Genomic DNA, 120,000 nt, shown 5'->3' on the forward strand with positions numbered 1-120,000 from the left:
CACCCCCATCTCACCCCCATCTCACCCCCCATCTCACCCCCATCTCACCCCATCTCACCCCCATCTCACCCCCATCTCACCCCCATCTCACCCCCATCTCACCCCCATCTCACCCCCATCTCACCCCCATCTCACCCCATCTCACCCCCATCTCACCCCCATCTCACCCCCATCTCACCTCCATCTCACCCCCATCTCACCCCCATCTCACCCCCATCTCACCCCCATCTCACCCCCACTCACCCCCATCTCACCCCCATCTCACCCCCCCACCTCACCCCCACCTCACCCCCATCTCACCCCCATCTCACCCCCATCTCACCCCCATCTCACCCCCATCTCACCCACACTCACCTCCATCTCACCCCCATCTCACCCCCATCTCACCCCCATCTCACCCCCATCTCACCCCCATCTCACCTCCATCTCACCCCCATCTCACCCCCATCTCACCCCCATCTCACCCCCATCTCACCTCCACTCACCTCCATCTCACCCCCATCTCACCCTCATCTCACCCCCATCTCACCCCCATCTCACCTCCATCTCACCCCCATCTCACCCCCATCTCACCTCCACGCTCCTCCGATTCGAAAAGTCCTTCAAACGTTGGCAGAGCCGGGCCCTCGGAGCGGGCCGAGTCGGGGGCCGAGGATCCTCCAGAGTCGGTGGGGGGGGCCGCGGGGGGCCCCTCCCCCCCACCCCCTTGCCCCTCCCCCACGGGCACCATCTGGGAGTCTGTGGCGGGGAGCCTCGTCCAGAAGGGTCGACGGCTCTCCCTGGGAGGGGCGCGGGTGGGGGGTGGGGGGGGGGGGTGGGGGTGGGGGGGGTGGGTGGGGGGGGGTGGATGATGAGGAGGAGTTAATGGAGGATGATGATGAGGTAATGGAGGAGGAGGATGAGGAGTTAATGGAGGATGATGATGAGGTAATGGAGGAGGATGATGATGAGGAGGTAATGGATGATGAGGAGTTAATGGAGGATGATGAGGAGTTAATGGAGGATGATGATGAGGTAATGGAGGAGTAGGATGATGATGAGAAGGAGTTAATGGAGGATGATGATGAGGAGGAGTTAATGGAGGATGATGATGAGTTAATGGAGGAAGAGGTGGAGGAGGAGGAGTTAATGGAAGATGATGATGAGGAGTTAATGGAGGATGATGATGAGCAGGAGGAGTCAATGGAAGATGATGATGAGTTAATGGAGGAAGAGGTGGAGGAGGAGGAGGAGGAGGAGGATGAAACTCCAGGTTCAGCAGCCGCGCCTCCAACTCCTCCTGCTCCTGCTCATTCTCCGAACGAGCGAGCAATGCCCAGATCATCGGCGCACACAAACGCACGCACACAAACGCACGCACACAAACGCACACCCACACGCACACACAAACGCACACACACACGCACACACGCACACACGCACACACACCCATCCACCCACCCATCCACCCACCCACCCACCCACCCACCACCATCGCCCCCCCTCCCCCCCACCAAATGATCCGATCGATATCCCCCATTTTCGATCGGATCATTGGGGTGTATTCGGAGCTAGCTGTGCTACTGCACGGCTTCGCCCGGGACTTGGATCCACCACGCCCGGCCGCCTTTGTCTCCCCGGTGGCGATGTGCACACACACCACAACAGCAGTCACTCGCTTTGAGGCCGAGTCGACCTAGGGGAGGCCCAGGAGCGGTCGAAGTCTTCGTCGCCGGCGGTGGCCGTGAGCGGGAATCGAACCCGGGATGCCGGGTTCGTAGCGCGGCGTAGCGCTAACCACTACACCCACCACTCCCCCACACACACACAGACACAGTCACACACACACACACAGTCACACACACACAGATACACACACACAGACACACACACGCACAGACACACACACAGATACACAGACACACACACACATACACAACAACAACCAACAACAACCGCCATCGCCACTAAGTGGCGGTGACGTCACCACGACACTTGTGCCAGGCCATGTGCACCTTGAGGCCATCACGTGAAGTGTCGAACGCCCGCTGGCAGGAGGTCACGGGCAGACCCAGCAGGTGCCACGGGTCGTCTGACTGAGATGACTGAGATGACTGGCTGATGCACCACCTGTGCCCCCTACTGTGCCAACCTGCTGTGCTTTAGCCACCCGGCGCTCCGCTCGTTGTTGTGAGCGTCGCTCCTCCGTCCTCCGTTGTTGTTGGAGGGCGACTGCCTCCAACTGCCCAGCAGCGTCCTTCACGAGCCTCCTCCACAGAGGCCGATCTTGACACCGCTGGTACCGGTCATCGGCAAGTCCACTCAGCTCAACGTCCTCCTGTACCACATCACTCCATCTCCTCTCTAGCCCGTGCCGCGCCTGTTTAGCCCCCTCGATCCGGCCGAACAAAAGCAGTTTGGGCATGCGGTGGCTGGGCATGCGGTGGCTGGGCATGCGGGCCACATGACCCAGCCATCGCAGCCTTGCCTGCCGGAGGAGCTCACCGATGGGACCTTGTCCAGATCTTTCAAGGATTTGTGGGCTCCTCACACAATCCAGTCTGGTTAAAACCCAGGATGGATTGTAGGCAGGCCAGCCTAAATGTTTCTAACCGGCGAAGATGTTCCATTAGGGGGGTCCACGTTTCGCAAGCGTAGAGAAGGGAGGGAATGACCGTGGCCGAGAAGACCTGAAGCTTAGTGCGGAGCGACAGACCAGGTAGCTTCCACACAGCGTTACACAACTGATGAAAAGATATTGCCGCTCGACTGATTCAGAGTGAGACCTCTGCTGTTAAACTGGAGCCGGTCATAAGCATACTGCCCAGGTATGGGGAAACTCTCCACACTCTCTACAACTGCCCCATCACCGATTGGGAGTTGTGGGGGTGGAGTGTCCGATGGTACAAAATACCCAGGCAGGTGCTTAGTTTTGGTGGGGCTGATGGTAAGGCCCCACCTCTTAGTGGCACGCTCAAGTCTCAACAGCAGCGTCTCTAACTCCTCCTCTGACTGAGCAGCTATTACCAAGTCATCAGCATACATAACGTGGTTGAGCAATAGGGAGCCATCCCTTGACCGCACCCGGGCATCGATCAGCCTCCCATTATATCTGTACCATATGGAGATTCCCCGGAACAGCTATTGAAGGCTTCACAAACTATGTGGTCAAAATAGATGTTAAATAATGTGGGAGCCAGAGGACATCCCTGTCACACCCCAAGGTGTACACGGAATGGCTCCGACTCCCGGCCACGTAGTTTTACCGGGGCCCGCTCACCATCATGAAGGTCCTTAATGATCGTGAGCAGAGGGTCAGGGACTCCAAAAGCACGAAGAACAACCCAGAGCCCAGGCCTACTGATGGTATCATAGACACACACACACAGCCACACACACAGATACACACAGACACAGCCACAGCCATACACAGCCACACACACCCACACACAGCCATACACACACACACAGCCACACACACAGACACACACAGACACAGACACAAACACAGACACAAACACAGCCACACACAGACGCACACAGATACACATGCACACAGCCACACACAGACACACACAGACACACACACAGCCACACACACACAGACACACACACACACAGTCACACACACACAGAGACACACACACAGACACACACACAGAGACACACACACAGACACACACAGTCTCACACACACAGACACACACACACAGTCACACACACACAGACACACAGACACACACACACACAGACACAATGACAACACACACAGACACACACACACGCAGACACACACACACACAGACACACACAGACACACACACAGACACACACACAGACACACACACAGACAGCGCGCTAACCACTACACTACAACGCGTTACGCTGTCACGTGCGTGGGTCACGTGACAGACGTGACGTCACAGCTCACTTGGGCGTGCAAAAAATGAATCCATTATTGAGCTCCCCCCACCGTCCCCCCAAAAACAAAAGTCTATTTTTATAACGTTTGCATGGTGTACAGTCTGGAAAGTACCCACATGGCAAATGTAAAGTATGTTGCATGTCGGGAAGTACGCTAAACATTTTGAACAGACACACAATCACAACTTTGACTTTTTAAAATATATATTTCGATTTAAAGATTTCGTGACTGCAGGGACTAATATTCTTGGTTCTTTCGGTAAAGTCACCACCACGTTAGATAGGGAAACAATAAAATAATAAAAATATAAAACAATAAAGTTTTTATTCTTGGTTCTTTCAGTAAAGTCACCACCACGTTAGAAGGGAAACAATAAAATAATAAAATTATAAAACAATAAAATTATTATTCTTGGTTCTTTCGGTAAAGTCACCACGTAGAAGGGAAACAATAAAATAATAAAAATATAAAACAATAAAATTATTATTCTTGGTTCTTTCGGTAAAGTCACCACGTTAGATAGGGAAATAATAAAATAATGAAAATATAAAACAATAAAATTATTATTCTTGGTTCTTTCAGTAAAGTCACCACGTTAGATAGGGAAACAATAAAATAATAAAAATATAAAACAATTAAATTATTCTTGGTTCTTTGGGTAAAGTCACCACCACGTTAGATAGGGAAACAATAAAATAATAAAATATAAAACAATAAAATTATTATTCTTGGTTCTTTCGGTAAAGCCACCACCACGTTAGAAGGGAAACAATAAAATTATAAAATTATAAAACAATAAAATTATTATTCTTGGTTCTTTGGGTAAAGTCACCACGTTAGAAGGGAAACAATAAAATAATAAAAATATAAAACAATAAAATTATTATTCTTGGTTCTTTGGGTAAAGTCACCACCACGTAGAAGGGAAACAATAAAATAATAAAAATATAAAACAATAAAATTATTATTCTTGGTTCTTTCGGTAAAGTCACCACGTTAGATAGGGAAATAATAAAATAATGAAAATATAAAACAATAAAATTATTATTCTTGGTTCTTTCAGTAAAGTCACCACGTTAGATAGGGAAACAATAAAATAATAAAAATATAAAACAATTAAATTATTCTTGGTTCTTTGGTAAAGTCACCACCACGTTAGATAGGGAAACAATAAAATAATAAAAATATAAAACAATAAAATTATTATTCTTGGTTCTTTCGGTAAAGCCACCACCACGTCAGAAAGGGAAACAATAAAATAATAAAAATATAAAACAATAAAATTAATATTCTTGGTTCTTTCGGTAAAGTCACCACCACGTTAGATATGAAAACAATAAAATAATAAAAATATAAAACAATAAAATTATTATTCTTGGTTCTTTCGGTAAAGCCACCACCACATTATATAGGGAAACAATAAAATAATAAAAATATAAAACAATAAAATTATTATTCTTGGTTCTTTCGGTAAAGTCACCACCACGTAGAAGGGAAACAATAAAATAATAAAATTATAAAACAATAAAATTTTTATTCTTGGTTCTTTCGGTAAAATCACCACCACGTTATAAGGGAAACAATAAAATAATAAAATATAAAACAATAAAATTATTATTCTTGGTTCTTTGGGTAAAGTCACCACCACGTTAGATAGGAAAACAATAAAAATATAAAACAATAATATTATTATTCTTGGTTCTTTGGGTAAAGTCACCACCACGTTAGATAGGGAAACAATAAAATAATAAAAAATATAAAACAATAAAATTATTATTCTTGGTTCTTTCGGTAAAGTCACCACCACGTTAGATAGGGAAACAATAAAATAATAAAAATATAAAACAATAAAATTATTATTCTTGGTTCTTTCGGTAAAGTCACCACGTTAGATAGGGAAACAATAAAATAATAAAAATATAAAACAATAAAATTATTATTCTTGGTTCTTTCGGTAAAGTCACCACCACGTTAGATAGGGAAACAATAAAATAATAAAAATCTAAAACAATAAAATTATTATTCTTGGTTCTTTCGGTAAAGTCACCACCACGTTAGATAGGGAAACAATAAAATAATAAAAATATAAAACAGTAAAATTATTATTCTTGGTTCTTTCGGTAAAGTCACCACCACGTTAGATAGGGAAACAATAAAATAATAAAATTATAAAACAATAAAATTATTATTCTTGGTTCTTTCGGTAAAGTCACCACGTAGAAGGGAAACAATAAAATAATAAAAAATATAAAACAATAAAATTATTGTAAAACAATAAAATTATTATTCTTGGTTCTTTCGGTAAAGTCACCACGTTTAGAAGGGAAACAATACAATAATAAAAATATAAAACAATAAAATTATTATTCTTGGTTCTTTTGGTAAAGTCACCACGTTAGATGGGGAAACAATAAAATAATAAAAATATAAAACAATAAAAATATTATTCTTGGTTCTTTGGGTAAAGTCACCACCACGATAGATGGGGAAACAATAAATAATAAAAATATAAAACAATAAAATTATTATTCTTGGTTCTTTGGGTAAAGTCACCACCACGTTAGATAGGGAAACAATAAAATTATAAAAATATAAAACAATAAAATTATTATTCTTGGTTCTTTCGGTAAAGTCACCACGTTAGAAGGGCAACAATAAAATAATACAAATATAAAACAATAAAATTATTATTCTTGGTTCTTTGGGTAAAGTCACCAAGTTAGAAGGGAAACAATAAAATAATAAAAATATAAAACAATAAAATTATTATTCTTGGTTCTTTGGGTAAAGTCACCACCACGTAGAAGGGAAACAATAAAATAATAAAAATATAAAGCAATAAAATTATTGTAAAACAATAAAATTATTATTCTTGGTTCTTTGAGGTTAAGCGCATAACGTTAATCACTTCATAGAGATGTCTACAACGTCAGACGTTCCAGGCAACGAGCCTACCCCAGCAACGTTGAGGTTAAGCGCGTAACGTTAATCACTTCACAAGAGATGTCTACAACGTCAGACGTTTCAGGCGACGAGCCTAGAAGACAACTCACCTCGCGTTGCTAGGAGACGACCCGACCCGCGTTGCTAGGAGACGACCCGCCCCGCGTTGCTAGGCGACAGGAGGGCGTCGCCGTGGCAACGATTTTAAAAATAAAGTCATTTAAGCTGCCAGCCTCTGTGATTGTTTCGTTATTGTTGTTGACGGTGATGACGCAACCATCTAAGTGACGTCACCCCCCTTCGCACTGTACACCCCCCCCCGCCGCCGCCCCGCGGTACAGTAGATGTACAGTGCTGTACAGTAGACGTTGTGGGTGGGTTTTAAACGTCGGTCTTCATCTCTCTCTCTCTCTCCCCCCGACCGAGACGATGCATTGAGCCCAGAGGTCGACCGGTCGGTGCAATCAATTTTTGATGAGCTTTACTTCTGGCTGAGTGGATCTAGGGGGTGGGTGGAGTGGTGGTGGGAGGCGGCGTTGGCGTTGAGTGGTGTGGGTGGGGAGTGGTGTGGGTGGGGTGGTGGGTGGGGTGGGTGGGGTGGGAGGGGAGGGTGGGAAGTGGGTGAGGTGGAGTGGTGGGTGGGGAGGGTGGGTGGGGAGTGGTGGGTGGGGAGTGGTGGGAGGGGAGGGGGCAGTGGGTGGGGTGGAGTGGTGGGTGGGGAGTGGTGGGTGGAGTGGTGTGGGTGGGGTGGAGTGGTGGGTGGGGAGTGGTGGGTGGGGTGGAGTGGTGGGTGGGGAGTGGGTGGGGTGGGTGGGGTGAGGTGGGAGGGAGTGGTGGGTGGAGTGGTGGGTGGGGTGGGTGGGGAGTGGTGGGTGGAGTGGTGGGTGGGGTGGGTGGGGAGTGGTGGGTGGAGTGGTGTGGGTGGGGTGGAGTGGTGGGTGGGGAGTGGTGGGAGGGGAGGGTGGGCAGTGGGTGGGGTGGAGTGGTGGGTGGAGTGGTGGGTGGAGTGGTGGGTGGAGTGGTGGGTGGGGAGGGTGGGTGGGGAGGGTGGGTGGGGAGTGGTGGGTGGAGTGGTGTGGGGTGGAGTGGTGGGTGGGGAGTGGTGGGTGGGGAGTGGTGGGTGGGGTGGTGTGGGTGGGGTGGAGTGGTGGGTGGGGTGGGTGGTGGGTGGGGAGGGTGGAGTGGATGAGGAGTGGTGTTTCGGGTTGTGGGTGGAGTGGTGGGTGGGGAGTGGTGGGTGGGGAGTGGTGGGAGGGGAGGGGGCAGTGGGTGGGGTGGAGTGGTGGGTGGGTGGAGTGGTGGGTGGGGAGAGTGGAGTGGGTGAGGTGGTGACTGTGTGTGTACATCATAGGTGGTGCTACTCGCCACTAGCAGCACTTGCCCCTACAGCCCTGCTAGAGGCTACCTGGGGGAGCTTTGTCTGTGTGTGCATCATAGGTGGTGCTACTCGCTCGCTAACAGCACTTGCCCCTACAGCCCTGCTAGAGGCTACCTGGGGGAGCTTTACCTCTACCTGTATGTGTTCGAGGTGGTGGTGTTATCTGCTCTCTCCAAGTGTGATTCCACAAGGAAAAGTCACGTGGTGCACAATCGCAGTCACAATCCTCCATCGATTTATTATCTCACACACACACCACACACCACACACACACCACACACCACACACACCACACACACACACACACCACACACACACACACCACACACACACACCACACACACCACACACACACACTACACACACCACACACACACCACACACACACACAGACACACACCACACACACACCACACACACCCAGACACACACCACACACACCACACACACACACCACACACATACACCACACACGCACACCACACACACACACATCACACACACACACACACCACACACACACCACACACACACCACACACACACCACACACATCACACACAGACACACACACACCACACACACATCACACATCATACACACCACACACACACCACACACACAACATACACACACCACACACACACCACGCACACACATCACACACACACACCACACACACACCACACACACATCACACACACACCACACACACACACACCACACACACCACACACATCACACACCACACACACACCACACACACCACACACACACCACACACACTCCACACACACATCACACCCACACCACACACACTCCACACACACATCACACCCACACCACACACACACCACACACACCACACACACACACCACACGCACACCACACGCACACCACACACACACCACACACAGACACACACCACACACACACCACACACACCACACACACCACACACACACCACGCACACCACACGCACACCACACACACACCACACACAGACACACACCACACACACACACCACACACACACCACGCACACATCACACACCACACACACACTACGCACACATCACACACACACCACGCACACATCACACACACCACACACACACACACCACGCACCACACACACACCACACACCACACACACACCACACACCACACACACCACACACACACCACACACACCACACACACACCACACCACCACACACATACCACACACACACCACACATCACACACACACCACACACACACCACACACAACACACACACCACACACGCACCACACACACACCACACACACACCACACACACACACACGCACACCACACACGCACACCACACACACACACACATCACACACATCACACACCACACACACACCACACACACCACACATCACACACACACACACACCACACATCACATCACACACACACCACACACACACACACACCACACACACACCACACACACCACACACACACCACACACATCACACACACACACCACACACAGACACACACACACCACACACACACACATCACACATCATACACACCACACACACACCACACACACAACATACACACACCACACACACACCACGCACACACATCACACACACACCACACACACACCACACACACATCACACACACACCACACACACACACCACACATCACACACACACCACACCCCACACACACACCCCACACACACCACACACACCACGCACACACCACACACACCACACACACCACACACACACACACCACACCACACAACACACACCACACATACACCACACACACACCACACACACACCACACACCACACACACACACACCACACACACACACCACACATACACCACACATACACCACACACACACCACACACACACACATCACACACACACCACGCACACACCACACACACCACACACACACCACACACACACCACACACACACATCACACACCACGCACACACCACACGCACCACACACACACCACACACACACCACACACACCACACACACCACGCACACACCACACACACACACCACACGCACCACACACACACCACACACACACCACACACACCACACACACCACACACACCACGCACACACCACACGCACCACACACACACCACACGCACCACGCACACATCACACACACACCACACACACCACACACACACCACACACACACACCACGCACACACCACACACACACCACGCACACCACACACACCACGCACACACCACACACACACCACACACACACCACACACACACACCACGCACACACCACACACACACCACACACACCACACACACTCCACACACACCACACACACCACACACACACACCACACATACACCACGCACACACCACACACACACACCACGCACACACCACACACACCACACACACACCACACACACACCACACACACACCACACACACCACACACCATACACACCACACACACCACACACACACCACACACACCACACACACCACACACACCACACTTCACACACACCACACATACACCACACACACCACACATACCATACACACACACACCACACACGCACCACACACACACACCACACACCACACACACCACACACCACACACACACCACACACACACCACACACACACACACCACACACACACCACACTCACACCACACTCACACCACACGCACCACACACACACCACACGCACCACACCACACACACCACACACACACTACACACACCATACACACCACACACGCACCACACACACACACCACACATCACACCACGCACACACCACACACACACCACACACACACACACCACATACACACCACATACACACCACACCACACCACACACACCACACCACACACACACCACACACACAACACACACCACCATAATCCATAATAATATAATACATAGTTATATATAGTTTAACCTGCTTTCCTTATCGCGGGCACACACAACTCACACACGCACTTAGTTTTATTATATATAAAATCCATCTTTAGTGTTAAATGTTTACCTTTTTTAAAACCTAGCACGTGCCACACGCGGTTAACCACTATCGAAATGAGTTCATTGTCGACATTTACATCTGTCTGTGTGAGTGTGTGAGTGTGTGCCTGTGTGTGTGTGCCTGTGTGTGTGTCTGTGTGTGTGAGTGTGTGCCTGTGTGTGTGCCTGTGTGTGTGAGTGTGTGTCTGTGTGCCTGTGTGTGTGACTGTGTGTGTGTGTGCCTGTGTGTGTGAGTGTGTGCCTGTGTGTGTGCCTGTGTGTGAGTGTGTGAGTGTGTGTGTGTCTGTGTGCCTGTGTGTGTGCCTGTGTGTGTGTCTGTGTGTGTGAGTGTGTGCCTGTGTGTGTGTGTACCATAAACCCATACTTAGAGACCCACACAGAGACCCACACTCATAGAGACCCATACTCAGAGACCCACACAGAGACCCACACTCATAGAGACCCACAGAGACCCACACTCATAGAGACCCACACTCATAGAGACCCACACTCATAGAGACCCACACTCATAGAGACCCACACTTATAGAGACCCACACTCATAGAGACCCATAGAGACCCACACTCATAGAGACCCACAGAGACCCACACTCATAGAGACCCACACTCATAGAGACCCACACTCATAGAGACCCACACTCATAGAGACCCACACTCAGAGACCCACACTCATAGAGACCCATAGAGACCCACACTCATAGAGACCCACACTCATAGAGAACCATACTCATAGAGACCCACACTCATAGAGACCCACACTCATAGAGACCCACACTCAGAGACCCACACTCATAGAGACCCATAGAGACCCACACTCATAGAGACCCACACTCATAGAGACCCACACTCATAGAGAACCATACTCATAGAGACCCACGCTCATAGAGACCCATACTCATAGAGTCCCACACTCATAGAGGCCATTACTCATAGAGACTCACTCACAGAGACCCATACTCATAGAGAACCACACAGAGACCCACACTCACAGAGACCCACACCCACAGAGACCCACACCCACAGAGACCCACACTCACAGAGACCCACTCATAGAGACCCACACAGAGACCCATACTCACAGAGACCCATACTCACAGAGACTCACACTCAGAGGCCCACACTCACAGAGACCCACACTCACAGAGACCCACAGAGACCCACACTCACAGAGACACATACTCACAGAGACCCACACTCACAGAGACTCACACTCACAGAGATCCACACTCATAGAGACACACACTCACAGAGACCCACACTCACAGAGACCCACACTCATAGAGACACACACTCACAGAGACCCACACTCACAGAGACCCACACTCACAGAGACCCACACTCATAGAGACCCACACTCACGGAGACCCATACTCATAGAGACCCACACTCACAGAGACCCACACTCATAGAGACCCACACTCACAGAGACCCACACTCATAGAGACCACACTCACAGAGACCCACACACACAGACACCCACACTCAGAGACCCACACTCACAGAGACCCACACTCATAGAGACCCATACTCACAGAGACCCACACTCATAGAGACCCACACTCACTCACACACTCACCCGCCACTCACTCACACACTCACTCACTCACCCACACACACTCACTACTCATCCACTCACTCACCACTCACTCACTTACACATTCACTCACTCACCCACTTACACACCACTCACTCACTCACCTCACTCACCCATCCACTCACCCACCCACCCACTCACACGCCACTCACACACTCACCACTCACTCACCCACTCACTCACTCACCCACCCACTCACTACTAACTCACCCACTCACTCACCCACTCACTCACCCACTCACTCACTCACCCACTCACTCACCACACACTCACTCAGCACCCACTCACCACACCACTCACTCACGCACTCACTAACCACTAACTCACTCACTCACACACTCACCACTAACTCACCCACTCACCCACTCATCACTCACTCACTCACCACTCACTCACCCACTCACTCACACACCACTCACTCAACTCACCACACACTCAACTCACCACACACTCAACTCACCACACACTCACTCGTTCACTCACCACCCACTCACCCACTCACTAACCACTAACTCACTCACCTACTCACTCACCACTCACACACTCACCACTCACTCACCACTTCACTCGTTCACTCACCACCCACCACCCACCCATTCACCACACTTACTCACTCACCCACTCACCACACTACTCACCACTCACTCACCCACTCACTCACCACTCACCACACCACTCACTCACTCACCACTCACTCACACACTCACCCACTCACTCACTCACTCACCCACTCACCACACTACTCACCACCCACCCACCCACTCACCCACCCACCCACTCACCCACTCACCCACCCACCCACCCACTCACCCACCCACCCACTCACCCACCCACCCACCCACTCACCCACCCACCCACTCACCCAGCCACCCACCCACCCACTCACTCACCCACCCACCCACTCACCCACCCACCCACTCACCCACCCACCACACTACTCACCACACTACTCACCACCCACCCACCCACTCACCCACCCACCCACTCACCCACCCACCCACCCACTCACCCACCCACCCACTCACTCACCCACCCACTCACTCACCCACCCACTCACCACTCACTCACTCACCCACCCACTCACCCACCCACCCACTCACCCACCCACCCACTCACCCACTCACCCACCCACCCACTCACCCACCCACCCACTCACCCACCCACCCACACACTCACCCACCCACCCACTCACCCACCCACCCACTCACCCACTCACTCACCCACCCACTCACTCACCAGTTCATCACCACGCCGTGTGAGTCTGTGACGGGCTGGCTGTCACCGCTCTTGTGTCGATCTCACTCAGCTGTCAACAACAACAACAGGGGCTTGTTTACAACGCAGCCCAGACCCAGCAGTTAACTGAGCCTCTGTGGGTAACAACGCAGCCCCAGACCCAGCAGTTAACCGAGCCTCTGTGGGTAACAACGCTGCCCAGACCCAGCAGTTAACTGAGCCTCTGTGGGTAACAACGCTGCCCAGACCCAGCAGTTAACGGAGCCTCTGTGGGTAACAACGCTGCCGCAGACCCAGCAGTTAACTGAGCCTCAGTGGGTAACAACGCTGCCCAGACCCAGCAGTTAACTGAGCCTCAGTCAGTAACAACGCAGCCCCAGACCCAGCAGTTAACTGATCCTCTGTCAGTAACAACGCAGCCCCAGACCCAGCAGTTAACTGAGCCTCTGTCAGCAACAACGCTGCCCAGACCCAGCAGTTAACTGAGCCTCAGTGGGTAACAACGCAGCCCAGACCCAGCAGTTAACTGAGCCTCTGTGGGTAACAACGCAGCCCAGACCCAGCAGTTAACTGAGCCTCAGTCAGTAGCAACGCTGCACAGCCCCAGCAGTTAACTGAGCCTCAGTGGGTAACAACGCAGCCCCAGACCCAGCAGTTAACTGAGACTCAGTCAGTAACAACGCAGCCCAGACCCAGCAGTTAACTGAGCCTCAGTCGGTAACAACGCAGCCCAGACCCAGCAGTTAACTGAGCCTCAGTCGGTAACAACGCAGCCCCAGACCCAGCAGTTAACTGAGCCTCAGTGGGTAACAACGCTGCCCCAGACCCAGCAGTTAACTGAGCCTCAGTGGGTAACAACGCAGCCCCAGACCCAGCAGTTAACTGAGCCTCTGTGGGTAACAACGCAGCCCCAGACCCAGCAGTTCACTGAGCCTCTGTCAGTAACAACGCTGCCCAGACCCAGCAGTTAACTGGGCCTCATTCAGTAACAACGCTGCCCAGACCCAGCAGTTAACTGAGCCTCAGTGGGTAACAACGCTGCCCCAGACCCAGCAGTTAACTGAGCCTCTGTGGGTAACAACGCAGCCCAGACCCAGCAGTGAATAGTAACGTGTGGAATTGTGAATAGTCACCGGTCTGGAACCATCAAAGAAGGCGGAATGGCGTCACGCGTATCAGGAGAAGCTGCCTCGTGCTGCTGATGATGATGGTGGTGGTGCTGATGGTGGTGGTGGTGATGGTAGTGCTGATGATGATGGCGGTGCTGACGATGTTACCGCTGCTGCTGATGATGGTGGTGGTGGTGCTTCTGCTGCTGATGATGACGGTGGCTATGGTACTACTGATGATGATGATGATGTTCGTGGTGGTGCTGGGTCTGTGACTCTGTGAGCCACACTCATTGTGTGACGATTTCGGCTGGCACTATGGGAAAACCTGTTAGACTGGTGGGGGTGGAGAGTGTGAGCGTGTGTGTGTGTCTGTGTGTGTGTCTGTGTGTAAGTGACTATGTGTGTGTCTGTGTGTGTGTGTCTGTGTGTGTGTATGTGTGTGTGTATGTGTGTGTGTCTGTGTGTGTGTGACTGTGTGTGTCTGTGTGTGTGTCTGTGTGTATGTGACTGTGTGTGTGTGTCTGTGTGTGTCTGTGTGTAACTGTGTGTGTCTGTATGTGTGTCTGTGACTGTGTGTGTTTGCGTGTGTGACTGTGTGTGTCTGTGTGTGTGACTGTGTGTGTATGTGTGTGTATGTGTGTGTATGTGTGTGTGTCTCTGTGTGTGTGACTGTGTGTGTGACTGTGTGTGTGTATGTGTGTGTCTGTGTGTGTGTGTCTGTGTGTATGTGACTGTGTGTGTGACTGTGTGTATGTGTGTATGTGAATGTGTATGTGAATGTGTGTGTGACTGTGTGTGTGTCTGCGTGTGTGACTGTGTGTGTGTGTATGTGAATGTGTGTGTGACTGTGTGTGTGTCTGCCTGTGTGACTGTGTGTGTGACTGTGTGTGTGTCTGTGTGTGTAACTATGTGTGTGTGACTATGTGTGTGTATATGTGTGTGTCTGTGTATGTGTGTGTGTCTGTGTGTATGTGTGTGTGTCTGTGTGTGTCTGTGTGTGTGAGACTGTTTGTGTGTCTGTGTGTATGTGACTGTGTGTGTGTGACTGTGTGTGTGTGTGGGGAGCGGTGGTGCAGTGGTTAGCGCTACGCTGCGCTACGAACCCGGCGACCCGAGTTCGATTCCCGCTCACGGCCACCACCATCACCACCACTACTACCACCACCACAATCACCACAACCACTACTACCACCACCACCACTACTACCACCACTACTACCACCATCACCACCACTACCACCACCACAATCACCACCACCACTACCACCACCACTACCACCACTACCACCACAATCACCATAACCATCACCACCACTATAACCACCACCACCACCACAATCACCACTACCACCACAATCACCACAACCATCACCACCACTACTACCACCACCACAATCACCACTACCACTACCACCATCACCACCACTACTACCACCACTACCACCACTACCACCACCACTACCACCACAATCACTACAACCATCACCACCACTACCACCACCACGACCACCACAATCACCACTACCACCACAATCACCACAACCATCACCACCACTACTACCACCACCACAATCACCACAACCACTACTACCACCACCACCACTACTACCACCACTACTACCACCATCACCACCACTACCACCACCACAATCACCACCACCACTACCACCACCACTACCACCACTACCACCACAATCACCATAACCATCACCACCACTACAACCACCACCACCACAATCACCACTACCACCACAATCACCACAACCATCACCACCACTACTACCACCACCACAATCACCACTACCACTACCACCATCACCACCACTACTACCACCACTACCACCACTACCACCACCACTACCACCACAATCACTACAACCATCACCACCACTACCACCACCACGACCACCACAATCACCACTACCACCACAATCACCACAACCATCACCACCACTACTACCACCACCACAATCACCACTACCACTACCACCATCACCACCACTACCACCACCACCACCACAATCACCACTACCACTACCACCACCACTGCCACCACCAGAATCACCACAACGATCACCACCACCACCACAATCACCACAATCACCACAACCATCATCACCACCAACACCAGTGACGATTGTCTGAACCGGTTCTGGGCCTCCCCTAGGTCAACTCAGCCTCAAATGAGTACCTGGTGCGGTGTGTAAACATCGCCACTGGGGAGACAAAGGCGGTCGGGCGTGGTGCTGGCCACCCACCCCCTCGTGTACCGTGCCGGCCTTCATAGGTGCTCGCTAACAGCACTTGCCCCTACAGTCTGTTAAGGCTATTTGGGGGAGCTTTGTCTGTGTGTACATCATAGGTGGTGCTACTCGCTACTAGCAGCACTTGCCCCTACAGCCCTGCTAGAGGCTACCTGGGGGAGCTTTGTCTGCGTGTGTACATCATAGGTGGTGCTACTCGCTCGCCAACAGCACTTGCCCCTACAGCCCTGCTAGAGGCTACCTAGGGGAGCTTTGTCTGTGTGTGTGCATCATAGGTGGTGCTACTCGCTCGCTAACAGCACTTGCCCCTGCAGCCCTGCTAGAGGCTACCTAGGGGAGCTTTGTCTGTGTGTGTGCATCATAGGTGGTGCTACTCGCTCGCCAACAGCACTTGCCCCTACAGCCCTGCTAGAGGCTACCTGGGGGATCTTTGTCTGTGTGTGTACATCATAGGTGGTGCTACTCGCTCGCCAACAGCACTTGCCCCTACAGCCCTGCTAGAGGCTACCTAGGGGAGCTTTGTCTGTGTGTGTGCATCATAGGTGGTGCTACTCGCTCGCTAACAGCACTTGCCCCTGCAGCGCTGCTAGAGGCTACCTGGGGGAGCTTTGTCTGTACCTGTGTGTCGCTCGTCACGATTCAGTGAGTCACAGCGTCCACTGGGCTCGCTGAACACGCACCTGGAATGGTCACCGCGCTCACAGCAACGTATTGTGCTCACTTTCAGTTGCTAGGAAGACTCAAACACTCACTAATACACTCACTCACACACTCACTAATACACTCACTAATACACTCACTAATACACTCACTCATACACTCACTCATACACTCACTCACTCACCACTCACACTCAAAAACTCACTAATACACTCACTCACTAATACACTCACGCACACACTCACTCACACTCACTAATACACTCACTCACACACTCACTAATACACTAATACACTCACTAATACACTCACTCATACACTCACTCATACACTCACTCACACACTCACTCACTAATACACTCACTCACTCACACACTCATACACACACTCACACACTCACACATACACTCACTCATACACTCATACACTCACACACTCACTCATACACTCATTAATACACTCAAATACTCACTCACTCATACACTCACACACTCATACACACACTCACACATACACTCACACATACACTCACTCATACACTCACTCATACACTCATACACTCACTCACACACTTACTCATACACTCACTAATACACTCACACACTCACTAATACACTCACTCACACACTCACTCATACACTCACTCACTAATACACTCATACACACACTCACTCACACACTCACTCACACACTCACTCATACACTCACTAACTCACACACTCACTCACTAATACACTAACTCATACACTCACTCATACACTCACTCACTCATACACTCACTCACTCATACACTCATACATTCACTCACACACTCATACACTCACACATACACTCACTCACACACTCACTAATACACTCACTCATACACTCACTCATACACTCATACACTCACTCACACTCAAACACTCACTAATACACTCACTCACTCATACACTCACTCATACACTCATACACTCACACACTCACTCACTCATACACTCACTCACACACTCACTCATGCACTCACTCACTCATACACTCACTCACACTCAAATACTCACTCACTCACACACTCACTAATACACTCACTCACACTCAAATACCCACTCACTAATACACTCACTCACACTCACTCATACACTCACACATACATTCATACACTCACTCATACACTCACTAATAAACTCACTCACTCATACACTCACTCACACACTCACTAATACACTCACTCACTCACACACTCACTCACACACTCACTAATACACTCACTCACTCACACACTCATACACTCACTAATACACTCACACACACTCACTCACACACTCATACACTCACTAATACACTCATACACTCACACACTCATACACTCACTCATACACTCACTCACTCACGCACTCACTCACAAACTCACTCACTCATACACTCATACACTCACTCATACACTCACTCATACAAACACTTATACACTCATACACTCACTCACTCATACACTCACTCACTAATACACTCATACACACACTCACACACTCACTCACACGCTCACTCATACACTCACTCACTCACACACTCACACTCAAACACTCACTCATACACTCACTCACTCATACACTCACTCACTCACTCAAATACTCACTGATACACACCCTCACTCATACACTCACTCATACACTCACTCACATACTCACTCACACACTGACTCATACACTCACTCACTCATACACTCACTCACGCACTCATACACTCACACACACACTCACACACTCACTCACACGCTCACTCATACACTCATACACTCACTCACTCACACACTCACACTCAAACACTCACTCATACACTCACTCACTCATACACTCACTCACTCAAACACTCACTCACTCACACACTCACACTCAAACACTCACTCATACACTCACTCACTCAAACACTCACTCACTCACACACTCACACTCAAACACTCACTCATACACTCACTCACTCATACACTCACTCACTCAAACACTCACTGATACACACCCTCACTCATACTCACTCATACACTCACTCACACACTCACTCACACACTGACTCATACACTCACTCACTCACTCATACACTCACTCACACACTCATACACTCACACACACACTCACACACTCACTCACACGCTCACTCATAGACTCACTCACTCATACACTCACTCACCCACACACTCACACTCAAACACTCACTCATACACTCACTCACTCATACACTCACTCACTCACTCAAACACTCACTCATACACACCCTCACTCATACACTCACTCATACACTCACTCACACACTCACTCACTCACACACTGACTCATACACTCACTCACTCACTCATACACTCACTCACACACTCATACACTCACACACACACTCACACACTCACTCACACACTCACTCATACACTCACTTACACACTCAAACACTCACTCACTCATACACTCACTCACACACTCATACACTCACTCACTCTCACACACACTCACTCATACACTTACTCACTCACTCATATACTCACTCACACACTCATACACTCGCTCATTCACACATACACTCACACACTTACTCACACACTCACTCACCCACTCATACACTCACTCACTCATACACTCACTCTCCCACTCACTCACTCACACACTTACACACTCACTCATACACTCATGCACTCACTCGCCCACTCACTCATACACTCACTCACACACTCACTCCAACACTCACTCACTCATACACTCACACACACACTCACTCACACACTCACTCACACACTCACTCATACACTCACACACTCACAAACTCACTCACACACTCACTCATACACTCACTCACTCATACACTCACTCACTCACACACTCACTCACACACTCACTCATACACTCACTCACTCACACACTCACACACTCATTCACACACTCACTCACTCACACTCACACACTCACTCACACAGTCACTCACACTCACTCACTCACACACTCACTAACACACTCACACACTCACTCACACACACTCACTCACACTCACTCACACACTCACTCACCCACTCACACACTCATACACTCACCCATCCATCCATCCACCCACTCACTCATCCACCTACCCACTCATTCACTCACCCACTCACTCACTCATCCACCCACTCACCCACTTACCCACTCACTCACTTACCTACCCGCTCACTCACTTACCCACCCAGTCACCCATCCACCCACCCACCCACTCACCCATCCATCCATCCACCCACTCATTCACTCACCCACTCACTCACTCACCCCCCACTCACTCACTCACTCACCCACTCACTCACTCACCCACTCACTCACCCACCCACTCACTCACCCACTCACTCACTCACCCACTCACTCACCCACTCACCCACTCACTCACCCACTCACTCACCCACTCACTCACCCACCCACTCAATCACCCACTCACTCAGCCACCCACTCACCCAGCCACTCACCCACTCACCCACCCACCGACTCACCAATCCACTCACCCACCGACTCACCAATCCACTCACACACTCACCAATCCACCCACTCACTCACTCACCCACTCACCCACCCACTCACCCACTCACCCACTCACTCACTCACCGACTCACTCACTCACCCACCCACTCACCCACTCACTCACTCACCCACCCACTCACCCACTCACTCACTCACTCACCCACCCACTCACCCACTCACTCACCCACCCACTCACCCATCCACCCACCCACCCACTCACCCATCAATCCATCCACCCACTCATCACTCACCCACTCACTCACTCACCCCCCACTCACTCACTCACTCACCCACTCACTCACTCACCCACTCACTCACCCACTCACTCACTCACTCACCCACTCACTCACTCACCCACTCACTCACCCACTCACTCACTCACCCACTCACTCACCCACTCACTCACTCACCCACTCACTCACCCACTCACTCACCCACCCATTCAATCACCCACTCACTCAGCCACCCACTCACCCAGCCACTCACCCACCCACCGACTCACCAATCCACTCACCCACCGACTCACCAATCCACTCACACACTCACCAATCCACCCACTCACTCACTCACCCACTCACCCACCCACTCACCCACTCACTCACTCACCGACTCACTCACTCACCCACCCACTCACCCACTCACTCACACACTCACCAATCCACCCACTCACTCACTCACCCACTCACCCACCCACTCACCCACTCACTCACCCACCCACTCACCCACTCACTCACTCACCCACCCACTCACCCACTCACCCACCCACTCAATCACCCACTCACTCACCCACCCACCCACTCACCCACCCACTCACCCACTCACCCACCCACCCACTCACTCACCCACCCACCTATCCAGCCACTCACCCACCCACCGACTCACCAATCTACTCACCCACTCACCAATCCACCCACTCACCCACTCACTCACTCACCCACTCACCCACCCACTCACCCACCCACTCACTCACTCACCGACTCACTCACCCACTCACTCACTCACCCACCCACTCACTCACCGACTCACTCACTCACCCACCCACTCAATCACCCACCCACCCATTTACTCACCCACCCACTCACCCACTCATTTGAGGCTGAGTCGACCTAGGGGAGGCCCAGGACCGGTTCAGAGAATCGTCACTGGCGGTGTTGGCCGTGAGCAGGAATCGAACCCGGGTCGCCGGGTTCATAGCGCAGCGTAGCGCTAACCACTGCACCACCGCTCCCCAACACACACACGTGTACACACACACACACGTGTACGCACACACACACGTGTACGTACACACACGTGTACGCACACACACGTGTACACACACACACACGTGTACGCACACACACGTGTACGCACACACACGTGTACGCACACACACGTGTACACACACACACGTACACACACGTGTATACACACGTGTATACACACTCACGTGTGTACATACACACACGTGTGTATACACACACGTGTACACACACGCGCGTGTACACACACGCGCGTGTACACACACGCGCGTGTACACACACATACACGTATACACACATACACACGTGTATACACACTCACGTGTGTACACACACACGTGTACACACACACACGTGTACACACACACACGTGTACACACACGTACACACACGTGTACACACACACACAGTGTACACACACACAGTGTACACACACACACGTGTACACACACACACACGTGTACACACACACACACGTGTACACACACACACACACGTGTACACACACACGTGTACACACACGTGTACACACACACACACACGTGTACACACACGTGTACACACACACACGTGTACACACACACACGTGTACACACACGCACGATTGAGCGACATCATCAATTTGATTTGAAAATATCATTATTACAACAATCATCATTATTATTATTAAAATAGACCTCGTGCTGGCCATGAGTAACGGTAGTCACGAACCGCAGACGCCCCGGGACAAGAATGGAGCGAGTCGCTTAGTCGGCACGTACAGGTCACAAGACTACTCAACCGATTGCCTGTGTCGGGGTGGTGGTGGTAGTAGTGGTGATAGTAGTGGTGGTGGTGGTGGTAGTGGTGGTGGTAGTGGTGGTAGTAGTAGTGGGGGTGGTAGTGGTGGTAGTAGTAGTGGTGGTAGTGGTAGTAGTAGTGGGGGTAGTAGTGGTGGTGGTAGTAGTAGTGGGGGTAGTAGTGGTAGTAGTAGTGGTGGTAGTAGTAGTGGTGGTGTAGTAGTGGTGGTGGTAGTGGTGGTAGTAGTAGTAGTGGTGGTAGTAGTGGTAGTAGTAGTGGTAGTAGTAGTGGTAGTAGTAGCGGTAGTAGTAGTGTAGTAGTAGTGGCAGTAGTAGTGTAGTAGTGGTAGTAGTACTGTAGTAGTGGTAGTAGTGGCAGTGTAGTAGTGGAAGTAGTAGTAGTGGTAGCGGTGGTAGTAGTAGTGTAGTAGCAGTATTGTAGTAGTGTAGTGGTAGTAGTAGTAGCGGTGGTAGTAGTGTAGTAGTAGTGTAGTAGTGGTAGTAGTGGTAGCGGTGGTAGTAGTAATAGTGTAGTAGTAGTGTAGTAGTAGTAGTGTAGTAGTGGTGCAGTAGTAGTAGTGTAGTAGTAGTAGTGTGGTAGTAGTAGTGTAATAGGAGTGTAATAGTAGTGTAATAGTAGTGATAGTGGTAGTAGTGTAATAGTAGTGATAGTAGTAGTGTAGTAGTAGTGATAGTGGTAGTGTAGTATTAGTGTAGTAGTAGTGTGATAGTGGTAGTTGTGTAATAGTAGTGTAGTAGTAATGTAATAGTAGTGATAGTAGTAGTAGTGTAGTAGTGATAGTGGTAGTAGTAGTGTAGTAGTAGTGATAGTGGTAGTAGTGTAATAGTGTAGTAGTAGTGTAATAGTAGTAGTGTAATAGTAGTGTAGTAGTAGTGTAGTAATAGTGTAGTAGCAGTGTAATAGTGTAATAGTAGTGTAATAGTAGTGATAGTAGTAATAGTGGCAGCGTCATCAACCAACATCCACAACACGCAGGCCTTCCGTGTTGACTTCAGATGGCGTCAGATTCATCTTCTGCGTCGTCAAAACCACCACCACCACCACCACCACAACCACCACCACCACAACCACCACCACCACAACCAGCACCACCACCACAACCACCACCACAACCACCACAACCACAACCACCACCACCACAACCACCACCACACCCACCACCACCACCATAACCACCACCACAACCACCACCACAACCACCACCACAACCACCACCACCACAACCACCACCACAACCACCACCACCACCACCACCACAACCACCACCACCACCACCTCCACCACCACCACCACAACCACCACCACCACCACCACCACAACCACCACAACAACCACCACCACCACAACCACCACCACAACCACCACAACCACAACCACCACCACCACAACTACCACCACCACAACCACCACCACAACCACCACCACCACCACAACCACCACCACCACCACCACCACAACCACCACCACTACAACCACCACAACCACCACCACAACCACCACCACCTCCACCACAACCACCACCACAACCAGCACCACCACCACAACCACCACCACCACAACCACCACCACCACCACCTCCACCACCACAACCCCGGACACAGCCAGCCTGGGGTCAGGGTGGCCTCGTGAGCCGGTCGGCTTGGTCGACCGCAAACCACGCCGGGCAATTAACGTCAAATTTTTTTGGTATAATTTTTTTCTTGCTTACTTTTACTCAGCCGGGGCAAAAGCAAATGATAGCTGGTCAGCCATCGTCATTGTCGTCGCGTGGAATTGTGTAGTAGCAGCAGCCTAATATTGACTCGAAACGCACGTTTATAGAGGCCCACAGAGACCCATAGAGGCCCATAGAGACCCACAGAGACCCATAGAGACCCACAGAGACCCACAGAGACCCACACAGACCCATAGAGACCCACAGAAACCCACAGAGACCCACAGAGACCCACACAGACCCATAGAGACCCACAGAAACCCACAGAGACCCACAGAGACCCACACAGACCCATAGAGACCCACAGAGACCCACAGAGACCCACAGAGACCCACAGAGACCCACAGAGACCCATACAGACCCATACAGACCCACAGAGACCCACAGAGACCCATAGAGACCCACAGAGACTCAGAGACCCACAGAGACCCACAGAAACCCACAGAGACCCATACAGACCCACAGAGACCCACAGAGACCCACAGAGACCCATACAGACCCACAGAGACCCACAGAGACCCACAGAGACCCACAGAGACCCACAGAGACCCACAGAGACCCATACAGACCCATACAGACCCACAGAGACCCACAGAGACCCACAGAGACTCAGAGACCCACAGAACCCCACAGAGACCCACAGAAACCCAAAGAGACCCACACAGACCCACAGAGACCCATACAGACCCACAGAAACCCAAAGAGACCCACAGAGACCCACAGAGACCCATAGAGACCCACAGAAACCCACAGAATCCCATACTAAAACTAACTATTGTTTATTTTACTGGATGTAAGGTCCCACCATTGAGCTGCTATGTAGCTATTTGTGTAGCTGTAGCTAGGCTGTGTGTATGCTGTGTGTGTATGCTGTGTGTCTATGCTGTGTGTATGCTGTGTGTGTATGCTGTGTGTCTATGCTGTGTGTCTATGCTGTGTCTGTATGCTGTGTGTGTATGCTGTGTGTATGCAGTGTGTATGCTGTGTGTGTATGTGTGTGTATGCTGTGTGTGTATGCCGTGTGTGTATGCCATGTGTGTATGCTGTGTGTGTACGCTGTGTGTATGCTGTGTATGTATGCTGTGTGTCTACACTGTGTGTGTATGCTGTGTGTATGCTGTGTCTATGCTGTGTGTATGCTGTGTGTGTATGCTGTGTGTGTATACTGTGTGTATGCTGTGTGTATGCTGTGTGTGTATGCTGTGTGTATGTGTGTGTATGCCGTGTGTGTATGCTGTGTGTATGCTGTGTGTATGCTGTGTGTGTATGCTGTGTGTCTACACTGTGTGTACGCTGTGTGTGTACGCTGTGTGTGTACGCTGTGTGTATGCTGTGTGTGTACGCTGTGTGTGTACGCTGTGTGTGTGCTGTGTGTGTATGCTATGTGTGTATGCTGTGTGTGTATGCTGTGTGTCTATGCTGTGTGTCTATGCTGTGTCTGTATGCTGTGTGTCTACACTGTGTGTACGCTGTGTGTGTACGCTGTGTGTGTACGCTGTGTGTATGCTGTGTGTGTACACTGTGTGTATGCTGTGTGTGTATGCTGTGTGTGTATGCTGTGTGTGTATGCTGTGTGTGTATGCTGTGTGTGTATGCTGTGTGTCTACACTGTGTGTACGCTGTGTGTGTATGCTGTGTGTCTACACTGTGTGTATGCTGTGTGTGTACGCTGTGTGTGTACGCTGTGTCTACGCTGTGTGTGTACGCTGTGTGTGTATGCTGTGTGTCTACACTGTGTGTACGCTGTGTGTATGCTGTGTGTGCACGCTGTGTGTATGCTGTGTGTGCACGCTGTGTGTACGCTGTGTGTCTACGCTGTGTGTGTGTACGCTGTGTGTGTACGCTGTGTGTGTGTACGCTGTGTGTGTACGCTGTGTGTGTGTACGCTGTGTGTACGCTGTGTGTGTGTACGCTGTGTGTGTACTCTGTGTGTGTGTATGCTGTGTGTGTACTCTGTGTGTGTGTACGCTGTGTGTGTACGCTGTGTGTGTGTACGCTGTGTGTACGCTGTGTGTGTACGCTGTGTGTGTGTATGCTGTGTTTGTACTCTGTGTGTGTGTACGCTGTGTGTGTACGCTGTGTGTGTGTACGCTGTGTGTACGCTGTGTGTGTACGCTGTGTGTGTGTATGCTGTGTGTGTACGCTGTGTGTGTGTACGCTGTGTGTGTGTACGCTGTGTGTGTACGCTGTGTGTATGCTGTGTGTATGCTGTGTCTATGCTGTGTAGTCTAGCTCCGCCCCCAGCTCATCGTAGAGGCGGTAGATGGCGTCCACGTGCGGGGTGAAGTTTCTCAGGAACAGGGCGATCTGTTGTGTGTGTGTACGCTGTGTGTGTGTACGCTGTGTGTGTGTATGCTGTGTGTATGCTGTGTGTATGCTGTGTGTGTGCACGCTGTGTGTGTGTATGCTGTGTGTCTACGCTGTGTAGTCTAGCTCCGCCCCCAGCTCATCGTAGAGGCGGTAGATGGCGTCCACGTGCGGGGTGAAGTTTCGCAGGAACAGGGCGATCTGTTGTGTGTGTGTACGCTGTGTGTGTGTACGCTGTGTGTGTGTATGCTGTGTGTATGCTGTGTGTATGCTGTGTGTGTGTACGCTGTGTGTGTGTACGCTGTGTCTACGCTGTGTAGTCTAGCTCCGCCCCCAGCTCATCGTAGAGGCGGTAGATGGCGTCCACGTGCGGGGTGAAGTTTCGCAGGAACAGGGCGATCTGCTCCAGGCAGAGTTCTTCGGGCACGGCTGCACCCTTGGACAGAGCCCGCAGGAAATCTGAGCGGTACGGAGCGCCGTGCACGGCCGCCTGCAGCACACACGGACACGCGCGGATAGACACGTGCACACAGACACACACACAGACACACAGACATAGACACATACATAGACACGTGCACACAGACACACACACAGACATAGACACACACACAGACACACACAGACACACACGCACACAGACATAGACACATACATAGACACACAGACACACACAGACACACACAGACATAGACACACACACAGACACACATAGACATAGACACACACACAGGCATAGACACATACATAGACACACACACAGACACACACAGACACACACAGACATAGACACACACACAGACACACACAGACATAGACACACACACAGGCATAGACACACACACAGACATAGACACACACACAGACATAGACACACACACAGACATAGACACACACACAGACATAGACACACACACACATAGACACACACACAGACACACACATAGACACACACGCAGACATAGACACACACACAGACACACACAGACATAGACACACACACACATAGACACACACAGACACACACATACATAGACACACACAGACATAGACACACAGACATAGACACACACAGACACGTACACACAGATACAGACACACACAGAAACATACACACAGACACACACAGATATAGACACACACACAGACACATGGACACATACACACAGACACACACAGACATAGACACACATACACAGACGCACACACACAGACACACACACAGACACATACACACAGACACGTACACACAGACACACACAGACATATACACATACACACAGACACACACAGACACACACAGACATAGACACATACACATAGACACATACACACAGACACACACAGACATACACACAGACATAGACACATACACACAGACACACACAGACACATATACACACAGACACATACACACATACACACGGACACATACATACAGACACACAACCACACATGCAGGTACAGACACCTGTACAGACACAAACACACAGACACACACAGACACACACAGACACATACACACAGACACACATAGACACACACGCAGGCACAGACACACACAGACACACACAGACACACACAGACATAGACACTTAGACACATACACACAGACATAGACACATACACACAGACACACACAGACACACATAGACACACACAGACACAAACAGACACACACAGACACACACTGACACACATAGACACACACACACAGACACACACAGACACACACGCAGGCACAGACACACATAGACACACATAAACACACACAGACACACACAGACACACACAGACACATACACACAGACACACATAGACACACACAGACACACATAGACACACACAGACACACGCAGGCACAGATACTTGTACCTGCTTGTGTGAGTAAGCGAGTGAATGAGCGACTGACTGAGCGACTGAGTGACTGACTGAGCGACTGAGTGACTGACTGAGCGACTGAGCGACTTAGTGAGCGACTGACTGAGCGACTGACTGAGCGAGTGACTGAGCGACTGACTGAGTGACTGAGTGACTGAGTGAGCGACTGACTGAGTGACTGACTGAGCGAGCGACTGAGCGAGAGACTGAGCCACTGACTGAGCGACTGACTGAGCGACTGACTGAGCGACTGAGCGAGCAACTGACTGAGCGAGTGACTGACTGAGCGACTGACTGAGCGACTGACTGAGTGACTGAGTGACTGACTGAGCGACTGACTGAGCGACTGAGTGACTGACTGAGCGACTGAGCGACTTAGTGAGCGACTGACTGAGCGACTGACTGAGCGAGTGACTGAGCGACTGACTGAGTGACTGAGTGACTGAGTGAGCGACTGACTGAGTGACTGACTGAGCGAGCGACTGAGCGAGAGACTGAGCCACTGACTGAGCGACTGACTGAGCGACTGACTGAGCGACTGAGCGAGCAACTGACTGAGCGAGCGACTGACTGAGCGACTGACTGACTGACTGACTGAGCGACTGACTGAGCGACTGACTGAGCGACTGACTAAGCGACTGACTGAGCGAGCGACTGAGCGACTGACTGGGCGACTGACTGAGCGACTGACTGGGCGACTGACTGAGCGACTGAGTGACTGGCTGAGCGACTGAACGACTGACTGAGCGACTGACTGGCTGAGCGACTGACTGAGCGAGCGACTGAGCGACTGAGTGACTGGCTGAGCGACTGACTGAGCGACTGACTGAGCGACTGAGCGACTGACTGACTGACTGAGCGACTGACTGAGCGAGCGACTGACTGAGCGACTGAGTGACTGACTGAGTTACTGACTGAGCGACTGACTGAGAGACTGACTGACTGAGTGAGCGACTGACTGAGCGACTGACTGAGCGACTGAGCGACTGACTGACTGACTGACTGAGAGACTGACTGACTGACTTAGCGACTGACTGAGCGACTGACTGAGCGACTGACTGACTGAGCGAATGACTGAGCGAGCGACTGACTGAGCGACTGACTGAGCGACTGACTGAGCGACTGACTGACTGAGCGACTGACTGACTGACTGACTGAGTGACTCACGGAGAAGACCCCCCTCACGAGCCACCCGTGATATCTCCGCAGTGACGCTGTGTAGGCCAGCGACTGACTGAGAGACTGACTGAACGACTGACTGACTGAGTGACTGAGTGAGTGACTGACTGAGCGACTGACTGACTGAGAGACTGACTGAGCGACTGACTGAGCGAATGACTGAGTGAGTGACTCACGGAGAAGACCCCCCTCACGAGCCACCTGTGATATCTCCGCAGTGACGCTGCGTAGGCCAGCAACTGACTGACTGACTGAGTGAGCGACTGACTGAGAGACTGACTGAGCAAGCGACTGACTGACTGAGAGACTGACTGAGTGACTGACTGAGCGACTGACTGAGCGAATGACTGAGCGAGCGACTGACTGACTGAGCGACTGACTGAGAGACTGACTGACTGAGAGACTGACTGTGTGACTGACTGACTGAGAGACAGACTGACTGACGGACCGAGCGACTGACTGACTGACTGACTGAGAGACTGACTCAAGGAGAAGACCCCCCTCACGAGCCACCCGTGATATCCCCGCAGTGACGCTGTGTAGGCCAGCGACTGACTGAGAGACTGACTGACTGAGTGACTGACTGACTGACTGAGAGACTGACTCACAGAGAAGACCCCCCTCACGAGCCACCCGTGATATCTCCGCAGTGACGCTGTGTAGGCCAGCGACTGACTGAGTGACTGAGCGACTGACTGAGTGACTGACTGACTGACTGAGCGACTCACAGAGAAGACCCCCCTCACAAGCCACCCGTGATATCTCCGCAGTGACGCTGTGTAGGCCAGCGACTGACTGAGCGACTGACTGAGCGACTGACTGACTGACTGACTGTAAGTGACTCACAGAGAAGACCCCCCTCACGAGCCACCCGTGATATCTCCGCAGTGACGCTGTGTAGGCCAGCGACTGACTGAGTGACTGAGAGACTGACTGACTGAGAGACTGACTGAGAGACTGACTCACAGAGAAGACCCCCCTCACGAGCCACCCGTGATATCTCCGCAGTGACGCTGTGTAGGCCAGCGACTGACTGAGCGACTGACTGACTGACTGACTGAGAGACTGACTGAGAGACTGACTGAGTAAGTGACTCACAGAGAAGACCCCCCTCACGAGCCACCCGTGATATCTCCGCAGTGACGCTGTGTAGGCCAGGGTGGCGTTGACCGTCATGTGGTTTGGGTGCCGCTCGTCGCGAACTCCGTCCACCAAACTCTGCAGCAGCGTCTGGATGAAGCGGAGACCCCTGGAGGGAGGGGGGGGGAGGGAGGTAGTAGTGGTGGTGTAGTAGTAGTGGTGTAGTAGTGGTGTAGTAGTGGTGGTGGTGTAGTAGTAGTGTAGTAGTGGTGTAGTAGTGGTGGTGTAGTAGTGGTGGTGTAGTAGTGGTGGTGGTGTAGTGGTGTAGTAGTGGTGGTGGTGGTGTAGTAGTGGTGTAGTGGTGTAGTAGTAGTGGTGTAGTAGTGGTGTAGTAGTGGTGTAGTAGTGGTGTAGTGGTGGTGGTGTAGTAGTGGTAGTGTAGTAGTGGTGGTGTAGTAGTGGTGTAGTAGTGGTGGTGTAGTAGTAGTGGTGTAGTAGTGGTGTAGTAGTGGTGTAGTAGTAGTGGTGGTGGTGTAGTAGTGGTGGTGGTGGTGTAATAGTGGTGGTGGTGTAGTAGTGGTGGTGGTGTAGTAGTGGTAGTAGTGGTGTAGTAGTGGTGTAGTAGTAGTGGTGTAGTAGTGGTGTAGTAGTAGTGTAGTAGTAGTGGTGTAGTAGTGGTGTAGTAGTAGTGTAGTAGTAGTGGTGTAGTAGTGGTGTAGTAGTGGTAGTGGTGTAGTAGTGGTGTAGTAGTGGTGTAGTAGTGGTGGTGGTGTAGTAGTGGTGGTGTAGTAGTGGTGTAGTGGTGGTGTAGTAGTGGTGGTGTAGTAGTGGTGGTGGTGTAGTAGTGGTGGTGTAGTGGTGGTGGTGTAGTAGTAGTGGTGTAGTAGTAGTGGTGTAGTGGTGTAGTAGTGGTGGTGTAGTAGTGGTGTAGTAGTGGTGTAGTAGTGGTGGTGTAGTGGTGTAGTAGTGGTGGTGTAGTAGTGGTGTAGTAGTGGTGTAGTAGTGGTGTAGTAGTGGTAGTGGTGTAGTAGTGGTGTAGTAGTGGTGTAGTAGTGGTGGTGTAGTAGTGGTGGTGTAGTAGTGGTGATGGTGTAGTGGTGGTGTAGTAGTGGTGGTGTAGTAGTGGTGGTGTAGTAGTAGTGTAGTAGTGGTGGTGTAGTAGTAGTGGTGTAGTAGTAGTGGTGGTGTAGTAGTAGTGGTGGTGTAGTAGTGATGGTGGTGTAGTAGTGGTGGTGGTGTAGTAGTGGTGGTGTAGTAGTAGTGGTGGTGTAGTAGTGGTGGTAGTAGTGGTGGTGGTGTAGTAGTGGTGGTGGTGTAGTAGTGGTGGTGGTTTAGTAGTGGTGGTGTAGTAGTAGTGGTGGTGTAGTAGTGGTGGTGTAGTAGTAGTGGTGGTGTAGTAGTGATGGTGTAGTAGTAGTGGTGGTGTAGTAGTGGTGGTGGTGGTGTAGTAGTGGTGGTGGTGTAGTAGTGGTAGTGGTGTAGTAGTGGTGGTGTAGTAGTGGTAGTGGTGTAGTAGTGTAGTAGTAGTGGTAGTGGTGTAGTAGTGGTGGTGTAGTGGTGGTGGTGGTGTAGTAGTGGTGGTGTAGTGGTGTAGTTAGTAGTGGTGTAGTAGAAGTGGTGTAGTAGTGTAGTAGTAGTGGTAGTGGTGTAGTAGTGGTGGTGTAGTGGTGGTGGTGGTGTAGTAGTGGTGGTGTAGTGGTGTAGTAGTAGTGGTGTAGTAGATGTGGTGTAGTAGTGGTAGTGTAGTAGTGGTGGTGTAGTAGTGGTGGTGTAGTGGTGTAGTAGTGGTGGTGTAGTAGTGGTGTAGTAGTGGTGGTGTAGTAGTGGTGGTGTAGTAGTAGTGGTGTAGTAGTGGTAGTGGTGTAGTAGTAGTGGTGTAGTAGTAGTGGTGTAGTAGTGGTGTAGTAGTGGTGGTGTAGTAGTAGTGGTGTAGTAGTGGTGTAGTAGTAGTGGTGTAGTAGTAGTGGTGTAGTAGTGGTGTAGTAGTAGTAGTGGTGGTGTAGTAGTGGTAGTAGTGGTGTAGTCGTGGTGTAGTAGTGGTGGTGTAGTAGTCGTGTAGTAGTGGTGTAGTAGTAGTGGTGTAGTAGTAGTAGTGGTGTAGTAGTAGTAGTGGTGGTGTAGTAGTAGTGGTGTAGTAGTAGTAGTGGTGGTGTAGTAGTGGTAGTGTAGTAGTAGTGGTGGTGTAGTAGTGGTGGTGTAGTAGTGGTGGTGTAGTAGTAGTGGTGGTGTAGTAGTGATGGTGTAGTAGTAGTGGTGGTGTAGTAGTGGTGGTGGTGGTGTAGTAGTGGTGGTGGTGTAGTAGTGGTAGTGGTGTAGTAGTGGTGGTGTAGTAGTGGTAGTGGTGTAGTAGTGTAGTAGTAGTGGTAGTGGTGTAGTAGTGGTGGTGTAGTGGTGGTGGTGGTGTAGTAGTGGTGGTGTAGTGGTGTAGTAGTAGTGGTGTAGTAGAAGTGGTGTAGTAGTGTAGTAGTAGTGGTAGTGGTGTAGTAGTGGTGGTGTAGTGGTGGTGGTGGTGTAGTAGTGGTGGTGTAGTGGTGTAGTAGTAGTGGTGTAGTAGAAGTGGTGTAGTAGTGGTAGTGTAGTAGTGGTGGTGTAGTAGTGGTGGTGTAGTGGTGTAGTAGTGGTGGTGTAGTAGTGGTGTAGTAGTGGTGGTGTAGTAGTGGTGGTGTAGTAGTAGTGGTGTAGTAGTGGTAGTGGTGTAGTAGTAGTGGTGTAGTAGTAGTGGTGTAGTAGTGGTGTAGTAGTGGTGGTGTAGTAGTAGTGGTGTAGTAGTGGTGTAGTAGTAGTGGTGTAGTAGTAGTGGTGTAGTAGTGGTGTAGTAGTAGTAGTGGTGGTGTAGTAGTGGTAGTAGTGGTTTAGTCGTGGTGTAGTAGTGGTGGTGTAGTAGTCGTGTAGTAGTGGTGTAGTAGTAGTGGTGTAGTAGTAGTAGTGGTGTAGTAGTAGTAGTGGTGGTGTAGTAGTGGTAGTGTAGTAGTAGTGGTGGTGTAGTAGTGGTGGTGTAGTAGTGGTGGTGTAGTAGTGGTGGTGGTGTGGTAGTGTGGTAGTAGTGGTGGTGTAGTAGTGGTGGTGTAGTAGTGGTGGTGTAGTAGTAGTGGTGTAGTAGTGGTGGTGTAGTAGTGGTAGTGTAGTAGTAGTGGTGTAGTAGTAGTGGTGGTGTAGTAGTAGTGGTGTAGTAGTAGTAGTAGTGTAGTAGTAGTAGTGGTGGTGTAGTAGTGGTAGTGTAGTAGTAGTGGTGTAGTAGTAGTGGTGGTGTAGTAGTGGTGGTGTAGTAGTGGTGGTGGTGTAGTAGTAGTGGTGGTGTAGTAGTGGTGGTGGTGTAGTAGTAGTGGTGTAGTAGTGGTGGTGTTGTAGTAGTGGTGGTGGTGTAGTGGTGGTGGTGGTGTAGAAGTGGTGGTGTAGTAGTGGTGGTGTAGTAGGGGTGGTGTAGTAGTGGTGTAGTAGTAGTGGTGTAGTAGTGGTGTAGTGGTGGTGTAGTGGTGGTGGTGTAGTAGTGGTGGTGTAGTAGTGGTGGTGTAGTAGTAGTGGTGTAGTAGTGGTGTAGTAGTGGTGTAGTAGTGGTAGTGGTGGTGGTGTAGTAGTGGTGTAGTAGTGGTGTAGTAGTAGTGGTGTAGTAGTGGTGGTGTAGTAGTGGTGTAGTAGTAGTGGTGGTGTAGTAGTGGTAGTGTAGTAGTAGTGGTGGTGTAGTAGTGGTGGTGTAGTAGTAGTGGTGTAGTAGTGGTGGTGGTGTAGTAGTAGTGGTGTAGTGGTGTAGTAGTGGTAGTGTAGTGGTGTAGTAGTGGTGGTGTAGTAGTGGTAGTGGTGTAGTAGTAGTAGTAGTGGTGGTGTAGTAGTGGTAGTGTAGTAGTAGTGGTGGTGTAGTAGTGGTGGTGTAGTAGTGGTGGTGTAGTAGTGGTGGTGTAGTAGTGGTGGTGTAGTAGTGGTGGTGGTGTAGTAGTGGTAGTGTAGTAGTAGTGGTGTAGTAGTAGTGGTGGTGTAGTAGTGGTGGTGTAGTAGTGGTGGTGTAGTAGTAGTGGTGTAGTAGTAGTGGTGTAGTAGTAGTGGTGTAGTAGTAGTGTAGTAGTAGTAGTGGTGGTGTATTAGTGGTAGTGTAGTAGTAGTGGTGTAGTAGTAGTGTAGTAGTGGTGGTGTAGTAGTGGTGGTGTAGTAGTGGTGGTGGTGTAGTAGTAGTGGTGGTGTAGTAGTGGTGGTGGTGTAGTAGTAGTGGTGTAGTAGTGGTGGTGGTGTAGTGGTGGTGGCGGTGTAGAAGTGGTGGTGTAGTAGTGGTGGTGTAGTAGTGGTGGTGTAGTAGTGGTGTAGTAGTGGTGTAGTGGTGGTGTAGTGGTGGTGGTGTAGTAGTGGTGGTGTAGTAGTGGTGGTGTAGTAGTAGTGGTGTAGTAGTGGTGTAATAGTGGTAGTGGTGGTGGTGTAGTAGTGGTGGTGGTGTAGTAGTGGTGTAGTAGTAGTGGTGTAGTAGTGGTGGTGTAGTAGTGGTGTAGTAGTAGTAGTAGTGGTGGTGTAGTAGTGGTAGTGTAGTAGTAGTGGTGTAGTAGTAGTAGTGGTGGTGTAGTAGTGGTGGTGTAGTAGTGGTGGTGTAGTAGTGGTGGTGGTGTAGTAGTAGTGGTGGTGTAGTAGTGGTGGTGGTGTAGTAGTAGTGGTGTAGTGGTGTAGTAGTGGTGGTGTAGTGGTGGTGGTGTAGTAGTGGTGGTGTAGTAGTGGTGGTGGTGTAGTGGTGGTGGTGGTGTAGTAGTGGTGTAGTAGTAGTGGTGTAGTAGTGGTGGTGTAGTAGCGGTGTAGTAGTAGTGGTGTAGTAGTAGTAGTGGTGGTGTAGTAGTGGTAGTGTAGTAGTAGTGGTGGTGTAGTAGTGGTGGTGTAGTAGTGGTGGTGTAGTAATGGTGGTGGTGGTGTAGTAGTAGTGGTGTAGTGGTGTAGTAGTGGTGGTGTAGTGGTGGTGGTGTAGTAGTGGTGGTGTAGTAGTGGTGGTGTAGTGGTGGTGGTGGTGGTGTAGTAGTGGTGGTGTAGTAGTGGTGTAGTGGTGGTGTAGTGGTGGTGGTGTAGTAGTGGTGGTGTAGTAGTGGTGGTGTAGTAGTAGTGGTGGTGTAGTAGTGGTGGTGGTGTAGTAGTAGTGGTGTAGTGGTGTAATAGTGGTGGTGTAGTAGTGGTGTAGTAGTAGTGGTGTAGTAGTAGTAGTAGTAGTGGTAGTGTAGTAGTAGTGGTGTAGTAGTAGTGGTGGTGTAGTAGTGGTGGTGTAGTAGTGGTGGTGTAGTAGTGGTGGTGGTGTAGTAGTATTGGTGGAGTAGTAGTGGTGGTGTAGTAGTGGTGGTGTAGTGGTATAGTAGTGGTGGTGTAGTAGTGGTGGTGTAGTAGTGGTGTAGTAGTGGTGGTGTAGTAGTAGTGTAGTAGTGGTGTAGTAGTAGTGGTGTAGTAGTGGTAGTGTAGTAGTAGTGGTGTAGTAGTAGTGGTGGTGTAGTAGTAGTGGTGTAGTAGTAGTGTAGTAGTAGTAGTGGTGGTGTATTAGTGGTAGTGTAGTAGTAGTGGTGTAGTAGTAGTAGTGTAGTAGTGGTGGTGTAGTAGTGGTGGTGTAGTAGTGGTGGTGGTGTAGTAGTAGTGGTGGTGTAGTAGTGGTGGTGGTGTAGTAGTAGTGTAGTAGTGGTGGTGGTGTAGTAGTGGTGGTGGTGTAGTGGTGGTGTAGTAGTGGTGGTGTAGTAGTGGTGGTGTAGTAGTGGTGTAGTAGTGGTGTAGTGGTGGTGTAGTGGTGGTGGTGTAGTAGTGGTGGTGTAGTAGTGGTGGTGTAGTAGTAGTGGTGTAGTAGTGGTGTAATAGTGGTAGTGGTGGTGGTGTAGTAGTGGTGGTGGTGTAGTAGTGGTGTAGTAGTAGTGGTGTAGTAGTGGTGGTGTAGTAGTGGTGTAGTAGTAGTAGTGGTGGTGTAGTAGTGGTAGTGTAGTAGTAGTGGTGTAGTAGTAGTAGTGGTGGTGTAGTAGTGGTGGTGTAGTAGTGGTGGTGTAGTAGTGGTGGTGGTGTAGTAGTAGTGGTGGTGTAGTAGTGGTGGTGGTGTAGTAGTAGTGGTGGTGGTGTAGTAGTGGTGGTGTAGTAGTGGTGGTGGTGGTGTAGTAGTGGTGTAGTAGTAGTGGTGTAGTAGTGGTGGTGTAGTAGTAGTGGTGTAGTAGTAGTAGTGGTGGTGTAGTAGTGGTAGTGTAGTAGTAGTGGTGGTGTAGTAGTGGTGGTGTAGTAGTGGTGGTGTAGTAATGGTGGTGGTGGTGTAGTAGTAGTGGTGTAGTGGTGTAGTAGTGGTGGTGTAGTGGTGGTGGTGTAGTAGTGGTGGTGTAGTAGTGGTGGTGTAGTGGTGGTGGTGTAGTAGTGGTGGTGTAGTAGTGGTGTAGTGGTGGTGTAGTGGTGGTGGTGTAGTAGTGGTGGTGTAGTAGTGGTGGTGTAGTAGTAGTGGTGGTGTAGTAGTGGTGGTGGTGTAGTAGTAGTGGTGTAATAGTAGTGGTGTAGTAGTGGTGTAGTAGTAGTGGTGTAGTAGTAGTAGTAGTGGTGTAGTAGTGGTAGTGTAGTAGTAGTGGTGTAGTAGTAGTGGTGGTGTAGTAGTGGTGGTGTAGTAGTGGTGGTGTAGTAGTGGTGGTGGTGTAGTAGTATTGGTGGAGTAGTAGTGGTGGTGTAGTAGTGGTGGTGTAGTGGTATAGTAGTGGTGGTGTAGTAGTGGTGTAGTAGTGGTGGTGTAGTAGTGGTGTAATAGTGGTAGTGGTGGTGGTGTAGTAGTGGTGGTGGTGTAGTAGTGGTGTAGTAGTAGTGGTGTAGTAGTGGTGGTGTAGTAGTGGTGTAGTAGTAGTAGTAGTGGTGGTGTAGTAGTGGTAGTGTAGTAGTAGTGGTGTAGTAGTAGTAGTGGTGGTGTAGTAGTGGTGGTGTAGTAGTGGTGGTGTAGTAGTGGTGGTGGTGTAGTAGTAGTGGTGGTGTAGTAGTGGTGGTGGTGTAGTAGTAGTGGTGTAGTGGTGTAGTAGTGGTGGTGTAGTGGTGGTGGTGTAGTAGTGGTGGTGTAGTAGTGGTGGTGGTGTAGTGGTGGTGGTGGTGTAGTAGTGGTGTAGTAGTAGTGGTGTAGTAGTGGTGGTGTAGTAGCGGTGTAGTAGTAGTGGTGTAGTAGTAGTAGTGGTGGTGTAGTAGTGGTAGTGTAGTAGTAGTGGTGGTGTAGTAGTGGTGGTGTAGTAGTGGTGGTGTAGTAATGGTGGTGGTGGTGTAGTAGTAGTGGTGTAGTGGTGTAGTAGTGGTGGTGTAGTGGTGGTGGTGTAGTAGTGGTGGTGTAGTAGTGGTGGTGTAGTGGTGGTGGTGGTGGTGTAGTAGTGGTGGTGTAGTAGTGGTGTAGTGGTGGTGTAGTGGTGGTGGTGTAGTAGTGGTGGTGTAGTAGTGGTGGTGTAGTAGTAGTGGTGGTGTAGTAGTGGTGGTGGTGTAGTAGTAGTGGTGTAGTGGTGTAATAGTGGTGGTGTAGTAGTGGTGTAGTAGTAGTGGTGTAGTAGTAGTAGTAGTAGTGGTAGTGTAGTAGTAGTGGTGTAGTAGTAGTGGTGGTGTAGTAGTGGTGGTGTAGTAGTGGTGGTGTAGTAGTGGTGGTGGTGTAGTAGTATTGGTGGAGTAGTAGTGGTGGTGTAGTAGTGGTGGTGTAGTGGTATAGTAGTGGTGGTGTAGTAGTGGTGGTGTAGTAGTGGTGTAGTAGTGGTGGTGTAGTAGTAGTGTAGTAGTGGTGTAGTAGTAGTGGTGTAGTAGTGGTAGTGTAGTAGTAGTGGTGTAGTAGTAGTGGTGGTGTAGTAGTAGTGGTGTAGTAGTAGTGTAGTAGTAGTAGTGGTGGTGTATTAGTGGTAGTGTAGTAGTAGTGGTGTAGTAGTAGTAGTGTAGTAGTGGTGGTGTAGTAGTGGTGGTGTAGTAGTGGTGGTGGTGTAGTAGTAGTGGTGGTGTAGTAGTGGTGGTGGTGTAGTAGTAGTGTAGTAGTGGTGGTGGTGTAGTAGTGGTGGTGGTGTAGTGGTGGTGTAGTAGTGGTGGTGTAGTAGTGGTGGTGTAGTAGTGGTGTAGTAGTGGTGTAGTGGTGGTGTAGTGGTGGTGGTGTAGTAGTGGTGGTGTAGTAGTGGTGGTGTAGTAGTAGTGGTGTAGTAGTGGTGTAATAGTGGTAGTGGTGGTGGTGTAGTAGTGGTGGTGGTGTAGTAGTGGTGTAGTAGTAGTGGTGTAGTAGTGGTGGTGTAGTAGTGGTGTAGTAGTAGTAGTGGTGGTGTAGTAGTGGTAGTGTAGTAGTAGTGGTGTAGTAGTAGTAGTGGTGGTGTAGTAGTGGTGGTGTAGTAGTGGTGGTGTAGTAGTGGTGGTGGTGTAGTAGTAGTGGTGGTGTAGTAGTGGTGGTGGTGTAGTAGTAGTGGTGGTGGTGTAGTAGTGGTGGTGTAGTAGTGGTGGTGGTGGTGTAGTAGTGGTGTAGTAGTAGTGGTGTAGTAGTGGTGGTGTAGTAGTAGTGGTGTAGTAGTAGTAGTGGTGGTGTAGTAGTGGTAGTGTAGTAGTAGTGGTGGTGTAGTAGTGGTGGTGTAGTAGTGGTGGTGTAGTAATGGTGGTGGTGGTGTAGTAGTAGTGGTGTAGTGGTGTAGTAGTGGTGGTGTAGTGGTGGTGGTGTAGTAGTGGTGGTGTAGTAGTGGTGGTGTAGTGGTGGTGGTGTAGTAGTGGTGGTGTAGTAGTGGTGTAGTGGTGGTGTAGTGGTGGTGGTGTAGTAGTGGTGGTGTAGTAGTGGTGGTGTAGTAGTAGTGGTGGTGTAGTAGTGGTGGTGGTGTAGTAGTAGTGGTGTAATAGTAGTGGTGTAGTAGTGGTGTAGTAGTAGTGGTGTAGTAGTAGTAGTAGTGGTGTAGTAGTGGTAGTGTAGTAGTAGTGGTGTAGTAGTAGTGGTGGTGTAGTAGTGGTGGTGTAGTAGTGGTGGTGTAGTAGTGGTGGTGGTGTAGTAGTATTGGTGGAGTAGTAGTGGTGGTGTAGTAGTGGTGGTGTAGTGGTATAGTAGTGGTGGTGTAGTAGTGGTGTAGTAGTGGTGGTGTAGTAGTGGTGTAGTAGTGGTGGTGTAGTAGTAGTGTAGTAGTGGTGTAGTAGTGGTGGTGGTGTAGTAGTAGTGGTAGTGTAGTAGTAGTGGTGTAGTAGTTGTGTAGTAGTAGTGGTGGTGTAGTAGTGGTGTGGTAGTGGTGGTGGTGTAGTAGTGGTGGTGGTGTAGTAGTGGTGGTGTAGTGGTGTAGTAGTAGTGGTGGTGTAGTAGTAGATAGTAGTAGTAGTGGTGGTGTAGTAGTAGTGGTGTAGTAGTAGTGGTGTGGTAGTGGTGGTGGTGTAGTAGTAGTGGTGTAGTGGTGTAGTAGTGGTAGTGTAGTGGTGGTGGTGTAGTAGTGGTGGTGTAGTAGTGGTAGTGGTGTAGTAGTAGTAGTAGTGGTGGTGTAGTAGTGGTAGTGTAGTAGTAGTGGTGGTGTAGTAGTGGTGGTGTAGTAGTGGTGGTGTAGTAGTGGTGGTGTAGTAGTGGTGGTGGTGTAGTAGTGGTAGTGTAGTAGTAGTGGTGTAGTAGTAGTGGTGGTGTAGTAGTGGTGGTGTAGTAGTGGTGGTGTAGTAGTAGTGGTGTAGTAGTAGTGGTGTAGTAGTAGTGGTGGTGTAGTAGTAGTGGTGTAGTAGTAGTGTAGTAGTAGTAGTGGTGGTGTATTAGTGGTAGTGTAGTAGTAGTGGTGTAGTAGTAGTGTAGTAGTGGTGGTGTAGTAGTGGTGGTGTAGTAGTGGTGGTGGTGTAGTAGTAGTGGTGGTGTAGTAGTGGTGGTGGTGTAGTAGTAGTGGTGTAGTAGTGGTGGTGGTGTAGTAGTGGTGGTGGTGTAGTGGTGGTGGCGGTGTAGAAGTGGTGGTGTAGTAGTGGTGGTGTAGTAGTGGTGGTGTAGTAGTGGTGTAGTAGTGGTGTAGTGGTGGTGTAGTGGTGGTGGTGTAGTAGTGGTGGTGTAGTAGTGGTGGTGTAGTAGTAGTGGTGTAGTAGTGGTGTAATAGTGGTAGTGGTGGTGGTGTAGTAGTGGTGGTGGTGTAGTAGTAGTGGTGTAGTAGTGGTGGTGGTGTAGTAGTGGTGGTGGTGTAGTGGTGGTGGTGGTGTAGAAGTGGTGGTGTAGTAGTGGTGGTGTAGTAGTGGTGGTGTAGTAGTGGTGTAGTAGTGGTGTAGTGGTGGTGTAGTGGTGGTGGTGTAGTAGTGGTGGTGTAGTAGTGGTGGTGTAGTAGTAGTGGTGTAGTAGTGGTGTAATAGTGGTAGTGGTGGTGGTGTAGTAGTGGTGGTGGTGTAGTAGTGGTGTAGTAGTAGTGGTGTAGTAGTGGTGGTGTAGTAGTGGTGTAGTAGTAGTAGTGGTGGTGTAGTAGTGGTAGTGTAGTAGTAGTGGTGTAGTAGTAGTAGTGGTGGTGTAGTAGTGGTGGTGTAGTAGTGGTGGTGTAGTAGTGGTGGTGGTGTAGTAGTAGTGGTGGTGTAGTAGTGGTGGTGGTGTAGTAGTAGTGGTGGTGGTGTAGTAGTGGTGGTGTAGTAGTGGTGGTGGTGGTGGTGTAGTAGTGGTGTAGTAGTAGTGGTGTAGTAGTGGTGGTGTAGTAGTAGTGGTGTAGTAGTAGTGGTGGTGTAGTAGTGGTAGTGTAGTAGTAGTGGTGGTGTAGTAGTGGTGGTGTAGTAGTGGTGGTGTAGTAATGGTGGTGGTGGTGTAGTAGTAGTGGTGTAGTGGTGTAGTAGTGGTGGTGTAGTGGTGGTGGTGTAGTAGTGGTGGTGTAGTAGTGGTGGTGTAGTGGTGGTGGTGGTGGTGTAGTAGTGGTGGTGTAGTAGTGGTGTAGTGGTGGTGTAGTGGTGGTGGTGTAGTAGTGGTGGTGTAGTAGTGGTGGTGTAGTAGTAGTGGTGGTGTAGTAGTGGTGGTGGTGTAGTAGTAGTGGTGTAATAGTAGTGGTGTAGTAGTGGTGTAGTAGTAGTGGTGTAGTAGTAGTAGTAGTGGTGTAGTAGTGGTAGTGTAGTAGTAGTGGTGTAGTAGTAGTGGTGGTGTAGTAGTGGTGGTGTAGTAGTGGTGGTGTAGTAGTGGTGGTGTAGTGGTATAGTAGTGGTGGTGTAGTAGTGGTGTAGTAGTGGTGGTGTAGTAGTGGTGTAGTAGTGGTGGTGTAGTAGTAGTGTAGTAGTGGTGTAGTAGTGGTGGTGGTGTAGTAGTAGTGGTAGTGTAGTAGTAGTGGTGTAGTAGTTGTGTAGTAGTAGTGGTGGTGTAGTAGTGGTGTGGTAGTGGTGGTGGTGTAGTAGTGGTGGTGGTGTAGTAGTGGTGGTGTAGTGGTGTAGTAGTAGTGGTAGTGTAGTGGTGGTAGTGTAGTGGTGGTGGTGTAGTAGTGGTAGTGTAGTAGTGGTAGTGTAGTAGTGGTGGTGTAGTGATGGTGGTGTAGTAGTGGTGGTGGTGTAGTAGTGGTGGTGTAGTAGTAGTGGTGTAGTAGTAGTGGTGGTGTAGTGGTGGTGGTGTAGTAGTGATGGTAGTGTAGTGGTGGTGTAGTGGTGGTGTTATGGTGGTGTAGTAGTGGTGGTGTAGTGGTAGTGGTGGTGTAGTAGTAGTGGTGTAGTGATGGAGGTGTAGTAGTGGTGGTGGTGTAGTAGTGGTGTAGTAGTGGTGGTGGTGGAGTAGTGGTGGTGTAGTGGTGGTGGTGTAGTAGTGGTGGTGGTGTAGTATTATTGGTGGTGTAGTAGTGGTGGTGTAGTAGTGGTGGTGTAGTGGTATAGTAGTGGTGGTGTAGTAGTGGTGTAGTAGTGGTGGTGTAGTAGTGGTGTAGTAGTAGTAGTAGTGGTGGTGTAGTAGTGGTAGTGTAGTAGTAGTGGTGTAGTAGTAGTAGTGGTGGTGTAGTAGTGGTGGTGTAGTAGTGGTGGTGTAGTAGTGGTGGTGGTGTAGTAGTAGTGGTGGTGTAGTAGTAGTGGCGTAGTGGTGTAGTAGTGGTGGTGTAGTGGTGGTGGTGTAGTAGTGGTGGTGTAGTAGTGGTGGTGGTGTAGTGGTGGTGGTGGTGTAGTAGTGGTGTAGTAGTAGTGGTGTAGTAGTGGTGGTGTAGTAGTGGTGTAGTAGTAGTGGTGTAGTAGTAGTAGTAGTGGTGTAGTAGTAGTAGTGGTGGTGTAGTAGTGGTAGTGTAGTAGTAGTGGTGGTGTAGTAGTGGTGGTGTAGTAGTGGTGGTGTAGTAATGGTGGTGGTGTAGTAGTAGTGGTGTAGTGGTGTAGTAGTGGTGGTGTAGTGGTGGTGGTGTAGTAGTGGTGGTGTAGTAGTGGTGGTGTAGTGGTGGTGGTGGTGGTGTAGTAGTGGTGGTGTAGTAGTGGTGTAGTGGTGGTGTAGTGGTGGTGGTGTAGTAGTGGTGGTGTAGTAGTGGTGGTGTAGTAGTAGTGGTGGTGTAGTAGTGGTGGTGGTGTAGTAGTAGTGGTGTAGTGGTGTAATAGTGGTGGTGTAGTAGTGGTGTAGTAGTAGTGGTGTAGTAGTAGTAGTGGTGTAGTAGTGGTAGTGTAGTAGTAGTGGTGTAGTAGTAGTGGTGGTGTAGTAGTGGTGGTGTAGTAGTGGTGGTGTAGTAGTGGTGGTGGTGTAGTAGTATTGGTGGTGTAGTAGTGGTGGTGTACTAGTGGTGGTGTAGTGGTATAGTAGTGGTGGTGTAGTAGTGGTGTAGTAGTGGTGGTGTAGTAGTGGTGTAGTAGTGGTGGTGTAGTAGTAGTGTAGTAGTGGTGTAGTAGTGGTGGTGGTGTAGTAGTGGTGGTGTAGTAGTAGTGGTGTAGTAGTAGTGGTGGTGTAGTGGTGGTGGTGTAGTAGTGATGGTAGTGTAGTGGTGGTGTAGTGGTGGTGTTATGGTGGTGTAGTAGTGGTGGTGTAGTGGTAGTGGTGGTGTAGTAGTAGTGGTGTAGTAGTAGTGGTGTAGTAGTAGTGGTGGTGTAGTAGTAGTGGTGGTGGTGTAGTAGTGGTGTAGTAGTGGTGGTGGTGGAGTAGTGGTGGTGTAGTGGTGGTGGTGTAGTAGTAGTGGTGTAGTAGTGGTGGTGTAGTAGTGGTGGTAGTGTAGTGGTGGTGTAGTGGTAGTGTAGTAGTGGTGGTGGTGTAGTGGTGGTGTAGTAGTGGTGGTGTAGTAGTGGTGGTGTAGTGGTGGTGGTGGTGTAGTAGTGGTGGTGGTGTAGTAGTGGTGGTGTAGTAGTGGTGTAGTAGTAGTAGTGGTGTAGTGGTGGTAGTGTAGTAGTGGTGGTCGTGTAGTAGTGATGGTGTAGTAGTAGTGGTGGTGTAGTAGTAGTGGTGGTGTAGTGGTGGTGGTGTACTAGTGGTGGTGTAGTAGTAGTGGTGGTGTAGTAGTAGTGGTGTAGGAGTGGTGGTGGTGTAGTAGTGGTGGTGTAGTAGTGGTGTAGTAGTGGTGGTGTAGTAGTGGTGGTGGTGGTGTCGTGGTGGTGTAGTAGTAGTGGTGGTGTAGTAGTGGTGTAGTAGTGGTGGTGGTGTAGTAGTGGTGGTGGTGTAGTAGTAGTGGTGGTGTAGTAGTGGTGGTGGTGTGGTAGTAGTGGTGGTGTAGTGGTAGTGGTGGTGTAGTAGTGGTGGTGTAGTAGTAGTGATGTAGTGGTGTTGTAGTAGTAGTGGTGGTGTAGTAGTGGTGGTGGTGTGGTAGTAGTGGTGGTGTAGTGGTAGTAGTGGTGTAGTGGTAGTGGTGGTGTAGTAGTGGTGGTGTAGTGGTGGTGGTGTAGTAGTAGTGGTGGTGTAGTGGTAGTGGTGGTGTAGTGGTGGTGGTGTAGTAGTAGTAATGTAGTGGTGGTGTAGTAGTAGTGATGGTGGTGTAGTAGTGGTGGTGGTGTAGTAGTAGTAGTGGTGTAGTAGTGGTGGTGTTGTAGTGGTGGTGTAGTAGTAGGAGTGGTGTAGTAGTAGTGGTGGTGTAGTAGTAGTGGTGGTGTAGTAGTGGTGGTGGTGTAGTGTTGGTGGTGGTGGTGTAGTGGTGGTGGTGTAGTGGTGATGTAGTGGTAGTGGTGGTGGTGTAGTGGTGGTGGTGTAGTGGTGGTGTAGTGGTGGTGTAGTGTTGGTGGTGGTGTAGTGGTGGTGTAGTGGTGATGGTAGTGGTGTAGTGTTGGTGTAGTGGTGGTGTAGTGTTGGTGGTGGTGTAGTGGTGGTGTAGTGTTGGTGGTGGTGTAGTGTTGGTGGTGGTGTAGTGTTGGTGTAGTGGTGGTGTAGTGTTGGTGGTGGTGTAGTGTTGGTGTAGTGGTGATGTAGTAGTGTAGTGGTGGTGTAGTGTTGGTGTAGTGGTGATGTAGTGGTGTAGTGTTGGTGTAGTGGTGGTGTAGTGTTGGTGGTGGTGTAGTGGTGTAGTGTTGGTGTAGTGGTGGTGTAGTGTTGGTGGTGGTGTAGTGTTGGTGGTGGTGTAGTGTTGGTGTAGTGGTGGTGTAGTGTTGGTGGTGGTGTAGTGTTGGTGTAGTGGTGGTGTAGTGTTGGTGTAGTGGTGGTGTAGTGGTGGTGTAGTGGTGGTGTAGTGTTGGTGTAGTGTTGGTGGTGGTGTAGTGGTGGTGTAGTGGTGGTGGTGTAGTGTTGGTGGTGTAGTGTTGGTGTAGTGGTGGTGTAGTGTTGGTGGTGTAGTGGTGGTGTAGTGGTGGTGTAGTGGTGGTGGTGTAGTGTTGGTGGTGTAGTGTTGGTGTAGTGGTGGTGTAGTGTTGGTGGTGGTGTAGTGTTGGTGTAGTGGTGATGTAGTGGTGTAGCGGTGATGTAGTGGTGTAGTGTTGGTGTAGTGGTGGTGTAGTGTTGGTGTAGTGGTGGTGTAGTGGTAGTGTTGGTGTAGTGGTGGTGGTAGTGTAGTGTTGGTGGTGGTGTAGTGTTGGTGGTGGTGTAGTGGTGGTGGTGTAGTGGTGGTGTAGTGTTAGTGGTGTAGTGTTGGTGTAGTGTTGGTGTTGGTGTAGTGTTGGTGGTGGTGTAGTGTTGGTGGTGGTGTAGTGTTGGTGGTGGTGTAGTGGTGGTGGTGTAGTGGTGGTGTAGTGTTAGTGGTGTAGTGGTGGTGTAGTGGTGGTGGTGGTGTAGTGGTGGTGTAGTGTTAGTGGTGTAGTGGTAGTGGTGGTGGTGGTGTAGTGGTGGTGGTGTAGTGTTGGTGTAGTGTTGGTGTAGTGTTGGTGGTGTAGTGGTGGTGGTGGTGCTCACCGCTTGAGCCACATGAGTGCCAGGGTGGCCCCCGAGCGTGGCCACTCGGCGTCGCCGGCGTCTCTCTCGTGGATCACGAGGCCACGCAGCGTGGAGAGACGCACCGGGTCCGTAAGGTAGACCGCACGGAGCTTCTACGCACACACAGGTACAAAGACAAAGATCCCCCATATAGCCTGTAACAGACTGTAGGGGCAAGTGCTGTTAGCGAGCACCTATGAAGGCCGGAACGGTACACGAGGGGGTGGGTGGCCAGCACCACGCCCGACCGCATTTGTCTCCCCAGTGGCGATGTTTACACACCGCACCAGGTACTCATTTTGAGGCTGAGTCGACCTAGGGGAGGCCCCGGACCGGTTAAGATAATCGTCGCCGGTGGTGGCCGTGAGCGGGAATCGAACCCGGGTCGCCAGGTTCATAGCGCAGCGTAGCGCTAACCGCTACACTACCGTTCCCCATAAGGTACGTGTGTGTGAGTGTGTGCGGCAAAACAACCCCCTAAATCCTCGCGGTGCCGGACGGGCAACTCTGTCGTGGACAGTGCTGTGGGGGGCAGGGCCAATTCTGATTGGCTCCTCCCCTCATGGCGTCTGTGACCACCACAGGGGCTAAACAGGGGTCTCTGGACGGGTGCGAGTGGCTGGTAACCCCTCCACCTTCAATTAATTACCACTAAACCACGACTTAAATATGTAACTAATAAGCTTGTGCCGGAGGCCCCGGGGGGACAGGCGTCTATGACGTCTCCTGGCCAAACCCCAATTGGCTTAGCCAGGAGATTGAATCTCTACCCTCGGGGCTCCTCCTTGAAACAACGAAAAGCCACTACGTGTGGCCACGTGGAATGTTCGAACGCTCACTGCGGAGGAGAGGCTGCCGTTTCTCTGTCAGGAGCTGGACTGGTACCGCCTGGATCTCTGTGGCATTCAGGAGGTCCGGTGGACCGGCTCTGGCTCCTGTCACCATGAGGGGTGGACAGTCCTCTACCCGGGGCAGCAGACTGCCAAACAACAGGGTGTGGCTCTTCTTCTGAACAAAAGAATGAAGGGGGCGTGGGAGCGTGGCGGTGAGGTGTGGGAAGCTGTAAGCCCCAGGCTACTTTGGGATCGCCTTCCCATCAACCGGAGGCGAGGAGTGGTGGTCGTGGTTACTTATGCCCCCACCGAAGATGAACATCCGTGGAGGGATGCAGGCAAAGCCGATGAGTCAGATGCCTTCTATGACCTCCTGTCACAGGTGCTGGCTAAAGTGGCCCCTCAGGATAGAGTCATCATGTTGGGTGACTTCAATGCCCGAGTTGGTCATGATGCTGGCACCTGGTCTGGAGTGATTGGAAGGCATGGGCCAGATCAGCTCAATAACAACGGTAGGAGGCTGCTAGATTTTTGTGCAGCCCATGGGCTTGTAATTACCAACATGCTGTTCCGGCATCGGCGCATCCACACAACATCATGGATACATGCCGGGTCCAAGCAAGAACATCTGCTGGACTACATAGTGACGGATCAGCGGATGCGATCCCATGTCCTTGACACCAGGCCCTACCGTGGAGCTGATCTGCCCTCTGACCATCGACTTGTCATTTGTAAGATGCGCCTGCCATTCTTCCACTCCGGTGGTGGGTGTACACCCAGGACCCCATTCCAACCTAAGGTGGCCTGGTCTCAGTTAGCTGATGAAAGTTGCAAGCGAGAATTTCTTCATCGCTTGCGGCTGGGGTTGGCATCGTCCCCCACTCCTCCTGATGTTGAGGGTAAATGGGCGAGGTTTAGGACTGTGACTCATGCAGCTGCAATGGCTGCATTGGGTACACGGTCCAGACCTCCCCAGAGATCCTGGCTGACAGAGGAGGCGTTCAGGATGGTTGAGAAAAAGCGACAGGCCCACTGTCATCGGCTACAGAATCCCACGTCAGAGAATGAGGAGGCTTACCGCAGCCTTCGCTCGGAGGTTCGGAGAGCCGTGAGGCGCTGCAAGGATGGGTGGTGGTCGCGGGTTGCTGAGGAGATGGAGTCTGCCTCAGTGGCCCGCGATCACAAATCTCTATTTAACTCCATCAAAAAAGTAACCTGCAGCGCCACACCTATTACCATCATTAGGGGGAAAAACGGTGATCCAATCTCCGACCCCTAGGAACAGGTTTGCAGATTTGCTGAGCATTTCTGTGAGGTCCTGGGGGAGGGGAAATCCCTCAGCCAGGAAAACATCGTGGCACAAAGTGAGGATGACCCTGCTGAGGCTGCGGTGCCTCAAATATTGGAAGAAGTCACCTCCTATGAGTGGCTGGCTGAGGTGCCATCTGTTGAGGAAGTACTGAAGGCGATCCAGAGTCTGAGACCAGGAAAGGCAGCGGGCAGAGATTATCTCCCAAGCGAAATCCGAGGGAGGGTGGCGTTTGTGCACAGACTGCCCTACATGACATCATTACAACAGTCTGGACCACTGGATGGGTTCCGCAGGATTGGAAGGATGCCCTGGTGGTCTCCCCCTCTTTAAGAAGGGCGACCGCACAGACTGTAACAACTACAGGGGCATCTCACTCCTCAGTGTGCCGGGAAAGGTCCTGGCAAGGATTATTCAACATCGCCTTGCCAGGCATGCTGAGGAGAGGCTTGCGGAGCCCCAATGCGGTTTCAGGAAAGGGCGGTCCTGCACAGATGCCATATTTTCTGTCCGTCTGCTACGGCAGAGGTGTAGGGAATTCCAACAAGACCTACATCTCTGCTTTATTGACCTGGTCAAGGCCTATGATACCATCAGTAGGCCTGGGCGTTGGGTTGTTCTTCCTGCTTTCTGAGTCCCTGACCCTCTGCTCACGATCATTAAGGACCTTCATGATGGTGAGCGGGCCCGGGTAAAACTACGTGGCCGGGAGTCAGAGCCATTCCCTGTACACCTTGGGGTGTGACAGGGATGTCCTCTGGCTCCCACATTATTTAACATCTATTTTGACCACGTAGTTCGTGAAGCCTTCAATAGCTGTACCGGGGGAATCTCCATATGGTACAGATATAATGGGAGGCTGATCGATGCCCGGGTGCGGTCAAGGGATGGCTCCCTATTGCTCAACCACGTTGTGTATGCCGATGATTTGGTAATACCTGCTCATTCAGAGGAGGAGTTGGAGACGCTGCTGTTGAGACTGGAGCGTGCCACTAAGAGGTGGGGCCTTACCATCAGCCCCACCAAAACTAAGCACCTGCCTGGGTATTTTGTACCATCGGACACTCCACCCCCACAACTCCCAATCGGTGATGGGGCAGTTGTGGAGAGAGTGGAGAGTTTCCCATACCTGGGCAGTGTGCTTATGACTGGCTCCAGTTTAACAGCAGAGGTCTCACTCCGAATCAGTCGAGCGGCAATATCTTTTCATCGGTTGCGTAACGCTGTGTGGAAGCTACCTGGTCTGTCGCTCCGCACTAAGCTTCAGGTCTTCTCGGCCACGGTCATTCCCTCCCTTCTCTACGCTTGCGAAACGTGGACCCCCCTAATGGAACATCTTCGCCGGTTGGAAACATTTAGGCTGGCCTGCCTACGATCCATCCTGGGTTTAACCAGACTGGATTGTGTGAGGAGCTCACAAATCCTTGAAAGATCTGGGCAGGGTCCCATCGGTGAGCTCCTCCGGCAGGCAAGGCTGCGATGGCTGGGTCATGTAGCCCGCATGCCCAGCCACCGCATGCCGAAACAGCTTTTGTTTGGCTGGATTGAGGGGGCTAAGCGGGCGCGAAACGGGCTAGAGAAGAGATGGAGTGATGTGGTACAGGAGGACGTGGAGCTGAGTGGACTTGCCGATGACTGGTACCAGCGGTGTCAAGATCGGCCTCTGTGGAGGAGGCTCGTGAAGGATGCTACTGGGCAGTTGGAGGCAGTCGCCCTCCAACAACAACGGAGGGCGGAGGAGCGACGCTCACAACAGCGAGCGGAGCGCCGGGTGGCTAAAGCACAGCAGGTTGGCACAGTAGGGGGCACAGGTGGTGCATCAGCCAGTCATCTCAGTCAGTCGACCCGTGGCACCTGGGTCTGCCCCGTGACCTCCTGCCAGCGGGCGTTCGACACTTCACGTGGCCTCAGGGTGCACATAGCCTGGCACAAGCGTCGTGGTGACGTCACCGCCACTTAGTGGCGAATGGCGGTTGTTGTTGTTGTGTAAGTGTGTGTGTGTAAGTGTGTGTGTGTAAGTGTGTCAGTGTGTGTGTGTGTCAGTGTGTGTGTGTCAGTGTGTGTGTGTGTTAGTGTGTCAGTGTGTGTGTGTAAGTGTGTGTGTGTAAGTGTGTGTGTAAGTGTGTGTGTGTAAGTGTGTGTGTGTCAGTGTGTGTGTGTGTGTGTCAGTGTGTGTGTGTCAGTGTGTGTGTGTGTCAGTGTGTGTCAGTGTGTGTGTGTGTTAGTGTGTCAGTGTGTGTGTGTAAGTGTGTGTGTGTCCGGCAAAACAACCCCCTACCTCCTCGCGGTGCCGGACGGGCAACTCTGTCGTGGACAGCGCTGTGGGGGGAGATCCAATTTCGATTGGCTCCTCCCCTCATGGCATATGTGTCCACCACAGGGGCTAAACGGGGGCTCTGGACGGGTGCGAGGGGCTGGTAACCCCTCCACCTTCAATTAATTACCACAAAACCACGAATTAAACTGAAATATGTAACAACTAAGCTTGTGCCGGAGGCCCCGGGGGGCCAGGCGTCTATGACGTCTCCTGGCCAAACCCCAATTGGCGGAGCCAGGAGATTGAATACCTACCCTCGGGGCTACTCCAGAAACAACGAAAAGCCACTACGGGTGGCCACGTGGAATGTTCGAATGCTCACTGCAGAGGAGAGGCTGCCACTCCTCTGTCGGGAGCTGGACCGGTACCGCCTGGATCTATGCGGCATTCAGGAGGTCCGGTGGACCGGCTCTGGCTCCTGCCACCATGAGGGGTGGACAGTCCTCTACTCGGGGCAGCAGACTGCCAAACAACAGGGTGTGGGTCTTCTTTTGAACAAAAGAATGAAGGGGGCGTGGGAGCGTGGCGGTGAGGTGTGGGAAGCTGTAAGCCCCAGGCTACTTTGGGCTCGCCTTCCCATCAACCGGAGGCGAGGAATGGTGGTCGTGGTTACTTATGCCCCCACCGAAGATGAACATCCGTGGAGGGATGCAGGCAAAGCCGATGAGTCAGATGCCTTCTATGACCTCCTGTCACAGGTGCTGGCTAAAGTGGCCCCTCGGGATAGAGTCATCATGTTGGGTGACTTCAATGCCCGAGTTGGTCATGATACTGGCACCTGGTCTGGAGTGATTGGAGAGCATGGGCCAGATCAGCTCAATAACAATGGTAGGAGGCTGCTAGATTTTTGTGCAGCCCATGGGCTTGTAATTACCAACACGCTGTTCCGGCATCGGCGCATCCACACAACATCATGGATGCATGCCGGGTCCAAGCAAGAACATCTGCTGGACTACATAGTGACGGACCAGCGAATGCGAGCCCATGTCCTTGACACCAGGACCTACCGTGGAGCTGATCTGCCCTCTGACCATCGACTAGTCATCTGTAAGATGCGCCTGCCATTCTTCCACTCCGGTGGTGGGTGTACACCCAGGACCCCATTCCAACCTAAAGTGGCCTGGTCTCAGTTATCTGATGAAAGTTGCAAGCGAGAATTTCATCATCGCTTGCGGCTGGGATTGGCATCGTCCCCGACTCCTCCTGACGTCGAGGGTAAATGGGCGAGGTTTAGGACTGTGACTCATGCAGCTGCAATGGCTGCTTTGGGTACGCGGTCCAGACCTCCCCAGACACCCTGGATGACAGAGGAGTTGTTCAGGATGGTTGAGAAAAAGCGACAGGCCCACTGTCATCGGCTACAGAATCCCACGTCAGAGAATGAGGAGGCTTACCGCAGCCTTCGCTCGGAGGTTCGGAGAGCCGTGAGGCGCTGCAAGGATGGGTGGTGGTCGCGGGTTGCTGAGGAGATGGAGTCTGCCTCAGTGGCCCGTGATCACAAATCTCTATTTAACTCCATCAAAAAAGTAACCTGCAGCGCCACACCTATTACTATCATTAGGGGAAAAAACGGTGATCCAATTTCCGACCCCCAGGAACAGGTTCGCAGATTTGCTGAGCATTTCTGTGAGGTCCTGGGGGAGGGAAAATCCCTCAGCCAGGAAAACATCGTGGCACAAAGTGAGGATGACCCTGCTGAGGCTGCGGTGCCTCAAATATTGGATGAAGTCACCCCCTGTGAGTGGCTGGCTGAGGTGCCATCTGCTGAGGAAGTATTGAAGGCGATCCGGAGTCTGAGACCAGGAAAGGCAGCGGGCAGAGATGATCTCCCAAGCGAAATGCTGAGGGAGGGTGGCGTTTGTGCACATACTGCCCTATATGACATCATAACAACAGTCTGGACCACTGGACGGGTTCCGCAGGATTGGAAGGATGCCCTGGTGGTCCCCCTTTTTAAGAAGGGGGACCGCACAGACTGTAACAACTACAGGGGCATCTCACTCCTCAGTGTGCCGGGAAAGGTCCTGGCAAGGATTATTCAGCATCGCCTTGCCAGGCACGCTGAGGAGAGGCTTGCGGAGCCCCAATGCGGTTTCAGGAAAGGGCGGTCCTGCACAGATGCCATATTTTCTGTCCGTCTGCTACAGCAGAGGTGTAGGGAATTCCAACAAGACCTACATCTCTGCTTTATTGACCTGGTCAAGGCCTATGATACCATCAGTAGGCCTGGGCTCTGGGTCGTTCTTCGTGCTTTTGGAGTACCTGACCCTCTGCTCACGATCATTAAGGACCTTCATGATGGTGAGCGGGCCCGGGTAAAACTACGTGGCCGGGAGTCAGAGCCATTCCCTGTACACCTTGGGGTGCGACAGGGATGTCCTCTGGCTCCCACATTATTTAACATCTATTTTGACCACGTAGTTCGTGAAGCCTTCAATAGCTGTACCGGGGGAATCTCCATATGGTACAGATATAATGGGAGGCTAATCGATGCCCGGGTGCGGTCAAGGGATGGCTCCCTATTGCTCAACCACGTTATGTATGCTGATGATTTGGTAATAGCTGCTCAGTCAGAGGAGGAGTTGGAGACGCTGCTGCTGAGACTGGAGCGTGCCACTAAGAGGTGGGGCCTTACCATCAGCCCCACCAAAACTAAGCACCTGCCTGGGTATTTTGTACCATCGGACACTCCACCCCCACAACTCCCAATCGGTGATGGGGCAGTTGTGGAGAGAGTGGAGAGTTTCCCATACCTGGGCAGTGTGCTTATGACTGGCTCCAGTTTAACAGCAGAGGTCTCACTCCGAATCAGTCGAGCGGCAATATCTTTTCATCGGTTGCGTAACGCTGTGTGGAAGCTACCTGGTCTGTCGCTCCGCACTAAGCTTCAGGTCTTCTCGGCCACGGTCATTCCCTCCCTTCTCTACGCTTGCGAAACGTGGACCCCCCTAATGGAACATCTTCGCCGGTTAGAAACATTTAGGCTGGCCTGCCTACGATCCATCCTGGGTTTAACCAGACTGGATTGTGTGAGGAGCTCACAAATCCTTGAAAGATCTGGGCAGGGTCCCATCGGTGAGCTCCTCCGGCAGGCAAGGCTGCGATGGCTGGGTCATGTAGCCCGCATGCCCAGCCACCGCATGCCGAAACAGCTTTTGTTTGGCCGGATTGAGGGGGCTAAGCGGGCGCGGCACGGGCTAGAGAAGAGATGGAGTGATGTGGTACAGGAGGACGTGGAGCTGAGTGGACTTGCCGATGACTGGTACCAGCGGTGTCAAGATCGGCCTCTGTGGAGGAGGCTCGTGAAGGATGCTACTGGGCAGTTGGAGGCAGTCGCCCTCCAACAACAACGGAGGGCGGAGGAGCGACGCTCACAACAGCGAGCGGAGCGCCGGGTGGCTAAAGCACAGCAGGTTGGCACAGTAGGGGGCACAGGTGGTGCATCAGCCAGTCATCTCAGTCAGTCGACCCGTGGCACCTGGGTCTGCCCCGTGACCTCCTGCCAGCGGGCGTTCGACACTTCACGTGGCCTCAGGGTGCACATAGCCTGGCACAAGCGTCGTGGTGACGTCACCGCCACTTAGTGGCGAATGGCGGTTGTTGTTGTTGTTGTTGTGTGTAAGTGTGTGTGTGTAAGTGTGCGTGTGTAAGTGTGTGTGTGTCAGTGTGTGTGTGTAAGTGTGTGTGTGTAAGTGTGTGTGTAAGTGTGTGTGTGTAAGTGTGTGTGTGTGTAAGTGTGTGTGTGTCAGTGTGTGTGTAAGTGTGTGTGTGTAAGTGTGCGTGTGTAAGTGTGTGTGTGAGTGCGTGTGTAAGTGTGTGTGTGTAAGTGTGTGTGTGTAAGTGTGTGTGTGTAAGTGTGTGTGTGTGTCAGTGTGTGTGTGTGTAAGTGTGTGTGTGTAAGTGTGTGTGTGTAAGTGTGTGTGTGTGTGTCAGTGTGTGTGTGTAAGTGTGTGTGTGTAAGTGTGTGTGTGTGTGTAAGTGTGTGTGTGTAAGTGTGTGTGTGTAAGTGCGTGTGTGTAAGTGTGTGTGTGTAAGTGTGTAAGTGTGTGTGTGTAAGTGTGTGTGTGTGTAAGTGCGTGTGTGTAAGTGTGTGTGTGTAAGTGTGTGTGTGTAAGTGTGTGTGTGTAAGTGTGTGTAAGTGTGTGTGTGTCAGTGTGTGTGTGTGTAAGTGTGTGTGTGTGTGTAAGTGTGTGTGTGTGTCAGTGTGTGTGTGTAAGTGTGTGTGTAAGTGTGTGTGTGTAAGTGTGTGTGTGTAAGTGTGTGTAAGTGTGTGTGTGTCAGTGTGTGTGTGTGTGTGTGTCAGTGTGTGTGTGTCAGTGTGTGTGTGTAAGTGTGTAAGTGTGTGTGTGTAAGTGTGTGTGTGTAAGTGTGTGTGTGTCAGTGTGTGTGTAAGTGTGTGTGTGTCAGTGTGTGTGTGTGTCAGTGTGTGTGTGTGTGTGTCAGTGTGTGTGTGTCAGTGTGTTTGTGTAAGTGTGTGTGTGTAAGTGTGTGTGTGTGTGTCAGTGTGTGTGTCAGTGTGTGTGTAAGTGTGTGTGTGTCAGTGCGTGTGTGTAAGTGTGTGTAAGTGTGTGTGTGTCAGTGTGTGTGTGTGTCAGTGTGTGTGTGTAAGTGTGTGTGTGTCAGTGCGTGTGTAAGTGTGTAAGTGTGTGTGTGTAAGTGTGTCAGTGTGTGTGTGTGTGTGTCAGTGTGTGTGTGTACGTGTGTGTGTGTGTGTGTCAGTGTGTGTGTGTAAGTGTGTGTGTGTCAGTGTGTGTGTGTGTGTCAGTGTGTGTGTGTCAGTGTGTGTGTGTGTGTGTCAGTGTGTGCGTGTGTGTGTCAGTGTGTGTGTGTCAGTGTGTCTGTGTCAGTGCGTGGGCATCTCTCAACGGACCTGGTGTGCAAAGTCCAGCACAGCAACCGACACGGCCATTGTTAATCCCTCACAACACCACCTGGCCACTGTGAGCCTCACCTCACCTGGCCACTGTGAGCCTCACCTCACCTGGTCACTGTGAACCTCACCTGGTGAACCTCACCTGGTGAACCTCACCTGGTGAGCCTCACCTGGTGAACCTCACCTGGTGAACCTCACCTGGTGAACCTCACCTCACCTGGTGAACCTCACCTGGTGAACCTCACCTCACCTGGTGAACCTCACCTGGTGAACCTCACCTGGTGAACCTCACCTGGTGAACCTCACCTGGTGAACCTCACCTGGTGAACCTCACCTCACCTCACCTGGTGAACCTCACCTGGTGAACCTCACCTCACCTGGTGAACCTCACCTGGTGAACCTCACCTGGTGAACCTCACCTCACCTCACCTGGTGAACCTCACCTGGTGAACCTCACCTCACCTGGTGAACCTCACCTGGTGAACCTCACCTGGTGAACCTCACCTCACCTGGCCCATCGTGAACCTCACCTCACCTGGTGAACCTCACCTGGTGAACCTCACCTGGTGAACCTCACCTCACCTCACCTCACCTGGTGAACCTCACCTCACCTCACCTGGTGAACCTCACCTGGTGAGCCTCACCTGGTGAGCCTCACCTCACCTGGTGAACCTCACCTGGTGAACCTCACCTCACCTGGTGAGCCTCACCTCACCTGGTGAACCTCACCTCACCTGGCCACTGTGAACCTCACCTCACCTGGTGAACCTCACCTCACCTGGTCACTGTGAACCTCGCCTCACCTGGTGAGCCTCACCTCACCTGGTGAGCCTCACCTCACCTGGTGAGCCTCACCTCACCTCACCTGGCCATCATGAATCTCACCTCACCTGGTGAGCCTCACCTGGTGAACCTCACCTGGTGAGCCTCACCTCACCTCACCTGGTGAACCTCACCTCACCTGGCCCATCGTGAACCTCACCTCACCTGGTGAACCTCACCTGGTGAACCTCACCTCACCTGGTGAACCTCACCTCACCTCACCTGGTGAACCTCACCTCACCTGGCCATCATGAATCTCACCTCACCTGGTGAGCCTCACCTCACCTCACCTGGTCATCGTGAATCTCACCTCACCTGGTGAACCTCACCTGGTGAACCTCACCTCACCTCACCTGGTGAACCTCACCTCACCTCACCTGGTGAACCTCACCTGGTCATCGTGAATCTCACCTCGATGTTTCCACTGACGTCCGACTTGATCGGCATGAACACTGTAGACCCCAGGCAGTCTGAGGTGGTGAACACAAACACACACACACAGTGTACACACACAGTGTACACACATTGTACACAGTGTACACACACACACACAGTGTACACACATTGTACACACACACAGTGTACACACACAGTGTACACACACAGTGTACACACACACACAGTGTACACACACAGTGTACACACACAATGTACACACACACACACAGTGTACACACACAGTGTACACACACAGTGTACACACATTGTACACACAGTGTACACACAGTGTACACACATTGTACACAGTGTACACACACACACACAGTGTACACACATTGTACACACACACAGTGTACACACACAGTGTACACACACACACAGTGTACACACACACACAGTGTACATACATTGTACACACAGTGTACACACATTGTACACAGTGTACACACACACACACACACAGTGTACACACATTGTACACACACACAGTGTACACACACACAGTGTACACACACAGTGTACACACACACACATTGTACACACATTGTACACACAGTGTACACACATTGTACACAGTGTACACACACACACACATTGTACACACAGTGTACACACACACAGTGTACACAGTGTACACACACACAGTGTACACACATTGTACACACACAGTGTACACAGTGTACACACACACAGTGTACACACATTGTACACACACAGTGTACACAGTGTACACACACACAGTGTACACAGTGAACACACGCAGTGTACACACACAGTGTACACACACACACAGTGTACACACATTGTACACACACACACACAGTGTACACACACACATTGTACACACACACACACTGTACACACACACACACACACAGTGTACACACACACACCCAGTGTACACACACCCAGTGTACACACACAGTGTACACACAGTGTACACAGTGTACACACACACACACAGTGTACACACACACACATTGTACACACAAACAGTGTACACACACAGTGTACACACACACAGTGTACACACACACACAGTGTACACACACAGTGTACACACACACACAGTGTACACACACAGTGTACACACACATTGTACACACACACAGTGTACACACATTGTACACACACACACAGTGTACACACACACATAGTGTACACACACACACACACGTACACACACAGTGTACACACACATTGTACACACAGTGTACACACACACAGTGTACACACACACAGTGTACACACACACACACAGTGTACATACACACACAGTGTACACACACACACACAGTGTACACACATTGTACACACACACAGTGTACACACACACAAAGTGTACACACATTGCACACACACACAGTGTACACACACACACAGTGTACACACACACATTGTACACACACAGTGTACACACACACACATTGTACACACACACACAGTGTACACACACACACACAGTGTACACACACATTGTACACAAACATTGTACACACACACAGTGTACACACATTGTACACACACACACAGTGTACACACACACACGTACACACACAGTGTACACACACACACACAGTGTACACACACAGTGTATACACACACGTACACACACACAGTGTACACACACATTGTACACACAGTGTACACACACACAGTGTACACACACACATTGTACACACACAGTGTACACACACACACAGTGGACACACATACACAGTGTACACACATTGTACACACACACACAGTGTACACACACAGTGTACACACATTGTACACACACACAGTGTACACACACACACATTGTACACACACACACAGTGTACACACACACACACATTGTACACACACAGGTACACACACACAGTGTACACACACACACACTGTACACACACACAGTGTACACACACACATACAGTGTACACACACTCACAGTGTACACACACTCACAGTGTACACACACACACAGTGTACACACACAGACAGTGTACATACACACACACACATTGTACACACACACAGGTACACACACACACAGTGTACACACACACACAGTCTACACACACAGGTACACAGACAGTGTACACACACACACAGGTACACACACACAGTGCACACACACAGGTACACACATACACACAGTGTACACACACACAGTGTACACACACACAGTGTACACACACACACACAGGTACACACACACAGGTACACACACACAGATACACACACACAGGAACACAGACAAAAGTATGTGAGTATGTGAGTGAGTAGGTGAGTATGTGAGTGAGTAGGTGAGTGAGTATGTGAGTGAGTAGGTGAGTATGTGAGTGAGTAGGTGAGTGAGTATGTGAGTGACTAGGTGAGTAGGTGAGTGACTAGGTGAGTATGTGAGTGAGTATGTGAGTATGTGAGTGTGTGAGTTGCTCGCTCACCAAAGAATGGAGGAATGTGAGTAGGTGAGTGAGTATGTGAGTATGTGAGTGTGTGAGTGAGTATGTGAGTGAGTAGGTGAGTGAGTATGTGAGTATGTGTGTGAGTATGTGAGTATGTGAGTGAGTGAGTTGCTCGCTCACCGAAGAATGCAGGTATGTGCTGAACGCTGTCCAGGTGAGTAGGTGAGTGTGTAGGTAGGTGAGTATGTGAGTGAGTATGTGAGTGAGTATGTGAGTGAGTGAGGTGCTCGCTCACCGAAGAATGGAGGTATGTGAGTATGTGAGTGAGTATGTGAGTATGTGAGTGTGTGAGTGAGTATGTGAGTGAGTAGGTGAGTGAGTATGTGAGTATGTGAGTGGTATGTGAGTGAGTGAGTTGCTCGCTCACCGAAGAATGGAGGTATGTGCTGAACGCTGTCCAGGTGAGTAGGTGAGTGTGTAGGTGAGTGAGTATGTGAGTGAGTAGGTGAGTATGTGAGTGAATAGGTGAGTATGTGAGTATGTGAGTGAGTATGTGAGTGTGTGAGTGAGTATGTGAGTGAGTGAGTTGCTCGCTCACCGAAAAATGGAGGTATGTGAGTAGGTGAGTGTGTAGGTGAGTGAGTAGGTGAGTATGTGAGTGTGCAGGTGACTAGGTGAGTGAGTATGTGAGTGGTATGTGAGTATGTGAGTCAGTATGTGAGTATGTGAGTATGTGAGTGAGTGAGTTGCTCGCTCACCGAAGAATGGAGGTATGTGAGTAGGTGAGTGAGTATGTGAGTGAGTATGTGAGTGTGTGAGTATGTGAGTGAGTATGTGAGTGGTATGTGAGTGAGTGAGGTGCTCGCTCACCGAAGAATGGAGGTATGTGCTGAACGCTGTAGGTGAGTGAGTATGTGAGTGAGTAGGTGAGTAAGTACGTGAGCATGTGAGTGGTATGTGAGTGACTAGGTGAGTATGTGAGAGGTATGTGAGTGAGTGAGGTGCTCGCTCACCGAAGAATGGAGGTATGTGCTGAACGCTGTCCAGGTGAGTAGGTGAGTGTGTAGGTGAGTAAGTAGGTGAGTGAGTATGTGAGTATGTGAGTGAGTATGTGAGTATGTGAGTGACTAGGTGAGTATGTGAGTGAGTATGTGAGTGTGTGAGTGAGTAGGTGAGTGACTAGGTGAGTAGGTGAGTGTGTGAGTATGTGAGTGAGTGAGTGTGTAGGTGAGTAAGTAGGTGAGTGAGTAGGTGAGTGAGTATGTGAGTGAGTATGTGAGTGGTATGTGAGTGAGTATGTGAGTGGTATGTGAGTTGCTCGCTCACCGAAGAATGGAGGTATGTGAGTGAGTGAGTTGCTCGCTCACCGAAGAATGGAGGTATGTGAGTATGTGAGTGAGTATGTGAGTGAGTATGTGAGTATGTGAGTGGTATGTGAGTTGCTCGCTCACCGAAGAATGGAGGTATGTGCTGAACGCTGTCCAGGTGAGTAGGTGAGTGACTAGGTGAGTATGTGAGTGAGTATGTAAGTGTGTAGGTGAGTAAGTAGGTGAGTATGTGAGTGGTATGTGAGTGGTATGTGAGTGAGTATGTGAGTGTGTGAGTTGCTCGCTCACCGAAGAATGGAGGTATGTGCTGAACGCTGTCCAGGTGAGTATGTGAGTGAGTAGGTGAGTGAGTATGTGATTAAGTATGTGAGTGGTATGTGAGTGAGTATGTGAGTGGTATGTGAGTTGCTCGCTCACCGAAGAATGGAGGTATGTGAGTATGTGAGTGAGTATGAGAGTGACTAGGTGAGTATGTGAGTATGTGAGTGGTATGTGAGTGAGTATGTGAGTATGTGAGTGAGGTATGTGAGTGGTATGTGAGTTGCTCACTCACCGAAGAATGGAGGTATGTGCTGAACGCTGTCCAGGTGAGTATGTGAGTGAGTATGTGAGTGAGTATGTGAGTATGTGAGTGGTATGTGAGTTGCTCGCTCACCGAAGAATGGAGGTATGTGCTGAACGCTGTCCAGGTGAGTAGGTGAGTGAGTGAGTATGTGAGTGAGTATGTGAGTGGTATGTGAGTGGTATGTGAGTTGCTCGCTCACCGAAGAATGGAGGTATGTGAGTATGTGAGTGGTATGTGAGTGGTATGTGAGTTACTCGCTCACCGAAGAATGGAGGTATGTGAGTGAGTGAGTGGTATGTGAGTGAGTTGCTCGCTCACCGAAGAATGGAGGTATGTGAGTATGTGAGTGGTATGTGAGTTGCTCGCTCACCGAAGAATGGAGGTATGCGAGTATGTGAGTATGTGAGTGGTATGTGAGTTGCTCGCTCACCGAAGAATGGAGGTATGTGAGTAGGTGAGTGTGTGAGTATGTGAGTGAGTATGTGAGTGGTATGTGAGTGAGCATGTGAGTGGTATGTGAGTGAGTATGTGAGTGGTATGTGAGTTGCTCGCTCACCGAAGAATGGAGGTATGTGCTGAACGCTGTCCAGGGGAGTAGGTGAGTGTGTAGGTGAGTGAGTATGTGAGTATGCGAGTGGTATGTGAGTTGCTCGCTCACCGAAGAATGGAGGTATGTGCTGAACGCTGTCCAGGTGAGTATGTGAGTGAGTAGGTGAGTGAGTATGTGAGTGACTAGGTGAGTAGGTGAGTGAGTATGTGAGTGGTATGTGAGTGGTATGTGAGTTGCTCGCTCACCGAAGAATGGAGGTATGTGCTGAACGCTGTCCAGGTGAGTATGTGAGTGAGTAGGTGAGTGAGTATGTGAGTGACTAGGTGAGTATATGAGTGAGTATGTGAGTGGTATGTGAGTGGTATGTGAGTTGCTCGCTCACCGAAGAATGGAGGTATGTGAGTATGTGAGTGGTATGTGAGTATGTGAGTGAGTATGTGAGTGGTATGTGAGTATGTGAGTGAGTATGTGAGTGGTATGTGAGTGGTATGTGAGTTGCTCGCTCACCGAAGAATGGAGGTATGTGAGTATGTGAGTGGTATGTGAGTATGTGAGTGAGTAGGTGAGTGAGTATGTGAGTGACTAGGTGAGTAGGTGAGTGAGTATGTGAGTGGTATGTGAGTGGTATGTGAGTTGCTCGCTCACCGAAGAATGGAGGTATGTGCTGAACGCTGTCCAGGTGAGTAAGTGAGTGTGTAGGTGAGTGAGTATGTGAGTGAGTATGTGAGTGACTAGGTGAGTAGGTGAGTGAGTATGTGAGTGGTATGTGAGTGGTATGTGAGTTGCTCGCTCACCGAAGAATGGAGGTATGTGCTGAACGCTGTCCAGGAACCGCTGGGTGTTCACGTCCTGATCTAGCGCCAACTCAGGGAACTCGTGGTCCAGCAGCAACGCCATGCCTACCACATACCACGTCACATACCAACACATACCACAACACAACATACCATCACATACCACCATATACCACCACATACCACCACACACCACAAAACATACCACCACACACCACTACTACCACACACAACTACTACCACTACTACCACACACCACATACCACCACATACCACCACATACCACACAACATACCACCACATACCACTACCACCACACACCACTACTACCATATACCACACAACATACCACCACACACCACCACATACCACCACATACCACCACACACCACCACATACCACACAAAATACCACCACATACCACCACATACCACCACACACCACTACAACCACACACCACTACTACCACACACCACTACTACCACTACTACCACACACCACTACTACCACATACCACCACATACCACACCACATACCACCACATACCACCACATACCACTACTACCACATACCACACGACATACCACCACACACCACACAACATACCACCACACACCACTACTACCACACACAACTACTACCACTACTACCACACACCACATACCACCACATACCACCACATACCACCACAAACCACGCAACATACCACCACATACCATACAACATACCACACAACATACCACACAACATACCACCACATACCACCACACACCACTACTACCACACACCACTACTACCACATACCACCACATACCACACCACATACCACCACATACCACTACTACCACATACCACACAACATACCACCACACACCACACAACATACCACCACACACCACTACTACCACACACATCTACTACCACTACTACCACACACCACATACCACTACATACCACCACATACCACCACAAACCACGCAAAATACCACACAACATATCACCACATACCACGTAACATACCATCACATACCACCACACACCACCACATACCACACAACATACCACACAACATACCACACAACATACCACACATTCCACCACATACCACGTAACATACCACCACATACCACCACATACCACACAACATACCACCACATACCACTACTACCACATACCACTACTACCACACACCACTACTACCACACACCACTACTACCACATACCACTACTACCACACACCACTACTACCACACACCACTACTACCACATACCACTACTACCACATACCACTACCACCACATACCACTACTACCACATACCACTACCACCACACACCACTACTACCACACACCACTACTACCATATACCACATACCATTACTACCACACACCACTACTACCTAGCAAGTTAGTGAGTTAATTAGTGAGATAATTAGTGAGTTAATTAGTGAGATAATTAGCGAGTTAATTAGTGAGTTAGTTAGTGAGTTAATAAGTGAGTTGTGAGTGAGTTAATTAGTGAGTGATTTAGTGAGTTAATTAGTGAGTTAGTGAGATAATTAGCAAGCCAATTAGTGAGTTAGTGAGTGAGTTAGTGAGTGAGTTAGTTAGTAAGTTAACGAGTTAATTAGTGAGTTAGTGAGTGAGTTAGTGAGTTAGTTAGTGAGTTAGTTAATTAGTGAGCGAGTGAATTAGTGAGAGTTACTGAGTGAGTTAGTGAGTTAATTAGCGAGTGAGTTAGCGAGTGAGTTAATTAGCAAGTTAATTAGCAAGTGAGTTAGTGAGTTAATTAGTGAGTTAATTAGCGAGTTAATTAGCGAGTGAGTTAGTGAGTGAGTTAGCGCCTGAGTTAGCGAGTGAGATAGTTAATTAGCGAGTGAATTAGTGAGTTATTGAGTTAGTGAGTTCATTAGCAAGTGAGTTAGTGAGTGAGTTAGTTAATGAGTTAGTTCATTGGCGAGTTAGTGAGTTAATTAGTGAGTTAATTAGCGAGTGAGTTAGTGAGTTAGCGAGTGAGTTAGTTAATTAGTGAGTTAGTTAATTAGTGAGTTAGTTCATTAGCGAGTTAGTGAGGTAATTAGTGAGTGAGTTAGTGAGGTAATTAGTGAGTTAGTTAATGAGTTAGTGAGGTAATTAGTGAGTTAGTTAGTGAGGTAATTAGTGAGTTAGTTAGTGAGGTAATTAGTTAGTTAGTGAGGTAGTTAGTGAGGTAGTTAGTATAGTGAGTTAGTTAATTAGCGAGTTAGTTAGTGAGGTAATTAGTGAGTTAGTTAGTGAGGTAATTAGTGAGTTAGTATAGTGAGTTAGTTAATTAGCGAGTTAGTTAGTGAGGTAATTAGTGAGTTAGTTAGTGAGGTAATTAGTGAGTTAGTTAGTGAGTTAGTTAGTGAGTTAATTAGCGAGTTAGTTAGTGAGTTAGTTAGTGAGGTAATTAGTGAGTTAGTTAGTGAGTTAGTTAGTGAGTTAATTAGCGAGTTAGCGAGTGAAGTTAGTTTACCGGTCACTGAACTTGCCTGCAAGGGTTAAGCGGCCACTGCGAGTCTTCCGCGTCACGTGGTGAGAGCCACGCCCACCATGGGGCCACGCCCCCTCACGCGGCACAGCCACTCACGCGGCCCCCCCCACTTGGCCCCTGCCTCCCATTCAGCCCCCCCCCTCAATCCCCCCCCAATAGCGCCCCTCCCCCTCACAGCGCCCCTCCCCCACTTAGCCCCTCCCCCACTAAGCCCCTCCCACCATTCAGCCCCTCCCTCTAAGCCCCTCCCACCACCCAACACCAAAGCGCGCGCCATTCGCCACTAAGTGGCGGTGACGTCACCACGGCGCCTGTGCCAGGCTAGGTGCAGGAGAAGGTGGTCACGTGACAGACCCAGCAGGTGCCGTGGGCTGACTGCTGCTGCTGTGCCAGGCTAGGTGCAGGAGGTTGTCACGTGACAGACCCAGCAAGTGCCATGGGTTGACTGCTGCTGCTGTGCCAGGCTAGGTGCAGGAGGAGGAGGTCACGTGACAGACCCAGCAGGTGCCGTGGGCTGACTGCTGCTGCTGTGCCAGGCTAGGTGCAGGAGGAGGAGGTCACGTGACAGACCCAGCAGGTACCATGGGTTGACTGCTGCTGTGCCTGGCAAGGTGCACGAGGTCACGTGACAGACCCAGCAGGTGGCATGGGCTGACTGCTACTGCTGTGCCAGGCTAGGTGCAGGTCTCAGAACAGACCCAGGTGCCACGGGTCGACTGACTGAGATGACTGGCTGATGCACCACCTGTGCCCCCTACTGTGCCAACTCGCTGTGCTTTAGCCGCCCGGCGCTCCGCTCGTTGTTGTGAGCGTCGCTCCTCCGCCCTCCGCTGTTGTTGCTGGAGGACTGCCTCCAGTAGCCTCAGGGTGCACCTAGCCTGGCACTGCCCAGTAGCAGCGTCCTTCACGAGCCTCCTCCACAGAGGCGGATCTTGACACCGCTGGTACCGGTCATCGGCAAGTCCACTCAGCTCCACGTCCTCCTGTACCACATCACTCCATCTCTTCTCTAGCCCGTGCCATTGACTCACCCACTCACTCACCCATCAGCTCCATCTCTTCCTCAGCCCGTGCCATTGACTCACCCACTCACTCACCCATCAGCTCCATCTCTTCCTCAGCTCGTGCCATTGACTCACCCACTCACTCACCCATCAGCTCCATCTCTTCCCCAGCCCGTGCCATTGACTCACCCACTCACTCACCCATCAGCTCCATCTCTTCCTCAGCCCGTGCCATTGACTCACCCACTCACTCACCCATCAGCTCCATCTCTTCTCCAGCCCGTGCCATTGACTCACCCACTCACTCACCCATCAGCTCCATCTCTTCCTCAGCCCGTGCCATTGACTCACCCACTCACTCACCCATCAGCTCCATCTCTTCCTCAGCCCGTGCGATTGACTCACCCACTCACTCATCAGCTCCATCTCTTCCTTAGCCCGTGCCATTGACTCACCCACTCACTCACCCATCAGCTCCATCTCTTCCTCAGCCCGTGCCATTGACTCACCCACTCACTCACCCATCAGCTCCATCTCTTCCTCAGCCCGTGCCATTGACTCACACACTCACTCACCCATCAGCTCCATCTCTTCTCTAGCCCGTGCCATTGACTCACCCACTCACTCACCCATCAGCTCCATCTCTTCCTCAGCCCGTGCCATTGACTCACCCACTCACTCACCCATCAGCTCCATCTCTTCCTCAGCCCGTGCCATTGACTCACCCACTCACTCACCCATCAGCTCCATCTCTTCCTCAGCCCGTGCCATTGACTCACCCACTCACTCACCCATCAGCTCCATCTCTTCCTCAGCCCGTGCCATTGACTCACCCACTCACTCACCCATCAGCTCCATCTCTTCCCCAGCCCGTGCCATTGACTCACCCACTCACTCACCCATCAGCTCCATCTCTTCCTCAGCCCGTGCCATTGACTCACTCACTCACCCATCAGCTCCATCTCTTCTCCAGCCCGTGCCATTGACTCACCCACTCACTCACCCATCAGCTCCATCTCTTCCTCAGCCCGTGCCATTGGCTCACCCACCCACTCACCCATCAGCTCCATCTCTTCCTCAGCCCGTGCCTTTGACTCACCCACTCACTCACCCATCAGCTCCATCTCTTCCCCAGCCCGTGCCATTGACTCACCCACTCACTCACCCATCAGCTCCATCTCTTCCTCAGCCCGTGCCATTGACTCACCCACTCACTCACCCATCAGCTCCATCTCTTCCTCAGCCCGTGCCATTGACTCACCCACTCACTCACCCATCAGCTCCATCTCTTCCTCAGCCCGTGCCTTTGACTCACCCACTCACTCACCCATCAGCTCCATCTCTTCCTCAGCCCGTGCCATTGACTCACCCACCCACTCACACATCAGCTCCATCTCTTCCTCAGCCCGTGCCATTGACTCACCCACTCACTCACCCATCAGCTCCATCTCTTCCCCAGCCCGTGCCATTGACTCACCCACTCACTCACCCATCAGCTCCATCTCTTCCTCAGCCCGTGCCATTGACTCACACACTCACTCACCCATCAGCTCCATCTATTCTCCAGCCCGTGCCATTGACTCACCCACTCACTCACCCATCAGCTCCATCTCTTCCTCAGCCCGTGCCATTGACTCACCCACTCACTCACCCATCAGCTCCATCTCTTCCTCAGCCCGTGCCTTTGACTCACCCACTCACTCACCCATCAGCTCCATCTCTTCCTCAGCCCGTGCCATTGACTCACCCACCCACTCACACATCAGCTCCATCTCTTCCTCAGCCCGTGCCATTGACTCACCCACTCACTCACCCATCAGCTCCATCTCTTCCCCAGCCCGTGCCATTGACTCACCCACTCACTTACCCATCAGCTCCATCTCTTCCTCAGCCCGTGCCATTGACTCACCCACTCACTCACCCATCAGCTCCATCTCTTCCTCAGCCCGTGCCATTGACTCACCCACTCACTCACCCATCAGCTCCATCTCTTCCTCAGCCCGTGCCATTGACTCACCCACTCACTCACTCACTCACCCATCAGCTCCATCTCTTCCTCAGCCCGTGCCATTGACTCACCCACTCACTCACCCATCAGCTCCATCTCTTCCTCAGCCCGTGCCATTGACTCACCCACTCACTCACCCATCAGCTCCATCTCTTCCTCAGCCCGTGCCATTGACTCACCCACTCACTCACCCATCAGCTCCATCTCTTCCTCAGCCCGTGCCATTGACTCACCCACTCACTCACCCATCAGCTTCATCTCTTCCTCAGCCCGTGCCATTGACTCACCCACTCACTCACCCATCAGCTCCATCTCTTCCTCAGCCTGTGCCATTGACTCACCCACTCACTCACCCATCAGCTCCATCTCTTCCTCAGCCCGTGCCATTGACTCACCCACTCACTCACCCATCAGCTCCATCTCTTCCTCAGCCCGTGCCATTGACTCACCCACTCACTCACCCATCAGCTCCATCTCTTCCTCAGCCCGTGCCATTGACTCACCCACTCACTCACCCATCAGCTCCATCTCTTCCTCAGCCCGTGCCATTGACTCACCCACTCACTCACCCATCAGCTCCATCTCTTCCTCAGCCCGTGCCATTGACTCACCCACTCACTCACCCATCAGCTCCATCTTTTCCTCAGCCCGTGCCATTGACTCACCCACTCACTCACACATCAGCTCCATCTCTTCCTCGGCCCGTGCCATTGACTCACCCACTCACTCACCCATCAGCTCCATCTCTTCCTCAGCCCGTGCCATTGACTCACCCACTCACTCACCCATCAGCTCCATCTCTTCTCCAGCCCGTGCCGCGCCCGTTTATCCCCCTCTATCTGGCCGAACAAAAGCTGCTTAGGCATGCGGTGGCTGGGCATGCGGGCTACATGGCCCAGCCAACGCGGCCTTGCCTGCAGGATGGGGCTCACCGATGGGAATGTCACCCACTGACTCACTCACCCACTCGCTCGCTCAACCATTCACTCACCGACCCACTCGCTCACTCAACCACTCACTCGTGCAGTGGCTGGGCATGCGTGCGACATGGCCCAGCCAACGCGGCCTTGCCTGCCGGAGGAGCTCACCGATGGGAATGTCACCCACTGACTCACTCACCCACTCGCTCGCTCACCCATTCACTCACCGATCCACTCGCTCACTCAACCACTCACTCGTGCAGTGGCTGGGCATGCGGGCGACATGGCCCAGCCAACGCGGCCTTGCCTGCCGGAGGAGCTCACCGATGGGAAAGTCACCCACTGACTCACTCACCCATTCACTCACCGACCCACTCGCTCACTCAACCACTCACTCACTCAACCACTCACTCGCTCACTCAACCACTCACTCGTGCAGTGGCTGGGCATGCGGGCGACATGACCCAACCAACGCGGCCTTTGCCCAGATCTTTCGAGGATTTGTGAGCTCCTCACAAAATCCAGTCCACAGGCTAAACCCAGGATGGATCGTAGGCAGGCCTATGCCTGAATGTTTCTAACCGGCGAAGATGTTCCATTAGGGGGGGGGGGGGGGTCCACGTTTCACAAGCGTAGAGAAGGGAGGGCATTTACCGTGGCCGAGAAGACCTGAAGCTTCATACACACAAAGACAAAGGCCTGAATGTTTCTAACCGGCGAAGATGTTCCATTAGGGGGGGGGGGGGGTCCACGTTTCACAAGCGTAGAGAAGGGAGGGCATTTACCGTGGCCGAGAAGACCTGAAGCTTCATACACACAAAGACAAAGGCCTGAATGTTTCTAACCGGCGAAGATGTTCCATTAGGGGGGGGGGGGGGTCCACGTTTCACAAGCGTAGAGAAGGGAGGGCATTTACCGTGGCCGAGAAGACCTGAAGCTTCATACACACAAAGACAAAGGCCTGAATGTTTCTAACCGGCGAAGATGTTCCATTAGGGGGGGGTCCACGTTTCACAAGCGTAGAGAAGGGAGGGCATTCGCCGTGGCCGAGAAGACCTGAAGCTTCATACACACAAAGATCCCCCGTGTAGCCTGTAACAGACTGTCGGGGCAAGTGCTGTTAGCGAGTAGCAGCGCCTGTGAAGGACTACTGGTTACAAGTGGCACACGAGGGGGTGGGTGGCCAGCACCACACCCGGCCGCCTTTGTCTCCCCAGTGGCCATGTTCACTACGCACCGCACCAGGTACTAATTTGAGGCTGAGTCGACCTAGGGGAGGCCCGGGACCGGTTCAGATAATCGTCACCGGTGGTGCTGGCCGTGAGCGGGAATCGAACTCGGATCGCCGGGTTCGTAGTGCAGCGTAGCGCTAACCGCTGCACCACCGCTCCCCACCGTACATACATACACACGCACGTACACACACACACAGGTGTACACACGTGCGTGTACACACACACGTACACGCACATGCATACACACATGCATACACACATACATACGTACACACACACGCGCTTGTAGACACACACGTTTACACAAACACACGCGTGTACACGCACACGCGTGTACACGCACACGCGTGTACACGCACACACGCGTACATGCACGGAGGCCTCACTCGCGTGCTCGTTTGAATCGCTTTAGAGTTTAATTGTCTTCAGCAGAAGCATCACAGTGTACACGCACACACACAGGTACACACACAGGTACACACACAGGTACACACAAGTCCACACACAGCACACACAGGTCCACACACAGCACACAGGTACATACACACAGGTACACACACACAGGTACACACACAGCACACAGGTACACACACAGGTACACACACAGGTACACACACACAGGTACACACACACAGGTACACACACAGCACACAGGTACACACACAGGTACACACACAGGTGTACACACACAGGTACACACACACAGGTACACACACACAGGTACACACACAGGTACACACACACAGGGACACTCAGACACAGGTACACACACACACAGGTAGACACACACAGGTACACAAAGACAAACAAAAACAAAGATCCCCCATATAGCCTTAACAGACTGTTGGGGCAAGTGCTGTTAGCGAGCACCTATGAGTACACACACACATACACACATACAACAACAACCGCAATTCGCCACTAAGTGGCCGTGACGTCACCACGGCGCTTGTGCCAGGCTAGGTGCACGTTGAGGCCACCACGTAAAGTGTCGAACGCCCGCTGGCAGGAGGTCACGTGACAGACCCAGCAGGTGCCACGGGTCGACTGCTGCTGTGCCAGGCTAGGTGCAGGAGGAGGATGTCACGTGACAGACACAGCAGGTGCCATGGGGTGACTGCTGCTGCTGTGCCAGGCTAGGTGCAGGAGGAGGATGTCACGTGACAGACCCAGCAGGTGCCATGGGGTGACTGCTGCTGCTGTGCCAGGCTAGGTGCAGGAGGAGGTGGTCACGTGACAGACACAGCAGGTGCCATGGGGTGACTGCTGCTGCTGTGCCAGGCTAGGTGCAGGAGGAGGATGTCACGTGACCCAGCAGGTGCCATGGGGTGACTGCTGCTGTGCCAGGCTAGGTGCAGGAGGTCACGTGACAGACCCAGGTGCCACGGGTCGACTGCTGCTGCTGTGCCAGGCTAGGTGCAGGAGGAGGATGTCACGTGACAGACCCAGCAGGTGCCATGGGGTGACTGCTGTTGCTGTGCCAGGCTAGGTGCAGGAGGAGGAGGTCACGTGACAGACCCAGCAGGTGGCATGGGGTGACTGCTGCTGCTGTGCCAGGCTAGGTGCAGGAGGTCACGTGACAGACCCAGGTGCCACGGGTCGCCTGCTGCTGCTGTGCCAGGCTAGGTGCAGGAGGTCACGTGACAGACCCAGCAGGTGCACCACCTGTGCCCCCTACTGTGCCAACTGCGTTCTATCCACCCGGCGCTCCGCTCGTTGCTGTGAGCCATCGCTCCTCCACCCTCCAACTGCCCAGTAGCCTCACGGTACACCTAGCCTGGCACTAGCCCAGTAGCAGCCGCAGCAGCAGCGTCCTTCAAGAGCCTCCTCCTCCTCCTCCTCCACAGAGACCAGTACACTCACACACACAGACCTACACACACACAGGTACACACACACACAGGTACACACACACATCACACCTACACACACACCTACACACACAGGTACACACATACACAGGTACACACATACAGAGTGTACACACACACATATACACACAAACCTACACACACAGTGTACACACACACACACCTACACACACACAGACAGTCACGACAACAACAACAACCGCCATTCGCCACCAAGTGGCGGTGACGTCACCACGACGCTCGTGCCAGGCCATGTGCCAACTTGCTGTGCATTAGCCTGGTACGCACGTGACACACGTGTGACACACACGTGACACACACACGTGACACACACGTCACACACACGCGTCACACGCGTCACACACACGTGACACACACAACACACGTGACACACGCGTCACACGTGACACACACACGTGACACACGTGTCACACGTGACACACACGTGTGACACACGCGTCACACGTGACACACGCGTCACACGTGAGACACACGCGTCACACGTGACACACACGCGTCACACGCGTCACACACACGTGACACACACACACGTGACACACGCCTCCCCCACCCCACCCCAACCCCACCCCCAACCCCATCCCAACCCCACCCCACGCTCAGTACACGTGCACCATTCCGTAGAGGAAGGTCCAGAACAGCACGTAGGTGAACAGGCCCGAGACGAATCCTCCCGTGGCGATGGCCCGCCGGGAGCGGGCCGCCCTCCGCCAGTCGCTGCCGGCCTTGGCGACGAGGGCGAGGGCCAGGCCGCCGGCGGCGAGCGCGTAGAAGGCGAGGCCTCGCACCCCCGTCAGGCCCAGCACCCCGGCCGACGAGCCCGCTAGGGCGGCCCCGGCCGTGCGGCAGTAGTCGAGCAGGGCCGCGTTGCTCCGGACCGCCGCGTCGCTCAGGAACGCCGGGCCCTCGCGGCGGTGGTGGTGGTGGCGGTGGTGTTGTTGGGAGGGTGGCGGTTGAGGTGGTGGTTGTTGTTGTTGTTGTTGGGCGCTCATGGTTGGTGGTGGAGGCTGAGTAGATCCTAGGGGGGGAGAGACGCAGACGGTAGTGGCGGTGGTGGAGGCTGAGTAGATCCTAGGGGAGGAGAGAGACGTAGACGGTCAAGTTGGGATGTTCGGTGGTGGTGAGGGTGGTGGTGGTGAGGGTGGTGGTGAGGGTGGTGGTGAGGGTGGTGGTGGTGAAGGTGGTGGTGAGGGTGGTGGTGAGGGTGGTGGTGACGGAGGTGGTGACGGTGGTGGTGACGGTGGTGGTTATTGTGGTGGTGAGAGTGGTGGTGAGGGTGGTGGTGAGGGTGGTGGTGAGGGTGGTGGTGACGGTGGTGGTTATTGTGGTGGTGACGGTGGTGGTTATTGTGGTGGTGAGGGTGGTGGTGAGGGTGGTGGTGAGGGTGGTGGTGAGGGTGGTGGTGAGGGTGGTGGTGAGGGTGGTGGTGACGGTGGTGGTGACGGTGGTGGTTATTGTGGTGGTGAGGGTGGTGGTGAGGGTGCTGGTGTTGAGGGCGGTGGTGGTGGTTATTGTGGTGGTGGTTATTGTGGTGGTGAGGGTGGTGGTGGTTATTGTGGTGGTGAGGGTGGTGGTGGTGGTTATTGTGGTGGTGAGGGTGGTGGTGAGGGTGCTGGTGTTGAGGGAGGTGGTGGTGGCTGAGTAGCCAGACCTAGGGGGGAGAGACACAGACGTTCAAGTTGGGATATTCAGGTGGTGGTGAGGGTGGTGGTGGCGGAGGCTGAGTAGACCTAGGGGAGAGACACATACGTTCAAGCTGGGATATTCAGGTGGTAGCGGTGGTTATTGTGGTGAGGGTGGTGGTGACGGTGGTGAGGGTGGTGGTGACGGTGGTGAGGGTGGTGGTGACGGTGGTGAGGGTGGTGGTGAGGGTGGTGGTGACGGTGGTGGCTGAGTCGACCTAGGGGAGGCCCAGAACCGGTTCAGATAATAATCGCCGTCACTGGTGGTGGTGGCCGTGAGCGGGAATCCAACTCGGGCTATCGCCCGGTTCGAAGTGCAGCGTAGCGCTAACCGCTGCACCACCACTCCCTCACAAAGACAAAGCTCCCCCAGGTAGCCTCCAACAGGGCTGCAGGGGCAAGTGATGTCACTAGCCAGTAGCACCACCTATGATGCACACACGCACAGACAAAGCTCCCCCAGGTAGCCTCTAGCAGGGCTGTAGGGGCAAGTGCTGCTAGTAGCGAGTAGCACCACCTATGATGCACACACAAAGCTCCCCCAGGTAGCCTCTAACAGGGCTGTAGGGGCAAGTGCTGCTAGTGGCGAGTAGCACCACCTATGATGTACACACAAAGCTCCCCCAGGTAGCCTCTAGCAGGGCTGTAGGGGCAAGTGCTGTCAGTAGCGAGTAGCACCACCTATGATGTACACACACAGACAAAGCTCCCCCAGGTAGCCTCTAGCAGGGGCTGCAGGGGCAAGTGCTGCTAGTGGCGAGCAGCAGCTTCCTACGAAGGCTACCGGCACTGTGGCACGCCCAAGACACTGCTGGAGATTCCACGTTCCCATGGCGGAGGCCAAGTCCGTCGGTCGATCAGGGCCTGTCCCCTCGTGAACTCCACCGCGGGGTTTCCCCTCGCCTCGGCCGGCAGCGCGCGTCAGGCGACACCGTAGGCTCCGCGGGTCGGCTAGGCCTCTCCCCCCCCACCAACAACGTATTAAAACGCTTTACTGAGAGCGCTTCGCCAGGCACGGCTGGTATAGCGGTGACACAAACACACAAATTGCTTCCTGCGGTCCGCTTTATACCTTTGTAACGTCAGCGCTGCGTAGTTTTCGTCTGAGAAGCTTCAAAGTGGGAAGCGTGAAACCGACAGAGCCCACCCGCTACGGCGATGAGGAAAACGCCGTGAAGTTGTTTTGGTGGCGTCTTCCGGTAGATCGGCAGACGTCGGTAGACGTCTTCCGGAAGTTTGGTAGACATCTTCCGGTAGGACGGCGGACATCTTCCGGAAGATCGGTAGACGTCTTCCGGAAGATTGGTAGGAATCTTCCGATAGGACGGCGGATATCTTCCGGATGGTCGGTAGACCCACCCGCTACGGCGGATGAGTGAAAACGCCGTGAAGATGTTTTGGGTGGGCGTCTTCCGGGTATATCGGCAGACGTCGGTAGACGTCTTCCGGAAGTTTGGTAGACATCTTCCGGTAGGACGGGCGGACATCTTCCGGAAGATCGGTAGACGTCTTCCGAAGATTGGTAGGAATCTTCCGATAGGACGGCGGATATCTTCCGGATTGTCGGTAGACGTCTTCCGGAAGATTGGTAGACATCTTCCGGAAGATCGGTAGGCAAATCATTCAACAACTCACCCAGCCATCCCCACTCACCACTCACTCACCCCCTCACCCACTCACTCACCCCTCACCAACCCACTCACTCACCCACTCACTCACCAACTCACCCACTCACTCACCCACTCACTCATCAACCTACTCATTAATCCACTCACTCACCCACCCACTCACACACTCACCCACTCACTCACCCACTCACCCACTCACTCACCACCACTCACCCACTCACTCACCCACCCACTCACCCACCCACTCACTCACTCACCCACCACCCACCCATACTCACTCTCATTCATCATCACCCACCCACTTCACTCACTCACTCACCCACTCACTCACTCACTCACCCACCCACTCACTCATCAACCTACTCACTCACCCACTCACTCACCCACCCACTCACCCACCCACCCACTCACCCCTCACTCACCCACTCACTCATCCACCCACCCATTTACTCACTCACCCACCCACCTACTCACTCACCCCTTCAGCCACTCACTCACTCACCCACCCATCTACTCACTCACCCATCCACCTACTCACCCACCCACTCACTCCTCACCACTTACCCACCCATCTACTCACTCACCCACCCACCTACTCACTCACTCACCCACTCACTCACCCACCCACCCACTCACTCACTCACCCAATCACCCACTCACCCACTCACTCACCCACTCACCCACCCATCTACTCACTCACTCACCCACTCACTCACCCACTCACCCACTCACCAACCCACCTACTCACTCACCCCTTCAGCCACTCACTCACCCACCCACCCACTCACTCACCGACCCACCCACTCACTCACTCACCCACCCACCCACTCACCCACTCACTCACCCACTCACCCACTCACCCACCCATCTACTCACTCACCCATCCACCTACTCACTCACCCCTTCAGTCACCCACTCACCCACCCACTCACTCACTCACTCACCCACCCACCCCTCACTCACTCACTCACCCACTCACCCCGCCACCCACTCACCCACCAACTCACCCACCCACTCACCCACCCACCCACCCACTCACTCACCCACTCACTCACCCACTCACCCACCCATCTACTCACTCACCCATCCACCTACTCACTCACCCCTTCAGCCACTCACCCACTCAACCACTCACCCACCCACTCACCCACCCACTCACCCACCCACCCACTCACTCACCCACCCACTCACCCACCCACCCACCCACTCACCCACTTACCCACTCACCCACCCACTCACCCACCCACTCACCCACTCACTCACCCACCCACCCATTCACTCACCCACTCACCCACCCACCCACTCACCCACCCACCCACTCACTCACCCACTCACCCACCCACTCACCCACCCACTCACCCACCCACTCACCCACTCACCCACTCACTCACCCACCCACCCACCCACCACCCACTCACTCACTCACTCACCCACCCACCCACCCACCCACTCACACACTCACTCACCCACCCACCCACCCACTCAACCACCCACCCACCCACTCACTCACCCACTCACTCACCCACTCACCCACTCACTCACTCACCCACCCACCCACCCACTCACCCACTCACTCACTCACCCACCAACCCACTCACTCACTCACCCACCCACCCATTCACACACTCACTCACTCACCCACCCACCCACCCACTCACCCACCAACTCACTCACTCACCCACCGACCCAATCACCCACTCACCCACCCACCCACTCACCACTCACCCACTCACTCACCCACTCACCCACTCACTCACCCACCCACCCACTCACTCACCCACTCACCCACTCACCAACCCACCTACTCACTCACCCCTTCACCCACTCACTCACCCACCCACCCACTCACTCACTCACCCACCCACCCACTCACCCATTCACTCAACCACTCACCCACCCATCTACTCACTCACCCATCCACCTACTCACTCACCCCTTCAGTCACCCACTCACCCACCCACCCACTCACTCACTCACCCACTCACCCCGCCACCCACTCACCCACCAACTCACCCACCACCCACGCACCCACCCACCCACCCACTCACTCACCCACTCACTCACCCACTCACCCACCCATCTACTCACTCACCCATCCACCTACTCACTCACCCCTTCAGCCACTCACCCACTCAACCACTCACCCACCCACTCACCCACCCACCCACCCACTCACCCACTCACCCACTCACTCACCCACCCACCCACCCACTCACCCACTCACCTCACTCACTCACCCACCCACCCACCCACTCACACACTCACTCACCCACCCACCCACCCACTCACCCACCCACCCACCCACTCACTCACCACTCACTCACCCACTCACCCACTCACTCACCCACTCACTCACTCACCCACCCACCCACCCACTCACCCACTCATCCACTCACTCACCCACCCACCCACCCACTCACCCACTCACTCACTCACCCACCAACCCACTCACTCACTCACTCACCCACCCACTCACACACTCACTCACTCACCCACCCACCCACCCACTCACCCACCCACTCACTCACTCACCCACCCACCCAATCACCCACTCACCCACCCACCCACTCACCCACTCACCCACTCACTCACCACTCACCCACTCACCCACTCACTCACCCATCCACCCACCCACTCACTCACCCACTCACTCACCCACCCACCCACTCACCCACTCACTCACTCACCCCACTCACCCACTCACTCACCCACCCACTCACCCACTCACTCACCCACCCACCCACCCACTCACTCACCCACTCACTCACCCACCCACCCACTCACCCACTCACCCACTCACCCACCCACCCACCCACTCACCCACCCACACACTCACTCACCCACTCACCCACTCACCCACCCACCCACCCACTCACCCACTCACTCACCCACTCACTCACCCACTCACCCACTCACCCACCCACCCACTCACCCACCCACTCACTCACCCATCCACTCACTCACCCACTCACTCACCCACTCACTCTGTCCCATAGATGGCAGCACCGCACGTTACATGCGGCCCGTCATCGCTTTGTGACGTCATCAGCCTATCAGCCTTGTGACGTCACGACGTCAGCTGATGTGTCGATGTTTATTATCGCCGATGTTAGGAAGCTCACTTATTAACAATTCCTTATTGTTGTTGTTGTTTGATGTTGTTTTCTTATTGTTGTTGTTGTTGTTTTTTTCGTCATTCCTTATCACTCGTTGGTTTTTTTTTCCCGGCAAAGTCACGAATATAAAAATAAGAAATAATAAAGTAACAGCATTATAGCGTGCGGCATTTCGGTTGCAACACAAGCAGCCATCATCAGGTGCAGAAGAGCTCCATTCACGAGAGAGAGAGAGAGAGGTGAGACCCATAACTCCAGGTGTATATTTATAGACACCCAAGTAAGGGGAGGAAATGACACAGCTACATCATGGGACACACAAAGAGACAGAAGCATTCCGGACAAACAGGGTTCAGCAACATTTTTGCAAGCCACGTAAAGCATCACAGACGGCCGGTCAAAACGCAATTGACGCACGGTCCGGTTGATCAGGCTATTTTCAAAAAGATTGCTGAATTGCAAGTAAAGTATGAAACTCCAAATATCGATCCCAAGACCCTGAGAGATGTTGACTACCTCGCCTGGTCTACAGGAGGTCGTGGGTTCGATTACCCTGAGAGATGTTGACTACCTCGCCTGGTCTACAGGAGGTCGTGGGTTCGATTACCCTGAGAGATGTTGACTACCTCGCCTGGTATACAGGAGGATCGTGGGTTCGAACCTAAGACCCTGAGAGATGTTGACTACCTGGCCTGGTATGTAGGAGGATCGTGGGTTCGAACCCAAGACCCTGGGAGATGTTGACTACCTCGCCTGGTCTACAGGAGGTCGTGGGTTCGAATCCAAGACCCTGAGAGATGTTGACTACCTCGCCTGGTATACAGGAGGTCGTGGGATCGATCCCGACTCTGGGAGATGTTGACTACCTCGCCTGGTATACAGGAGGATCGTAGGTTCGAACCTAAGACCCTGGGAGATGTTGACTACCTCGCCTGGACGACAGGAGGTCGTGGGTTCGATTACCCTGAGAGATGTTGACTACCTCGCCCGGTATACAGGAGGTCGTGAGTTCCATTACCCTGGGATATGTTGACTACCTCGCCTGGTATACAGGAGGTCGTGGGTTCGATCCCGACCCTGGGAGATGTTGACTACCTCGCCTGGTCTACAGAAGGTCGTGGGTTCGATCCCAAGACCCTGGGAGATCTTGACTACCTCGCCTGGTCTACAGGAGGTCGTGGGTTCGATCCCGACCCTGAGAGATGTTGACTACCTCGCCTGGTCTACAGGAGGTCGTGGGTTCGATCCCAAGACCCTGGGAGATGTTGACTACCTCGCCTGGTCTACAGGAAGTCGTGGGTTCGATCCCAAGACCCTGGGAGATGTTGACTACCTCGTCTGGTCTACAGGAGGTCGTGGGTTCGAATCCAAAACTCTGAGAGATGTTGACTACCTCGCCGGTCTACAGGAGGTCGAGAGTTCCATTACCCTCGGAGATGTTGACTACCTCGCCCGGTCTACAGGAGATCGTGGGTTCGATTACCCTGAGAGATGTTGACTACCTTGCCTGGTCTACAGGAGGTCGTGGTTTCGATCCCAAGACCCTGGGAGATGTTGACTACCTCGCCCGGTCTACAGGAGGTCGTGGGTTCGATCCCAAGACCCTGGGAGATGTTGACTACCTCGCCTAGTCTACAGGAGGTCGTGGGTTTGATCCCAATACCCTGGGAGATGTTGACTACCTCGCCCGGTCTACAGGAGGTCTGTGTCTTCGACCCCTGGACCTTGACGGCCGCCGCCGCTGCTGCTGCTGTATATGCGGAGTCTACGCGCCTCTCTCCGTCATCTCTCTCTCTCTCTGTGTGTGTGTCTCTCTCTACCCTCGTGTGAGACGTCATCTGCCTCGCCACGTTTACAATGAACGTCACCGCAAGACCTCGAGGGGTATTTGCCTCCTGCTATGATTTTCGACGCGACAATACCGATGGCGATGATGACGACGATTCCGTCTGTTTTGATGCCAAGGTCGCTATCTGAGGAATTTAAAAATAAAAAATTAAAACGCAATGATACAAAAGCAGCATCAGCAGCAGCATCGTCGCGGCCCAGCGAGGGACTTCCTTCATAGTTGCTGGCGATGACGTGTCGAAATTCCGCAGGAGGAGGAGGTCACGTGGCAGACCCAGCAAGGTGACGCGAGGTTGACCGCTGATGCTGCTGCTGTGCCAGGCTAGGTGCAGGTCACGTGACAGACCCAGCAAGGTGACGCGGGTTGGCTGCTCCTGCTGTGCCAGGCTAGGTGCAGGAGGAGGTCACGTGGCAGACCCAGCAAGGTGACGCGGGGTTGACTGATGCTGCTGCTGTGCCAGGCTAGGTGCAGGTCACGTGACAGACCCAGCAAGGTGACACGGGTTGGCTGCTGCTGCTGTGCCAGGCTAGGTGCAGGAGGCGGTCACGTGACAGACCCAGCAAGGTGCCACGGGTTGACTGCTGCTGCTGTGCCAGGCTAGGTGCAGGAGGTCACGTGACAGACCCAGCAAGGTGCCATGGGCTGACTGACTGAGATGAGTGTTCGAGGCTGAGTCGACCTAGGGGAGGCCCAGGATCGGTTCAGAGACTCGTCACTGTAGTGGTGTTGGCCGTGAGCGGGAATCGAACTCGGGTTGCCGGGTTCACTACTACACTATCGATACACACACAAGGTACACACACACAGACAACTACACACACACAGGTATACACACACACCTACACACACAGTGTACACACACACAGATACACACACACACCGGTACACACACACACACACAGATACACACACACACCTACAAACACACAGGTACACACACATCTACACACACACAGAGGTATACACACACACAGGTACACACACATACCTACACACACACACAGGTACACACACACACCTACGCACACACACACAGACACCTACACACACACAGGTATACATACACACCTACACACACAGGTATACACACACACACCTACACACACAGTGTACACACACACAGGTACACACACACAGATACACACACACAGATACACACACACACCTACACACACACACACAGGTACACACACACATCTACACACACACAGAGGTATACACACACACAGGTACACACACACCTACACACATAGTGTACACACACACACAGGTACACACATACACAGTGTACACACACACAGGTATACACACACCTACACACACAGTGCACACACACAGAGGTACAAACGCACACAGGTACACACACAGGTATACACACACAGGTACACACACGCACACAGGTAGACACACACACCTACACACACAGGTACACACACAGAGGTACACACACACACACAGGTACACACACACACACCTACACACACACCTACACATACAGGTACACACAAACAGGTAGACACACACACAGGTACACACACACACAGGTAGACACACACACAGGTAGACACACACAGGTTAAGAGACACACACAGGTAGACACACACACAACATCAACAACCGCCATTCGCCACTAAGTGTCGGTGACGTCACCACGACGCTTGTGCCAGGCCACGTGCACCTTGAGGCCACGTGAAGTGTCGAACGCCCGCTGGCAGGAGGTCACGGGGCAGACCCAGCAGGTGCCACGGGTTGACTGACTCAGATGACTGAGATGACTGGCTGATGCATCACCTGTACCCCCTACAAGCAAAGGCGTCGTGGTGACGTCACCGCCACTTAGTGGCGAATTGCGGTTGTTGTTGTGTGTACCTGTGTGTGTGTGTACACGTGTGTGTGTACACGTGTGTCTGTGTGTGTGAGTGTGTACCTGTGTGTGTGTGTGTGAGTGTGTACCTGTGTGTGTGTACCTGTGTGTGTGTGTACACGTGTGTGTGTGTGTACCTGTGTGTGTGTGTACCTGTGTGTGTGTACCTGTGTGTGTGTACCTGTGTGTGTGTACCTGTCTCTGTGTGTGTGAGGGTGTACCTGTGTGTGTGTGTACCTGTGTGTGTACACGTGTGTGTGTGTACCTGTGTGTGTGTGTGTGAGTGTGTACCTGTGTGTGTGTGTACCTGTGTGTGTGTGTATGAGTGTGTCTGTGTGTGTGTGTGTCTGTGTGTGTCTGTGTGTGCGTGTACCTGTCTGTGTGTGTGAGTGTGTACCTGTGTGTGTGTGTACCTGTGTGTGTGTACCTGTGTGTGTGTACCTGTGTGTGTCTACCTGTGTGTGTGTACCTGTGTGTGTGTACCTGTGTGTGTGTTAGTTTGTCTGTGTGTGCGTGTACCTGTCTGTGTGTGTGAGTGTGTACCTGTGTGTGTACCTGTGTGTGTACACGTGTGTGTGTGTGTGTCTACCTGTGTGTGTCTACCTGTGTGTGTGTACCTGTGTGTGTACACGTGTGTGTGTGTGTGTACCTGTGTGTTTGTGTACACTGTGTGTCTGTACCTGTGTGTGTGTACCTGTGTGTGTGTGTACCTGTGTGTGTGTACACTGTGCGTGTGTGTACCTGTGTGTTTGTACCTGTGTGTGTGTACACGTGTGTGTGTACCTGTGTGTGTGTGTGTACACTGTGTGTATGTGTACCTGTGTGTGTGTACACTGTGTGTGTGTACCCTGTGTGTGTAGGTGTGTGTGTACCTGTGTGTGTACACTGTGTGTGTGTGTGTACACTGTGTGTGTACCTGTGTGTGTACCTGTGTGTGTGTGCCTGTGTGTGTACCTGTGTGTGTGTGTACACGTATGTGTGTGTACCTGTTTGTGTGTGCCTGTGTGTGTACACGTGTGTGTGTACCTGTGTGTGTGTAGCTGTGTGTGTGTGTACACTGTGTGTGTGTACCTGTGTGTGTGTGTGTACCTGTGTGTGTGTGTGTGTACCTGTGTGTGTGTACCTGTGTGTGTACACGTGTGTGTGTGTGTACCTGTGTGTGTACCTGTGTGTGTACACTGTGTGTGTGTACCTGTGTGTGTACCTGTGTTTGTGTACACTGTGTGTACCTGTGTGTGTGTGTGTACTTGTGTGTGTGTACCTGTGTGTGTACACGTGTGTGTGTGCCTGTGTGTGTGTACCTGTGTGTGTGTACCTGTGTGTGTGTACACTGTGTGTATGTACACTGTGTGTGTACCTGTGTGTGTGTATACTGTGTGTGTAAACTGTGTGTGTACCTGTGTGTGTACACGTGTGTGTGTGTGTACCTGTGGGTGTGTACACGTGTGTGTGTGTACCTGTGTGTGTACCTGTGTGTGTGTGTGTGTGTACACGTGTGTGTGTACACTGTGTGTGTGTGTGTGTGTACACTGTGTGTGTGTCTGTGTGTGTGTACCTGTGTGTGTGTACCTGTGTGTCTGTGTGTGTGTGTACACTGTGTGTGTGTACCTGTGTGTGTGTAAACTGTGTGTGTGTACACTGTGTGTGTGTGTACACTGTGTGTGTAGGTGTGTGTGTACACTGTGTGGGTGTACACTGTGTGTGTGTACCTGTGTGTGTGTGTACACTGTGTGTGTGTACACTGTGTGTGTACCTGTGTGTGTGTGTACCTGTGTGCGTGTGTACACTGTGTGTGTTTACCTATGTGTGTGTACACTGTGTGTGTGTACACGTGTGTGTTTGTACCTTTGTGTGTGTACCTGTGTGTGTGTGTGTGTACACTGTGTGTGTACCTGTGTGTGTGTGTACACTGTGTGTGTGTGTCTGTGTGTGTCTGTCCAGCAAAACAACCCCCTACCTCCTCGCGGTGCCGGACTTGCAACTCTCTCGTGGACAGTGCTGTGGGGGGAGATCCAATTTTGATCGGCTCCTCCCCTCATGGTATATGTGTCCACCACAGGGGATAAACGGGGGCTCTGGACGGGTGCTAGGGGCTGGTAACCCCTCCACCTTCAATTAATTACCACGAAACCACAAGTTAAACTGAAATATGTAATTAATAGGCTTGTGCCAGAGGCCCCGGGGGGCCAGGCGTTTATGACGTCTCCTGGCCAAACCCCAATTGGCGGAGCCAGGAGATTGAATACCTACCCTCGGGGCTACTCCAGAAACAACGAAAAGCCACTACGGGTGGCCACGTGGAATGTTCGAACGCTCACTGCAGAGGAGAGGCTGCCACTCCTCTGTCGGGAGCTGGACCGGTACCGCCTGGATCTATGCGGCATTCAGGAGGTCCGGTGGACCGGCTCTGGTTCCTGCCACCATGAGGGGTGGACAGTCCTCTACTCGGGGCAGCAGACTGCCAAACAACAGGGTGTGGCTACACACACAGGTATACACACACACAGGTACACACACACAGGTAGACACACACACAACATCAACAACCGCCATTCGCCACTAAGTGGCGGTGACGTCACCACGACGCTTGTGCCAGGCCACGTGCACCTTGAGGCCACGTGAAGTGTCGAACGCCCGCTGGCAGGTCACGGGCAGACCCAGCAGGTGCCACGGGTCGGCTGACTCAGATGACTGAGATGATTGGCTGATGCATCACCTGTACCCCCTACAAGCAAAGGCGTCGTGGTGACGTCACCGCCACTTAGTGGCGAATTGCGGTTGTTGTTGTGTGTGCCTGTGTGTGTACACGTGTGTGTGTGTGTGTACCTGTCTGTGTGTGTGTCTGTGTGTGTGTCTGTGTGTGTAGGGGAGCGATAGTGTAGCGGTTAGCGCTACGCTGCGCTATGAACCCGGCGACACGGGTTCGATTCCCGCTCACGGCCAACACCACCGCTGACGATTTATCCGAACCGGCTCTGGGCCTCCCCTAGGTCGACTCAGCCTCAAATGAGCCCCCTGGTGCGGTGCGTAGTGAACATCGCGCCCCTGGGGAGACAAAGGCGGCCGGGTGTGGTGCTGGAAAACCCACCCCCTCGTGTGCCACTTGTAACGGGTAGTCTTCACAGGCGCTGCTACTCGCTAACAGCACTTGCCCCGTAAGTCTGTTACAGGCTACACGGGGGATCTTTGTCTCTGTGTCTTTCAGTCCTTGTAACCTTGTCGGCTCCCGATTGACCTCTGTTGGACGTCAGTGCGTAAAGCGCTTTATGGCTCATCGGATTCCGCCAGCCGGCAGTATAAACTCTGGATGAAGCCGGCGGTGAATTGCGTCAATGCGATTTTTACGTGTTTTGCGGCTTGCACTTAACGGGAGCCATTCATAAACAGCGGTAAAACTTTAAGTGGGACCCGCCCGCGCGTCATAAATCGACTCACGCACAGGTGGAGAGACACACGCACACACACACACAGGTAGACACACACAGGTAGATACACACACACAGGTACACACACATACACAGGTAGACACACACACAGGTAGACACACACACACAGGTAGACACACACACACACACAGGTACACACACACACAGGTACACACACACACACACAGGTAGACACACACACACGCACACACACACACACACAGGTAGACACACACACACAGGTAGACACACACACAGGTAAACACACACACAGGTAGACACACACACACAGGTAGACACACACACAGGTACACACACACACACACAGGTAGACACACACATACAGGTAGACACACACACACACAGGTAAACACACACACAGGTAGACACACACACACAGGTAGACACACACACAGGTAGACACACACACGCAGGTAGACACACACACACAGGTAGACACACACACAGGTAGACACACACACAGGTAGACACACACACAGGTAGACACAAACACAGGTAGACACACACACAGGTAGACACACACACACGCACACACACACACAGGTAGACACACACACAGGTAGACACACGCACACACACACACACAGGTAGACACACACACACAGGTAGACACACAGACAGGTAGACACACACACACAGGTAGACACACACACAGGCAGACACACAGATACACACACACAGAGGTAAACACACAGACCCAGGTAGACACACACACACAGGTAGACACACACAGGTAGACACAAACACACAGGTAGACACACACACAGGTAGACACACACACACAGGTAGACACACACAGGTAGACACAAACACACAGGTAGACACACGCACACACACACACAGGTAGACACACACACAGGTAGACACACACACACAGGTAGACACACACACAGGTAGACACACACACACAGGTAGACACACACAGGTAGACACAAACACACAGGTAGACACACGCACACACACACACAGGTAGACACACACACAGGTAGACACACACACAGGTAGACACACACACACAGGTAGACACACACACAGGTAGACACACACACAGGTAGACACACACACAGGTAGACACACACACAGGTACACACAAACAGGTAGACACACACACAGGTAGACACACACACAGGTAGACACACACAGGTACACACACAGGTAGACACACACACAGGTACACACAACAGGCAGACACACACACAGGTATACACACACAGGTAGACACACACACAGGTAGACACACACACAGGCAGACACACACACAGGTATACACACACACAGGTAGACACACACACAGGTAGACACACACACAGGTATACACACACACAGGTAGACACACACAGGTACACACAGACACAGGTAGACACACGCATACACACACAGGTAGACACACACACAGGTGGACACACAGACACAGGTAGACACACACACACAGGTAGACACACACACAGGTATACACACACAGGTAGACACACACAGGTGGACACACAGACACAGGTAGACACACACACAGGTAGACACACACACAGGTAGACACACACACACAGGTAGACACACACAGGTAGACACACACACAGGTAGACACACACAGGTAGACACACACAGGCAGACACACACACAGTTAGACACACGCACACAGATAGACACACACACACAGCTACACACACATACAGGTACACACACACACAGGTAGACACACACAGGTACACACACACACAGGTAGACACACATAGGTACACACACTCAGGTAGACACATACAGGTAGACACACACAGATAGACACACACACAGGTAGACACACAGACACAGGGAGATACACACACGTAGACACACACACAGGTACACACACACAGGTAGACACACACACAGGTAGACACACACAGGTACACACACACATAGGTACACACGCACACACAGGTACGCACAAACACACACAGGTAGACATACACACACAGGTAGACACATACACAGGTACACACACACAGGTGGACACACACACAGGTACACACACACACAGGTACGCACACACACACAGGTAGACAGACACACAGGTAGACACACACAACAACAACCGCCATTCGCCACTAAGTAGCGGTGACGTCACCACGACGCTTGTGCCAGGCCATGTGCATCTTGAGGCCACGTGGAGTGTCGAACGCCCGCTGGCAGGAGGTCACGGGGCAGACCCAGGTGCCACGGGTCGACTGACTGAGATGACTGGCTGATGCACCACCTGTGCCCCCTACTGTGCCAACCTGCTGTGCTTTAGCCACCCGGCGCTCCGCTCGTTGTTGTGAGCGTCGCTCCTCGGCCCTCCGTTGTTGTTGGAGGGCGACTTCCTCCAACTGCCCAGTAGCATCCTTCACGAGCCTCCTCCACAGAGGCCGATCTTGACACCGCTGGTACCGGTCATCGGCAAGTCCACTCAGCTCCACGCCCTCCTGTACCACGTTACTCCATCTCTTCTCTAGCTCGTGCCCGCGCCCGTTTAGCCCGTCGATCCGGCCGATCAAAAGCTGTTTAGGCATGCGGTGGCTGGGGATGCGGGCTACATGACCCAGCCACAAATACACACACAGGTACACAGAGACACACACAGCTAAACACACACACGTACACACACACAGGTACACACACACAGTGTACACACGCACAGACATACACACACAGACACGCATACATAAAGACAAACACAGAAACACACAGGCACACACCCACAGACACACTCAGACACACACACAGAGACACACACACAGACACACACACACAGACAAACTCGCTGATTGTGTAACATTGGCACATCGAGTGGCGTCATACAGATCGACAGAAAGATACCCAGAGACACGTAGAGGTTCATTGAGATACACATAGATACATAGAGATATACAGAGACACATAGAGATACATAGAGACACACAGAGACTCATAGAGATACACAGAGACACACAGAGACACACAGACACTCCTAGAGATACATAGAGATATACAGAGACACATAGAGATACATAGAGACACACAGAGACTCATAGAGATACACAGAGACACACAGAGACACACAGACACTCCTAGAGATACATAGAGATATACAGAGACACACAGAGATACATAGAGACACACAGAGACTCATAGAGATACACAGAGACACACAGAGACACACAGACACTCCTAGAGATACACGGAGAAAAACAGACACTCATTGAGATACATAGAGATATACAGAGACACACACAGACTCATAGAGATATACAGAGATACAGAGACACGCAGTGATACACAGAGACACATAGAGATACATAGAGACACACAGAGGCACACATAGACACTCATAGAGATACACAGAGACACACAGAGACACACGGACACTCATAGAGATACACAGAGATACACAGAGACATACAGACACTCATAGAGATACACAGAAACACACAGAGACTCATAGAGATACACAGAGATACACAGACACTCATAGAGATACACAGAGACTCATAGAGACTCATAGAGATACACAGAGATACACAGACACTCATAGAGATACACATAGACACACAGAGACACACAGACACTCAGAGATACACAGAGACACACACACAGGTACACACACACAGGTACACACGCACAAACACACACAAGTACACACACATGTACATACACACAGATAGACACACACAGGTACACACGCACAGTGTACACACGCATAGACATACACACACAGACACTCATACATAAAGACAAACACATACACAGAAACACACATGCACACACACACACACACAGATACACACAGACACACACACAGAGACACACACACAGACACACACACAGACAAACTCGCTGATTGTGTAACATTGGCACATCGAGTGGCGTCATACAGATCGACAGAAAGATATCCAGAGACACGCAGAGGCTCATTGAGATACACAGAGATACATCGAGATATACAGAGACACACAGAGACTCATAGAGATACACAGAGACACACAGAGACACACAGACACTCCTAGAGATACATAGAGATATACAGAGACACACAGAGATACATAGAGACACACAGAGACTCATAGAGATACACAGAGACACACAGAGACACACAGACACGCATAGAGATACACGGAGAAAAACAGACACTCATTGAGATACATAGAGATATACAGAGACACACACAGACTCATAGAGATATACAGAGATACACAGAGACACACAGTGATACACAGAGACACATAGAGATACATAGAGACACACAGAGGCAAACATAGACACTCATAGAGATACACAGAGACACACAGAGACACACGGACACTCATAGAGATACACAGAGATACACAGAGACATACATACACTCATAGAGATACACAGAAACACACAGAGACTCATAGAGATACACAGTGATACACAGACACTCATAGAGATACACAGACACTCATAGAGATACACATAGAAACACACAGACACTCATAGAGATACACAGAGACTCATAGAGACTCATAGAGATACACAGAGACACACAGACACGCATAGAGATACACATAGACACACAGAGACACACAGACACTCAGAGAGATACACAGAGTTACACAGACACTCATAGAGATACACATAGACACACAGAGACACACAGACACTCAGAGATACACAGAGACACACACACAGGTACACACACACACAGGTACACATGCACAAACACACACAAGTACACACACATGTACATACACACAGGTAGACACACGCAGATAGACACACAGGTACACAGACACAGCTAAACACACATACACACACAAAGGTACACACACACAGGTACACACGCACAGTGTACACACGCACAGACATACACACACAGACACTCATACATAAAGACAAACACACACACAGAAACACACAGGCACACACACACACAGATACACACAGACACACACACAGAGACACACACACAGACACACACACAGACAAACTCGCTGATTGTGTAACATTGGCACATCGAGTGGCGTCATACAGATCGACAGAAAGATATCCAGAGACACGCAGAGGCTCAATGAGATACACAGAGATACATCGAGATATACAGAGACACATAGAGATACATAGAGACACACAGAGACTCATAGAGATACACAGAGACACACAGAGACACACAGACACTCCTAGAGATACATAGAGATATTCAGAGACACACAGAGATACATAGAGACACACAGAGACTCATAGAGATACACAGAGACACACAGAGATACACAGACACTCATGGAGATACACGGAGAAAACAGACACTCATTGAGATACATAGAGATATACAGAGATACACAGAGATACATAAAGATATACAGAGACACATAGAGATACACAGATATCCACAGAGACACACAGTGATACACAGAGACACATAGAGATACACAGAGACACATAGAGATACATAGAGACACAGAGGCACACATAGACACGTAGACACTCATAGAGATACACAGAGACACACAGACACTCATAGAGATACACATAGACACACAGCGACTCATAGAGATACATAGACACACAGACACTCATAGAGATACACAGAGATTCACAAACAGTCATAGAGACACACAGAGACACACAGACACTCATAGAGATACACAGAGACACACAGAGACATACAGACACTCATAGAGATACACAGAAACACACAGAGACTCATAGAGATACACAGAGACACACAGACACTCATAGAGATACACAGATATTCACAAACAGTCATAGAGACACACAGAGACACACAGACACTCATAGAGATACACAGAGACACAGAGACACATAGAGACACATAGAGATACACAGAGATACACAGAGACACTCAGACACTCATAGAAATACATAGACACACAGAGACTCATATACATACACAGAGACACACAGAGACTCATAGAGATACACAGAGACACACAGATACTCATAGAGATACATGGAGATACACAGACACTCATAGAGATACACAGAGACACACAGAGACACGCAGAGACTCATAGAGACACACAGAGACACACAGACACTCATAGAGATACACAGAGACACACAGAGACTCATAGAGATGCATTGCGAACCACAGTGCTGTTAGCAGTAGCGAGTAGCACCATCAATGATGCACACACAGAGACAAAGCTCCCCCAGGTAGCCTCTAGCAGGGCTGCAGGGGCAAGTGCTGTTAGTGGCGAGTAGCACCACCTATGATGCACACACAGAGACAAAGCTCCCCCAGGTAGCCTCTAGCAGGGCTGCAGGGGCAAGTGCTGTTAGTGGCCAGTAGCACCACCTATGATGCACACACAGACAAAGCTCCCCCAGGTAGCCTCTAGCAGGGCTGTAGGGGCAAGTGCTGCTGGTGGCGAGTAGCACCACCTATGATGTACACACAGACAAAGCTCCCCCAGGTAGCCTCTAGCAGGGCTGTAGGGGCAAGTGCTGTCAGTAGCTAGTAGCAGCACGTATGATGCAGACACAGACAAAGCTCCCCCAGGTAGCCTCTAGCAGGGCTGTAGGGGCAAGTGCTGCTTGTAGCGAGTAGCACCACCTATGATGTACACACACAGACAAAGCTGCCCCAGGTAGCCTCTAGCAGGGCTGTAGGGGCAAGTGCTGCTTGTAGCGAGTAGCACCACCTATGAAGGCCGGCACGGTACACGAGGGGGTGGGTGGCCAGCACCACGCCCGGCCGCCTTTGTCTCTCCAGTGGCGATGTTTACACACCGCACCAGGTACTCATTTGAGGCTGAGTCGACCTAGGGGAGGCCCAAGATCGGTTCAGATAATCGCTGTCACTGGTGGTAGTGGTGGTGGTGGAGGTGGTGGTTGTTGATGGTGGTAGTTGTTGATGGTGGTGGTTGTGGTGGAGGTGGTGGTGGAGGTGGTGGTGGTTGTTGATGGTGGTGGTGGTTGTTGATGGTGGTGGTGGTTGTCGTGGTGGAAGAGGTGGTGGTGCAGGTGGTGGATGTGGTGGTGGTGGTGGTGGAGGTGGTGGTGAAGGTGATGGTTGTTGATGGTGGTGGTTGTGGTAGTTGTTGATGCTGGTGGTGGTTGTGGTGGTGGTGGTTGTGGTGGTGGTTTAGGTGGTGATGGTGGTGGTGGTTGTGGTGGTGGAATAGGCGGTGGTGTAGGTGGTGGATGTGGTGGTGGAGGTGGTGGTGGAGGTGCTGGTTGTTAATGGTGGTGGTTGTTGATGGTGGTGGTTGTGGTGGTGGTGGAGGTGGTGGTGGTGGTTGTGGTGGTGGAAGAGGTGGTAGTGTAGGTGGTGGATGTGGTGGTGGTGGCGGAGGTGGTGTTTGTTGATGGTGGTTGTTGATGGTGGTGGTTGTGGTGGTGGTAGAGGTTGTTGATGGTGGTGGTGGTTGTGGTGCCCTGCAGTGCGCTAACCGCAGCACCACCACTCCGAGGTGAATTCCTGCGCGCAATCCGGCTGAACGTTGCGTGACTGAAACCACCACCATCATCACCATCATCATCATAATTTCACCACCACCACCATCATCATCATTTCATAACCACCACCACCGTCATCACCATTTCATCATCATCATCACCATTTCATCACCACCGCCACCAGCATCATGATCATCATTGCATAACCACCACCACCGTCATCACCATTTCATCACCACCATCACCACCATCATAATTTCATAACCACCACCCGCACCACCACCATCATCATCATCACCATTTCATCACCTCCGCCACCACCATCATCATCATTATTGCATAAGCACCACCACCGCCATCACCATTTCATCACCACCATCATCATAATTTCATTACCACTACTACCACCATCATCATCACCATTTCAAAACCAACACCATCATCATCATCACCATTTCATCATTATTTCACACCAACATCATCATAATCACCATTTCATCATCGCCACCATAATCACCACTACCACCACCATCACCACCACCACCACTACCATCACCACCACCATCACCACCACTACCAACACCATCACCACCACCACCATCACCACCATCATCACCATCACCACCACCATCACCACCACCACCATCACCACCACCATCACCACCACCATCACCACCACCACCATCACCACCACCATCACCACCACCATCACCACCACCACCATCACCACCACCATCACCACCACCATCACCACCACCACCATCACCACCACCATCACCACCACCACCATCACCACCACCATCACCGTTGTCACTGGGCCGTGCCTGGGGCTGCTCTGGGGTGACACGGGAATTGTTGACAGCACACACAGCACACACATACAGCACACACAACACACACACACACAGCACACACACAGCACACACACACAGCACACACACACAGCACACACACAGCACACACAACACATACAGCACACACAACACACACACAGCACACACACACAGCACACACACAGCACACACAGTCCACACAGACACACAGCACACACACATAGCACACATACACAGCACACACAGCACACACAACACACACAGCACCCACACACAGCACACACACAGCACACACAGCACACAGCGCACACAGTACACACACACAGTCCACACAGACACACAGCACACACATAGCATACACACAGCACAAACAGTACACACACAGCACACACACACAGCACACACACAGCACACACACACAGCACACACAACACACACACAACACACACACACAACACACACACAGCACACACACACAGCACACACACAGCACACACACACAGTACACACACACAGCACACACACATAGCACACACAGCACACACAGCACACACAGTACACACACATAGCACACACACAGCACACACAGCACCCACAGCACCCACACACAGCACACACAGCACACACACAGTACACACACAGTACACACACAGTACACACACACAGCACACACACTCACAGTCTCACCTTGCCACCCACACACAGCACACACACATAGCACACACACAGCACACACACATAGCACACACAGCACACACACACACAGCACACACACATAGCACACACACATAGCACACACACACAGTACACACATACAGCACACACAGCACACACACATAGCACACACACATAGCACACACACACAGTACACACATACAGCACACACAGCACACACACAGCACACACAGCACACACACACAGCACACACACACAGTACACACACACAGTACACACACAGCACACACACACACAGCACACACAGCACACACACACAGCACACACAGCACACACACACAGCACACACACACATAGCACACACACATAGCACACACACACAGGACACACACACAGCACACACACACAGCACACACACATAGCACACACACACAGCACCCACACACAGCACACGCAGCACCCACACACAGCACACACAGATAGCACACACAGTACACACACACAGCACACACAGCACACACTCACACAGCACCCACACACAGCACACACAGTACACACACAGTACACACACAGTACACACACAGTACACACAGTACACAGTACACACACACAGCACACACACCGTACACACACAGTACACACACACAGCACACACACACTCACAGTCTCACCTTGCCACCCACACACAGCACACACACATAGCACACACACAGCACACACATATAGCACACACAGCACACACACACAGCACACACACATAGCACACACACACAGCACACACACACAGTACACACACACAGCACACACGCATAGCACACACACATAGCACACACACACAGTACACACACACAGCACACACACATAGCACACACACATAGCACACACAGACAGCACCCACACACAGCACACGCAGCACCCACACACAGCACACACAGCACACACACACAGTACACACAGCACACACACAGCACACATAGCACACACACAGTACACACACACAGCACACACAGCATCCACACACAGCACACACAGCACCCACACATGGCACACACACACACAGCACACACACACACAGTACACACACACACAGCACACACAGCGCCCACACACAGCACACACAGCACCCACACACACACACACAGCACACACACACGGCACACACACACACAGTACACACACACAGTACACACAGCACACACACACAGCACACACACACACACAGCACCCACACATGGCACACACACACACAGCACACACAGTACACACACACAGTACACACACAGAGCACACACACACACAGCACACACACACACAGCACCCACACATGGCACACACACACAGCACACACACACACAGTACACACACAGTATACACACACACACACACAGTATACACACACACAGCACCCACAGCACCCACACACTCACCCACAGTGTCACCTTGCCACACACCCACGTGGTTGAGCGGCTATCATCTGATGATGGACCGGTCACACCGCTGAACACAGATCCACAGCAGCTGTGTGCTAAGAGTAAACACAGTCTGGTGTTAGCATGGGTCTCTATGGGCCTCTGTGAGTATGGGTCTCTATGAGTATGGGTCTGTATGGGTCTCTATGAGTATGGGTCTGTATGGGTCTCTATGAGTATGGGTTTCTATGAGTATGGGTCTCTACGAGTATGAGTTTCTATGAGTATGGGTCTGTATGGGTCTCTATGAGTATGGGTCTCTATGAGTATGGGTCTCTGTGAGTATAGGTCTCTATGAGTATGGGTCTCTATGAGTATGGGTCTCTATGAGTATGGGTCTCTGTGAGTATGGGTCTCTATGAGTATGGGTCTCTATGAGTGTGGGTCTCTATGAGTGTGGGTCTCTGTGAGTATGGGTCTCTATGAGTGTGGGTCTTTGTGAGTATGGGTCTCTATGGGTCTCTGTGAGTATGGGTCTCTGTGAGTATGGGTCTCTATGGGTCTCTATGAGTATGGGTCTCTATGAGTATGGGTCTCTATGAGTATGGGTCTCTATGAGTATGGGTCTCTATGGGTCTCTGTGAGTATGGGTCTCTGTGAGCATGGGTCTGTATGGGTCTCTATGAGTATGGGTCTCTATGAGTATAGGTCTATATGGGTCTCTGTGAGTCTGTATGGGTCTCTATGAGTATGGGTCTGTATGGGTCTCTATGAGTATGGGTCTCTATGAGTATGGGTCTCTATGAGTGTGGGTCTCTATGAGTATGGGTCTCTGTGAGTATGGGTCTCTATGAGTATGGGTGTCTATGAGTATGGGTCTCTATGAGTATGGGTCTCTGTGAGTATGGGTCTCTATGAGTATGGGTCTCTGTGAGTATGGGTCTCTATGAGTATGGGTCTCTATGGGTCTCTGTGAGTATGGGTCTCTGTGAGTATGGGTCTCTATGAGTATGGGTCTCTATGGGTATCTGTGAGTATGGGTCTGTATGGGTCTCTATGAGTATGGGTCTGTATGGGTCTCTATGAGTATGAGTCTCTATGAGTATGGGTCTCTATGAGTATGGGTCTCTGTGAGTATGGGTCTCTGTGAGTATGGGTCTCTATGAGTATGGGTCTCTATGGGTCTCTGTGAGTCTGTATGGGTCTCTATGAGTATGGGTCTGTATGGGTCTCTATGAGTATGAGTCTCTATGGGTCTCTGTGAGTATGGGTCTGTATGGGTCTCTATGAGTATGGGTCTCTGTGAGTATGGGTCTCTATGAGTATGGGTCTCTATGAATATGGGTCTCTATGAGTATGGGTCTCTGTGAGTATGGGTCTCTATGAGTATAGGTCTCTATGGGTCTCTGTGAGTCTGTATGGGTCTCTATGAGTATGGGTCTGTATGGATCTCTATGAGTATGGGTCTCTATGAGTAGGGGTCTGTATGGGTCTCTATGAATATGGGTCTCTATGAGTATGGGTCTCTGTGAGTATGGGACTATATGAGTATGGGTCTCTATGAATATGGGTCTTTGTGAGTATGGGTCTGTATGGGTCTCTATGAGTATGCGTCTCTATGGGTCTCTGTGAGTCTGTATGGGTCTATATGAGTATGGGTCTCTATGAGGATGGGTCTGTATGGATCTCTATGAGTATGGGTCTCTATGAGTATGGGTCTCTATGAGTATGGGTCTCTATGAGTATGGGTCTCTATGAGTATGGGTATTTGTGAGTATGGATCTGTATGGGTCTCTATGAGTATGCGTCTCTATGGGTTTCTATGCGTATGGGTCTCTATGAGTATGGGTCTCTGTGAGTGTGGGTCTCTATGCATATGGGTCTCTATGAGTATGGGTCTCTGTGAGTGTGGGTCTCTATGAGTGTGGGTCTCTATGAGTGTGGGTCTCTATGAGTATGGGTCTGTATGAGGATGGGTCTGTATGGGTCTCTATGAGTATGGGTCTCTATGAGTATGGGTCTCTATGAATATGGGTCTTTGTGAGTATGGGTCTGTATGGGTCTCGATGAGTATGCGTCTCTATGGGTCTCTGTGAGTCTGTATGGGTCTCTATGAGTATGGGTCTCTATGAGGATGGGTCTGTATGGGTTTCTATGAGTATGGGTTTCTATGAGTATGGGTCTCTATGAGTGTGGGTCTCTATGAGTATGGGTCTCTGTGAGTATGGGTCTCTATGGGTCTCTATGAGTATGGGTCTCTATGAGTATGGGTCTCTGTGAGTATGGGTCTCTATGAGTATAGATCTCTATGAGTATGGGTCTCTGTGAGTATGGGTCTCTATGAGTGTGGGTCTCTATGAGTATGGGTCTCTGTGAGTATGGGTCTCTATGGGTCTCTATGAGTATGGGTCTCTATGAGTATGGGTCTCTGTGAGTATGGGTCTCTATGAGTATGGGTCTCTATGAGTATGGGTCTCTGTGAGTATGGGTTTCTATGGGTCTCTATGAGTATGGGTCTCTATGAGTATGGGTCGCTATGAGTATGGGTTTCTATGTGTATGGGTCTCTATGAGTATGGGTCTCTATGGGTCTCTATGAGTATGGGTCTGTATGGGTCTCTATGAGTCTGGGTCTCTATGAGTGTGGGTCTCTATGAGTATGGGTCTCTATGAGTATGGGGCTGTTTGGGTCTCTATGAGTATGCGTCTCTATGGGTCTCTGTGAGTCTGTATGGGTCTCTATGAGTATGGGTCTCTATGGGCCTCTAAGTATGGGTCTCTGAGGGTCTATGGGTCTCTGAGCATGGGTCTCTGAGTATGGGTCTCTGTGAGTCTATATGGGTCTCTTTGAGTATGGGTCTATGTGGGTCTGTAAGGGTCTCTTTGAGTATGGGTTTCTGTGGGTGTGTTTGGGTCTCTATGGGTCTCTGTGAGTCTGTATGGGTCTCTGAGGGTCTATGGGTCTCTGAGAATGGGTCTCTGTGAGTCTATATTGGTCTCTATGAGTGTGGGTCTATGTGGGTCTGTAAGGGTCTCTATGAGTATGGGTTTCTGTGGGTGTGTATGGGTCTCTATGGGTCTCTGTGAGTCTGTATGGGTCTCTGAGGGTTTATGGGTCTCTGAGTATGGGTCTCTGTGAGTCTAAATGGGTCTCTATGAGTATGGGTCTATGTGGGTCTGGATGGGTCTCTATGAGTATGGGTCTCTATGGGTCTCTGTGAGTCTGTATGGGTCTATATGAGTATGGGTCTCTATGAGGATGGGTCTGTATGGATCTCTATGAGTATGGGTCTCTATGAGCATGGGTCTCTATGAGTATGGGTCTCTATGAGTATGGGTCTCTGTGAGTATGGGTCTGTATGAGTATGGGTCTCTATGAGTATGGGTATTTGTGAGTATGGATCTGTATGGGTCTCTATGAGTATGCGTCTCTATGGGTTTCTATGCGTATGGGTCTCTATGAGTATGGGTCTCTGTGAGTGTGGGTCTCTATGCATATGGGTCTCTATGAGTATGGGTCTCTATGAGTATGGGTCTCTGTGAGTATGGGTCTCTATGAGTGTGGGTCTCTATGAGTGTGGGTCTCTATGAGTATGGGTCTGTATGAGGATGGGTCTGTATGGGTCTCTATGAGTATGGGTCTCTATGAGTATGGGTCTCTATGAATATGGGTCTTTGTGAGTATGGGTCTGTATGGGTCTCGATGAGTATGCGTCTCTATGGGTCTCTGTGAGTCTGTATGGGTCTCTATGAGTATGGGTCTCTATGAGGATGGGTCTGTATGGGTTTCTATGAGTATGGGTTTCTATGAGTATTGGTCTCTATGAGTGTGGGTCTCTATGAGTATGGGTCTCTGTGAGTATGGGTCTCTATGGGTCTCTATGAGTATGGGTCTCTATGAGTATGGGTCTCTGTGAGTATGGGTCTCTATGAGTATGGATCTCTATGAGTATGGGTCTCTGTGAGTATGGGTCTCTATGAGTGTGGGTCTCTATGAGTATGGGTCTCTGTGAGTATGGGTCTCTATGGGTCTCTATGAGTATGGGTCTCTATGAGTATGGGTCTCTGTGAGTATGGGTCTCTATGGGTCTCTATGAGTATGGGTCTCTATGAGTATGGGTCTCTGTGAGTATGGGTCTCTATGGGTCTCTATGAGTATGGGTCTCTATGAGTATGGGTCGCTATGAGTATGGGTTTCTATGTGTATGGGTCTCTATGAGTATGGGTCTCTATGGGTCTCTATGAGTATGGGTCTGTATGGGTCTCTATGAGTCTGGGTCTCTATGAGTGTGGGTCTCTATGAGTATGGGTCTCTATGAGTATGGGACTGTTTGGGTCTCTATGAGTATGCGTCTCTATGGGTCTCTGTGAGTCTGTATGGGTCTCTATGAGTATGGGTCTCTATGAGGATGGGTCTGTATGGGTTTCTATGAGTATGGGTTTCTATGAGTATGGGTCTCTATGAGTGTGGGTCTCTATGAGTATGGGTCTCTGTGAGTATGGGTCTCTATGGGTCTCTATGAGTATGGGTCTCTATGAGTATGGGTCTCTGTGAGTATGGGTCTCTATGAGTATGGATCTCTATGAGTATGGGTCTCTGTGAGTATGGGTCTCTATGAGTGTGGGTCTCTATGAGTATGGGTCTCTGTGAGTATGGGTCTCTATGGGTCTCTATGAGTATGGGTCTCTATGAGTATGGGTCTCTGTGAGTATGGGTCTCTATGGGTCTCTATGAGTATGGGTCTCTATGAGTATGGGTCTCTGTGAGTATGGGTCTCTATGGGTCTCTATGAGTATGGGTCTCTATGAGTATGGGTCTCTGTGAGTATGGGTCTCTATGGGTCTCTATGAGTATGGGTCTCTATGAGTATGGGTCGCTATGAGTATGGGTTTCTATGTGTATGGGTCTCTATGAGTATGGGTCTCTATGGGTCTCTATGAGTATGGGTCTGTATGGGTCTCTATGAGTCTGGGTCTCTATGAGTGTGGGTCTCTATGAGTATGGGTCTCTATGTGTATGGGACTGTTTGGGTCTCTATGAGTATGCGTCTCTATGGGTCTCTGTGAGTCTGTATGGGTCTCTATGAGTATGGGTCTCTATGGGCCTCTAAGTATGGGTCTCTGAGGGTCTATGGGTCTCTGAGCATGGGTCTCTGAGTATGGGTCTCTGTGAGTCTATATGGGTCTCTTTGAGTATGGGTCTATGTGGGTCTGTAAGGGTCTCTATGAGTATGGGTTTCTGTGGGTGTGTTTGGGTCTCTATGGGTCTCTGTGAGTCTGTATGGGTCTCTGAGGGTCTATGGGTCTCTGAGAATGGGTCTCTGTGAGTCTATATTGGTCTCTATGAGTGTGGGTCTATGTGGGTCTGTAAGGGTCTCTATGAGTATGGGTTTCTGTGGGTGTGTATGGGTCTCTATGGGTCTCTGTGAGTCTGTATGGGTCTCTGAGGGTTTATGGGTCTCTGAGTATGGGTCTCTGTGAGTCTAAATGGGTCTCTATGAGTATGGGTCTATGTGGGTCTGGATGGGTCTCTATGAGTATGGGTTTCTGTGGGTGTGTATGGGTCTCTATGGGTCCCTGTGGCTCTCTATGGGTCTCTGTGAGTCTCTAGGGGTCTCCATTCTTCTATGTGTGTGTGTATGGTTCTCTCACATAGAACCATGCACACACACATACCAGTACATACACACACCTGTATGCACACACACCTGTACACACACACACACCTGTACACACACACACACACCTGTACACACACACACCTCTACACACACACCTCTACACACACCTCTACACACACCTCTACAACAACAACAACCGCCATTCGCCACTAAGTGGCGGTGACGTCACCACGATGCTTGTGCCAGGCCATGTGCACCTTGAGGCCACGTGAAGTGTCGAACGCCCGCTGGCAAGAGGTCACGGGGCAGACCCAGGTGCCACGGGTCGACTGACTGAGATGACTGAGATGACTGGCTGATGCACCACCTGTGCCCCCTACTGTGTCAACCTGCTGTGCTTTAGCCACCCGGCGCTCCGCTCGTTGTTGCGAGCGTCGTTCCTCCACCCTCCGTTGTTGTTGGAGGGCGACTGCCTCCAACTGCCCAGTAGCGTCCTTCACGAGCCTCCTCCACAGAGGCCGATCTTGACACCGCTGGTACCAGTCATCGGCAAGTCCACTCATCTGCACGTCCTCCTGTACCACATCACTCCATCTCTTCTCTAGTCCGTGCCGCGTCCGTTTAGCCCCCTCGATTCGGCCGAACAGAAGCTGTTTCGGCATGCGGTGGCTGGGCATGCGGGCTACATGACCAAGCCAAAGCAGCCTTCCCCGCTAGAGGAGCTCACCGATGGGACTTTGCCCAGATCTTTCAGGGATTTGTGAGCTCCTCACACAATCCAGCCTGGTTAAACCCAGGATGGATCATAGGCAGGCCAACCTAAATGTTTCTAACCGGCGAAGATGTTCCATTAGGGGGGTCCACGTTTCGCAAGCGTAGAGAAGGGAGGGAATGACCGTGGTCGAGAAGACCTGAAGCTTCGTGCGACAGACCAGGTAGCTTCCACAAAGCGTTACGCAACCGATGGAAAGATATTGCCGCTCGACTGATTCGGAGTGAGACTTCTGCTGTTAAACTGGAGCCGGTCACAAGCACACTGTCCAGGTATGGGAAACTCTCCACTCTCTCCACAACTGCCCCATCACCGAATGGGAGTTGTGGGGGTGGAGTGTCCGATGGTACAAAATACCCAGGCAGGTGCTTAGTTTTGGTGGTGGTAAGGCCCCACCTCTTAGTGGCATGCTCCAGTCTCAGCAGCAGCGTCTCTAACTCCGTCTCTGAATGAGCAGCTATGTTTCGGACACACACCTGTACACACACACACGTCTACAAACACACCTGTACACAGACACACACATCTGCACACACACCTGTACACACACACACAGGCACACCTACCTGTACACACACACACCTGTAGACACAGGCACACGCACAGACACGCACACACACAAAGACACACACACAAAGACACACACACAAAGACACACACACAAAAGACACACACGCACAAAGACACACACGCACAAAGACACACACGCACAAAAGACACACAGACAAAAGACACACACACAAAGACACACACACACAAAGACACACACACACAAAGACACACACACAACGACACACACACAAAGACACACACACAAAGACACACACAAAGACACACACAAAAACACACACACACAAAGACGCACACACACAAAGACACACACACACACAAAGACACACACACACACACAAAGACACACACACAAAGACACACACACACAAAGACACACACACACAAAGACACACACACACACAAAGACACACACACAAACACACACACACACAAAGACACACACACACAAAGACACACACACACAAAGACACACACACAACGACACACACACAAAGACACACACACAAAGACACACACACAAAGACACACACAAAAACACACACACACAAAGACACACACACACAAAGACACACACACACAAAGACACACACACACAAAGACACACACACACAAAGACACACACACAAAGACACACACACACAAAGACACACACACACACAAAGACACACACACAAAGACACACACACACAAAGACACACACACACAAAGACACACACACACAAAGACACACACACACACACACAAAGACACACAGACACACACACACACAGACACACACACAAAGACACACACACACAAAGACACACACACACAAAGACACACACACACAAAGACACACACACACACACAAAGACACACACACACAAAGACACACACACACAAAGACACACACACACAAAGACACACACACACACACACAAAGACACACACACACAAAGACACACACACACAAAGACACACACACACACAAAGACACACACACACACACACAAAGACACACACACACACAAAGACACACACACACAAAGACACACACACACACAAAGACACACAAAGACACACACAAAGACACACACACACACAAAGACACACACACACACAAAGACACACACACACAAAGACACACACACACACAAAGACAAAGATCCCCCATATAGCCTTAACAGACTGTAGGGGCAAGTGCTATTAGCGAGCACCTATGAAGGTCTGAACGGTACACGAGGGGGTGAGTGGCCAGCACCACGCCCGACCGCCTTTGTCTCCCTAGTGGCAATGTTTACACACCGCACCAGGTACTCATTTCAGGCTGAGTCGACCTAGGGGAGGCCCGGGACCGGCTCAGATAATCGTCACTGGTGTTGGCCGTGAGCGGGAATCGAACCCGGGTCGCCAGATTCATCGCGCAGCGTAGCGCTAACCGCTACACTACCGCTCCCCACCACAAACAGGCACACACACAGGCACGCACACAGACACACACACACAGACACACACACAGACAAATACACGTGTACACACACAGAGGGAAACACACATACTCTGTAAGGTCAACTGCAGTTGACCCTACAAAGTGCCAGTAAACACACACACACACAGACAAAGCTCCCCCAGGTAGCCTCTACCAGGGCTGTAGGGGGAAGTGCTGCTAATAGCGAAAAGAACCCACTCACCCACCGACTCACCCACCCACTCACCTACTCACTCACTCACCCACTCACTCACTCACCCAACCACTCACCCACCCACTCACTCACCCACTCACTCACTCATTAACCCACCCACCCACTCACCCACCCACCCACTCACCCACCCACCCACTCACCCACCCACTCAACTACTCACTCACCCACTCACCCACCCACTAACTCACCCACTCACCCACCCACTCACCTACTCACTTACCCACTCACCCACCCACTCACTCACCCACTCACCCACCCACTCACCCACCCACTCACCTACTCACTCACCCACTCACCAACCCACTCACTCACACACTCACCCACCCACTCACTCAGTCACTCACTCACCCACCCAACAGGAAGCACATTAAGGTCCTGGAGTGGCCTAGCCAGTCTCCAGACCTTAATCCCAAAGAAAATCTGTGGAGGTGAGCTGAAGGTTAGAGTTGCCAAACGTCAGCCTCGAAACCTTAATGGCTTGGAGAAGATCTGCAAAGAGGAGTGGGACAAAATCCCTCCTGAGATGTGTGCAGACCTGGTGGCCAACTACAAGAAACGTCTGACCTCTGTGATTGCCAACAAGGGGTTTTGCCACCAAGTACTAAGTCATGTTTTGCAGAGGGGTCAAATACTTATTTCCCTCATTAAAATGCAAATCAATTTATACAATTTTTGACATGCGTTTTTCTGGATTTTGTTGTTATTCTGTCTCTCACTGTTCAAACAAACCTACCATTAAAATTATAGACTGATCATTTCTTTGTCAGTGGGCAAACGTACAAAATCAGCAGGGGATCAAATACTTTTTTCCCTCACTGTATATACATAGACACATATATACATATATACATAGACATACACATATATACATAGACATATATACATAGACATATATACATAGACATATACACTTAGACATATATACATAGACACATATACACATTGACGTATACACATATACATAGACATATACACATAGACATATATACACATAGACATATATACACATAGACATATATAGACATATATACATAGACACATATATAGACATATATACATAGACACATATACACTTTGACATATATACACATATACATATATAGACAAATATACATAGACATATATAGACATATATACATAGACATATACACTTAGACACATATACATAGACACATATACACATTGCCACATACACACATATACATAGACACACATATATAAACACATAGACATACACGTATAGACACAGCCACATACACGTGTCTGTATATATATATTCACAGACGCTAGTAGGAGGTAATCTCTCTCTTTCTCATTCCGGCCTTCACAGCCTCAGGGCATAACCGCGCTCCGGGTTGGGACAGCAAACTCCCCGCCAGACCCAGCGGCTCGATGAGCGTGAAGAAGATCGCCGACGAGTTCCACTCCGGATCGCAGCAGCCCCGACTGAGAGTCGGGGCTCTTCCTTTTATCCTGCCCGGGCGTGGCCGGGCCCCGCCCTCGGCTCCCCCCCCCGCCCCACCCCCCGCCCACCTCCCCCACGCACCGCTCAGGATCCCCCAGATGGCTCCGTGCCCTTGCCCACAGGCGCGACTGGTAGAGCGGGAGGTCACCCCTTAATTCCATCGTTGTCTATCGATCTCCCAGCGGCACGCGTTGCGGAGACTCATCCCGCGTCACTACATCACCCCCCCCCCCCCCCGCCGCCGCCGCCGCCGGCCGCCTCCAGCGCCCCCGCCGACAAACAAAACCCAGCCGTCCCGGCTGACCTCCACGCGTCGGGGCGACGGACACCGCAGTATAACACGCAACACTTGGCAAAGCACGGCAACAATCGGGCCAAACTTTGACTTGAAGCTTTCTTGACCCGCAGGAATTCGCATTCTCGGTTCTTTCGGTAAAGCCAGCCACGTAGAAGGGAAACGATAAAATTAGAAAGAAAATATATATAGAGCAATGAAATTCTCACGACGTTTCGACTGCAACGCAAGCAATCATCATCAGGTTATTGTTTCCCTTCTACGTGACTTTGCCGAAAGAACCAAGAATACGAATCCCTGCAGTCGTGAAAGCTTTAAATCAAAACAATCATAATGCAATGCAGATCGAAATTTTAAGTATAAATCTGTACTAAAGTGACGTATTGATGATTATTATTATTTTAATTTTATTTAATTCTTCGTATTGTTAATCCGGCTGATATGGATTGACTTATGCAGCTAGCGAAGGACGCTAGGTTTGGTGGTGTGTGTTGTGTGTGTGTTGTGTGTGTCGCTATTGTAAATTTTTAATCACGTGTGTTGGGAAAACTGTTACGTTGTTTACATAGCATCGTTTTAGTAAGTTTTAGAGGAGCTTGGTTTGGCCTGACATTTTTTTTATTTAGTACAGATTTATGCTTAAAATTTCGATCTGCATTGCATTATGATTGTTTTGATTTAAAGCTTTCATGGCAGCAGGGATTCATATTTTTGGTTCTTTCGGCAAAGTCACGTAGAAGGGAAACAATAACCTGATGATGATGATGATTGTTTGTGTTGCAGTCGAAACGTCGTGAGAATTTTATTGTTCTATATATATATTTTTAAAATTTTTATTGTTTCCCTTCTACGTGACTTTACCGAAAGAACCAAGAATATTATGATTGTTATTGAGATCAAACATCGAAGTGGAATTTTTGTTACACTTGTTGTACGCGGCATGGACGGGCGGTGCTTTTTCTGTAGCGTCCTATTGTTTATGTGCGTGGTGATGTTTAGATTTGTGTACGATGAATTTTAGGTGTATCTTGCAATTTTATTGTTTATCGCCATTGCACCCAAATCAATAGCCGCATGGCTCACAGGGTAAATCCTAATACTGGTAGGGAAACGCAGTGGACTGGAAGCCCAACCGGGATTCATTCTCACAGGAGGCAGGGGATTCATTGTGTATGTCTGTGGATGTCTGTCCACGTGTATCCGGACACCCGGATATATAACGAACGCGCTCCTGGTGGGCATTACTGGTAGGAAACGTAGTGGCCTGGAAAACATCCGTGCGAGATTGCTTAAAAATTTCCTACCAGCCCCCCCCCCTTCCGCAGGAATGTGTTAAATGAAACTGAAACCTAAAAATAAAGCGAAAGCCCCGGGGCCAGTTTCTCATTCGCAGCTTGGCCGAATTTCCCCGGGACGCCTCCCGCGCTTCCGTCAACCACTCGAGGGTGAGGCTCACCAGTCCAACGGTATAGCGGCTCCCTTTTTCGCTTGGTTCAATATTTAACTGAGCTTCCATGGGGGAGGGGAGAGGGGGGTAGAAATCTCTCCCGTACATAAAAAAAAAACACGGGGAAGAATCCGCTAGAGCAGGCACGGGCAAAGTTACGGCCCTTCGGGCTTTTTAATCCGGCCCGCCGAGCTTGTGCAAATATTATTGTTGTTGTTGTTGTTGTCGTTATTAAATTAAGTTTTACCTTTCTCCTGTAATGCCCCAATCTACCCATTAGATGGCGCACTTTGACCGGGAGTTACGACACGTTTTTGCATTATATTCTTGGTTTCCTTCGGTAAAGTCACGTTGAAGGGAAACAATGAAATAATAAAGATATATATTAAATAATAAAATACATATATTTTTCTTATTTTATAGTTTCCCTTGGAGGAAACAATACGTAAAATGATAATATGTATTATATTTTTTTATTATTTTATTGTTTCCCTTCAACGTGACTTTACCGAAGGAAACCAAGAATATGAATCAGTGCGGTCACGAAAGCTTCAAATCAAAATGTGATGTTTTTCCATTGCTCATGTCCGTGCAATTTGTTCAATCGCCTTGCGAATAAACCCCCTTGCAACCTGTTAAAAGGCCCAATCCTCCCACGTAATGATTTTTTAACGCGTCGCTTACATTCGGTTCAAGCAAGCACTCCATCCGTACGCTCCTCGGCCCGGCCCCCTCTGGTCAAAAAATTTCCTTTTTATCCTGCCCGGCGTGGCCAGGCTCCGCCCTCACGCCACCCCCGCGCCCCTCCACGCACCGCTCAGGATCCCCCAGATGGCTCCGTGCCTTTCCCACAGGTGCAACCGGTGGAACGGGAGGTCACCCCTTAATTCCAACACATTCTTCTCCTGCGGAGGGGGGAGCCGGTGGCAGCAACGTTTGGGGGTTGCTGGGGTCAGTGGGCAGGTACAACAACAACGTTGGGGTTGCTGGGGTCAGTGGGCAGGTTCAACAACAACAACAACAACGTTGGGGTTGCTGGGGTCAGTGGGCAGGTTCAACAACAACAACAACGTTGGGGTTGCTGGGGTCAGTGGGCAGGGTCAGCAACAACAACAACAACAACGTTGGGGTTGCTGGGTCAGTGGGCAGGGTCAGCAACAACAACAACAACAACGTTGGGGTTGCTGGGGTCAGTGGGCAAGGTCAACAACAACAACAACAACGTTGGGGTTGCTGGGGTCAGTGGGCAGGTTCAACAACAACAACAACAACGTTGGGGTTGCTGGGGTCAGTGGGCAGAGTCAACAACAACAACAACAACGTTGGGGTTGCTGGGGTCAGTGGGCAGGTTCAACAACAACAACAACGTTGGGGTTGCTGGGTCAGTGGGCAAGGTCAACAACAACAACAACAACAACGTTGGGGTTGCTGGGGTCAGTGGGCAAGGTCAACAACAACAACAACAACAACGTTGGGGTTGCTGGGGTCAGTGGGCAGGGTCAGCAACAACAACAACAACAACGTTGGGGTTGCTGGGGTCAGTGGGCAGGTTCAACAACAACAACAACAACGTTGGGGTTGCTGGGTCAGTGGGCAGGTTCAACAACAACAACAACAACGTTGGGGTTGCTGGGTCAGTGGGCAGAGTCAACAACAACAACAACGTTGGGGTTGCTGGGTCAGTGGACAGAGTCAACAACAACAACAACAACGTTGGGGTTGCTGGGGTCAGTGGGCAGGTTCAACAACAACAACAACAACGTTGGGGTTGCTGGGTCAGTGGGCAGGTTCAACAACAACAACAACAACGTTGGGGTTGCTGGGTCAGTGGGCAGAGTCAACAACAACAACAACGTTGGGGTTGCTGGGTCAGTGGACAGAGTCAACAACAACAACAACAACGTTGGGGTTGCTGGGGTCAGTGGGCAAGGTCAACAACAACAACAACAACGTTGGGGTTGCTGGGTCAGTGGGCAGAGTCAACAACAACAACAACAACGTTGGGGTTGCTGGGTCAGTGGGCAAGGTCAACAACAACAACAACAACGTTGGGGTTGCTGGGTCAGTGGGCAGAGTCAACAACAACAACAACAACGTTGGGGTTGCTGGGGTCAGTGGGCAGAGTCAACAACAACAACAACGTTGGGGTTGCTGGGTCAGTGGGCAGAGTCAACAACAACAACAACAACAACGTTGGGGTTGCTGGGGTCAGGGGGCAAGGTCAACAACAACAACAACAACGTTGGGGTTGCTGGGGTCAGTGGGCAGAGTCAACAACAACAACAACAACGTTGGGGTTGCTGGGGTCAGGGGGCAAGGTCAACAACAACAACAACGTTGGGGTTGCTGGGGTCAGTGGGCAGAGTCAACAACAACAACAACGTTGGGGTTGCTGGGGTCAGTGGGCAGAGTCAACAACAACAACAACAACGTTGGGGTTGCTGGGTCAGTGGGCAAGGTCAACAACAACAACAACAACGTTGGGGTTGCTGGGGTCAGTGGGCAGGGTCAACAACAACAACAACAACGTTGGGGTTGCTGGGGTCAGTGGGCAGAGTCAACAACAACAACAACAACGTTGGGGTTGCTGGGGTCAGTGGGCAGAGTCAACAACAACAACAACAACGTTGGGGTTGCTGGGGTCAGTGGGCAGAGTCAACAACAACAACAACGTTGGGGTTGCTGGGTCAGTGGGCAGAGTCAACAACAACAACAACAACGTTGGGGTTGCTGGGGTCAGTGGGCAGGGTCAGCAACAACAACAACAACAACGTTGGGGTTGCTGGGTCAGTGGGCAGGTTCAACAACAACAACAACAACGTTGGGGTTGCTGGGTCAGTGGGCAGAGTCAACAACAACAACAACAACGTTGGGGGTTGCTGGGTCAGTGGGCAGAGTCAACAACAACAACAACAACGTTGGGGTTGCTGGGTCAGTGGGCAGGGTCAACAGCAACAACAACAACAACAACGTTGGGGTTGCTGGGTCAGTGGGCAGGGTCAACAACAACAACAACAACGTTGGGGTTGCTGGGTCAGTGGGCAGAGTCAACAACAACAACAACAACGTTGGGGTTGCTGGGGTCAGTGGGCAAGGTCAACAACAACAACAACAACGTTGGGGTTGCTGGGTCAGTGGCCAGGGTCAACAACAACAACAACGTTGGGGTTGCTGGGGTCAGTGGGCAGAGTCAACAACAACAACAACAACAACGTTGGGGTTGCTGGGGTCAGTGGACAAGGTCAACAACAACAACAACGCTGGGGTTGCTGGGGTCAGTGGCCAGGGTCAGCAACAACAACAACAACCTTGGGGTTGCTGGGTCAGTGGGCAGAGTCAACAACAACAACAACAACGTTGGGGTTGCTGGGTCAGTGGGCAGAGTCAACAACAACAACAACAACGTTGGGGTTGCTGGGGTCAGTGGGCAGGTTCAACAACAACAACAACAACGTTGGGGTTGCTGGGTCAGTGGGCAGAGTCAACAACAACAACAACAACGTTGGGGTTGCTGGGTCAGTGGGCAGAGTCAACAACAACAACAACAACGTTGGGGTTGCTGGGTCAGTGGGCAGAGTCAACAACAACAACAACAACGTTGGGGTTGCTGGGTCAGTGGGCAGAGTCAACAACAACAACAACAACGTTGGGGTTGCTGGGGTCAGTGGGCAAGGTCAACAACAACAACAACAACAACGTTGGGGTTGCTGGGTTCAGTGGGCAGAGTCAACAACAACAACAACAACGTTGGGGTTGCTGGGGTCAGTGGGCAGGGTCAGCAACAACAACAACAACGTTGGGGTTGCTGGGTTCAGTGGGCAGAGTCAACAACAACAACAACAACGTTGGGGTTGCTGGGTCAGTGGGCAGAGTCAACAACAACAACAACAACGTTGGGGTTGCTGGGGTCAGTGGGCAGAGTCAACAACAACAACAACAACGTTGGGGTTGCTGGGTCAGTGGGCAGAGTCAACAACAACAACAACAATGGCACCACCACCACGTGGTGCTACGTTTAGCACAATGTGCCCCGACCTGTGAGGGCGGGGCACAAGCCCGAGTTAGTAGGTTAAAGGTCGAGTTTTATAAGGAGGGCACCACGGGGTGAGCAGCCCCTCCCCACCCAGCCCCACCCTCCCCACCCAGCCCCACCCCCCACCCAGCCCCTCCCCACCCAGCCCCACCCCTCCCATTTTTTTTTTTTAATACCCGAAAGTCCGGACACACGTGGGCAGACATCCACAGACATACACAATGAATCCCCTGCCTCCTGTGAAGAATTAATCCCCGGTTGGGCTTCCAGTCCATATAAGGGGGGCACCACGGGGTGAGCAGCCCCTCCCCACCCAGCCCCTCCCCACCCAGTCCCTCCCCACCCTCCCCACCCTCCCCACCCAGCTCCACCCCTCCCACGTGGACAGACATCCAAAGACAAACACAACAATTAATCCTCTGCCTCCTGCGAATTAATCCCCGGTTCGGCTTCCAGTCCACTGCGTCTACATTTCATACGAGTATTATTGTCTATCAATCTCCCAGCAACACGCGCTGCAGTGACTCATTCCACGTCACTACATAGATGTGTGTGTGTGTATGTGTGTGTATGTGTGTGTGTATGTATGTGTGTGTGGATGTGTGTATGTGTGTATGTGTGTGTATGTATGTGTGTATGTGTGTGTGTATGTGTGTGTGTATGTGTGTGTGTGCATGTGTGTGTGTGTATGTGTGTGTATGTGTGTGTATGTGTGTATGTGTGTCTGTATGTGTATGTATGTGTGTATGTGTGTGTGTATGTGTGTGTATGTGTGTGTATGTGTGTGTATGTGTGTATGTGTGTGTGTATGTGTGTGTGTGTATGTGTGTATGTGTGTGTGTGTATGTGTATGTGTGTATGTGTGTGTGTGGGGAGCGGTAGTGTAGTGGTTAGCGCTATGCTGTCCTACGAACCCGGCGACCCGAGTTCGATTCCTAATCACAGCCAACACCACCACCATCACCACCACTACCACCATCACCACCACTACCACCACCGTCACCACCATCACCACCACCAGTGACAGCGATTATCCGAACCGGTTCTGGGCCTCCGCTAGGTCGACTCAGCCTCAAATGCGTACCTGGTGTAGCTGTGTGTGGTAAACATCACTAGCACAGGGGAGACAAAGGCGGCCGGGCGTGGTGCTGGCCACCCACCCATCCTCTGTGTGTAATCGCAGTGCCCGTAACCTTCATAGACATTGTCGCTGCTGACAGCACTTGCCTCTACAGGCTGTTACAGGCTACACGGGGGATATTTGTTTTTTGTGTAATCATACATCATTCTTTGACGCCATCAAAAAGGTTACCTGCAGCGCCACACCTTATCGCCATCATTAAGGAGCACGCAAGGTGATCCAGTCTTCGACCCCCAGGAACAGGTTTGCAGATTTGCTGAGCATTTTATGCGAGGTCCTGGGGGAGGGGAAATCCGCTGGCCCTGAAAAACATCGTTGGCACAAAGTGGGGATGACCCTGCCGAGGCTGCGGTGCATGAAATATTGGAAGGAGAATTCACCCCCTGTGAGTGGCTGGCTGAGGTGCCGTCTGTTGAGGAAGTACTGATAGCGATCCAGAGTATTAGACCAGGTAAGGCAGCGGGCAGAGATGATCTCCCAAGCGAAATGCTGAGGGAGGGTGGCGTTTTCTGCACAGACTGCCCTACATGACATCATAACAACAGTCTGGACCACTGGACGGGTTCCGCAGGATTGGAAGGATGCCCTGGTGGTCCCCCTCTTTAAGAAGGGTGACCGCACAGACTGTAACAACAACAGGGGCATCTCACTCCTCAGTGTGCCGGGAAAAGTCCTGGCAAGGATTATTCAACATCGCCTTGCTAGGCACGCTGAGGAGAGGCTTGCGGAGCCCCAATGCGGTTTCAGGAAAGGGCGGTCCTGCACAGATGCCATATTTTCTATCCGTCTGCTACAGCAGAGGTGTAGGGAATTCCAACAAGACCTACATCTCTGCTTTATTGACCTGGTCAAGGCCTATGATACCATCAGTAGGCCTGGGCTCTGGGTTATTCTTCGTGCTTTCGGAGTCCCTGACCCTCTGCTCACGATCATTAAGGACCTTCATGATGGTGAGCGGGCCTGGGTAAAACTACGTGGCCGGGAGTCAGAGCCATTCCATGTACACCATGGGGTGCGACAGGGATGTCCTCTGGCTCCCACATTATTTAACATCTATTTTGACCACGTAGTTCGTGAAGCCTTCAATAGCTGTACCGGGGGAATTTCCATCTGGTACAGATACAATGTGAGGCTGATCGATGCCCAGGTGCGGTCAAGGGATGGCTCCCTATTGCTCAACCACGTTATGTATGCCGATGATTTGGTAATTGCTGCTCACTTAGAAGGAGTTGGAGACGCTGCTGCTGAACCTAGAGCGTGCCACTAAGAGGTGGGGCCTTACCATCAGCCCCACCAAAACTAAGCACCTGCCTGGGTATTTTGTACCATCGGACACAATCGCGAAAGGCGATTGTTGTTGTGTCCGTGTGTATGTGTGTGTGTATGTGTGTATGTGTGTGTGTATATGTGTATGTGTGTGTATGTGTGTGTGTATGTATGTGTGTGCATATGCATGTGCGTGTGTGGTGTGCGTATGTATGTGTGTATGTGTGTGTGTATGTGTGGGGAGCGGTAGTGTAGCGGTTAGCGCGCTGCGCTATGAACCTGGCGACCCGGGTTCGATTCGCGCTCACGGCCAACACCAGTGACGATTATCTGAACCGGTCCCGGGCCTCCCCTAGGTCGACTCAGCCTCAAATGAGTACCTGGTGCGGTGTGTAAACATCGCCACTAGGGAGACAAAGGCGGTCGGGCGTGGTGCTGGCCACCCACCCCCTCGTGTACCGTTCCGGCCTTCATAGGTGCTGCTCGCTAACAGCACTTGCCCCTACAGTCAGTTACAGGCTATATGGGGAATTTCGATTTAAAGCTTTCGTGACTGCAATGATTCATCTTCTTTGGTTCTTTCGGTAAAGTCACGTAGAATGAGAATAAATGCTAAATTCTCCTGTTTGATTTGTACTAAGTGCCTCGGTGAATGTGTATGCTCTGACTTCAACGTAACTATTTCTGTAGCAGTTACAAGCGAATCACTCAGCCATTTCAATGCTAAATTCTATGCTAATCCCATTGTCAAGGGGTGCCTCTGCGGATGTGTATGCCTTAACTTAGCTATTTCAATGCTAAATTCTATGCTAATCCCTTTTAACAATGGGTGCCTCTGCGGATGTGTATGCTTTAACTTTTAACATAGCTATTTCTGTGACCAGTCACAAGCTAATCATTCAGCCATTTCAATGCTAAATTTTATGCTAATTCCTTGATCTGAACGTGGCTCTCTCACTCCAGCGCTGTCCTAACAGACAGTCTCGCCCCCTTCACCTGATGAAGGCCGCTTGTGTTGTGGCCGAAACGTCGTGAGAATATTATTGTGTTATTTTATTCTATCAATTTATTATTTTATTCTCATTCTACGTGACTATATGGGGGATCTTTTTATCTTTGTATGTACGTGTGTGCGTATGCATGTGTGTATGTGGTGTGCGTATGTATGTGTGTGTCTATGTGTGTGTATGTGTGTGTATGCATGTGTGTGTGGTGTGTGTGCATGTATGTGTGTGTATGTGTGTGTGTGTGGACTTGCCGATGACTGGTACCAGCGGTGTCAAGATCGGCCTCTGTGGAGGAGGCTCGTGAAGGACGCTACTGGGCAGTTGGAGGCAGTCAACAACGCAGGGCGGAGGAGCGACGCTCACAACAACGAGCGGAGCGCCGGGTGGCTAAAGCACAGCAGGTTGGCACAGTAGGGGGCACAGGTGGTGCATCAGCAAGTCATCTCAGTCATCTCAGTCAGTCGACCCGTGGCACCTGGGTCTGCCCCGTGACCTCCTGCCAGCGGGCGTTCGACACTTCACGTGGCCTCAAGGTGCACATGGCCTGGCACAAGCGTCGTGGTGACGTCACCGCCACTTAGTGGCGAATGGCGGTTGTTGTATGTACGTGTATGTATGTGTGTGGCATGTGTGTATGTGTGTGTATATATGCATGTGTGTGTGCGGTGTGTGTGTATGTATGTGTGTGTACGCTTGTGTGTGTGGTGTGCGTGTGTGCTGTGTGTGTGGTGTGTGTGTGTGTGTGTATGTGTGTGTGTGGTGGGTGTGTGTATGTGTATGTGTGTGCATGTGTGTATGTGTGTATGTATGTGTGTATGTATGTGGTGTGTGTGTATGTGTGTATGTGTGTGTATGTGTGTGTATGTACGTGTGTGTATGTGTGTGTATGTATGTGTGTGTATGTGTGTATGTGTGTGGTGTGTGTATGTGTGTGTATGTATGTGTGTGTATGTGTGTGTATGTGTGTGTGTGTATGTGTGTGTATGTGTGTGTGTATGTGTGTGTATGTGTGTCCGGCAAAACAACCCCCTACCTCCTCGCGGTGCCGGACGGGCAACTCTGTCGTGGACAGCGCTGTGGGGGGAGTTCCAATTTTGATTGGCTCCTCCCCTCATGGCATATGTGTCCACCACAGGGGCTAAACGGGGGCTCTGGACGGGTGCGAGGGGCTGGTAACCCCTCCACCTTCAATTAATTACCACAAAACCACGAATTAAACTGAAATATGTAACAACTAAGCTTGTGCCGGAGGCCCCGGGGGGCCAGGCGTCTATGACGTCTCCTGGCCAAACCCCAATTGGCGGAGCCAGGAGATTGAATACCTACCCTCGGGGCTACTCCAGAAACAACGAAAAGCCACTACGGGTGGCCACGTGGAATGTTCGAACGCTCACTGCAGAGGAGAGGCTGCCACTCCTCTGTCGGGAGCTGGACCGGTACCGCCTGGATCTATGCGGCATTCAGGAGGTCCGGTGGACCGGCTCTGGCTCCTGCCACCATGAGGGGTGGACAGTCCTCTACTCGGGGCAGCAGACTGCCAAACAACAGGGTGTGGGTCTTCTTTTGAACAAAAGAATGAAGGGGGCGTGGGAGCGTGGCGGTGAGGTGTGGGAAGCTGTAAGCCCCAGGCTACTTTGGGCTAACCTTCCCATCAACCGGAGGCGAGGAATGGTGGTCGTGGTTACTTATGCCCCCACCGAAGATGAACATCCGTGGAGGGATGCAGGCAAAGCCGATGAGTCAGATGCCTTCTATGACCTCCTGTCACAGGTGCTGGCTAAAGTGGCCCCTCGGGATAGAGTCATCATGTTGGGTGACTTCAATGCCCGAGTTGGTCATGATACTGGCACCTGGTCTGGAGTGATTGGAGGGCATGGGCCAGATCAGCTCAATAACAACGGTAGGAGGCTGCAAGATTTTTGTGCAGCCCATGGGCTTGTAATTACCAACACGCTGTTCCGGCATCGGCGCATCCACACAACATCATGGATGCATGCCGGGTCCAAGCAAGAACATCTGCTGGACTACATAGTGACGGACCAGCGAATGCGAGCCCATGTCCTTGACACCAGGACCTACCGTGGAGCTGATCTGCACTCTGACCATCGACTAGTCATCTGTAAGATGCGCCTGCCATTCTTCCACTCCGGTGGTGGGTGTACACCCAGGACCCCATTCCAACCTAAAGTGGCCTGGTCTCAGTTATCTGATGAAAGTTGCAAGCGAGAATTTCATCATCGCTTGCGGCTGGGATTGGCATCGTCCCCGACTCCTCCTGATGTCGAGGGTAAATGGGCGAGGTTTAGGACTGTGACTCATGCAGCTGCAATGGCTGCTTTGGGTACGCGGTCCAGACCTCCCCAGACACCCTGGATGACAGAGGAGTTGTTCAGGATGGTTGAGAAAAAGCGACAGGCCCACTGTCATCGGCTACAGAATCCCACGTCAGAGAATGAGGAGGCTTACCGCAGCCTTCGCTCGGAGGTTCGGAGAGCCGTGAGGCGCTGCAAGGATGGGTGGTGGTCGCGGGTTGCTGAGGAGATGGAGTCTGCCTCAGTGGCCCGTGATCACAAATCTCTATTTAACTCCATCAAAAAAGTAACCTGCAGCGCCACACCTATTACCATCATTAGGGGAAAAAACGGTGATCCAATTTCCGACCCCCAGGAACAGGTTCGCAGATTTGCTGAGCATTTCTGTGAGGTCCTGGGGGAGGGAAAATCCCTCAGCCAGGAAAACATCGTGGCACAAAGTGAGGATGACCCTGCTGAGGCTGCGGTGCCTCAAATATTGGATGAAGTCACCCCCTGTGAGTGGCTGGCTGAGGTGCCATCTGCTGAGGAAGTATTGAAGGCGATCTGGAGTCTGAGACCAGGAAAGGCAGCGGGCAGAGATGATCTCCCAAGCGAAATGCTGAGGGAGGGTGGCGTTTGTGCACAGACTGCCCTATATGACATCATAACAACAGTCTGGACCACTGGACGGGTTCCGCAGGATTGGAAGGATGCCCTGGTGGTCCCCCTTTTTAAGAAGGGGGACCGCACAGACTGTAACAACTACAGGGGCATCTCACTCCTCAGTGTGCCGGGAAAGGTCCTGGCAAGGATTATTCAGCATCGCCTTGCCAGGCACGCTGAGGAGAGGCTTGCGGAGCCCCAATGCGGTTTCAGGAAAGGGCGGTCCTGCACAGATGCCATATTTTCTGTCCGTCTGCTACAGCAGAGGTGTAGGGAATTCCAACAAGACCTACATCTCTGCTTTATTGACCTGGTCAAGGCCTATGATACCATCAGTAGGCCTGGGCTCTGGGTCGTTCTTCGTGCTTTTGGAGTACCTGACCCTCTGCTCACGATCATTAAGGACCTTCATGATGGTGAGCGGGCCCGGGTAAAACTACGTGGCCGGGAGTCAGAGCCATTCCTTGTACACCTTGGGGTGCGACAGGGATGTCCTCTGGCTCCCACATTATTTAACATCTATTTTGACCACGTAGTTCGTGAAGCCTTCAATAGCTGTACCGGGGGAATCTCCATATGGTACAGATATAATGGGAGGCTAATCGATGCCCGGGTGCGGTCAAGGGATGGCTCCCTATTGCTCAACCACGTTATGTATGCTGATGACTTGGTAATAGCTGCTCAGTCAGAGGAGGAGTTGGAGACGCTGCTGCTGAGACTGGAGCGTGCCACTAAGAGGTGGGGCCTTACCATCAGCCCCACCAAAACTAAGCACCTGCCTGGGTATTTTGTACCATCGGACACTCCACCCCCACAACTCCCAATCGGTGATGGGGCAGTTGTGGAGAGAGTGGAGAGTTTACCATACCTGGGCAGTGTGCTTATGACTGGCTCCAGTTTAACAGCAGAGGTCTCACTCCGAATCAGTCGAGCGGCAATATCTTTTCATCGGTTGCGTAACGCTGTGTGGAAGCTACCTGGTCTGTCGCTCCGCACTAAGCTTCAGGTCTTCTCGGCCACGATCATTCCCTCCCTTCTCTACGCTTGCGAAACGTGGATCCCCCTAATGGAACATCTTCGCCGGTTAG

General features: G+C 51.3%; 2 protein-coding genes and 3 long non-coding RNA genes across 10 annotated transcripts; 2 read left to right on the forward strand and 3 right to left on the reverse strand.

The window, feature by feature from the left end:
- Positions 1 to 579: 579 nt before the first annotated feature.
- Positions 580 to 15,991, reverse strand: LOC142907292 (uncharacterized). The gene is made up of 3 exons (XR_012930917.1): positions 15,261 to 15,991; positions 14,128 to 14,197; positions 580 to 779 (listed from the first exon to the last, which is right to left on the reverse strand). It is a non-coding gene; the product is annotated as an uncharacterized LOC142907292 (long non-coding RNA).
- Positions 15,992 to 23,521: 7,530 nt separating this feature from the next.
- Positions 23,522 to 65,825, reverse strand: GLTP (glycolipid transfer protein). Of its 2 annotated transcripts, none has more exons than XM_076056613.1 (6): positions 65,721 to 65,825; positions 63,209 to 63,313; positions 57,549 to 57,607; positions 46,963 to 47,096; positions 31,881 to 32,031; positions 23,522 to 28,212 (listed from the first exon to the last, which is right to left on the reverse strand). In XM_076056613.1, exons 2-6 carry the CDS (start codon positions 63,309 to 63,311, stop codon positions 28,030 to 28,032), a joined length of 630 nt encoding a protein of 209 aa, XP_075912728.1. In that variant the 5' UTR covers positions 63,312 to 63,313; positions 65,721 to 65,825; the 3' UTR covers positions 23,522 to 28,029. The 2 variants fall into 2 exon arrangements, with proteins under 2 accessions (XP_075912728.1, XP_075912729.1); XM_076056614.1 differs by having other exon boundaries at positions 65,705 to 65,810.
- Positions 65,826 to 71,230: 5,405 nt separating this feature from the next.
- On the forward strand, positions 71,231 to 71,682 carry LOC142907294 (uncharacterized). The gene is made up of 3 exons (XR_012930920.1): positions 71,231 to 71,375; positions 71,407 to 71,472; positions 71,525 to 71,682. It is a non-coding gene; the product is annotated as an uncharacterized LOC142907294 (long non-coding RNA).
- A 262-nt stretch (positions 71,683 to 71,944) lies between these two features.
- LOC142907293 (uncharacterized) lies at positions 71,945 to 72,546 on the forward strand. 2 transcript variants are annotated; one of them, XR_012930918.1, is made up of 3 exons: positions 71,945 to 72,175; positions 72,242 to 72,341; positions 72,479 to 72,546. It is a non-coding gene; the product is annotated as an uncharacterized LOC142907293 (long non-coding RNA). The 2 variants fall into 2 exon arrangements; XR_012930919.1 differs by having other exon boundaries at positions 71,945 to 72,102.
- Positions 72,547 to 73,360: 814 nt separating this feature from the next.
- EMC6 (ER membrane protein complex subunit 6) lies at positions 73,361 to 75,680 on the reverse strand. Of its 4 annotated transcripts, none has more exons than XM_076056617.1 (3): positions 75,533 to 75,672; positions 74,430 to 74,508; positions 73,361 to 73,796 (listed from the first exon to the last, which is right to left on the reverse strand). In XM_076056617.1, the coding sequence occupies exon 3, from the start codon at positions 73,768 to 73,770 to the stop codon at positions 73,378 to 73,380; it is 393 nt and encodes a 130-aa protein (XP_075912732.1). In that variant the 5' UTR covers positions 73,771 to 73,796; positions 74,430 to 74,508; positions 75,533 to 75,672; the 3' UTR covers positions 73,361 to 73,377. The 4 variants fall into 4 exon arrangements, with proteins under 4 accessions (XP_075912732.1, XP_075912730.1, XP_075912731.1 ...); XM_076056615.1 differs by having other exon boundaries at positions 73,361 to 73,849; XM_076056616.1 differs by lacking the exon at positions 74,430 to 74,508 and having other exon boundaries at positions 73,361 to 73,849; positions 75,533 to 75,680.
- Positions 75,681 to 120,000: the final 44,320 nt, after the last annotated feature.

Source organism: Petromyzon marinus, chromosome 77 (assembly GCF_048934315.1).
Source record: "Petromyzon marinus isolate PM22_M1 ecotype Great Lakes invasive population chromosome 77, UKy_Petmar_22M1.pri1.0, whole genome shotgun sequence".
NCBI lineage: Eukaryota > Metazoa > Chordata > Hyperoartia > Petromyzontiformes > Petromyzontidae > Petromyzon > Petromyzon marinus.

Excerpts from the sequence above, each read along its gene's own strand:
- GLTP (XM_076056613.1), bottom strand. The coding sequence starts at position 63,311 with ATGGCGTTGCTGCTGGACCACGAGTTCCCTGAGTTGGCGCTAGATCAG. Across the intron at positions 57,608-63,208 it reads GCACATACCTCCATTCTTCG|ACTGCCTGGGGTCTACAGTG; the intron begins GTGAGCGAGCAA and ends TCACCACCTCAG. Across the intron at positions 32,032-46,962 it reads GCACTCATGTGGCTCAAGCG|GGGTCTCCGCTTCATCCAGA; the intron begins GTGAGCACCACC and ends CCCTCCCTCCAG.
- EMC6 (XM_076056616.1), bottom strand. The coding sequence starts at position 73,770 with ATGAGCGCCCAACAACAACAACAACAACCACCACCTCAACCGCCACCC.